This window comes from Ictidomys tridecemlineatus, chromosome 10, assembly GCF_052094955.1.
Source record: "Ictidomys tridecemlineatus isolate mIctTri1 chromosome 10, mIctTri1.hap1, whole genome shotgun sequence".
NCBI classification, from domain to species: domain Eukaryota; kingdom Metazoa; phylum Chordata; class Mammalia; order Rodentia; family Sciuridae; genus Ictidomys; species Ictidomys tridecemlineatus.
Window position 1 is genome coordinate 31,657,786 of NC_135486.1, and position 141,473 is coordinate 31,799,258.

The 141,473-nt window shown below is 48.4% G+C and overlaps 3 protein-coding genes and 3 long non-coding RNA genes across 9 annotated transcripts; 3 read left to right on the forward strand and 3 right to left on the reverse strand.

Moving 5' to 3' along the window:
• Positions 1 to 1,633: 1,633 nt before the first annotated feature.
• Positions 1,634 to 12,800, reverse strand: Fmod (fibromodulin). The gene is made up of 3 exons (XM_005330319.5): positions 12,467 to 12,800; positions 8,793 to 9,784; positions 1,634 to 3,454 (listed from the first exon to the last, which is right to left on the reverse strand). The coding sequence occupies exons 2-3, from the start codon at positions 9,775 to 9,777 to the stop codon at positions 3,303 to 3,305; spliced, it is 1,137 nt and encodes a 378-aa protein (XP_005330376.1). The 5' UTR covers positions 9,778 to 9,784; positions 12,467 to 12,800; the 3' UTR covers positions 1,634 to 3,302.
• A 2,178-nt stretch (positions 12,801 to 14,978) lies between these two features.
• LOC144367172 (uncharacterized) lies at positions 14,979 to 23,276 on the reverse strand. 3 transcript variants are annotated; one of them, XR_013426472.1, is made up of 3 exons: positions 21,662 to 23,276; positions 18,012 to 20,847; positions 14,979 to 15,656 (listed from the first exon to the last, which is right to left on the reverse strand). It is a non-coding gene; the product is annotated as an uncharacterized LOC144367172 (long non-coding RNA). The 3 variants fall into 3 exon arrangements; XR_013426473.1 differs by having other exon boundaries at positions 18,012 to 19,834; positions 20,653 to 23,276; XR_013426471.1 differs by having other exon boundaries at positions 18,012 to 23,276.
• Positions 23,277 to 25,507: 2,231 nt separating this feature from the next.
• Positions 25,508 to 88,320, forward strand: LOC144367176 (uncharacterized). The gene is made up of 4 exons (XR_013426476.1): positions 25,508 to 25,635; positions 26,822 to 30,483; positions 31,015 to 32,323; positions 87,812 to 88,320. It is a non-coding gene; the product is annotated as an uncharacterized LOC144367176 (long non-coding RNA).
• Positions 70,520 to 76,382, reverse strand: LOC144367175 (uncharacterized). The gene is made up of 3 exons (XR_013426475.1): positions 76,095 to 76,382; positions 72,588 to 75,186; positions 70,520 to 71,789 (listed from the first exon to the last, which is right to left on the reverse strand). It is a non-coding gene; the product is annotated as an uncharacterized LOC144367175 (long non-coding RNA).
• A 21,655-nt stretch (positions 88,321 to 109,975) lies between the features above and the next one.
• On the forward strand, positions 109,976 to 123,678 carry LOC144367177 (prolargin). 2 transcript variants are annotated; one of them, XM_078022613.1, is made up of 3 exons: positions 109,976 to 110,140; positions 117,308 to 118,299; positions 121,088 to 123,678. In XM_078022613.1, exons 2-3 carry the CDS (start codon positions 117,324 to 117,326, stop codon positions 121,261 to 121,263), a joined length of 1,152 nt encoding a protein of 383 aa, XP_077878739.1. In that variant the 5' UTR covers positions 109,976 to 110,140; positions 117,308 to 117,323; the 3' UTR covers positions 121,264 to 123,678. The 2 variants fall into 2 exon arrangements, with proteins under 2 accessions (XP_077878739.1, XP_077878740.1); XM_078022614.1 differs by having other exon boundaries at positions 109,976 to 110,130.
• A 2,754-nt stretch (positions 123,679 to 126,432) lies between these two features.
• On the forward strand, positions 126,433 to 136,601 carry Optc (opticin). The gene is made up of 7 exons (XM_005330317.5): positions 126,433 to 126,824; positions 128,094 to 128,337; positions 129,020 to 129,155; positions 130,702 to 130,860; positions 131,771 to 131,973; positions 135,072 to 135,167; positions 135,688 to 136,601. The coding sequence occupies exons 1-7, from the start codon at positions 126,682 to 126,684 to the stop codon at positions 135,856 to 135,858; spliced, it is 1,152 nt and encodes a 383-aa protein (XP_005330374.3). The 5' UTR covers positions 126,433 to 126,681; the 3' UTR covers positions 135,859 to 136,601.
• The last annotated feature ends 4,872 nt before the right edge of the window (positions 136,602 to 141,473 follow it).

The window sequence follows — 141,473 nt, forward strand, 5'->3', positions numbered from 1 at the left end:
AGGGCCTCATTTAGTTGCTGAGGCTGGCTTTGATTTACAATCCTCTAGCCTCCTGAGATGCTGGGATTACAGGTTATTTTTTCATTTTTTATTTTAAGACAGGATCTTGCTAAATTGCCTTAGGGCCTCACTGAGTTGCTGAGGCTGGCTTTGAACTTGTAATTCTCCTGCCTCCATCTCCCAAAATGCTGGGATTAGAGGCATGTGCCTCCCGGTGAGAAGGTCTCTTTTGATTTGCAACAGCCTATCTGCCCCTAAACCTCCTCCATGCCCTAGTAATCAGGTAATAGTAGGATCTTCACAGGTTGAAACTGTTTGACCACCCAGACCAACTGGGCAGACAGGTGGCTGGTGGTCAGAGCCTGACCTTGATGCTTCCTCACTGGTGACCCCAGCGTTTCTGTGCCTTGGTTCCTCATCTGTAAAGTGGTGGAAATAATAGTGCCTCTGGCACAGAGAGGTGAGGAGCACTAGATGAGGTGATATAGGGAAAGCCTCCACTGCATATTATTGATTAAATGGCAGCGTAAAGACAAAGAGGCGCCCAAGTCTGAAGGACAGTAGGTAGACTCTTGTTTCTCTCTTATGAAGCCCTGGATATGAAAATCATGAAAGCTGCTAAGAAGCAAAACTGAAAGGCAGAGGATTCCTCCTCATAGTGTGGGTAGCCCCTCCCGTGCCGCTTGTCTCCCCTTCCACGTGGTCCCTTTCTGTAGGGGGCTCCAAGGTCCTCAGCTTTACTTACTGTCCTCTGAGACAGGCTGCAGTCATTGTTACGGTTTCTCTCTGGTCATTCCACACACTCACATTCCTGCCTAACTCTGGCTTCAGAAAATACAGTCCAGTGGACTTCAGCTCAAGATGGAGTTGTGGCATTCAAATGTACTTGGCAAAGAATTTGGTATATATTAGTGCTTAGCGAATGTGAGTTATTGCTCTATTATAAAATAATGAATTGTTGGGCTGGGATTGTGGCTCAGCGGTAGCGCACATGCCTTGCATGTGTGAGACACTGGGTTTGATTCTCTGCACCACTTATAAATAAACAAAATAAAGATCTATCAACAACTAAGGAAAAAATATTAAAAAAAGAAAATAGTGAATTGAATTGTCCTGACAGTGAAAGCCGAGTCTGCCCTCCTTACTTATATGACTTTTTTTTTTTTAAAGAGTCTAGCACAACATCTGGCATCTAAAAGCCATTAAGAAAATATGCATTGAGAGGATGAAGGGTTTTGCTATGCTTGACTGCCCTCAGTTCTGCAGAGTAGCCACTAGAGGGCAGCAGCAGTTAAGACAACAATACCCAGGACCACCAGATCTGGAATACTGGGTTGAAGGAGAAAAATGCTAAAACGACTAAAAAAACTAACTTGCTTTTTAGCTTTTGGGTACCAAAGGAAGCGGGATGTGTAGATAGTAGGGCTGAAGTTAGACTTAAAGAAGAGCTTCCAGAATACAAAGTTTGTTAACTAGAGTTTTTTATACAGGCTATTTTTTTTTTAACCTTATCTGAATCTGCCCCAAACAGAACAGATAAAAAAGAGCTCATCCAGTCCAAGACCTATGTGACTCCACTAGGTTCCCCTAAGATAAACACTTAGTCTACCTTCAATGACTCCATCCTTGCAGATGCAATCGTAAAATAACTTTATTGGTCAGGTTGGTCACCACTCATGCTTTTCCTGTAACAAGGATCCTTTATAGGGACATGATGGTGTCCACATGCAGATGCTTTCTGGAGAGCCCTGGGGCAGGGGGCAGCCTTGTCCTCACATTAGAGATCCCTCGATGAAATGAGCTGGTTTGGCTTTTGTGGATTTCAGGGTCTGGAGCTAAGAACATGGTCCAAGCATCCCCCTTCCCTTTCCAGGGAAGCAGCTCCCAAGCATACACAGAATCAGGGATGTAACGATATCTTAATGGGGGTCCGACTCAGGCTAATGCTTCTTAACTGGTATTTGCCTCTGGCTGCCCAAATGGCTGTATCCCAATGTGCCCTTAAAAGCAGGTGGGTGAGGCCCAAGCAACGTGACCTTTCAGAGATGGGAAGAATTAATTGCTTTCCAGCCAAGCTGTGAAGCAACAGGCATCTTCTGTAATGAGGGCACAGCTCAGAGATGCGAAAGCAGAAGGGTTCGTGCCCAGCACGGGCCATGTTTGGAGGTAGCCCTGGGCTTCAGGGACCACACTGAGCATCTCCAGCAGTGCTGGTGCTTTTGACTCTGGCCTTGGGACAAATCAGTTAATACAGATCAACCACATCCTCCTGGCAGCAGGCAAGTCCAGGGTTGGTTGGAAGACTCCCATCAGTATATAAAACCTCCCTGCTCGGATCAAAGTAGAGCTCAGTTAGCTTTATGGAGCTTTGAAAACCACATGGCCTCCACCATTGAGGATAAATATCCAAGCAGGGATGCAGAGAGCGGGCCAGAATGAAAGTACTGGGCCTGCCCCTCAGTTCAGCCAATTTGCAGTGCATTTGTCCCTGGTACGGATGATGATGATAATCATTCTGGCCTTTCCTCCTTTGAAATCTGATCTGACTTTAAAGAGCTGCTCAGCTGCTAAAATATAGCTCCGAACGTTTATCTAAGCCAGAGGTTACTGTATCCCCTGGCATTAGGTCATGCTGCTATCATGATGGCAGTGACCTTGGTCTGGTGGCTTTCCAAAGAGTGAGGCTGGAAAGCATAGAAGTGACTCTCGGTATCCATTCAACCTCAGACAAGTGTGGCTCTCTCCACAGGTTGCTGGGCAGATGCCCACAAGCCTCGGAGTCTCCTGAGGCACAGAGGAGGCATCGGTGAAGGAGGGTGAGTGGATGAAGTGGAGTTTGGAGGGGGAGGCTGGGCAAGAGGTATATTTTGAGGAGCAATGAATGGGAGCCCCGAGTAACTGCGCAGCTGGCCTAAGCACATGCAGAGATCTGTCAAGTGCTGCTCCTAGAGAGTCAGACTGTTGGGCCCAAGCAACACTTTTGAAGTTCCACAACATCAGGTCATCAGAGAGACTCAAGAGGAGTGAGACTATTTTGGGTTTGGAACTTCCAGGGACTACTCCCCCGATTCCCCTTTTGTCCCTAGAGACCGAAAGCTTCTACCTAGGTCCTCAGCAGAAGCCTGCCTGCCGCCTCCCCATCCCACTACCTGCTGCCTACAGGGAAGAAGACTAAAGAGGAGCCCGTGGGCTTCTGTCACATGTTTGTCCCAGACCTTCCAGCAAAAGCCAAACCAAACCATCAAGCCAAATGCAGTGGGGGACGTGGGGGCTGTACACCCAGGGCCCAGCGCGAGGGCCACTCAGATCTCGATGAGGCTGGCGAGGCGCAGGCAGAGCGGTGCGTCCACGGGCATCGCGCTGCGCTTGATCTCGTTGCCGTCCAGGCGCAGCACCTGCAGCTTGGAGAAGTTCATGACGTCCACCACGGTGCAGAAGCTGCTGATGGAGAACTCTGGGGGAACAAGAGGGGTGGGGCAGCCCGGGTCATGGACAGGATGTGCGGTGAGGTTAGATGGCTTCTTTGAAGCTACTCAGATAAGACTTCTGACGCAAGGGGTGGAACTTGGGGAGGGGGTGGGCGTTTCCCAGGCTTGGAGTCCTATCAACCTGCACCATTAGAAGACGGAACTAGGGACAGAGCTGGGGGCAGGGAGCTATGTCTGCTTCTGCAGCTCAGCCACCTACGAGCCCCCCCACCCCCAACCCCTAGTCTGTACTTTTCAGGCCCTCTATGTCCTTGAGTGTCCTTCCTGCCAGGGCTTTTTTTTTTTTTCTCCCCTCCTATCTGTGGGCAGCAGGGGGCAGCAAAGACCAAAGAAGTAGCCAAAGACCAGCTGCAGCCACTCTGAGGTTCCTGATGGCTTTTGGAGAGGGAGGGCTGTCCTGAATTGCTCTGAGAAGGAAGACTGAGGAAATGGAAGGACTTAAATCTTAAATAGCTCCTTCCACTTTGCAGATAGAGAAAGTGGCAGGAAATTAAAGAAATGAAATCCGGGGCTCAGAGACACGTGTCTGGTGCCAGAGCTTGGAGGAGGTCACTGCCAGAGGGTGAGCGAGGTTAAGGTTCAAGAGGGCGGTGAACTCCAGCGTGCCTGCTGCTGTGGACCTCAAAGTCAAAGCACCTGCCTCTGTGCTAAGATTACAAGCCACCTCTTCTTTTCATCTTGAAAGTACCCTTTGTCAGGATTTACCCCCCAAAGCACGTAATCATTTTTTTTTTTTTTTTGTACCAGGGATTGAGCCCAGGGGCACTTAACCACTGAGCCACTTCCCCAGGCCCTTTTTATATTTAGAGGCAGGGTCTCACTGAATTGCCTAACCCCTTACTAAGTTGCTGAGGCTGGTTTTGAACTCATGATCCTCCTGCCTCAGCCTCCTGAGCCACTGGGATTACAGGCGTGCACCACTGTGCCTGGCGATAGTTCTGTTTTTAACAACCTTTCCACAACCTGGCTCCGGCTGTCCTCTGGTGGACAAGCTAGTTCTTCCTCAGGTTGTCCTGCTGGATGGATAGCCACTTCTGTCTCCAGTAACTCGAAAGGGACAAGGCAAGAACTCAGAACAGCTTCAGGGACAGCAGAAGTCCCCGGGAACGCAGCCAGCACCTCTAAGGGCCAACTTCAGTGTGGTGGGTGAGGGTCAGGAGACTGTTCTGTTCTCCGCAAAGGAGAATTGGGTGAAGTCACCCAAGGGGTCTGGGCAGGTGACATGGGCACAGACTGGGAGTCAATCTGGAGCCAGCAGAGGAGGAGCAGGAGGAAGGCTTTTTAATCCTCTTCCTCTGGGCAAACTTGGGGGCTCCTCTTGGAGCCTGTTTTGGGTGGGAAAGGAATATTTCAAGGAAGATGGTATGGTGACAGCAGGCTGAGGAGGAAAATGGGTCTTTCTTTCTTTTTTGGTATTGGGGATTGAACCCAGAGTCACATCCCCGGCCCTTTTCATTCTTTATTTTCAGACAGGGACTCACTAAGTTACTTAGGGCCTTGCTAAATTGCTGAGGCTGGCCTTGAACTTGTGACCCTCTTGCCTCAGCCTCCTGAGTTGCTGGGATTATTGGCGTGTATCACCATGCCCAGCTTGGAAGAAAGCTTTTTTGTTTGTTTGTTTTTGTGACAGGATCTCACTAAGTTACTTAGGGCCTTGCTCAATTGCTGAAGCTGGCCTTGAACTTGAAATCCTCCTGTCTCAGTTTTACAAGCTGCTGGGATTACAGAAGAAAAGTGTTTTTAAATGAGCACAATCAACTGTTCCTGGCCTTTGTTAAGAACTGACCAAGATGAGCTGGGAATTTGCACCAAATGAACTTGTACCACAAACATAAGACAGACAATCCAGGCCCAAAGAAAAATCAGATGCTGGGAACCATGGAGGAGACTAGGAAATACCCTTCCCAGAGGGGCAGGAGATCTGGAATACTTTTGGGATGTTTCATTTTTGGATGCAGGGAAGAGACTAAGGGGGAAAGCAGGCAGAGTCTGGGTTGTCCCTGGGTCTATGTTGTCTGTTTACAGGGGTGTGTGTGAGGGGGTGAACCCAGCTAAAACATCCCTTCCAGTTCTATTTGGGTCTGAGCTGGTGGTGGCTCAGTGATATTCTTTCCCAGCCTGGAGCCCTCAGACTGTCTGCTAAAATCCTGGATTCCAGCTGTGGGTACATAAATACGGGACATACTTGTGGGGAGCTAGACACCCAGTATAATAGAGTCTCGCCACACTCTGGGCACTGGGAGCCCCCCTCTGTCTTCCCCAAGCCATGACTAGGACAGGGCTTCTGTGAGCAGGCTCTGGTAGACATTTTCCAGCTCAGATTAAATACTGACATAAGTCTTTCCAAATTCCTCCTGGTGTACCCTCCCTGCTCCCCTGGTTCCCAAAGCTTCCGAAAAACATTTTGAGCTGTGTTTCCTTGCGGTTGCCAGGCTGGAAAAAGTGAGGGAGATAGTGGTGGGAGGGAGTGGGGAGGGGAGGACCCTGTTTTATTCCCTGCAGCCTTTGAGTTCTTTAAATCCTCCCTCAGAGAGCTACTTTGATCTCACTGTCATCACCCCAAGTCCCTGGCTGGCTGTGCAGGGAGATATCCTTCATATTCCCCTAGGAGGGGGGGGGGCAGCTTGGGGACCTGGCTTCCTGTTCATGGTCTTGGGTCAGAGTGAGATTCCTCCCATTCTCAGTCAAGGATGCCTGGCTGGACGTCCTTTGATATTGAAGGTAGGAATTCAAGGTCCTACTCTATGCAATCTGGCTGATCTTGAGAGACGAGTTTCCTTCTCTGAGTCTCAGTTTCCCCATGTTTGCAATGCAAAAAGCAATAACAAAAACTATACCTGTCAACTTCCAAGTAGCAAAAAGAAAAGCTAACAACAGTTACTGTGTATTGGTTTAAATTATGTGCTAGGTTCTAGATCAAGCATTTTACATATATCAATTTACTAATTTAAGAAAGATGAGCCAAGTTTGGGTGTAGTGGCACATACCTGTGATCCCAGCAACCTGGGAGTCTGAGGCAGGAAGATCACAAGTTTAAGGACAGTCTGAGCAATAAAATTTAAAGAGGGGCTGAGGTTGGGTGTGGCACATGCCTGTAAACCCAGGATCACAAATTTGAGGCCAACCTCTGCAATTTAGCAAGGCCCTATCTCAAAAAAAAAAAAAAAAAAATTAAGGATTAGGCATGAGTCACTTTGTTTATAGGAACAACAGTAAATAATAACTAGTAAAGGGGAGGAAGCTCAAATTGCACAAAAAGAGACTTGGGATAAATGCTGAAAATTTTAGGTTGTCTAAAAGGAGAAATTACTTTCTTGTTTTGGGTAATGGAGATTGAACTCAGGGCCACTTAACCACTGAGCCACATCCCCACCCCATTTTAAATTTTTTATTTTGAGACAGAATCTCACTAAGTTGCTTAGGGCCTTGCTAAATTGCTGGGGCTGGCCTCAAACTTGCAATCCTCCTGCCTCAGCCTCCTGAGTCACTGGGATTACAGGCATGCGTCACCATGCCCAGCTGAATGAGGGGACTTGCTTGTAGGGCCTTAGGGACACTCATTAAGTAATTTTATTTTCTAACAAGCGTTGGGAGAGGCGGACCATCTTATATTTCAGTGGCAGATGTGATTCTGCATGAAGGCAGAGAGGTGACAGGATGCTGTGACAAAGTCTTCCCTACCCCACCTTTCTCTAATTGTATGGTTAGGCACTAATTGGTTCTTTTCCAGGACAGCTGCTCTTTGATGTCACATTTTCAGTGTCAAACTTGGATGAAGTACAGCATACAGTGTGACACTGGTGATGTGACATCCTTCCTGGATCCAGAATGGGAGTCAGGTAAGGAGTAGCAACTGCTGGGGAGGATGTGAAGGCGGCAAAACTACGCATGCGTACCTTCTGGATATGGTAAAAAAAACCCCGCCCTTGGTCAGAGCCGGGAATGTGGGTGCGGTAAGAAGCCCCCAGTGAAAGAGAGACCATTATTTTCCCCCCAAATAAAAACCAGTTTGGAATGTGCATGATGGTGTCTAGCACTTCAAACTAAAGGACCAGACGGACAGCTCTTCACTTTCTTTGCCTGCTGGGCTGCCACCTCCCTTACGGCCCTCTGAGGGAGGCGTCTCTCCCTGAGGACTGTCCAGCTCTTCACATCTCGCTGAATGATTGATCTGTTCTGCGAGCGCAGGGGGAGAAAGGGGTGCGAGGGAGAGGCCCACTCTTTCTCTCTGAACTTTGATGGTGCTGTTCCCTCTCAGCAGGCTCTACTTCAAAGCCCTCTGCCAGTGGTCATTAATGAGTCCCCCTTTTAGGAGAGCAGAGGGCTTTGCTGAGAGGGAGGGAGGTTAAATGCTGGCTCAGTACCTTCCAGCTGAGATGAAGTCATCAGAGGCCCTGGGGTAACGTAAGCACGTTTGGAAAGGGAGGGAGATGGTCGGAGGAAGGGAGCCCAAAGGCAACTGGATAATTCAATCGGAAATGAATATTTTAGTTCTTGCAGGTAGAAAGGCAGCCTTTTTGCTGCCCTTAGGCAAGTGCAGAGAAGTGTTTATAAACCAAGCACTGCCCTCTGCCCCCCAGGCTCTGCAGTGGTCAGCCTCATGTTATCCTAGGGAGGACCTCTGCCCTGCCACCAGGGGCTCCTTGGACTCCGGGAAGAACTGGCCAGAACAAGTGCCATATTCAGCTCTGTCCACCAGCTGTTAGATTTAAAAAACAAACACCAAAACAGAAGTCCTCGTCTATGGTGGCAACAGGGAGTCAAGGGGAAACACAGCCAGCCCTCTTCTGGTGGGGGAGACAGGCAGGCAACCCGGGTTCTTAGCAGCCAATTGCTCTCCCGAGGTGGACACTGGAGGTCTCCTTCTCTGTGAATGGTTCCCCTCCCAACCTCTCCCAACTCATCTCTCACTGCTCCTGAATCTATGACCCTTTCCTTTCAGGAGGGCATTCCTGGTTGTCCCCTACAGATACCTGTTAAATGACTGGTACTGGTTCCTTCCCAGAATAGCTTTGTCCTGCTTTTCTCCAACATTTGCCCACAGACCTCTCCACCCCTAGATGAAATGTGCCTCTCCTGGGAGGCCATCTTCTGCCTACCTGCTCCCCACTGCAAGATCTTGGTGCTGTTGTTGAGGATGAGTGTACTATTTTGCATGCATTTTTGCAGGGCTATGACTTGGTTTTCGGGTTGCTTCATTGCTACTGGTTGGTTCCCCTGGGCCTATTTTATTTGCATACCACAATCACTTAGAATAGGTCTTTACAGTGAAGTGGCCGCACAGCCCCTCCCCCCAAATCTCACCGTTGATCCTGTTGCCTTGGAGGTAGAGGTTCTCCAGGTTGGTGTTGACCGGGGGGATCTTCTGCAGCTGGTTGTAGGAGAGGTCGAGCTCTAGGAGGCTGCTGGAATTGAAGGTGTTGGTGGCCAGGCCATTGTTGGTGAGACTGTTGTGAGATAGCCGCACATACAGCAGCTTGGGTGATCCCCGGAAGTAGCTATCGGGGACAGTGAAGACGTTGTTGTGTTCCAGGTACAGCTGCTCGAGGGCTGAGGGCAGTCCATCGGGCACCCTCCGGAGGTGGTTGTAACTCAGGTCCAGCAAGATCAGGGACCGGAGACCCCGCATAGAACTGCCCACCTCCTGGATCTCGTTGTGTTGGAGGTACAAGGCCGTGAGGTTCTCCAGCCCCTCCAGAGCGTTGTTGGGGACCCGTGAGATCTGGTTGTGGTCAAGATGGAGCTCCCTCAGAGATCGAGGCAGCGGACCTGGCATCCGGGTCAGGTTGTTGTGATCCAGGTACAGCCTCTCCAGGTGCTTCAGCTTGGAGAACACCCTCTTGCCCACCTTATCACTGGTGATCTGGTTGCCATGGAGAGCAATCCAGAGCAGGCCAGTGGCATTGTCAAAGACGCCTTCCTGGATGGAGGAGATCTGATTGTTCTGGAAGTAGACGTACTTCATGCGGGAGGGCACGAAGGGCAGGTACTTGAGGTTGCGGTTGTCACAGTACATGGCTGTGGGGAAGTTGGGGGGACAGTCGCATTCCTGGGGGCAGTCACGGGGGTCTGGTGGGGATGGAGAGCCATAGGCATAGGCTGGACCTTCCTCCACCCCGTAGGGGTAGGGGTAGGGGTCGGAGGGTTCGTAGGGGTAGGGTTCATAGGGGTCGTAGTAGGTGGACTGCTGGCTGCGCAGGTACTGGAACCACCAGTGGGAGTCTTCATCATACTGAGCCCCGGAGAGCCAGCAGAGCCCTGCCAGCAGCAGGAGGGAGACCCACTGCATTTTGTCTCTGCGGGAAGGAAGAGAGAGAGCAAGCAGATGTCAGTGAGACCGAAGGGAGGCAGTGGGGCATGGCAGGCAAGCCACAGGCTCTGAGCTGTGCAGATGTGACCGCAGTGTCAAATGCCCTAGAGCAGGAGCCCTGCTCCTCCTAGGCCCGCTCTGTGGGCTTGGTCCAGTTGAATCTGGTTGTCTAGGGTGAGCCAGGTGTATTGCTCCTGGTCATAGAGTCACAGAAATAGTCTTTGAGGTTAGAAGGAATGTGAATGGGGGCTGTATTTTTTTGGAGGGGCAGGTCTGCAGGGGCTTCTAGCACCATGAAGTTTCTGCTAGGGAATCTGGAAAGGCCCCAACATTCCATGTGTATGGTGTGTGTGTGTGTGTGTGTGTGTGTGTGTGTGTAGGCATGTGCATGCATGTGCAAATGCAGGGGGTCTGTACTTGTAGGCTGCTCTTCAGGCCTGAATCCAGCTTAGACTCTTTGGGGAAATAACATTTCCTAAGAGGCTAAGGAAAATGCCCCCTGGCTCTCTAAGAAACCTCCAGAAGGGGCTGGCGACATCAAAGGGGAAGATCTGAACTATTTCTGGAAGATCTTTCAGTGTCTGGGACAGGCCAGGGGTTTCTGGTCCTGAACATCTGGGGAGGAGTGTCGTCCCACTTCAGCCACCATAAGGCCTGGGCCACCTTCCAAAGTGCCATCGTCAGCCACAGTCTGCTGGGTGAGAAAACTCTCTGGTTAGCAGTTTGTGGCCACACATGTATCCTGGACTTCATTTAACAGTTACAAATCCTCTCCAGACTGGGGACACTAGCACCGGGTGTGGCACTTAGGAACGAATGCATGGGGTCGGAGTGAGTTGGCTTCTCTGTCCTCTGCGGTGTGGTACCTAGTGAAGTGTGAGCGCGCTTCATGGTCCACTGTGGGGATTATGCAGGAGTGGAGTGAGGTCAACAGAAATGATTGAGGAACACTGGAAATTGGAGTATGGATCAGAGACGTGGGGTATGCCAAGGGAAAGTGACATAGGACAGGGTCTCCTATCCCAAGCTACTTGTTCCAGGTGATGACACCTAGTATACAGGCTCCATATCTCCCTCTCCCCTGGTCTCTGCTGGGCAGCCTGTCGTCTTTGGGCTTGTGGGTGAGAACTGGGCAGATGGAGGGGGAAGGTAGGGTCTGGGGTCATCTAAGAGGGAAATTGAAGGTATGGACAATGAGGGACTAAGGGATAGCACATCAGGCCTGGGTGTGCCCAGCCCCAATTACCTACAACTAGTGTCCTGTACAGCCCCTGTGGGCCATAGCACCTTCCAGAGTGTCACACTTGGACAGAGAAAGCTTAGAACCTTTCTTGACTTGGAAGAGACACATGTATCCCTCAAACCCACCTTGAGCCTTGCTGGGCTTAGCAAGTGTGGACAGGAGAGAGGAGTAGAGCCACCTACTGGCCATCATTCCTCCCAGACCTCTCTGTTCCTGAGGCCTGCTTCATCCCTTCAACTCCTGGGCCTCAGAGGAATGGGCACTCTGGCTCATCCCAAAGAAGCCGCAGGCCTCAAACAAAGAGCCACAGTGTTTCTGGGAAGTAGACCCAACTGCCCACTGCCTGGGCAGGCTGGCTGGTCCCTGGACCTGGCCCGGAGAGAAGACGGATGGAGCGGCCCACTGCCAAGAGCACATTTTTCCATGCACAGTTTTGGGCTGCCCCAAGACCAAGGTGGCTGTCTGAGGGCTGGCACAGTGAGCCTCTGTCTCATTTCTCCTCCTTCCAGACTGGGCATCTTGGCAGATGAGAGCCACCTTCCTCTTCAAGACCCAGCTTTCCAGGGGCTGTGCATCCTGCCACTTTGGCCTTTCCTTAGAACCCCAGCTGTTGGAAGAGTTTGGAGGACCTTCTGCCTGTCCTCACCCCACCCCATCTCCCAGCGCTGCTGCTTCAGGTTTATCCTCTCACGTTCTTTCTCACAATGCAGGAGACCCTCCTGTGCTCCGAGTTCGTTGGGTACAGTTTCTAGCACTGACATTCTCTGAGTTGGGGGCAGCTGACTCAGGGGCTTCTGATGTTCTTCCATGTTTCCACCCTGGGGGAGCCTTCTCCCTCCTATCAGAGTTGAGGAAGTCAAACAGAAGCCATGTCCAACCTGGGGAGGTGGGGTCCACCTCACTCCATAGCTCCCTGGACATGGCCTGTTCTTAGTACTTCTCTTTATTCTCTCCCTTTCACCCTAGCAACACACACACACACACACACACACACACACACACACACACACACATTCTCTCTCTCTCTCCACAAAATTTGTCCCCCTCCAACAGCATTTAGGTTCCACAACCCCTCTCTAAGCGATGTTTCAGGAACACCCAGGGTCTACCCTCCCAAAGTGCCAAGTCCCAGAGTGGTAGGGTTTATGGAGCAGGGAAGTAGCTTCTGTGGACATCTGGTCCCTCACTTTTTCATGTCAGTGAGTTGGAGATCCTCCACACCCAGAAAGGGGGCTATAGGAAAAAAGCAAAATGCAGGAGCCCGTCCCTCCCGTTCCTTTGCCCCTCTGCAGCATCCCTGGGGTCCTGGCCCAGGTGGAGTGGAGTGACTTCTCCCTGCCTACTTATCCCCACTCCTGTCTTTTTCTTTTCTTTCTTTCATGGAATAACAACGGGAAAAACCCAAAGTAAAATGATTAAACTTACCTTGAGTTGAACCTTTCAGAGTGATCAAGTCTCTGTGTGTGGCTTCCTTGGGTTGGAGAAGGTGTGAGAGAGAAAGAGAGAGAGAGAGAGACAGGGTGGCTACTGAGAGTGTGCGCGTCTGAGCCAGGCCAGGGCCCGCCCCCACATTCCTAATCAAATATCATGGAGAGAGGGGCCGAGGAGCCCGGATTCTGGCTTTTTCAGCTCTGCTGCAGGGGCGGAGCTCACACTCGACCGCGGCAAAATCTTTCTGTCCGCCTGACGCTATAAAAACCACCTCCTTTCCACTCACTTATCTTCCCTGAAGCATTGGCAGCCCTGGGTCTCCTTCTGCTGGATGAGTTAGTGGCGCCCTCAAAGTTATTTGCACAGTCTCTTATGAAGCGCCTGGATTTCTCATTAAGCCCACAAAGGCAGATGCAGGAGGGGAAGGCCTGGCTTTGCAAAGAGGCATCTTAACTCTTTCAGCAGCCCGGGTCCCCCAGCCAGACAGTACTCGCCCTTCTTGGCTCAAGCGCGCCCCCTGTAGGCCGGTGTTGGACTGGTGGACAAGAGAGTATGTGTGAGGACGGGGCCTGGGGTCCACCCCTACCCCGGCAGTGGGACTTTGCTGAGCTGCACCCCTACCCCACTCCACCGTTGGAATAAATGGAAAAGCAGGGAGTCCAACATTTGTCCATCACTAACTGTCTACCATGGTCACACACTTTTTCTCAATACTCACAATCGTTTTATGGGTAGTGACACTTCCAGGGGTGGTAGTGAGAAGAATCATGCCAGGTAAGGCAGATGAGGCACCCCACCTGGCACCTAGCTGGGGCTCACTCTATGGTGGCGATTATGACTGCCACACCCATTTTAAAATGTAGAGCCAGTGGAATATTGGGTGAGACAAGTGAGGAGCATCTACACACCATGAAGGGACTTATGGGCCATGAAGGGTATACTTATAGACCACAAAGAGGATCTAGTTTTATTATGAATGTTTAAAACAACCTGTTTTAAGCAGGGGAAGCAATGGGATCTGGTTTGCATTTTTTTAAAAATGGGATTTAACCTAGGGGAGCTTAATAACTGAGGCATATCCTCAGCCCTTTTTAAATTTTGAGACAGGACCTCACTAAGTTGCTAAGGTTGTCCTTGAACTTGAGATCCTCCTGCCTCAGCCTCCTAAGCCAGAGGGATTATAGGCATGTGCCACTGCATGGGGGCAATTCCTTATTTTTAATATGAGTAACTGGATGGGTGATATAGTACCATTGTCTGACATGGAAAAGATGGGGAGAAGCAGAGTTGGGCAGAAAACCAAAGTTCTAGTTTAAATGTGCTAAGGTAGAGATGCCTATTAGGCATTTCAATGGAGATGCATACGGGGAGCTGGATATATGAATCTGAACTTGGCATTGAGGCAGTGACATTTGAGAACCATTAGAATTTGGATCACATAGAATCTTGGTACCTTAGAGGACCTAATGACCTAAGTGCTCCCCTCAATCCTCAACTAAACACCCTTTACTTAAATAACTACCAATTGAGATACCCTCAAGTGATTTGACTTTGAAGACTCCAGAAGGGTCAAGGTAGATGGTACTTTGGGTTGCTGTACTAGGTTTGAGTTGTTGATATGAATTAGACTTTCAGAAAGGTCCTGGCCAGGGACCCACTCTGAAAGGATGAAACATAATAAATAAGGCTTTGGGCTGGGGATGTGGCTCAAGCGGTAGCACGCTCGCCTGGCATGCGTGCGGCCTGGGTTCGATCCTCAGCACCACATACCAACAAAGATGTTGTGTCCGCCGAAAACTAAAACAATAAATAAAAGAGTTTTCTGAAAGGATGAAACATAATAAATAAGGCTTTGGGCTGGGGATGTGGCTCAAGCGGTAGCACGCTCGCCTGGCATGCGTGCGGCCTGGGTTCGATCCTCAGCACCACATACCAACAAAGATGTTGTGTCCACCGAAAACTAAAACAATAAATAAAAAATTCTCTCTCTCTCTCTTAAAAAAAAAAAACACAAATAAATAAGGCTTTACTGACCACCTTCTGGAATCTGGGTGATTTACTTCATGTTTTCCCATGTAGTGAACTCGGTAGTTATTTTGCATTGGAAATAGGGGCTCAGTGATATGAGGGTGAGGGGTAGAACAAGGATTTGAACCTTGGTCTGCATGACTCCAAAGTCCACACACTTTCCTATAACTCTAGACTACAAAGTGGGCAGGGTAGGGGGGGTGATGACCATCCTGCTATCAGGGGTGGAACTTCACTAAGATAACCCTCAACTAATGATTGTGGCTTGAGCTGCTCCAAGTGTGGGGAGTGTAAAGCTGAGAGGGGACTGGAATACAGGGATCCATACCAGGCCTTCCACACATTTCATTTCAATTTAATAAAGAAGAGCAACTACTCTGTGTCGGGCAAGGTCCTAAGCATTAGGGACACCAGGCTTCAATATAATGCCTGCTCATCATGAAGCAGGTGTATAAGCAGCAAGCTTCGAACTCAAGAGTAAAATGAAGAGCTTCATTATGAAAGTGGTTATGAACGATGCGGACAAATTTCTCATCATTTTGACAATTGTGTCTGGTGGACACTTCTTAGATGGGCCCAGATAGCCTGGTCAAACCCATCCATTGAGTAAGGATGTTTATTTTCATTATTATTCTTTTTTAAAAAATCCCAGCATGCTGAGTAATACTGCATAGACTAACAATAAAAGCCATAGAGTTTGGGGACCAAATATTGACTGGGATCCTGTCCAACCAAGCTCCACCAAAACAGGCGATGTCTCCATATGGAGACTTTTGTCGATCATTTCTTAAGTAGTGAGATTTGTACCAGGTCTTTTCTTGTTCATCCTGCTTCGAGGTAGCCTGGGAGAAGGAAGGCTGGAGGGGACGATAAGGACCAGGCCAGGAGGCACTTCCAGGCAACCATCACCGTTCAAAGTTCCTTTTTCTGACTTCCAGAGGAGGTTCTAAAGTCCATTTTGAGTCTTGCTGCTCTGTTTCCGTGGCTCTAGAATCTAGGTCCTCAGAGTTTGGCTTTAATGTGGGAGCCAAACTTGGGATACAGATGTCCCCCAGATTGTCAAGGAAGTCCACATGTGTAGAAGGTCCATTTGGGACATGGGTGCTTTCTGGGAGGTGTCAAGCCAGCGCTGTTCGGTCACTAAGGTGCAAGCAAACTAAAGAGAGAGGCCATGTTATTCATTTCTGCACCCACTCTGCCCAGCTGGGGATTGCCTGGCACCTTGTTGGCAGTCAGCAAAGGGTCATGACATGACTTGTATTTTTGGCTCCCAATAGAGTCTGTCTGTGTTCAGTAATCGATGCTGGGTGGAGAGTAACCACCACCAACTAGGCCAGGAAACCCTTAGGCCTTCAGGCCAATTAGACTTTCCAGGGGTTCAGGCCACCGCTATTTCCTCTTTACCCAGAAAAGTGCAGGTTAAGCCACAACCACCAGGCAAAAGAGATTGCCTCTGACGTTGGACCCACCCAGTCTGGGAGCAATGGAGCGCCTCTGACTCAAGTTCCCACCAGCAAAGACACAGTGACGCTCCTGTGGCCACCAATTCCTTCCTTTACCACCCCCCCCAAACCTTTGTTTATGACACAGGCTTTGATCTTGGATAGCCCAGGGATGGAGTAAGAATTCTTGAGTTGGGTATAAAGAGGTCAGTTGAGAGATCGTGGTAATACAATCCAGCCCTTGCTGCTGGCCCATCCTGAGAACTCTTGACGCCAGAGAGGGATTTTTAACTAGTCTGATATTTCAATGGAAAGTCTTGGTGACACTGGCACCCAACAATGGTCTCCCAAAGTTTCCAAGAGAAATGTTTTTCCCTATCCCCTTGGCATCGAGGGGTCATTAGAAGGCCTAATGGTGGACAGTCTCCTTTTTCCAGAAGGATGACAGCCACGAAGATGTTGGATTCAAGACTTGTTTTCATTCAGTGGTAAAAGTAGGGCGACCTCAAGTTCTGGGTTCTCGGAGATGGATGGAGGGCTTCAGAACCTCCTTTTAATAACCCAGTGTCACAATAAGACAGAGAACCCCCTTTGTCTCTTACTAGACAGCTTATCTTATTTTACTGTGAGTTTATTGCAAATTTGATGTTGTTGACATGAGGATGGCAAGATGAATTCTGGAAAGCGTGAATGGATCTGAGATGGGCACAGGTTTGTGCAGGGAGAGAGAGCTGAATAAGGAAGGAGGGAGAGGGCAGAGCGGAAAACCTGGAGCCTGGAGCCTTTGGTCCTTCAGTGACCCAATACGTGGTAATCACCTTTGTTCTAGAAATGAGCCAGGAACTAATGTGTCCCTCAGAATGTGCTGGGGCTGTTGAAGAGAACCAATGGAAGACAGAGCAGTTCCCAAGAAGCTTCCAGAGAAATCACATGAGACCAGACCAGCTGTGAGTTCTAAACTACCAACTCTCATTTCTGAGATTCTCACCACAACCCTTAAAGGTGTTGTCAATACCTTATTGGAAATGGAAGTTCAGAAAGGCTCATTAATTTTGGCAAGACTGCATGGTAATTAAGTGACAGAGCCAGGATTACCAGCTTAAGTCGGCTTCCTTCTAGAGTCTCAGTTGCTGACCAGTGTGCTCTATATGGAATCTCCAGTGTAAATGAGAGAACAAGTGTTTGGACCTAGGTGTATGTTCAAAGCTCAGCTCTACCACTTACTGCCTCTGTGAAGTTGGGCTAATTACTTATAAACATCAGTGAGACTCAGTGTCCTCATTCATAAAATGCGGGACAATAACCTTAACCTCATGAGCTGTTGGGAAAACTTAATGAGTAAAAAAATAGGCTCCTAGAATGGAGCCTGCCAAGTGGTGGCCTTTAATAAATTATTATAGGAAATTGCTAGCTTCCTGGGGAAGGGTGGCAATATCATTGTGCTTCCAAGCATTTTTAAAAGAGTTGTATGAGGCCTCTTTTTTTTTTGAGAGAGAGAGAATTTTTTTTTTAATATTTATTTTTTAGTTTTTGGCGGACACAGCATCTTTGTATGTGGTGCTGAGGATCGAACCCGGGCCGCATGCATGCCAGGTGAGCGCACCACCGCTTGAACCACATCCCCAGCCCTGTATTAGGCCTTTTCTAATCATTAGTTAAATAAAGATAAAGAATGAAAGATAAAACCGGGTGTGGTGGGACTTGCCTGTCATCTGAGCTACTCAGGAGGCTGAGGTAGGAGGACAGCCTCAGCAACTTAGTGAGGTCCTCAGAAACGTAGTGAAACCCTATCAAAATAAAAAGGGTTGGCAGTGTAGCTCACTGGTAAAGCACCCTTGAGTTCAATTCCCAGCACCCCCAAAAAATATCAAGTTTGGGGCTGGGGATGTAGATCTGTGGAGTGTCCTGGCCTAGCATGCATGAGGACCTGGGTTCAATCCCCAGCCATGAAAAGAAAGAAAGAAAGAAAAAAGAGAATCAAGTTTGGAGTGGGGAGAAGGGAGGTTATAAAAACCAACTAAGCAGTAGATTTGAATCTTCTTGGACTGAAGAAAGAGGTTAGCTCCTACCTGGGGATGGACGGGTATAATTCCTCAAAGCAAGAACCAGTAGCATTTCCCATGGGTCCATCCAAAGGTCGAAGGACTGGGATCTAGCTCCATTAGTTATGAAGACCAGCAATAATGACCCCTAGTAATGTGTGAGAGTTCTTGAACTCTAGTTTCTTCTAATTATCTGCTTCCTTCTGTATGGAACCTGTAGTAAATCAACAGTTAAACAATTACAAATAAATAAGAAAACCGCTTTAAAAAGGAGAGTGGGAAGAAGGGGTATAGGGAAGACAGTGCATGGCCATTGTCTTGAGAGGGAACAGAGTTTTAAGTCAGACAGAATAGGTTTCAATCCCACAAATACCAGGCATGTTCCTTAATTTCTTTGGTCTTCAGGTTCTTTATCTGTAGAATGAGGATGGCCCCTGGGTAGTTTTAGAACAATTATAAGTATCTAGCACCACATCTGGCATGTGATAGATGCTTATAAAATGCTCTCTTAGGTGTCTGTTTGGAAATTGGTTGGTGGGATAGAGAGGAGGACCCCAAATCTACAGAAAGATGATTTTAGTTAAGAATGTGGGCACTGGCTCCTGGAGAAGAAATCAGGCTACGTATCTGACATTAGCAAGAAAAATCAGAGCTGAGGATCTAGCAGGCAGGCCCAAAGGGTCTAGGTTTCTGATGGCACAGCCCTCCATATAAGAGGTAGCTCCCAGCCCTGGGTGCATATCAGAGCCAATGGGGCTGTTCTGGAAAACAGCCATATCTGGCCCCACTCCTGGTCAAAGATACAGAATCTCTGCAGAGGTCTCCTTTTTGCTGATCGACTGAGTGACTTCAGAGTTCAGTATAGGATGGGTGTGGTGACATTTAGGACAGTCCTGCTTAATTAACAACTAGCTCTTAAAAAAAAAAAAAGCTCTGTTCATACTTCTTTATGAAATTTCTAGAAAAGGAGAGAAGGAGTTTGTACTTCAGGTAGTGAAGGCGTGTGATTCAAAGCAGCCATTCAAGTGGAAATCTCATATTTGATGTTAAAAAATAATGCAAAATTTGAAGTTTATTTTTACAAAATATGTTTTGTAGCCCTTCTCCAAACTCCTTGAATAAAAATGGTGTTCCAGACATACGGTGTTTCTCTGGGGATTTTGTGAATCTCCCATAAACCCCAAACTTGAGCATCACAGAATTAGGCCATGCATCTTGGCCGGGCAGCTCCCCAGTTGTTGGGGGAGAGCAGAGAGGGCTGCCCCTTCCCATCTCATGGATGCTCCTGGGCTGTGGAGTCACCAAGCACAGGAGTTGACAGACCCACTTCCCTGTGTCTGTGGCTGTCGTGTCTTGGGGGGCACTATTGCTTCTTCCATAACTTTCCAGCTGGGGCCAATGCCAGATGGCTTCCAGCCAGGCTGCCTGGTAAGATTTGGGAAGAAATAAATTCCTTTCCCAGTCCTCAGGAGGCTGTATTTCTAAGGGAATTTGCAAGAATAGAAATTGTTTTGATCTTCAATCAAGATACAGAAAGATTCCCTCCCTCTCCCACCTCCCACTTCTTAGATCTCCAGCCACTTTAAGCAACACGTCCTTGCGGGAGAATTTGCTTTCTCCCCCATCTCCCAGCCTGCAGCCAGCCTCACAAGAAGTTCTCAGACTTCACCCTCCTGAGACATTTCTGCCCGGCCTGCCACATGGACTTTGGACCTGCCCCTCTTTCTCCAACTTCCCACTTCATCAACTTCAACAGAACAGTGTCTTCCAGGAGTGACTGTATCTTGGGGCAAGGGGACAACCAGGATGCAGGGTCTAGGATCAGAAGGAGGAAACGTCTTTCTGGAGAACTACAGGGAGAAAGCAGAAGAAATTAATATTTTTAAGATTCTAGGCTAGTTGCTCTACACATATAATTTCATTTTGGTCTTCATAGACCCCTGAAACACAGCTACAATTAAATCCATATAACAAGTAAACTGAAGCTCAGAGGTGAGCTGAGATTTAAACATAAGCCCGGTGTCTGGCAAAGAGTATGAATCCCTGAATAAATGAGCGAATTTATTTAGGAATGAACAGGGGGGTAAATTGGGGCCAAGGTCAAGGTTCTTTTGATCACACCCCCTGCCTGAAGGACATCAGAAGTCATTGTTGTGAGTGATCCCCTTTGGGGGAAGGACACAGAGATTTTCTTAGGCTTTTCAAAGGCACTGCCAGCCCTCTCCCATCCGATCCTCTTGCTGCTGAAGTTCCACCCTTACAGATGGTGGGAAAGGGCAGCAGTTGAGTTCCTGAGCATTTGTCTGGAGACCTGCATTGTAACTAAGACCTGTCCTCCTGGGAACACTAGATGGAAGAGAGCTCTCCTGGGAAGATGTGCTCCTGGGGTCCCAGAGCCCACCTCCATCCCAGAGCCTGTCCTAGCAAGATTCACTCAATCTGCTGCAGAACCTGCCTCACCCTGTCCTCGGTACCCTGTCCTGGGCTTCCTGCAGGTCCAGCTTTCCATGGAAACAGCACCGAAGGGCACAGAGGAGAAGGGGCTTTCCTTTTCCTCCTTCTTTCTTCCTCTTTCTGTTCCTTGCCTAATTCTGAGAATTTGGCCCTGGTTTGTACTGACATTACAGACTCCTCAGACTCTACGTTACACCCAGGTCATGGTACCTACTCAGTAAAGGTCTGATAAATCACCAGACATACTGTCCTGCCCCAACAGGAGGGAAGAGAGCTCAGACGTGCCCAGGAGGGGAGGGGGCAGTGGGCTGGGACTAGGAGGAGGCCTTGTAAGTCAGAGAGGCCTTGGTCTTTGTTGGAGGAGCCACATCACCCTTCAGTGAGATTTGTCTTGAACAAATGCCACTATCTGAGAAAAAAAAAATGAAGAATTAAAGGTTAGCAGCTGGGAGATGGCCTTGCCTGGTTGCTGTTGTTCTTAGAGACCTGGGTCTGCGACCCAGCGCTGGGAGCCTGTGGAGGCTTGGGGTTGTGTGGGGGAATATATCAGTGGCAGCATTTAAGTAAGAGGAAGAAGCAACAGGGTCACACACATAGTCCATTCTCATTAGTGCCCTGGCCTCTGCTCCGTGAGCCTCCTTCCAATTTAACACAGCGGGAGGCCTGGGAGGCCGGCTGCAGGCAGAGGAGGCAGGGATTTATTCTTCCCTCTTTCCTTCCTTCTGCAGAATCCCTTCTCCCTCCGCCCTTCTTCCTTTCACTCGGTCAGTGCAGCTTTGACTACAGAAACCGCCTCTGACCAGCCTTGGTCAAGCACCCGTACCTGCCCCTTATAGTGGTGAGCTATGTGCAGTCCCTGGACGCATAAGGGAGGGCCACGGCCACGAGTAATGACCATCGTGTGCCACCTCCCTATCCTTGATCACAGTACTTCACTCCAGCTCTTGTCTGTGTCCTGATGGAGGGCCCACTCCATGGCCACCATTGAGCTAGGATAGTTCTTGGCTGCCAATCAGCTTCTCACGAAGCCCCGGTAGCTCCCAGGCCTGGGAAATGCAAGGAAGCACTAAGGTGCCATTACCATAGGCCTGTGGCATCTGGGAGTTGAGTGGCAAGGCAGAGGGCACCTTGAGTGTTTGGGCAGGGCCCCGGGGGGTTGTGCAGTGACCGCAGAACCAACCCAGAGCAAGGGAACCCCGCAGCGTAGACTCACCTCCACTCACCTGTGGCTCAACAGGGTCTGAGACCTCTGGGGCAGCAAGACAGCTCATCCAGAGTTTGGTGACCAGGAACCTGCTAGATGCCTGTGTCCTCGGGGTGGGTGGAGGAAGGAGAGCTGGTGTTTCCTGCCCCGTGATGGTCTAGGAAAGCAGCTTTTTCCTGGTGAGTTCAGGAGCAGCCACACACTGCCCCATCTGCTCGGCCACTCTGAGATCCTTTTTTTTTTTTTTTTTTTTTTGGTACTGGGGATTGAAGCTGGGAGTGTTTAACCACTGAGCCACATCCCCAGCCCTTTTTATTTTTATGTAGAGACAGGGTCTCACTAAGCTGCTTAGGGCCTTGGTAAGTTGCTGAGGCTGGATTTGAACTCACGATCCTCCTGCCTCAGCCTCCCAAGCCGCTGGGATTACAGGCATGAGCCACCACGCCCAGCAATGCTGGGGGTCTTTATTTAATAGAACCCCCGTGCCAGCAGCAGAGGAGCCTGGGAACCCATCCACAGTGCCGAGAACAGCAGTGATCCAGCTGCCCTTCTCCCCACTTACTGCACATCCTTTCCCTTCTGGGATCTGGCTCCCCTTCAGCCCCTACCTCTCCAGGGACTCTCCTAAAGGAAAGCCGATGCTTTAAGTGTGGGAGGAGGTGGCATGGGAGTGTGGTGTGCTATTAAGGAGCTGAGAGCAAATCCTGCCTGCGCATAGCATTGTGGTCGCTGCCCAGGCAGCTTCCCACTGGCGTGCAGCTTCTCCTGTCTCCAGAGCCTGTCTCACCTTTACCTGAGCCCTGACCAGGCACTGCTGTGAGCGCAGAGGTTCAATGCTAACGGGAACTCATTGCATTTGCTGACCCCTGCCGCTTGAGATGGGCCCATGAGGAGCTCTCAGGCACAAGCGCTCACAGTGGAGGGGCGTTCCTCGTGGGAACTGTGTGCTCTGAGCTCCGCAGCCTGTGGGCACATCAGTGTATGCATGGATAACATATGCCGGCACAGTTTGGCAACAACACTGGCCCAGCAGGCTGATTCCAACCATATGTAGCAGAGCATGGCTGCAATGTGCTGTTCGAGGAAAGTTGAAGCAAGCTTCCCTGACCCCTTCTCGCTTTAGAGGAGGAAAGCTAGCGGGCGGCCATGCGCACCGATGACTGCGTTCCAAAAACAGATATATGTTTATCGAGGTGAAATTCACATCATATACAATGAGCCATTTTGAAATGTACAATTCAGTGCCATCTCAAAATCGTGCACCCATAATTCCTCTCTAGTTTCAAGTTTTTGTCACCCCAGCAGAACACCCTGTACCCATTAAGCAATCACTCCCCCAATCTGGCCCCTCCCCCCATCCCCTGGCAACCACTAATCTGTTCTGTCTCTGTGGATTTGCCTATTCTGAGTATTTTATGTAAAACAAATCATACAATATGTCATTCTACATTGGGCTTTTTCTTTTTCCTTTTTTTTTTTTTTTCCAGGACCGAGGACTAAGCTCAGGGCCTTGTGCATACTATATAAGCACACTGCCACTGACCTAAATCCCCAACCCCTGCATCTAGCTTCTTTCACCTAGCATAATGTCTTTAAGGTTCATCCAAATTGTAGAAAGCATCACTACTTCTTCCTTTTAAAGGCTTTAAAGGCGGAATAATATTCCATTGTATGTATCCATCACATCTGTTGATAGGTCCATCCACTGATAGATAATTGGGTTGTTTCCATTTGGGGACTATTACAAACAGTGTTGCTGTGGACATCTGTGAATGAGTATTTGTTTTCGTCTCTGTTTTCAATGCTTTGTGGGTATATACCTACGAAGGCAATTGTCAACTTGTTGGTGATTCTATGTTAACTCTTTGAAGAAGTATATAATTGATCTTCACAGGATTTGTGTGAGGTAGACAGGGCAGCTACTAAATACCCAGTTTGTAGCACCTCATTTGTGCTTAGTAAACAAAAAAGTTGTCATTATTATCAAACACAGGAGCAGAGGCCCACGTGGAAGTGACTTGCTCAGGCACATTCTCAGTGGCTGAATCAGGACTCTGGAGGGCTTCCCATTCCTAATCTGTAAAGCCGGTTTTCTTGGAACTTAGGCCACACACAGGACCCCCCCCACCCCGCCCCCATACCCACTCACCCTCCAGAAAACAATCCCAGGAGTATGAATTTCCCCAGGAGCTGGAAGACCTGAAACACCTAGTCCAAGGAAAAGCGAGAGGACAATCAAATGGAGAGCTGGCTGAGCTGTCACTTTCCCTGGGCTCCTTTGGTCCCTCCAGAGCCCTTGGTTTTCCTGCCTGAGGTCCATCTGCACAAGTGGGTAGCCCAGGGCGTGTGATCTGGAGGCTGGCCATTGGCACAAGGAGCTGTCGGCTTGTCTCTTCATCTGGGAGCCTGCGTGAGTGTCTCAGGTCTGCATTAGTGTGAACCCATCACCACCCCAGAGGGACTTGACGCTTCGCCCTTGCTTCAGAGGGCAGGATCTACAGCCCAGGACACTAAGTGACTTCCCAGAAGTCAGGCAAAGACTGATAGCTCAGATTCCTGGCTGGAGCTTTCTGACTAGTTCCCATTCTCTTACTCGCCCCTGTTCCTGTCCCGTCCTCCCACACCAAGAGTAGGAGCCCAGACTCCTGGAGAAGGCAAAGGTCATGAACTCACACAGAGGGATCGGCAAGAAGCTCTGGGCTTTGACCTGCCCCTGGGCAAGAGGAATTCCTAATCTTGGAGCCAATCTTGCTGATCCCTGCCAGATAGCAGAGACAGCTCTGGGAGGAAGAAGTGGTAGACAGCTGTCCTGGGGACTTGGTAATTATTGTTTTGTCTCTCTAACCCATCCATCATCCCGTATTTGCATCTGTCCTCTGCCTTCCCCACTTCCCTTGCTTCCTGTGAAAAGTCATGGCTTCACTGCTTTTAAAAAGTGACAGCTACTCCCAGATTTTATGGTTCTGGAAATGTCAAAACCAGTTGGCAGTTTTCTAAAGAAAGGGATAGGGAAGAGGCCTAGAGAATGTAGCTTCAGGGGCTCCCTAGTACTTATGCAGCCTTCTGGTTCTTTGCTGCTGCCTCCATTGATTCTTAAAGACATGGAGGCCAGAATGGGGTGTGTGGCCCAGTGGAAGGTACCCACCTGTGGGGAGATTGTGATTTCCTTGGGGAGAAGGAAAGGAAGAAGAGTGATTGGCAGGGGGCACCTGGCAGGCAGGCGAGGAGGTTCTCTGCCTGAACTAGATGGTGGTTGTGTGGGTTATGTTGATTTCCTTGAGCTTGGCATTTGTGTTTTGTGTAGTTTAAGTGCATATGTGTCATTAAACTTCCCCCCAAAAAAATTATTTTTAAAGAACCCTGGCTAAAGAGTCAGAGTGTTTACGGTCAGTCTTGCTTCTTCTGCTTATTTATCACGAGTTCAGAGGATAATCTCTTTAATCTCTCTAGCTGTTTCTATAAAAATGGTGGGTTAACAAGACTTCAAACCCTCAGGTTGGTAGTGAGGATCAAATGAAAACTGGGATATTGTCAGTGCCTGGTAAATTATAAAGCATGATTCACATGGAAACTGTTATTTCATGGAGATAACAGGAGACTAAAATGCACCAATGGGAACCAAGCCAGCCATGGAAGGCCACCAGTGGGCTCCGGCTTGGGGGAGGATGGAGGAGTTAGTTGCCTAACGTAACTGGAATGAATGACCACACTGAGTGGTTTAAAACAACAGAAATCCATTTTTCTCTCAATTCTAGAGCCTAGACGTCTGAAATCAAGACAACGGCAGGGCCTGGCTCCCCAGGATGAATCTTCTTTTGCCTGGTCCCTTTCCTGGGGCCACCACCGAAACTACAAACGGTTCTGGTCACAGCTCCAGGTTCAGGGGAAAGGAAAAAAGTGGTGGTGTTTGTTCATCAAACAGCTCTGAATAGAGCCTTTCAGAAGGGCCTTTGCCTGGCTGGCTGTCCCGTAGCCGGCAGGAACTGCTGCCAGGTACATCTCCAGCCTCAGAGAAGCTGTCTATTCTAGCCTTTTCCTCTCTACAGGCCAGTCACTTAGAGAAGACTAAAGATGTCCCTACCACTTGAGCTTGGCTGGAATGGCCCAAAGGGTCCACAGTTGGAATCAGAGTTTTACACAGCTGGTTGCATCAGTAGCCCTTGAACTTGACTCTACTCAGATACCCAGGGTGGTTCTCAGACTTGGGTGGGCATTGGAATCACCTGGAAGGCTGATAAAATGGGGACTACTGAGCCCCATCTCCGGAGCCTCTGACTCAGTGAGTAGGGGGTACAGAGGGAGAGCTTGCATTTCTAGCAAGTTCTCAGATACTGCTGTTGCTCTGGGGACCACACTTTAATAAAACCACTGGTCCAGGGAGTTTTAATAGACTCAGGCCCCCACCTAGGGAATTCTTAGAATAGGGTGGGGCCCAGGAATCTGTATTTTAAAAAGCATGTTGGTGATTTTGAAGCTTAAGATTTAGGAAACTACCCTTAGCTCTACATTGTTAGGTCAGTGTGGCCCAAAGACAGACCTCCGGGCGGGGGGGTCCTCAGGAGGAGGGCTTAGAGCCCACTTTAGGTCAGGGCAGAATCATATTGAGCTATATCTCTGTATTTGGCAGCAAGTAGTACGAAAGAGGCATGGAATGGGACTTCGTTGCTGAGTGACAGCTGGGTGTGCCCCTTAGGTGAATGGAGGTTGTGCACCTTGGTCTTTTGAAGTGAGTTGGAAACTGGATGCAGCTGGTGGTCCTGGTCAGTCCTGGTCAGACTTCACTCTGCCTCATGGGGGGGAGTATTTTGCATGAGGAGCCCGATAAGCTCCTATACTTTCTTTACTCCTTAAAATTCCCCTCTTATTAAAATGAGTAGAATAATGCAAATGTCTCGCTGAGATGAGGAGGAAACAAGAATTAAAATCATAATCAGCGTCGTTAAGCCTCATGCCATATTTGGGGCACTTCTTGGTGAAATGTTATAGGGTGGGGGAGACAGGAAAGAGCAGGGATCTGTCCCTGGGATGGGGACCGTCCTTGCTAGAGGACCCACCTGCTGGACTGGGAAGGATCTGGCCCAGCAAGCTGGATGCCGTGGCAGTGGAGGTGCAGCAGGTGACGGCTCAGGAACACTTGCAGTTGGATGTCTGAAAGCTGAGTGGTCTGTTTGTCCTGCAGGTGGGGCGCAGCTGAGAAGTGAGACACACAGGCCGAGGTGATCAGGAATTGTGGCTGCACAGTGCATTGAGGGACTTTTGGTCCTGGCAGGACTTTGGATCATGAGGCAGAAATGGAAAAAGGAAGGCGGGCGCATGGCTTTGGGCTCCCACGCGGGGTCTAAAGGATTGGTAGTGGCTGTTTAGTGTTCCATGTCAAGGGAGATTTTAAAATCTGGCTGCAGCAGAAAAAATAGGAAAGAGTCATGTGGTCAGTTGAAGACATCTACCACGAGGACCTTGTGGGGATTTGTTGTCTCTGGGCAGCAGCAAAAGGGTCAGGATGGTAGACAGCTCCCAGAGGCAGGGATTCAACGGATGGAGGCTTCCCTGTGACTGGCGAAGAGGTCTGGGTCCTCTGGGTGCAAGGAACTGGCCTCATGAGCAAGGCAGGAAGCTGGTTATCAGAGCTGGAGCCTGAAGCCAGGGTGCGAGAACAGCCAGGGGACATGGGGCACAGACCTAAGCACTGGGCTTGAACGCCTTAAGTCCTTCCTGCTCAGGACCAGGACTATGACATGGGACTGCACTGTGGCCCCTGCTGGAATGGCGGTCTGCCTCTGGGGCAGCCTGGATTGGCTTATTCAGGGAAGAAGAATGATTGACTTCCTGGGGCTCCTGAGTCCGGTTGGAAATTGGCAATGCTGACCTTCCCGTCCTAACCTCGTCCATCTAGGCTGTGAGGCCGGGCCTGGACAAGTCATTAGGGAAGTGTCCGAATTCAGAAGAAAAAGAAAATAGCAAGATCTGGGAGATCCATTAACTTTTCCATCCCGTGTCCGGACACCTGGTTTTCCACTGGGGAAACTCGTGAGGCACCTCTGCCTTCTTGACCTCAGTGGCCCTGGCTGGGCTCCTGACTTTGGGGCTTCCTTCAGAAGACAACCCTGTGTCAACACAGGCACCTCTGTGCTCCGGCTGCCTGTCCTCTGGGCAATCCCAGGTTTCTGCGACAAGCCTGTGCACATTCCTATCTGAGGACAGAAGAGGTCGTGTTGGGCTCACAATTAAGTCCCTGGAACTGCAGAGGGAAGCCAATTAGAATGCAAGATCCAGACAAATCTCTTTTGGCAGACTGAGGCTGAGGTTCTGGCCTCTGGGCTTCTGGGATCCAAACAGAGTATGGCAAGGGAGAGAAGCAAAGGGCAGGCCACCCCTCCATGCCACCTGCTCAAGTAGCAAGGCTGTGGGAACCAGCCTTGGACTGGCTGGTGCCTTAGACCTGCAAATCAATCCCTTGAAGCATTTTCTGTTCCTAGGATAGGTTCTGTAAAAAGCCCTCTATTTCTTCCCCAGGGTCCCTGGCTGCTGTCAATTTCCCTCTCTTACTTCACTAAGTAGTAAGTACTTCTCCTGAGAGAAGGAACTCAGTTAAAGCCCATAAAGCTCTTAAATAGCACCTGGTGCAGACACAGTGGCTTGTAACTGTCAGTTAGCATCGCTACTTCTATTTCTCTTCTGCACGTTATAGCATTCTGGTATCTGAGTCCCTCTGGAGCATGTGTCATCTCAGATTCCATGCAGCTTGGCCCCTCTGCCTAGAGTCCCCAAATTTCTGTGTGCATCCAGATCACTTGTGGCATCGTGGACACGGCCAGGGGGAATCTGCCTCTGGAGATTCCAATTCAGTCGTTTCGTGCTTGTAAGTTTAACAATCTCCACAGGTGTTTCTGAGGAACCTATAACCGTGACATTGCCTAGGCCATTTGTTTCCCCTTTCAGGCTTGGGGACTTGAAGTTCTTCCTATGGTTCCTGTCCCTCAGCATAATAAGAGTTGATGGGTTAATTCATAACCTGAGAACTTTGTCTCCTTAGAGAAGCATATCTGGGGAAGGAATTTGAATGTATTTGCGTCTCATTAATCCTCTGGAAGGAATGTGAATACTTTGACGGGATGTAGAAGGGGTCCATGCGGGTGATGAGGATCTTCAGAGGGGTGTGAGTAGGCCAAGTTCACAAGTGTGACTTTGACACCATCATGTCAGCTTCTAGTACTAGTCAGAGTGGGCCTGGGAGTGGCTGGGTGGAGAGAAGGGGCCCCTGAGCCAGATAAGCCCTGCACTCACTCCTTCTTGGGACTGAAGACTTCTTGCTGCCCTCCTTGCCCTCAGCCTCTACCGCAGGCCATTGCTCTTCCTGTTCACCCTAGCAGGCCACTTCCTGCTTCCTGTCTGCCTCCTGCCACACGCTCCATGTTGTCTGGGTCACAGGGCTACCTTTGAAGGCCTCTGGTGATCTGCTTCTTCTCCCTGATTAACCTCATACTACACAGTTCTGCTCTGCAAGTCCACTGAGATGGACGAGGAACTAGGAACATAGGGGCTGCTTCAGAGGGGTTCAGCTAGGAAAGGAAGGGGGGGTGACATCCTGGGGGTGGTTGGGTGGAAGTGACATAAAGATGATGCGCCTCTAGGCTGATGGCACCAGCCACTGAGATCACACGGTCAGCAGGGAAATAGAGCTGCGCAGCTGGAAGGTCAAAACACGGGGCCATCGCCACCACACCCTCTCTGCACTGGACAATCCCGACTCCCAAGACCCACTTCTTGCTGGAGTGGCCAAGGGAGCTACTACCCTGTGCTTGAAATTGGTATGGAGGGGACACCCAGTGATCATCTTCCAGAAAGATGCTCAAAACAACAAAGCATCCTCACAATAGAATCAGCTTTAACCGACTCATGGAGATGCTGCAGGCATATCAGGAAAGTGAGAGCAGTATAGTGGGGGAGAGAGACTGCTTCCTCCCCTTCCTTCCTCTTCCTCCTACAGCTACCCTACATTTCCCAGCCTCCCTTAGGAATCCTGTGGCCATGCTACTGGGTTCTAGCCAGTGGGATGCGAGAAGCTAAGTGGCACCTCCAGGCCTGGCCCATAAAAGTCTCTCCCACACTGTCCTTGCTCCTCCCACCTTGGGAGCCAGGGGAGGAAGATGGAGAAGTGATAGAGCAGAAAGAACCCACGTGCTGGCAGCTACTGCCAAGAGGGCTGCTTGCCAGTCAGATCCATTGGAGACTTTGTGTGAGCAAAGAATCCGTTTCTATCCTATTTGAACCTATCTATATCTATACTTTTAAGTTTGTGACAGCTGTTGGGATTGTCTTAGCTAATATCAGGAGTGAAGTGGGACTTGCTGGGGCTTAAGCCTTAGGGACCTTGAGTAGAGGGAGGGAGGGACCATATGACAGAGCAAGGGATTAAGCCTTTAGGTCCAGGGGTCCAGGGAGAAGAAGAGGGGCCGGAGCTGGTAGAGTGGAGGAAGGGTTGATGTCTGGGCTGGGCAAGGGGCAAGGAAAGAGGCAGGGAGAGGGCGTGAGACATGGGGAGAGGCGAGACACTGATAGAAAGGGACAAAGCCAACCTTTTACTGGCTTCTCAGGCTCCCGGATGCCAAGAATCCTGACCTCCTCTTCCTTTTTGTAACCTTTCTACTTGGACTCCTCTTTTTTTTTTTGTTGTTGTTCCTGTGTTTCCTGCATTTTCTGCCAAGGGGAAGACCTTGGCACCCTTGTGGAGGAGAGCCAGAGAAGACCTTGGGAGAACACCGGGTCCCAGAGGAGGAACACAAAGGAATCCCGGCGTTGGCCGAACAGAGGCGGCTGCCTTTCAAATCTGTATTAACAAAGGTTAAGCAAATCCATCAACCTTCAGTGCTGGGTCTCAGGGGAGGGGTAGGGGAGCCGGGTAAGAGATCTAAGGCCCAGAGTCTGAGATGAGAGTTTGGTGTATTTCAAGGGAAAAGAAGCCTTTAGTTAAAAGCTATTTCAGTGCCAGTCCAAAGGGAAATGGAGTCAAGTGAACTGTGAAATAATTTCTGACCTTGGAAAAAAAATGGAAGGCAAACCCAGCCAGGTCCCAGGCCTAGGGGACTCTGAGTTTATCGGTGCTGTGCTCACAGATTCTGAAGCTCTATGAACATGGTATCAGGCACAGTGTTGACCCGGCCCAGGCCTCCGTCTCCCAGAAAGGGTCCAGGTCTTTCCCTGCTCATCCCCACCTCCCTTCTTGGTTATAGACGTGCCGCCAGGATACAGTGAGTGATGTTTCAGTCTCTGGGTCTTTTCATATGGGACAGCTTCCAAGGGTCTAGGCTCTGGATTGCCCTCAAATATAAGCCAATATAAATGACAGGGGTTTTTTATTTGTTTGTTTTGCAGAAATGTTCTGACTTTGGAAGTAATAGTTGAGGCAGGAAGAAAACAAAAGACTTTTCTGGAAAGGAATTATTGTAATACGGTTGGGTGTGTGGGAGACCCCCCCCTCTGAAGTTAAGTTTCCTTCTCACGAGAACATCACGGAACCCCTCACCCCTCCCTGTCCTTTCCGAAGGGCGCCAGCAGAAAAGCGCCAAATTCAAAAGTTTTCTGGACCAATCCCCACTGCACACAGTGTCCGCTGGCCATTCCTGAGTCACCCTGCCCATCAGCACCTGCCACGTCGTCTAAGCAACCCTCCTTAAGCCAAAGCTTGAAAGGGGCACTCCCTGCCCTCTTCCTCTCTGCCCTCTTCTTCTTCTTTCTCTCCTCTCTCTTTCTCTTTCTCTCTGCCCTCCTCCTTTCCTCTCTCTGCTCTCTGCCTCTCCTTTTCTTCCCCTTTGGGCAGCCCCCCAATAAAATCTCTTGGTTGAATCTCCATCTCGGGTGAGTCACTGGCCTTTCAATATAATATCAGATCTAGAGCTATTGGGAGATGGCAGTAGCAGTGTAGCCGAGAGGGAGAGCTTTGGAGGCCCGAGTAGTGAATATATCTTCCCTTCACCTTCATGTCTTTTGGTTCTTTCTTAAATATGCATGGCCATTCCTGGAATTCTCTCGTTTTGTGCTCACATTTGTCACTCCATTGATTAATTTCTTTAAACATTTGATACAACAGGAATTGAAATGATGTACCACTTATTTCAATACTCAAAGCCCTTGCAGGTTGGTGCGGGCTAAATTCGCTATGGCAGTTAAATTTGGGTGTGTATGGTGAGCTTTGATTTTGAGCTCATATTTGGTTGATTTTAATCTTTGACAAATCTGGGGAAATTAAAATGAAGATGTTCTTCTCAGTGATAATTTTACTCTTACTTCTGCTATAAGTTAGGGGTGCTCCTGACCAGAGACTACTTTGTCCCTGATTGGGTCTGTGGTTTATCCTCAAAGTCTTGGGTTCAGTTCTGCTGCTGAGCTGATGGCGCAGGCTTAGTCTCCTGATGTCAGCATTTGTCCTCTGAGTAACCCTCACCTTTCACTCATGCTTATCATCCATAGCACTGGTTTTAGTTCAAATGGTTTTGGGAGTCTTTTTGGTTCTTGTAGAGTTATATATTACGAGCCTGACATTAAAATGTGTATTATGTTCTGTGCAGGATCTAGCAGTTTCCTAGAGGACACCTTCAGAATCTCTAGTTCCTCAGGCTGCTGTTACCTGAAATCAAGATCTGTTTGTAGCTGCCTGAGACACGGTCAAGCCACAGGATCTTTGGTAATATCTTTAATATTTTAAACCTCACTTTGATTATCTGTGAAATGGCACAGAAGACTATCCACCCTGGAGAGATATGAAGATTAACTAAGATCATTTATTCCTGCAATTCTCATTCATTTTCCCACGGCCACATCTGTGATGGATGACATGCATAGGTGAAAAACTAAATTTGCATATTATAATTTTTTCAGGGAAGTAAAGCACTACAGTCATCTGTATTTGTTACAACTACTACTATAAGTGAGAGGTGGTTGCTTATTACGGGCACAGACAAAATTGGCCTCATGTGATGCAAAATGTGTTCTACCATTACTAATTTTTCCTCTACCCCGAATGCCATTTGGGGACACAAAGCAGAACAAGATTGATATTGAATTCTAACCCAATATTTTAAAAGCATGAATAAATAGAAGATTTTGGTATCCTAAATAGGCCTGTAGATTGAAAGGAGCTTACCCACCTCTTTGGGTTGAACTTGAGTCAGGAGGCCGCTGAGATTCAGCTGCATCTCCCATCTCTGTCTTCACCAGGGTGTTGTCACTTCTCTGTGTGTCTTCTTTTCCTTGCACCTTCTGTTCACTCTGGGTTTCTGTTCCCAAATAACCTTATCTTGCCCTTGGCCACCATGGCCTTTCCCCTCTCTGTCTATTATGTTTCCACTTCAGCGTTCACTGCTAACCACTTCTTTCTCCCCGTAGTTCCCCTTGGGGTCCTGAGAGCAAGCACCTGAGCATCTCAGGGGTCTGCTGAGTCGGGTGCCCCTGGGCCACCTCTGGCCCACTCTGACTGGGGAGACAGAATCAGGTGGGCAGGGCAGGCTTTGCCTAAGATACACTTGTGACTCTACGGGAAGCAGCAAAGCAGAGGCTACACCAAGGTCAAGCCATCGTGATTGAAGACAGCTTCTGATTGTGACAACCAAGGAGCTTGGCAGTTTTTATGCACTACAATTTCCAACCTTAAACCTATGAGGACAGGTGACCTCAAGGTTCCCTTCTAGCTTTGGCTGTTCATGGAATGAATGCACACACCTGACAGCACAGCTGGTAGTTAGGAACCTTGATAGTCACCCCTTTCAGCCCTTGTCCTGTATATGTCTCTGAAGTGACACAGAGAGCCCTGGAGCTCAGCTGGCAGGACAAGGATAGCCTAATGGCTAACAGCAGGGACTCTGGAATTGTATCATCTGGGCATGACATTTACTAGCTGTGTGACCTTGAGCAAGTGTTACCACCTCTCTGTGTCTCATTTTCCTCATCTGTGAAATATGGATAATAATTGCTCTTACACATTTGTGGTAGAAATTCAATGAGCAGATACACAGAAAGCCTTTGATCCATGCTATTATAATAAATAACCCCCAAACATTAGTTGTTATATTCTTAAAACTTCCAGAGGTTAGCTTGCTGAGAGCAAGCACCTGAGCATCTCATAGATGCACCTCTATGATCCTAATTCTTTTCTTTCTTTCTTTCTTTGTGTGTGTGTGTGTGTTTGCGTGCGTGCATATGTGTGTGTGTGTGTGTGTGTGTGTGTGTGTGTCTATGTGTTGGGGTATTGGGGATGGAACTCAGGGCCTCAAGTATACAAGGCAAGGCCCCTACCTCTGAGTTACATCTCCAGCCTATTTATTTTATTTTGAGATTTATTTTAATTTTATTTTATTTGAGTGTCACTACGTTGCCCAGGCTGGCCTTGAACTTGAGATCCTCCTGCCTCAGCTTCCTGAGTAGTTAGGGCCATAGGCATGCATGCGCCACCTCATCCCACTCTCCATGAGCCTAATTCTAATTAAATTGAGAGAGCCTTGAGTCTGTTCTTAGAATCCCCCGAGAAAAGCTTCACATGCACTTCAGGAAGCCTTTACCGACTCTCATGGCCTTTACAAAAGCAAACGGTTTTCCCTCGGTTCTGACCTCATTCTGCTACACGAGATCTCATGTCTGCTTATTGTCTTTCTGTCCTCAAAAAGAAGAAGGGCATGGCCCCTCTTTTGTGTGCAAAATGGATTCACAGCTAGAGCCGTGTTTCTCCCTTTGATAGTGGGAAGCAGGCTGAGGTGCTCTCGAGGAGGCAGAGGGCAGCAGCCGAGGAGAATCAAGGGAGGCCGATGCGCCCCTCCTGCCCCTCCGGGTGCCGGCCTCTCCGCTCCCCCCACCAGTCAACCTTCCCTCCAAAGTGCTTTTACCTTAAACCCAGTGATGAAACCCTCCCCTTGAAAGTCAACAATTCTGTCGTACAAGAAAACTGCAAGTATTTGGTAATTTTCCCATTACACACAAGGTCTGGGAGAACACAATAAATTTTTTTTGAAAAGTACATGTAGGAGTGTGTAATTTGCTTTTTTTTCCCCCTCAGATCATTTCTTCAAAGTCTTTCACTTCCTGTATTTTTAGAAGATGATGATGTTCTCCAGGTAGTTCAATCAAGCTTGCAAAAGGCAGGAGACTCACCCCTGCACACACACACACAATCACGTCTGCATATGGCAAGGCAGACAGAGGAACACACAATCACACCTGTATCATTCTATACACATTCCAACATGTCTCCAAAATGGCACTCACACAGGCTGCCTACACACACACATATGCGCGCACGCGCGTGCGCGCACACACACACACACACGCGCGTGTGCGCAAGTATTCAGGTTCACAAAAACCCACACCCTTACATATACATCTGACCAAACAGAAACTGATAAATAGAGCCATTTCTGCAGAGTCTCGGGCATATACTAACATAGAGTGAACTTGCACAGTGCATCTTTATGATAAATTAAATTTGGGGGTAGGAAAGGGAATCACATATTTTCAGGGAGGTTCAGAAATCTAGCTGAATTCCTAAACCTGCTTGTTCCCCGTCTTTGTCCTTGGCCCTCAAATGAGATGCCTTGACTTTGAGTGGAGTAGGGCTAGGGGGGTTATTCTAGCTCAGAACAGTAGACCCTCGGGAGTCCCATGAGGCGAGGTGATGTGACCATGAACAGAGGGGTAAAGAGCTCCCCTGCTGGAAACAAGTGTCCAGAGAGCAGCAAGTTGCTTCTGTACCAGAGCCAAGGAGCAGCCAGGTGCTGGTTACGTCCCTGGGGCAGCGGGGAGGGCGACGCCAACAGACAGGGTCCTGTTGTAGGAGAGAGAAGGGAGGGCAGGAAGGAGGAAAACCTGAATCCATAAGCTCTCTCTTTATACAAACCAGACTCCTAAGTCTTCTGTCTTTCAGCTGGAACTCACATCACAGCTGCTCTGTTTACTTACCTACCGGCTGCGTGTCTCAGAACCAGTTTTGTTCCTCTTGAAAAGGAAGCCAGGCAGAGTTGGGAAAATATTTTCTTAGCCAGCTCCTTAGCACCGCTGTCTGAGGGAGACCATCTGGCCAAGATGCCCTTCAAGTAAGTAAATGCAGCACCACCCTCTCCCTCTCCCTGCCGGAGGAGGCTGCAGGGAGAAGATGCAGGCTCCTGAGGTGGACCGAGGCCGTGGCCTGTTAACCCACTTCCATGAGCCCCTGGAGTCCCACAGTGCCCTCTGTGGGAACAGGGCGGGGTGCTGATTTCCAAGCTGAAGTCACTGACCCCAGAGTTAGGAAGAGATGGGCAGTCGCTCTCCATTCTATACGATTTCAACCAGGGGCCATAAGCTGAAGAGCACAGATACTAATAAACTGTGGTGCACATAACTAACAAGCCATGAGTTTTGAGTATTCATGAACCTTTGTTTTTATTGTGAGGTAATGGTAAGTTTATATAATTTAATGTCAAATGATGTATGCCTTTCACAGCCAGTTCACAAAGTTCTGGAAAAATTTTAACAGTCAGCTCTTGTGAGCCAGCATGGGCTGGTTCCAGAGCTCCATGGCCACAGTCCCTCTTTTACTTAGAGTCAAAGAATGAATGTGTCCATATGAAACCACTCCCATCCGAAGCCAAAGCCACATCACATCACTACAGCAGGTTTAGAGAGGGCTCCATTTCTTAAGGAGAGTCTCTGTCTTCAGAAGGCAGAGTGGACACCTGCTCAGGCAGGAACAGAGGTTGAAAAATACCGTGCGTTTTTGTGGTTCTACCAACCACGTATCCCTGACGGGAATAGCTGGACACACAGGTGAGCAGGTCCCATCTGGCCAGGCAGCTCCGAACTGTGTAAACTTCAGTTTATAGTCAAAATAACTTGAGAATGTCTAGATCTTCCCCATTGACACCACTGTGCTTAAGAAGAGCCCTTGGCATTTTTGGAGTCTCAGGCTCTCGGCTCTTTGACGTATTAGCTGGAAGGTTCTAGAAGTTCTGTGGCTGTAAGTTTTTCCCTGATTTTCTGAACTCTACCTGATGGAATTGGGATACTTCTTGCTTCCCCCAAAACCCTCTCATGGGAAACATTCTTATATGAGAGAGAGAGAGAAAGAGAGAGAGAGAGAAGATTTTATCCAACTGTGGTCAAGATAGGCTACACACCCACTTCTGGCCTCTGAGCTTTTGAAAAATCACTGAACTTTACTGAAAGTACACAGGTCAAGAAGTGAGGATTTATAGGACAAAAGAGCAGTTGGAATGAAAGCCGATGCGGGGAGATCCAATTAAGGGCTCATCAGGGCCGAGAATTGGAGTAAAGTTCCCAGCTCCAGCAGCTTGCTGAAGGGTGCCCAGAACATCCCAGGGAGAGCAGGGTCAGAACCACAGATAGTCAGAAAGGAAGAGTTTAGAGGATGGGGAAGAAGAAGTGCATGGTGTGGATAGATCATTGGTCTCTTCCATTTTAGAGTTGTCTGTGTTGGTCGTCTACAAGTCACAGTCATTCCCATAATTCATCATCCTCATTGGGACCTTGACTGTGCTGTCCTTGACATCTTAGTGTCCCTCACCTACTCCTGCCGTCACTTCCTTCCTTCTATCCCAGTGTGGATTCTAAGACCCTTCAGCATAGTCACCCTCTTGTGCACTGTCCTTGTCTTCCTCTAACGCATTCACCCAGGAAACCCCTCACCTTAGGTAGGGTGCTTATTCCACAGCATTCCCAAGAAAGCAGGTAGGCTAGAGGAGAACCACAGTGGTGTGGACCAAGCCTGCCCCAACTGCAGGCTCTGTACAGCCTGCAGATCCAGTTACCACCCCTGGTCAATTCACACCTCGTTTCCCAGCCACAGTGCATGATCAGTCCCTGCTCCTGCTCCCCTCCATTGGATAGAGCCTGTTTCCTCCTGTGTACGCAGCACCCTTGGTCCTGCATTATCCCCTCTCCTGGGACATAAGTTGTTTCCTTTCTATCAGGTTTAAACTCCAAGTGCCTTAGGCTATTACAAATTCTCCTCTCTCAGTCCTTGTCTATTTGATCCTGTGGCTGTAGTGGGGCAGGGTTGATGGTGGGAACTTGTTCTCCACTCTCCCATCTATGCATCTCATACCTCCCCACCCCTTACCAGGCTGCCTCCTATCCTCCAGCGCTGTTGCTTGACCAGGGAGGAGATGCAAGGGACAGGAAAGGTCTCACTCGACAGATAGTAGTATTAGTATTTGCTGACCTTGGCAGGTGTTGAAAACTGACTTCTCCTCCCTCGTCTCACAGGGGGTCTCTTGAGAATTTCCCTGCTGCCTCCCTCTGAGGTCAGCGTCTTGGTGCAGACTTTGCTTTTCCTCCAACTGCACATCACCATGCTTCCTGTAGCCCCTGAGCATACTTTGGTCCTTACCACATTGACTCTTGTTCGGGCACCATGATCCCTATAAGTGTTTACCATTGGCACAATCTCTTTATAGAGAGCCCAAGGCCACCATCTGAATTCTAGGTTCCCACCAGCATTTTGGTCCTGTTATCATGGGAGTTGAGCTATGTCCTAACACAATCTCTCTCCTCTGCTAGCCCAAGGCAGCTAGCCCAGCCACAGCCTCTTGCCTTCTATATCTTTGAAGTCCTGAGGGCTGTGCCAGGTGGCTCTTTACCAGTCCCTTGGTTTGCTGGAAAAGCAAGCTTCTCTCTCTCTTCTCCCACATTCTTCTCTCTCTCTCTCTCTCTCTCTCTCTCTCTCTCTCTCTCTCTCTCTCTCTCTCTCTCTCTCTCTCTCTCTCCCTATTCCCTTCAGTCTCAACCTTTAATAGGCTCAAGGTGGTTGATGTGCTTAGAGTTGTATCATGTGTTTTTAGATATCTCTTTTGCACATTCTGCATGGAAGTCTCAGAATCTCAGAATCGAAATCTGGAGTCACTTTGCACCTCCTGCTTTGTGCTAAGCCTTTGGACTTTTCAGGGAGAAAGATTTGCCTCTTAGCATCTTGTTACATGTATCCATTTATATCTATAACTGAGTCTATATGATGTAGTGTGACATAAAGCTTTTGGGTTGAGAAAGAAGAGTAAGTCATCAGAATAACTGTCAGGCCACTTGGACATGGAAGAATTAGGGCAGAGGGTCATGAACACCACCCCCTATCTTTTGAGCTTCCTCTTTTCCTTCTTTAGTATAAGGATCCTCCTCTTTATCCTTATCACCTCTATGTTGTAAAGTCCAGATACTCTGCATGTGGATACCATACCCACGTTCCAGGCAGAAAGAAGGAAGAAGAGTCAGGGTTGGAGTCTTGCTGAGGTCTCATTGGCCAGAACTTTAAGAGAGCCTGGGAAAATGAACAGAAAACTCTCAAATTTTATCAAAACCTTAAATTTTATTTAAGATAATCTCAGATTTAGAGAGAAGTTGCAAAATCAGTACCAAAGCTCCCTCCCCCCTGCCCCCCCCCCCGTTTGAACTACTAAGAGTAAATTGCTCACTAATGCTCCAGTGTCTCTGAAGAATTTTATGTGTATTTTCTACAAACGGGAACATTTTACAACATAACACATCATTTCAATACCACCGCAGGAATCAGGAAACTAGTGATGGCATGCATCACCCTTAAAAACCCAGACCCCATTAATGTTTTTTTTATTAGAGCTTTATGATTATACATAACTGTGGTTGGGTTTATCCCGACAATATCATCCATGCATGGATTCAATTTCAGTTCCCAGTCTTCCCCCTTTCCCTCCTGTCCTTCCCCATTCTCCTTCCTCTACTCTGCTGGACTTCCTTTCACTTGTCTATTTATTTATGTGGTGATTGGTTATTTTTACTTATACATAGAGGAGAAATTCCCGGTGGTATATCTCTCTATGCACATAACATGATTTTTTAAGGGTTCATTCTGCATTGCCTCCCCTTGCCCATGCCTCCTCTCAGCCTCTGGATCTCCTTTTATGCTACTGATCTTCCCTGTATCTTTATGATATCCTATCCCTCCCTCCTTTCCTCTCATTTTACTCCAACCTCCACATATGAGATAAAACATCAGACCTTTGAGTTTCTGAGTCTGGCTTACTTCACTTAGCAGGATGTGCTCCATTTCCACCCAGTTACCAGCAGACCCCATTAATATTTTGCAATCTGTACCCAAATCTCCTTTCCAGAAACTATATCCAGTTCGGAATCACATGTTGCATTTGGCTGTCCTGTCTCTTTAGTCTCTTCTGCTAGAACAGTTTCTCAGTCTTCTCTTGACTTTTGTGACCTTGACACTTTTAAAGATCAGAGTCCAGTTATTTGACAGAGGTCCCTCAGTGTGGATTGGTCTGTTTTCCCCTGGTTAGATTCAGTTTGTGTCTCTTGGGCAGGAAGGTCACAGGAGGGCTCTGTGCTCTCACTGCAGCCTGTCAGGAGGCGCTCCGTCACAGTTTGTCCCATTACTGAAGATGTTTGCTTTGATCACTTGGGTTGCTGTCTTCTAGGCTTTTCCACTGTGATGTCTTCCTTTTCCCCTTGTAACTTAAAGGTATTTTGCAGGACAAATAGTTCAAAACTATTAAAATATCCCACTCTTCATTACACACAAATATTTCCCATTTATTTATACATTTATGTTTGTTGAGACACAGGGATCAGCAATCAGATTGTAAGCATTTGAGGTTTTGAGGTCTAAGGGTCAAAATCTAGGCTACCTATGTACTTTTATAACAAGAGAGAGGGGAAAAAAAAAGTCCACCAAATTTTCATTGGGGAAATTAAAAATATAGTAATTTATTGAGGACAACGTATTTTGTAATGCAGGTCTACAGATGAGAACAAAATTGTGTGGAGGAGGGAGAATACATGACTTGAATTTGTTCCCTATTTTAAAATTGATGCAAATATTTCCTTATCCCCAACACTGGAAAAAAACACAAAAAACCAAAAACCAAAACCGAAATCAAAACAAACCCCAAATCCCCCTATTCTTAGCTGTGCTCATTGAAATCAGGGAACAGGCTGTTTTGCTGACCCTTGGTTCAGACTCATGGATTCCCCTTTGACTCAGTAAGTTAAAATCTGTTATTAACATTATATATTTTGAATGTGGCTTGTCCCCTAAATGTTCTCTAATTTGAATGCAAATTGCCCTCTGTGTCCTTGTGGCACCTTCCTATCTCTCTTTGAGCATTTCCTTGCCTGTGGCAGGGCGTCTTCTAGGCTCATTCTGCAGGTCTCTGCTCCATCCCTGAAAGCAGTCATTTTTTCAGAGAGCCCTGGTGTCTACTAGTGGCAAATGGTATTTAGAAACTTCAATCTGGCTGCCAAGTGTGCTCATTGCTAAAGGGGTGTCCTTTTCCACGGACAGACCTAGGACCTTTGTGTGTGTTTGCCAGGACCTTCTGTCCTCACCCAATACCATGGGGGCTGTTTCCACTTTTCTCCTTTTCCACTCTTGCACTCCCTCTCTCCAGCGCAGAGAAACATGGTTCCCATTACAATCAAAATACTTTCTTCTTGGATCCAGTCCCCTAGCAAGTAACCACTTCTCATCCCTCCTGCCAGCCCTGATCCTGTTTGTTTATGTGAGTCGAGACCAGGGATCAGTGACCTCATTCTGACCAGGCTCTGATGTCCCCATTGGGCTGCACTGTCTGAGGCTATCTTGTCATGGTGTGCAGGTTTGTGGGTCCCAGCTGCTCTATGAAGTGCAAACCCTGCTCACACTGCTTGGACTCTGACACTCAGGTGAGTGCCCCCCTCACTGTCCTAGGGACCAACACCTTTGGGGGCTATCCCCCTGCATGAGGACCTTGCTCACCATGCTAGGCTCTGACTCTCCACGCCAGCATTTCCTCTTCTACCCTGCTCATTGCCTGACACCCTCGAAAAGCTGCCCTCCAGCCACGTGGGTGGTCCCTCCTGCTGCTGGGGCTCCACTCTGCACTCTGGGTTATCCCGGGTACCTGCTCTGCTTGGTTTTACCTCATGGTTTTAGGATGGGGAAGGGGTAAATGCTACTTTCAAAAGTTTTTATATTTCTGCACAGTTAGTGCTATCGCTTGGATGTAGTTTGTTCCTCAAAGGTTCTTGCGTTGGAAGCTCGATTCTCTGTGTGGCAATGGGGAGTCGTGGGACCTTTAAGAGATGGGGCCCCGTGAGTGGTGTTTAAGTACTTGGGGACGCTGCCCTTAGAAGAGATTTATGTTGTTTTCATGGGACCCTTGTTTAGTTCTCCAGGGAAAACTGTTATGAAAGAGCAAACCTGTCCCCTGCCCCCTCTGGCTTCCTGTCTCACCCTGTGAGTTAGTTCTCCCTCTCACATGTGCTCCTGCTATGATGCCACCTGCCTTGATGTGACACAGCCAAGTGGGCCCTCACCAGAGGTCAAATCCATGGGGCTGATCTTGAACTTTCAGCATCCAAAATTATGAGTCAAATAAACCTCTTTCTTAATAAAGTACCTAGCCTTAGGTAGTTCATCATAGTTAACACAAAAAAATGGACTAATAGTAATTCAGATCTTATTTTTTTTTATTGCGAATGCTTATATTGTTGACATTACTGTCAACATGATGCTGGTTCGTGGAATCCAAACAGCCTCTATAGAAAGCTGTATGGTTAGCATCTCTAGTTCATAGATGAGAAAATTGGGGTGTAGAGAGTCTTAGAAACTTGTTCATGGTCACATAGTTTGTAACAAATGGAACCAGGACTTAAATTCAGGCAGGCGAATTTTAGATTTTTTTACTTTAACTGCCATGTCATAACATATATTGCAAATGGAACTTAGCAGAGGCAGTTAAACCCCACGATGAGCTGTTTCCTGATTTTATTCACTTCCCAGTAGTTCCCAGAGACAACATTATAGTCATATGGAGCACATTATTCCTATGAATGTATTTATAGTTCGATTATACATTTAGCATTTATTTGCATGTTTTAAAATTTATATAAATATTAATGTTTTATCTTGCAAATTTCTCTTTTCCTCTCTATCTCATGTTTTTGAGAGTTACTCATATTGCAATGGATAACTTTAGTTCTTTCCTTTTAATTGTTATGTAGTATCCTAGTATATGAACATACAATTTATTCATTTTTTTTCTTGATGTATGTTCAGAATTTTATTAAAAGCATTGCGGAAATAAATTCTGTGTTTCAATGCAATTGTCTGAGTTTCTTTAGAATATGTATCTAGCTGAAGAATAAGCTCTGTATATCATCAACTTTACTAAACATTCCCAAATTATTTTTCCACAATGGTTTTACCAGGTACATTCCAAGTAGGGGTGAATGAATTCACATTTTCTAAAACACTTCCTTGCCAGTGTCAAACTTCAAAAATTGTTCCTGAATGATGGAAATAAATACTCATGAATTTTCTAATATACGTGTCACTGATTATTGGTAAAGTTGAGAATCTTCACAAATATACAAAACTCAGGCCTTTCTCTTCTGTGAATGATCTGTTTTTATCACTTGCCTATTTGTCTATTGGGCTTATAATTGTCTCACGAAGTCTGAGGAGTTTTAAAATATAATATGGACATGAATTATTTGTTCCATTGTATAGAGTTTCTCCTTTGTCTTTTTATTTAATAGACGATGTATTGGTTGTATAGATTATAATCTTAAGGCAATTAGATTGGCTATTCTTTTCTTTTATAGCTTACATTTCATATATTGTTTAAAATTTCTTCTCTACATGGAAGGCATAAATATGCATCTATATTTTCTTCTAAAAGTTTTAAAGTGTTTTGCTTGGAAACATTTAGGTGTCTACTCCACCTGAAATTTATTTTTGTGTTATGAGGTAAATATCTAATTTTTTTTCCCATATGGATACCCAGTTGTCCGCATCATTAGTTAGAAGCCCATCCCTTCCCTGTTGGCTTAGAATACAACCTTTTTGTTAATCAAGTTTCCACACATGTGGGTCTCTTTGCGTTCTTTAATCTGTTCCACTGACTGTTTTTCCTCTTCCCATATCAATACCACTGTCTTAGTTACGATAGTTGCATAACAAGTTTTCATACATTAGGGCATGGCTGCCTTCCTCTGTCATGGCTGGATTGAGTGTTTTGCTCTTCTGTATTATTCTATAACCAGCTTTCCAAGTTTCTGTGTGTCCGCTTTTTTACGATTTTATTGAGGTATACTTGATGTGCAATAAATGCACAGCTTTAACATGCACAATTTATAATATATCAACAAATATTGATATCCATTGAATATACACATAGGTGAATATACACATAGCAGACAAACTATAAGATAGCACCCCGTTGTCCCCACCTCTTGCTATGCATGTCCTCATGTGGGCAGGTGCTGTGGCTTGTTTCTTGCCAATAGAATACTGTACAGCACAGCTGATGGGATATCACTTCAGTGACTGTGTTATATGAGATCGTAGTTTCTTTCCTACCATAGACTCTCTCCTTCACTGGCTTTGGTGAAGCAAGCTGCTACAGCGTGAGCTGTCCTATGTGGAGAGTCTACATAACAAAGAACTGAGGTTGGCCTCCAGTCAATAGCCAGAAAGACTGAGGCTCCTAGTCCAACAACTTTACATAACCCTTTTGACAACCAGGTGGCAGTGGAAGTGACCCTTCCCCGGTCAAGCGTTCAAATGAGTCTGCAGCCCTGGCCAACACCTTGACTATGACCTGTGAGAGGTCCTCAAGCAGCTAAGCTTGCATGCCTCACCCCTAAAAACTGTGAGACAGAAAATATATGTTGTTTTACGGTGCTAAATTTGTAGCAATGGCTTACGTAAAAACAACAGCAACCAACTGATAGCACACCCATTACTTTCAAAGTTTTTTAATGCCTCCTCACCTTTCTTTCCTGACTCTGTCTACTGAGAGCCTCTTGTCTCTTTTCTGTCACTATAATTTCAATTTCATCCTTGAGATGGTCAATCTTTAAAATTTTACTTATTCTAGAGGGTGTGTAGCAGTATCTCTTTGTGGTTTTAATTTGAGTTTACCTAATGACTAATGGCATTGAGCATCTTCCCATGGGCTTATTTGCCATCAATATATCTTCTTTGGGAAAAACGTTTCCTCAAATCTTTGCCTATCTTTTACCTGAGTTGTTCATCTTCTTCTTGAGTTGTAAGAGTTCTCTATACTTTCTAGATAGAAGTCCTTTCTTTAATACATGTTTTGCAAATATTTTTTTTCCGGTCTGTGGCTTATCTTTTTATTTTTGTAATGGTGCCATTTGGAGAACAAACATTAAAATTTTCATCATTGGCAGAATAACTTCCTCTACCACCACATCACCAAATAAATAAATTAATTAATTTAATTAAATATTTCCAACAGATCAATTTTGGGGACTTATGAATGTATTGCTTTATATGGCTAAGAGGAATTAGCAGTGTAGCTGGAATTTAGATTGTTAATCTGCTGATTTTAAGAGAGGGAGATTATCCTGAACTACCTGGGTGGGCCCAAAGTCATCACAAGTGTCTTGAAAAGCCAAGAGAGGCAGAAAAGGAAGTCAGATTGATGTACTTACTGTGAGGACTCAACTGGCCATTGCTGGCTTTGAAGATGGAGGAAGAGGTCATACCAGGGAATATAGGAAGCTGACAGAAACTGGAAAAAGCACGGAGTGAAATTACTTCTCCCCTACATCCTCCAGAAAGAAGGGCCCTGCTGGCATCTTGATTCTTAGCTCAGGGAGACCCTGTCACATTTCTGACTTACAGAACAGTAAGATAATCACTTTTCATTTTCTTAAGCTACTAAATTTGTAGTAATTTGTAACAAAAGCAATAAATAATTGATAACATTTCAATGAAGTCCAATATAATGTTTTTTTTTTCAGTGTGTAAGTTTTCCACATATTTTGTCAAATTTACTTCTATTTCTTGTCTTGGATGGTATTATGTAGATTATTTTCAAAATTTCAATTTCTGAGCTAGGCACAATGGTCTATGCTTGTAGTCCCAGTCTGAAGTAGGAGGATCACTTAAGTCCACAATTTGAGACCAGCCTGGGCAACATAGTGAGGCTTTATCTCAAAAAATAAATAAAATGAATACAAGAAAATTTTGGATTGTTTATTACTGGTATGTAGAAATATACTTGATCTTACTTTGCATCATATGGTCTTGCTAAACTCATTTCAAAATTCCTAGTAGCCTTTTAAAAATAGATTATCTAGAATTTTCTACATAGAAGATTATATCATTTTAAACTATAGCTTTACTTCCCCTTTTTCTAGTCTTTATGCTTTTTATTTCTTTTTCTTGCCTTATTGCATTGGCCAGAACCAAATTATTAAATCTATTGCCATAAAGTTGTTCATAGTATTTCCTTATTAACATTTTAATATATGTAGGATCTATGGTGCTATCCACTGTCTCTCTCCCTTGATATTTGTAATTGTATCTTCTCTTATTTTTCCCTGATCAATCTTACTGGAGATTTATCAATTTTATTCATATTCTCTAGAATTAGATTTTGGCTCAATTTATTTTTCTCTATTTACTTTATGTTTTTAATTTAATTGGTTTCTGTTTTTATTTCTTTCCTTTTACTTCTTTGGGTTTAATTTTTTTCCATAATTCCCTAAGGTGGAAATTGAAGTCATTGAATACCTTTCCACTATTAGTATTAAAGTATAAATTTCTCTCTAAACACTGCTTTAGTGTTTAAATCATGTATTTTTATGTCATATTTTAATTCAGATGAAAATATTTTCTAACTCCCCCTGTAAATATTTTTGACTCATGGTTTTTAAAAAGTCTGCTGTTTTTAAACAAACATTTTAAAACAAACATTGTTTGTAGCAGTGCAATTCACAGTAGCTGAGTTATAGAACCAGCCTAGATGCCTGTCAACAAATGAATGGATAAGGAAAATGTGGTGTATATCACACAATGGAATTTTACTCAACCACAAAGAAGAATGAAATTATAGCAATTGCCATCTATATATAGATCCTACATATATTAAAATTGAAATTATGGAATTGAGAATATTATGCTAAATGAAATAAGGCAGACTCAGAAAATCAAGGGTTTAATCTTTTATCTCATATGTGGAAGCTAGGGCAAAATAAGAGAATAAAAGGGTAGTCAAATATCATAAATAAATAGAGAAGATCAGCAGAGTAGGAGATTGAGAGGGAGGGAGAAGGGATGGAAATGTGGAGGAAATGTGGAATGAATTTGTCAAAATTACACTATTCATGCATAAATATACCTTTATGTATATCCATAAAGCTCCAGTCAAAACTAAATAAATAAATGAGTAGAGGAAGACCAGTAGAGTAGAGAAAGAAGAATAGGGAGATAGATGAGGTGAGAGAAAGCAATTTCATGCATGCATGACTTTGTCAAAATGAACCCAATTATTATATATAATTATAATGCACTAATAAAAGAAAAAAAGTATGATGTTTAGTTTCCAAATACTTGGAGGGATTCTTCCAGATATATTTTTATTATTACTTCCTAATTTAATTTTCTTATGGCCAGGGAATAAGCTTTATATGATTTGATACATGTAAAATTTATTTTAACTTGCTTTCTGGTTTAGATTATCTGTCTTGGTAAATGTTCCACGAGCATTAGAAAAAACATACATTCAATGTTGCAAGGCAAAGTATTCCCAAAATGTCTGTTAGATCTAATTCATTAATAGCATTGTTTAAGTCTACCATATCCTTGCTATTTTCTGTCTTTTTGTTCCACCAATGACTGAAATATGAATGTTGAATCTCCACCTATACATGTGGAAATGTCTCTGTATTCCTTTGTGTGTGTGTGTGTGCGTGTGTGTTTTATTTATATATGACAGCAGAATGCATTACAATTCTTATTACACATATAGAACACAATTTTTCATATCTCTGGTTGTATACACATTCTCTGTATTTCTATCAGTTTTTTCCTCATGCATTTTGAAGCTCAAATATCAAGTGCACAAGTACTTTTTGATTTCTCTGTTGTCTTCAGGAACTGACTTCTTTCTTATTATGAAATGGCTCTGTACCTGGTGATATGTCTTGTTCTCTAATCTGCTTTGTCTGATATTATTATAATCATCACTATAGCTTTCTTTGGTTCAGTACAATCATCTCTTGGTATCTGTTGATTCCAGGATTCCTGTGGGTATCAAAATGTGCTAATGAAAATTTATATAAAACATCATAGTATTTGCATGATTTACATGTATTCTCCACATACTTCACAACATCTCTAGGTTACTTGATACCCAGTAAAATGTTCAGTACAAGATGCAATTTTCCTGAGTATTTCCATTCTGTTGTTGGTTGAATCTAGAGATGTGAAACTCATGGAAACTGAATGTTGACTAGATTAGCATGGTATATAATTTCCATCCTTTTACATGTAATCTGTTCTTGATTTCATATTTAACTTGTGTATGTATCTTGGAGACAAAATTATTGGATCTTTGCCTTTTTTAATCCCTATAATCCAGTCTGATGATTTCTGCCTTCTGATTAAGAGGTTAAAACTAATTACATTTCATGTGAATACTGATATTGTTGAGATAAAACTATCAGTCTTTTATTTGTTTTCTATCTTTTTGTTCTCTCTCTCTCTTTGTCTTAGCTGGGTGTGATGGCACACACCTGTAATCCCATTGACTTGAAAGACTGAGATAGGAGGATCACAAGTTTGAGGCCAGCTCCAGCCACTTAGTGAGACCCTGTGTCAGAATAAGAAGTAAAAAGGGCTGGGATGTGGCTCAGTGGCAGAGTGTCCCTGGGTTCCATCCCAAGTATCAGAAAAAGAGAGAGAGAGAGAAAAAACGTTTGTCATTATTCTCTTACTAATTTTTCCTGGAACTCTGATTATGTATGTCATAAGTACCTTTATGCTGCCCCTCAGCTTTTTTTTTTTTTTTTTTTTTTTTTTTTTTGTGGTGCTGGGATTGAACCTTGTGCATGCTTGGCAAGCACGCTACCAACTGAGCTATATCTCCAGCCCTGTCCTTGACCTTCTTGATTCTGTTTTTCAGACTTATTGCTGTTACGTTTTCCATGGTACGCCTTCCCGTTTATTACCTTTTAACAGCCTACTGTGCTGTTGCTCTTATCCACTGTACTGTTCATGTGTGGAAGTCACTTAGGTCATTTTTATGTCTCCCACGGCTCTCCGAATCATGCACATGCCTTTCCCCACCTATTTGAACACATGGATCATATTTATCATCATTGTTTAAATGTGCTTATTCACTTAATTCTATCATCTGTGTGTCATTTCTGGGTTTGTTTCAATCAGTTTGTTTTTCTTCTATTTCTAGTCCACATTTCCTGTCTCTTTGCACGCCTGGTAGGTTTTGATTGGTTGCAGATGTGGCTCAAAAGGGCACTGCTAGTCAGCCACTCCCGCTGACTTTCTGACTTCAGGTCTCACCCCCACCCCTCCCCCTCTGCTTCCACCGTGCCCACCCTTTTAGTGGTCCACGTCCACTTTTGGTGCCCTCTCTCAGGAGCATGGTTTGCTGAGCTCTCTCTACAAGTTGCTCCCTTACTTCCTTCAAGTCTCTGCTTTAAGAGATTCTATCACCTTTCTTTGCTTTATTCATCTTTAAACAATTACGCTATGGTTTAAATCAGAATGTCCCCCCATGTTTTAAAGGCTGGACTTCAGCTTGGCACTATTCAAAGGTTGGTCGAACATTTAAGAAGCCAGGCCTGATGGAATGTTCAGGTCACAGGTGTGGGGGGGCAGGCCTTGAAGGAATCTGTGGGGCTGTGGTCACTCCTTTCCCCTCCGCCCGCAACCATGAAGGGAAGGGGCCTCCCGTGCATGTGCTCCAACCATGATGTGCTCAACTGCCACAGGCCTCAACAGGGCCCGTGGGTCACAGACTGACACCTCCCAAACTCTGAGCCAAAATGAACCTTTCTCTTTACCAACTGCTATCTCTCAGGTGCTTGTTACAGTAACAGAAAGCTGATGAACCGTTGAGAGCCAGTTACCAGGCATTTTCTTAGTTGGTTTGTCTATTTCATCCTCACCTTTTGCCCCCACGAGACTATACGGTGACAGTATCACTGAGAGTGCTATCAGCTGTGTCATAAAATTATTTTTAAACGGTAACAACAGTAGCAGAGGAGAGTGACCAACAGGATTTGGTGCTTCAGAGGGGTCCAAAATGGTAAGTGCTAAAAAATATGTATCAGACGGGGCAAGACTAACAACCGTGAGAACAGTTCTGCAGGTTGCTGGATGCAGGTGGCAGATTGGAGTGGGTGGAGAACATTCTCTCCCTCACAATCTTCTGGCCCATTCCCCCCAAAACGTCTCATCTTCCCAGCTCATGTTTATTTATATGTAAATAATTTTTATTGTGTGTATTTTGGGTCTACAACATGATGCTATGGGATACATATAGTTAGCAGAGTGGTTTCTATAGTAACCACGGAGGCAGATTAACATAGCCATCATCTCACACAGGTTTTCATTTTGTCACCGTTGTTTTGTCTTCATGGAAAAAAAAAGGTAAAATCCATTCATTTAGCACAAATCCAAAATTCATTAGTTTTTCTACCTACCGTCTATGTGTAACCTCAGACCTGTGTCTCCCCATTTCCTTTCCACCCTGCCCCTGGTATCCACGGTTTTATTTTTGATCTCTGTATATTTGATGTTGTTGTTGGTTGTTTTTTTTTTTTTTCCTAAATACTTCACATATAAGTGAGATCATGTATTTTTTTTCCCTTCTGTGCCTGGCTAATTTCATTTAGCATAACATCCTCCAGATTCACCCACGTTGTGGCAAAAGGATCTCCTTGTTTTTTAAGATTGTGTAATGCTCCACTGTGTATTTATACCCCAGTTTCTTGAACCACTTATCTCTCCACTCTAGGGTCATCTTTGTGTCTTGGCTATTGGGACAAATGCTTCAATTATAAATAAATGTAGGAGCCATGTGTCTCTACAGAGCAGTGGGTTCATTTCCTTGGACTAGATGTTCAGAAGAGAGATTAATGGTTATATGGTAGTTCAATTTTTAATTTCTTTGGAAACTTCCATACTGATTTGCATAATTGCTGCATTGACCTATGTTCTCACCAATAGTTTACAGAGTTCCTTTTTCTCCACACTCTCACCAACTTTGTTATCTTTTGACTTTTAGTAAACAGCCAACCTAATAGACAGCCAGTGGTTCTGAGTTGTATTTCCCTGGTCACTGATGAGGTTGAGCATCTTCTCTTGTACTTGTTGGTCCATCTTAATGTCTTCTCAAAAGAAATATCTATTCTGTTCCTTCATGCATTTTAAAATCGGGTTGTTTTTCTAACATGGAGTTGTGCAAGTACTTTAAAATTTTTGAATATGAACTCATTAGCAAATATGTGGTTTGCAAATATTTTCCAAATCTAATGTTTCATTTTGCTAATTGCTTCCTTTACTCTTCGGAAGCTTTCTAGTTTAACATAGTCTCATTTATTTATTTTTGCTTTTATAACCTGATTTTTTGGTGTAATATTTAAAAACAATATTGACAAAGCCAATGTCCTATAGCTTTCCCCTATGTTTCCCCACCCACCCCTTGGGGTCTTCTAATTTCAGGTCTTACATTTAGGTCTTTTACCCATTTTTAGTTAATTTTTGTGTGTAAGATAAGGGTCTTTTGCATGTGACAGTTCAGTTTTCCCATCACCATTTATTGAGACTATCCTCCTCCTTGTCTTTTCCTCTTGGTGCACTTATCAAAAATTAGTTGACTGTATATTTTGGATTTCTTTTGGGGCTCTGTATTCTGTTCCATTGGTCTTCATGTCTGTTTTCGTACCAGTGCCATACCATTTTGATGACTATAACTTTGTAAAATATTTCAAAATGTGGCAGAATGACTCCTTTAGTTCTGTTCCTTTTGCTCAATTAGTAATTTGGGTCTTTTGTGATCCTATACAAATTTTAGAATTGTTTTGTCGATTTCTGTGAAGAACATCATTGTGATTTTGATAGGGACTGCATAGGATCTGTACATTGCTTTGGGCAGTACAGACATCTTCACAATATTAATTCCAATCTATTTATCACAGGATATTTTTTAAGACATTTTCCTGTGTGTTTAATTTATTTCATCAATATTTCACAGATCTCCATGTGGAGACCGTTCACCTTCTTTGTTCAATTTATTCCTAAGAATTTGTATGCTATCATAAAAGAAATTATTTTCTGGATTTCTTTCTCAACTAAGTTATTATTTGGATATAAAAATGCTACTGATTTTTGCTGTTGACTTTGTATCCTGCAGCTTCACCGAGTTCATGAGCTTCAACAGTATTTTGAGGAATGTTTGGGGTTTTCTTCATGCAGGCTGCCATTTGCGATAGAGGTCATTTCACGTCCTCTTTCCTGACTTGGATGTCTTTTGTTTCTTTTTCTTGCCTGATTGAACTTGCTAAGTAGTCTGGGTCCTGTGTTGCATGGCAGCGGTGAGAGCGGGCATCTTTGTTCTACCTTGGATCTTAGTGGAAAAGCGTTCATTTTTTTTTCCCCAGTTGATCACAATGTTAAATGTATGTTTTTCATAAGTGGCTTTTATTATGTTCAGAAACTTTCCTTCTATCATAAACTGAGAATTTTTATATAGACAGAATGTTGGACTTTGCCAGATAATTTTTTTTTCCACGTCAGTTGAGAGGATCATGTTAGCACAAACCTTAGAGTCACACAGTCACATTTAGGTAACTAAGCGTTCTCGGTGCGGCATTTTGAGTCACTGCCCTCTGGCAGGACACAGTCTGATAGAGGAGGGCTCAAGGACCCACAGTCAGATGGGGGTTTGTGTGTTTGTATGAGTGTGTGTGTGTGTGTGTGTGTATGTGTATGTGTGTGTGTTTATAGAAATGATCATTACCAGACAACAAAAGTATCTGGGTATAGTGAAATCCATCTATAATCCCAGCTACTTAGGAGGCTGAGCAGGAGGGTCGCAAGTTCAAGGCCAGCCTAGGTAACTTAGTGAGATCCTGTCTCAAAATAATAATTTTTCAAAAAGACCTGGGATGGAGTTCAGTAGTAAAGTCCCCTTTGGTTCAATTCTTAGAACTAGAGGGGGAAAGAAAGACAACAAACTAAAAATGTGGGCTAGGGATGTAGCTCAGTTTAGTAAAGTGCTTGCCTCTCACACACAAGGTCCTGGGTTCAATCCCCAGCACCACACACACACACACACAAAAGGTAAAACAGGAATCACCTCACTTGAAATGAATGTAGGTTAAAGAGACAGCATAGAGGAGGCCACCGGGGCAGGAGGAGGGACGCTCTCTGTGACTCTGGAGCACCAAGACCCACTGGGAGGCGATGCCCGTAATTCAGAGCCCATCCATGCTGCAGGGCCTGCTGCTCTCACCTCTGTGGAAACCACTCTCTTCTCTGACAGCTGAGCCCTCCTCCTTGGAGGCCCAGGGCAGGGACGTGCAGCCGGCATGATGGATGAGGAGGCCAGAGCGGCTCTGTGCTCGCAGAGTACCAAGGCCAGAGGACAGAGCCCTGGGGAGCGGCACATGTGCTCTGAGTGGCCTAACAAGGACAGCTCAGGAAGGGAGCAGAGAAGGGCCAGTCAGAGAAGGTGGAGTGGACGGCAGCGGGCAGCACCTGGAAGGCCAGAGAGAAGAGGCCTCATGCAAGAGGGGGTGTCAGTCGGAATGGCTGCGGGCTTTGGAGATGCCCCTGCTGCGAGGCCTGGAAGCCCGGCCTTGGGGTGTGATCGTTAAGAGCTCACAGCAGACGTTGGACCCAGCAGTATCCAAGATGGGGAGGATGTAGAAGCCAGGTTTCATATGGGCTGAGCCGCAAATGGGAAGTGAGGAAGAGGTTTAGGGACAGGAATGCCAGACCAAGCAAGTTGAAGAGAGAGAGAGAGAGAGAGAGAGAGAGAGAGAGAGAGAGAGAGAGAGAGAGAGAGAGAGAGAGAACAGGCAGGATGCTGTTAGATTAGAATTCATCTGAAATTTGAATTGTAATAAATATTTCTTTCAGTGTTAGCATGTCCCAAATATTGCATGAAACATACATAACAATAAATAACAAAAAATTAACAAATATCTGTTATTGATTGGCAATTGGAGTTTAACTGGGAGCCTGTATTTTCACGTGGCAGTCCTTACAGGGTGGCACATGAACTTTCCTCTCCAACAACTTGGCTGAGAAGAAAAGGTGAGGGCTAGACCCCAGCTGGAAGGGGACGTGGTCCTGGTGTCCAGTGGGGAATCGTGTTTGGGATGGGATTGGTGGAGCTTGTAAAGCAGACAAAGATGTTCTCCGCAGACAAAGACGGGGTGGAGGATTCATGGGTTCTTTAAAGCCTGGGCGGCCACTCAGGATCAGAGAGCTCTCTTTGCATCCACCCATTCCAACCAGAAACTTTCCCCCAACCCTCCATCCTATAAAAAGCACAGAATGTACAAATTTCCAATTTTAACTCGACTGTGTCTTGCTGCAACTTTGAAACTGTGGGATCGTGGGCTGAAGGGGGGCCAGGAGACTGTTTTTCTCTGTGCTCTCTTTCTTGGTGTCTCATGGACCACCAGAGCCGAAGACATTTTGCTAAATAGAGCCATTTACTTTGCCAACTTCAACATTTCTTAAAGTCCTGCCACCAGATAGAACCATTTCTTGGTAGCTAGATTCCATTAGCGGTTCAAGCCACATGCCTGGGTCTTGTAAGAGCCAGTGAATCGGATTCAGTGCTGGAATTGGGCTCCTCCTTCCTCTTTTCCCATTTTTAGCTCTACTGCTAAAGGCGAAGCTATCAGAGCCATTTGTGAAGATGAAAGTCTTGTCATAGTGTTGGTCACGTGACATTCAACAGCTGTTTTTCTTCCTCGTTTCACTAGTTTCCAGGTCGCGTCTGCTTTGCGAAACCAGCAGCTGGGACTGTTGTTTATTTTTGCTCCTTTTCCTCTAATTCCTTAGGTTTTTGCCAGATTGGTAGCTTTCGTTAGTCTTTTGTTTTGGTGTTTGTGTGACAAGAAGACAGAAACTACCTCCCTTTCCAAAAATACTGACTCCAAGTCTGTTGTGTCTTAGTTCATTATTTGGGGGGCAGAGTCTGGCCCACCAAGTCCAATCTGGTGCTCAAGTCTAGGCGTGTAGAGCCGCAGCAGGAGCAGCACTGTGGCTGCTGTTTTGATGTCCCCCTAACTATTTTGATGTCTTACTAACATAGAGGCAGTTAGTAAGAAAAAAAGAAACCAAAAGGACTTAGAATCAGCACACTACAGTGACACAGCCACCTTAATGTTTATAACAGCTCAACTCACAATAGTCAAGCTGTGGAACCAACTTAGGTGCCCTTCAACAGATGAATGGGTAAAGAAAATGTGGTATACAGTCACCATGGAATGTTACTCAGCCACAAAGAAGAATGAAATTATGGTATTTGCTGGTCAATGGATGGAATTGGAGACTATCGTGCTAAGTGAAATAAGCCAATCCCCAAAACCAAAGACCAAACCTTCTGTCTGATGATGTGGATGCTAACACATAATAAGTGGGGAAAGGGGAGGAATAGAAAGTCATTGGAATAGATAAAGGGGAATGAAGCAAGGGAGGGGGAATGGGGAAGACAGTAGAATGAATGGGGCATCACTTTCCTGAGTTACACGACCAGTGTAACTCCACATCACGTACAACCTCAAGAATGGGAAGTGATACTTCCTGTATGTGTGACATGCCAAAATACACACCACTGTCATGTATAATAAAAAGAACAAATAAAAAAGTAAAAAAAAAAAAGAAGAAGAAGAAGAAGAAACCTGACACGCCACATAGGGCCCCACAAATTCTCTTTCCATGAAGTTTCCTGACCCATACTAGCTTCATGATTCCTCCCTCATGATCGCCTCCTGACCACATGTTCAGGCAGGAAGAAAGAAAAAGAAAATGACATAAAGTTAGGGTGGGTCTATAGCCGGAGGCCCAGCTTCCCTGGGACCTGCCAGCAGCTTCTGCAGGTGCCCTCCTTGGTCAGAGCTGTGCCATTGGGCTCCTCCTCCTAGCTGCAAAGGAGTCTGGGAAATATACCTTGATGTTATTTGTTATAAAAACAAATCATGATGCTACTAGTAAGGAAGGAGAGAATTGATATTGGATCAGACTGTCTTCCAGGAAGATGAAATCAGGACAAAATTGAGTCTTTTTGCTTCCTCCCTTCCAAAATCGATTGCAGTAGGACCACGTTTAAAGGAACCACCGGGTCAGCTCCGGACACCATAAAAGTCCATGTGGGTCTATACTAACGCCTTGCACCCACATGTAGTGGATCCTACATTACCCATACTCAGACACCTTTTTGGGGAGGTACTGGGGATTTAACCCAGGGGTACTTTACCACTGAGCCACATCCCCAGCCCTTTTTATTTTGAGACAGGGTTTCACCAAGTTTTTTAGGGCCTTATTAAGTTGCTGGGCCTGTCCTCCAACTTGCAATCCTCCTGTCTCAGTCTCCCAAGCTGCTGGGATTACAGGTATCACCCCCGTGCCTGGTTATCCACAACTTACTCACAAACCTCTTTTATACTTTCTTCTGCCTCCTCTCAATAGCTGCTCCAATCTCCTCTTCTTCCCCGAAACAAAGGAGAGCAAACCAAACACGATGGGACCCAGGGCAGCCTGTGCCACTCCTCTCTGCACACTCTTCCCACTCATGGATTTCTTCCATGTTTCCAAAAGTTCCCCCCATTTTTCCCCCTCTGCCCTTTTCTTGTGAAAATCTGGATTCCAGGGCCTTACAAATTGAGGCCTCCACCCTTTTCTCCACTCAGCACCACAGAGGCTAACAATGAAGAACCTGGGAGATATGTCAAGGTCTGCAGCTATACTTTGATATTTTCCCAGGCACTCAGGTTAACATCAAGCCAGCGCCAATTCCAGCACTCCCTGTACAATGCCCACGACTCCACGATGCCACGACTCCAGATGGGCAGGGGGCAGCAGGTAGCCTCTAGCTCCAGCTGTGGAGACCCATCCACCAGCCTCCTGCTCGCTTGCTCTCAGCTTTAGTCCAAACTGTGTCTCCCCACTTTACTACTCATGCTACTAACTGCCAATCATTCCTACCTGTGTCTTCAAAGACCCACTGGTAGACTTTTTTTTTTGGGGGGGGGAATCTCTTAATTATCCTCACCTGGCTCCAAGCCAGACACAGTGCTAGTCTGTTCAGCTGATTTTTATTTGTTCTTGTATCCAAGGCACAAATTGTATGCTTTAATCTGTTCTGTCTCTACCATTAAGTCTGGGACCAACCTGAGGACAAGGTAACCCTTTGGGACAAGGTCCCCCACCCCACGACCTGATGTTATTGGTCCATCACCCATTAATGGGGCTCTGGAGGAGGTGCTTGCTGAGGACTCCAGGCAGATCCAGCCCCTGGCCTCAGTCAGGATCCATCTGTCCTGGTCCTTATCCTGCCCCAGGACAGTGCTCCTCCTCACACCTGGCCTGACTGACAGCTGTCTGGACAGAGATGAGGGAGGGGACGGGGATGAATCCCCCAGAGATGAGCCTGTCGGGTCTCCCTGGGCTCCGAGCTCACAGCCCCGGGCGGCTCCTCTGCAGTGTGCAGGCCTCCTCCCAGCGCCCCGCATCCGGTGTTGCTGTTGGCTCTGCCGCCTGCCACGCGGCCGGGCGCAGGGCAGTCAGCTGAATTTCCAAACTGAAGGTTTTTCCACTTCTTTTTCTCCTTTCCTCTTTTGCCCAAATAACACATTCATTTTGTGGAAAGGGGGCAGAGCCGTTCTCCTCCGCAGGGTTAAAGACTGTATGGGGGTACATGGGGCGACGGCCAGGCACCGGCCAGCCTTCACCTGTTGGGAGGGAAGGCAATTGAGCAGGGTCTCCACTCTCCAGGAGGATGGAGGGGACAAGGTTACATCTGGGGAGCACCCAGTCTTTTCTGCACCCACTTCCCCCACCCTCCCTTCCCTTCCTTTCCTCTCTCTGTCTCCTGGTTCTCTCTCCCCTTTCTCTTCACTGTTTGTTCATTCTCATTTATTTATCACCTACTAAGTGTCAAGCACCGTGCGTTGTGCTAAAAATACAGACGATTAACTCACGGCTCAGGGCTCTCCTAGCCTAGCAGGTGTGGGAGGAGGGTGGACAGCGACAGGCTGGGGAGAGGGGCTATGGTCAGCAAAGAATTGCTGGCAGATCTCCAACTGTCCAGCTGTCCAGTCCCTGCTGCAGGGACTCTGGGGACGAAGGAGACATCACTTGGAGACACTCTAGTATCTAGAGCAGCTTGGTTTGTTGATCCCCCTCCTAGAGAGATGCATCGGAATGGAAAAGGACAGGGGCTGTGTGAGCAGGTTGTCCCATATTTAAGTCCCAGGTGAACCCCTTTCTAAGTAATCATCAACAAGTCACTTAGCCTTTTTAAATTTTTTAAAATGTACTTATTTATTAAATAGACCATCTTTCAAAGAAGCTTTAGCTGCTCGGAAAGCACAGAGGGTTCCCCATATGTCCCTGGCTCCCCACCAGGCACACCCCCTGACCAGAGTGGTCCCTGTGTCACCACTGATGAGCTACATTGATACTTCATCATCACCGTCACCCGAAGTCCAGAGTTAACATGGGGGTCCAAGCTTGGTGCTGTGCATTTTGTCATTTTGGACACATGCACAGTGGCCTTTCCCTGCCATTACAGTGTCACAGAGCCGTTGTGCTGCCTTAGAAATCATCTCTGCTTGGCCTCACTTAACCTTTTTATTCTCAATTTCTGCTTTGTTAGTTACCATGAGGATGAAGCAAGGTCATGCCACTCCCCATGCTGTTAGGCCTGGGGCATTTATAACCCTTCCCAGTGACCGGCCAGGAGCCCTGGGTGCAGGCCTCTGATTGGAGTATGTGCTTTGGGAGGAAGGACTAAACTGGGTGGGGGTGGAACACTCTTGAGTGTTGGGGACTCACAGCTGCATCTGGTCTGACTGACAGGTCACTTGGGGAACAGCAGAGGTGGAGGGTGCAGAGGCCCTGGGGATCCCTCCAGGGATTCTGGGTTGTTCCTGCTCCTGAACTAACTCGCCCCAGCTTTATCCAGGCAGCCCTCTGGCTGCTCTTGGCAGGGGCTCGGAGATCCTGCGTGAGTCACAGCCACGTGGCTGATGTGGGGAGGGAAGGGACCGCTCATGCCTGGACTGGGCCACGCTGGCTTGGAGAAATTGTTCCTGAAAGTTCCTGGCAGGGAGTGGGCTACTGTGGGCTGTTAACCTGCCACGCAAATAGGCCAGTCAACAATCTGCAATGAGAATCCCAGATGCCCGTTCATTTCAGGGCACTCATTCCTGCATCCAGGTGCGGCCGGCCCCAGGAGCCCTGCACAGGAGCAGGGTCAGGGCTGCTGGTCTCTCCGCCTTCAGTATGGAACAGGGGACTTGCCCAGGTGTCCTTAGCGTCCTCCCACACCCAGCCAGGTAGTATCTGTGCAGGGAGAAGGAAAGGACAAGTACCAATGGCACAAATGGATCACTCTCATTCAGGATGGGGAAATCCTGGAGGGTCTGCTTGGGCTGACCAGAGAGCCGGGCCACAGGGCTAGAGAGAAGGTGGGCCCTGGGGTAGGCTGTGTGGGCACCCCAGTCTCCACCTCAGTTGGGTTTGTTACCAGGCAGAGCGCAGCTGGGTTTGGGGGGCTGCCAGGTGCTTGCTGTATATATGCTTAGAATTCACTGGCTGTGGTGGGAGGGTTGGGGAGCCGAGTCTGAACGAAGCACATCTGGTGACCTGATTTTTTTGTTTTTCTCCTCTTGGGTAAAGACCTCGGCTGTTCTTGGGGCTGGAGGAAGAAGACAGGGAAATAGTGAGGGGCAGGAGAAGAGGAGGATGAGGGCAGGAGGGCATGTTACTTGGCTGGGCTCAGAGGGAGAGCGCTGCCTGATCCTGGGAAGACTTGTCCTCTTCATAGGGTGGGAAGGGTGACCATTCAGGGAGGAAGAAAAGTCTAACCCTATGAATATTTAGAAGCTTGTACAACAAGGATAAAAAACCATGCATCGTATCAATACATAATTCCTCAAGATGCACGCGAACACACACATCTCAGGTAGAGCTGCAAACCCCACCATCCACTAGGCCAGGGGTCCACCATTCTTGCACATGCACTGCCACTGAGGCAGAGTTATTCATAGACTAGAGAGGGTGACACTGACTCTTAAGATCAAGGCAAGGGTGACTTGGACTGACATCACCCCTTGGATTTTTGCAAAGCCTAACGTTCATCTTGTTTGCTGCAAACTTTCAGAGGACACACCGGCATTCAATGAGTCATCCGGTCCAGGGTCGTCTGGCCATTCTCGGTGACTATGCCGGTTGCACACCACCTTCATCCCGAGCAGAACGTGGCAGAAAGACTCATGGGCTTCTGTGATGTGGCAAACCTAGGAATATGTGAAGAAACCAAGAGATTTGCCCCCTGGGAATGCAAACGGCATTGACCAACCAGATATTTCTGGTCTTGGTTTTAAAAACCCGTTGGTCATGTTCACAGTTCAGGACCCCCACTCTCTCCATACTATTCAGCAAATCCCCCTCCCCTTCTTCTCTGTTGTCTGTCTCTTAGGGGCAAAATCCAAATTCTTCTCATTTTTTATGTGGAGGAATTTAGCTCTCTCCAACCTCTGTTGCCAAACTTGGCTCCTGAATTCCCTCAGCAGAGCCAAAAACCCACTGAAGTTCTGGAAATAGCCCTGTGGCTTGCTGATTAAGCTCCTAGGATGGGGCCATCTGCCTTCCCCATGTTCATCAATTAGGGGAGTTTATATTTTTTACTTATATGTAAATATGCAAAAACACACTTGAACACAGAAACAGAACTCTCTCTTTTTTTTATTGGTTGTTCACAACATTACACAGCTCTTGACATATCATATTTCATACATTAGATTCAAGTGGGTTATGAACTCCAAATTTTTACCCCAAATGCAGATTGCAGAATCACATCGGTTACACATCCACATTTTTACATAATGCCCTATTAGTAATTGTTGTATTCTGCTACCTTTCCTATCCTCTACTATCCCCCCTCCCCTCCCCTCCCATCTTCTCTCTCTACCCCATCTACTGTAATTCATTACTCTCCTTGTTTATTTTCCCATTCCCCTCACAACCTCTTATATGTAATTTTGTATAGCAATGAGGGTCTCCCTTCATTTCCATGCAATTTCCCTTTTCTCTCCCTTTCCCTCCCATCTCATGTCTCTGTTTAATGTTAATCTTTTCTTCTTGCTCTTCCTCCCTGCTCTGTTCTTAGTTGCTCTCATTATATCAAAGAAGACATTTGGTATTTGTTTTTTAGGGATTGGCTAGCTTCACTAAGCATAATCTGCTCTAGTGCCATCCATTTCCCTGCAAATTCCATGATTTTATCATTTTTAGTGCTGCGTAATACTCCATGGTGTATAAATGCCACATTTTTTTTTATTCATTCATCTATTGAAGGGCATCTGGGTTGGTTCCACAGTCTAGCTATTGTGAATTGTGCTGCTATGAACATCGATGTGGCAGTATCCCTGTAGTGAGCTCTTTTAAGGTCTTCAGGGAATAGTCCGAGAAGGGCAATAGCTGGGTCAAATGGTGGTTCCGTTCCCAGCTTTCCCAGGAATCTCCATACTGCTTTCCAAATTGGCCGCAACAATTTGCAGTCCCACCAGCAATGTACAAGAGTACCCTTTTCCCCACATCCTCGCCAGCACTTGTTGTTGTTTGACTTCATAATGGCTGCCAATCTTACTGGAGTGAGATGGTATCTTAGGGTGGTTTTGATTTGCATTTCTCTGACTGCTAGAGATGGTGAGCATTTTTTCATGTACTTGTTGATTGATTGTATGTCCTCCTCTGAGAAGTGTCTGTTCAAGTCCTTGGCCCATTTGTTGATTGGGTTATTTGTTTTCTTATTGTCTAATTTTTTGAGTTCTTTGTATACTCTGGATATTAGGGCTCTATCTGAAGTGTGAGGAGTAAAAATTTGTTCCCAGGATGTAGGCTCCCTATTTACCTCTCTTATTGTTTCTCTTGCTGAGAAAAAACTTTTTAGTTTAAGTAGGTCCCATTTGTTGATTCTTGTTATTAACTCTTGGGCTATGGGCATCCTATTAAGGAATTTTTTTTTTTTTGGTAGTGCTGGGGATTGAACCCAGGGCCTTATGCATGCCAGACAAGCACTTTACCAACTGAGCTATATCCCCAGCCCCTATTAAGGAATTTGAAGCCCAACCCCACAATATGTAGATCGGAGCCAACTTTTTCTTCTATCAGACGCAGAGTCTCTGATTTGATATCAAGCTCCTTGATCCATTTTGAGTTAACTTTTGTGCATGGAGAGAGGAGGGGATTCAGTTTCATTTTGTTGCATATGGATTTCCAGTTTTCCCAACACCATTTGTTGAAGATGCTATCCTTCCTCCATTGCATGCTTTTAGCTCCTTTATCAAATATAAGATAGTTGTAACTTTGTGGGTTAGTCTCTGTGTCCTCTATTCTGTACCATTGATCCACCGCCTGTTTTGGTACCAGTACCATGCTGTTTTTGTCACTATTGCTCTGTAATATAGTTTGAAATCTGGTATCGCTATACCGCCTGATTCACACTTCCTGCTTAGAATTGCTTTTGCTATTCTGGGTCTTTTATTTTTCCATATGAATTTCATGATTGCTTTATCTATTTCTACAAGAAATGCCGTTGGGATTTTGATTGGCATTGCATTAAACCTATAGAGGACTTTTGGTAATATCGCCATTTTGATGATGTTAGTTCTGCCTATCCATGAACAGGGTATATTTTTCCATCTTCTAAGATCTTCTTCTACTTCTCTCTTTAGGGTTCTGTAGTTTTCATTGTATAAATCTTTCACGTCTTTTGAGAAACAGAACTCTCTATCTATCCACTCCCCAAACAGAGAGCTTGTCCATGCCACTCAGGCCAATCAGCTAAATCTAACATTGCTGTGGCCTCACCTCTAATCCCCATTTTTGGGGTTCCTAGGGCAACTTGCACCATAGATTGATTTATGTAAAAAGTCAGCATCCTGGAGAGCCTGCTGTATGCCAAGCGCTCGTCTTGAGGGACACCAGGATGGATAGAGCAAGGTCACCAAACTCAAAGAGCTCACATCATAGATGGAGTGGCCAATCAGTAAATGTAGTAACTGTGTCATCATGATACAATGAGATGGAGTCTGTGGAAGAGGTAGCACAATGTGCTACTGAAACGGAGGACAATTGAGCTAGTTCTGGAGATGTGTGACGAGGGTGTGCAAGAAAAGTGGGGTCAAGCAGGGTGCGGTGGTGCATGCTTGGAATCCCAGAGACTCTGGAGGCTAAGGCAAGAGGATCATGAGGTCAAGGCCAGCCTCAGCAACTTAGTGAGGCCCTAGGAACTCAGTGAGACCCTGTCTCAAAATAAAAAGAATAAAAAGAAATGAGAATGTGGCTCAGTGGCTAAGCACCCTTGGGTTCAATCCCCAGTACCGAAAAAAAAAAAAAATGAAAGAAAGAAAAGAGGTGTCATTGGGAACCAAACCTAACCACTATTCACTCATCTAGCCCTGATATTTCATACTCTGCTAAGCCGGGAACAAGTCAGGATTTACTTGGTAGAGCAAACTGTAGGCTAAATATGAGGGTTTTCTGGAAGGGGAAGCTCAGAGCTCAGGTTGATTTGCCTGAGGAAAAAGGCACTTAACCCGAGACCTGAAACAAGAAGAGGTAGCCAAGTGAAAGTGTGGGCACATTTCAGGCGAAGGAAAGAGCATGCTTGAATCTCAAAACAAGCAAGAAATGGATGCTCATGAGAAAAAAGCATGGGATCCCAGCATCGCTGCGGTTAGGAGACCCAGAGGGGAACGGCAGGAAGTGAGGCTGGGGAAGCCGTCAGGGTGCAGTCATGTCCCCAAAGAGACTTGAACCTCATACAGTGGGGGCAGAGTTAGGAAAGACTTCAGGAAGTTAAAAGATTGGACCTGGGTTCAACCCTATGAGCTTGATTCTGATCAGCGAGGCTGAGTTTGGAGGCCCCTCTGCATCCTGAGCCCTGGTAAGGGAGACACGGTTTAGGAAGACCACAAGCAGAAGCCAACAGAGTGGTGACCTGCGGGGTACCGTGGCCAAGCGTCCCACTGAGGACATGAACTCCTCCTCCCTTAAAGACCCATCACCACGACCAGCGCAAGCATGGAGTTCAGTAAGGACGACACTGCAGCGCCAACAGGGAGGGATCAGACAATTGTGACCAGCCGACCAATGGGGCATCATGGGATGGGCAACGCTGACCTAAAGGGAGGACCTGCTGGTAGCCTGGGAGCCCTTTTTATCTGGGCATTAGGCTGAGTGACCCTTGTGGTCCTTACACCTAAAAGGGACAAAGGACACCTGCTGATCTGAGCCGATCGAAGCTGGGAAACCAGTCTACAAGTGCGACTTCTAAACTAGAGGATGGGAAGCCATCAAAAGGCATTTAGGCAAGAGAATGTCAACATCTGAATTATGTTTATAAAACACGGCTTTGAATACTGTGAGAGGAATGAATTATAGGATGGAAAGAGAACAAAGCCAGAGAGACTAATTAAGAGATTATATTAGTCAGAAATGCTTTTAGCATCCAGGAAGAGAAAATTCAAAATAGCTTAAAACTTGTAATGACATTTATTGTTTACCCACAGTAAATCAGAAAACAAGGCCTCCTCAGAGACAGTTGGGAGGCTCAGTGATATCATTAGAAACCCAGGCTTGTTCCATCTTCCTGCTCTGACATCCTCCACATGTCGGCTGTTTATTCTCTTGTTTATTCCCTCATGGTTACAAGATGGCTGCTTCAGCTCCAGACATAATAATCTTATTCAGGGCAGCAGATAGGAAAGGGGACAAGGTTTATTTTTTTTTTTAAAGGAAATCAAAAATTTCCCAGAAGCCCATCAAAGACCTCTCTTTCCAGTTTCATTGTGTCCAAACTGGGTCATAGTGACCCCCTAACTGAAAACAAGGCTGAAACATTGAATGTCTGGCAAAGCAGAACAGGATCGTTCATTGTTATCCAGCCCATGGGTTAGACGTGTGGTTGCACGGAGCAAAATGAGGGTTTGATAGGCAGGTAAAGAGGGCAACGCCTGTTGGGTAGGAAATAAACAGGGGCGGTCACAGAGGTGAGAGATGACGGCCCAGACTGAGAGGGTGGCAATGGAGACAGAGATGTGTAAGAGGTGGAGGTTACAGAACTTGATGACGGGGTGTGGGGGGGGAGAGGGATGGGAAGGAGGCGAGGGATGGGAAGGAGGGAGGTGAGGGTTCCTAGCTTCTAACTGGAGCAGCCAAAGGATTATGATGCATTTAATGAGACAGAGAATGTGGACCAGGCACAGGGGCATGGGGAAGATGAAGGGCTCACTTTCCGATATTTGGAGGTGAAGTTTCTGTTTCCAACTATCAACGTCAAGAACAGAGTGTCAAGTGCCTGGCTCTGGAGTGCAGGACGAAGGTCTGAGCTATAGATAGGAACTTGAGAGTTCTCCGCCACAAGAGTGGCCGCGTTTATTGGAGGATGCTCTGGGCTGAACAGGTTGAAGAGAGGGAATGAGCATGTTTTGCTCACGTGGCAGGAGCCCTGGGCCATGGCACTCCGTTATGACACAGAACATCAGGTGCTCGGATATGGGAGGCGGGGCTCTCTCTTTCCCCAGCTCCCATTTTTATTTCTCTTTTAGAAGATAAGCCAATCCTGGATGCATTGCTTTTCTGTATCCTCATGATTAACCTTCGAAGCTCATACATTATTGGCCACAATTTAAAGATTAAAAAAAAAAAACCCAAAGACTGAAAGATGAAAAGATTAAGTGACCTACCTGTCCAGAGAGGAGCAACTCGGGGCTAGCAGTCAGCAAGGGACAATGACTCTCTGACCTCCGAGCCTCAGAACCTGCAGCCGCAGGCAGAAAAGGTCCCCCGTGAAGCTGTCCGCTGTTTCTTCCCACTTACCTGGGGCCCAGCACTGGCTGACGATTGCCTTTCTCTTGTGGCCGCTCACTGAAGGTCAGCAAGAGCCGACGGACACTGTCTCACATCCCAACAAGTTCCCATCCACCTCTGAAGTCACTGTCCCCAGAGTGGTTTGATTTTCTTTTTAACACGGGAATGGCTGGGGTTGTGCAGAAAACAATGATGCCATCCAAGAGAGCAGGAAAATCTGATGAGGCAGGAAATAAAGGTACGAAGGTGACAGGACAGAGGGACCACCCATTGTCACCGGAAGGCAGGTGGGGAGGATGGCCAGGGATGCAGAGGGGATCATACGTGGCTATGCTGGCTCGCTCCATCCCACTCAGTCCCCTTCTACACAGAGACAAAGGAGGGAAGCACTTCAATTCCTCACGTCCCTGGCAGCTAGGGGTGTCCACAGGATGACTTCTAGTCAGTGGGAGGAGGGGGTCGCCCAGAGGGGAAAATAAAATAAAAATAAAAGGGCAAAGCCTCTCTAATGAAAAAAAAAGACCCCGCCTTTTGAAAGGTTTTATCTACCAAGTCACATATATCTAATTTCTTTTCCCACGAGGCTACCATGTCGATCAAATTATAGCCAAAGGCAAAGAAAAATGACCTTTTACTCTAACGTATTCCATCTTGCCATAAAATGGAAGATTCCATTAGTTCTTTGGAAAACTTGAAAATGTCTCTCAGGGTTTCTTTGACTCAGAGACACCCTTCAGGACCACCGGCCTGGGAGAACCCTGGGGTCCGACTCCATCTTCCATGGACCAGTGCCTTGAGCCCAGGGCAGGTGTTTCTCCATCCTGCTCCTGGGTTGGGTGCTGACTCTGGTTCCCTGAGCTGCTCACCTTTACAAGAACTAACCGGGCGCTTCATCACTGAGCTCATCCCCAGCCCCAGAGGGCACACTCTGGACAGTCTGAAGACGCCATGTTCGTCCTGCCTGCCCACCAGCCAGCCCCGCTGAAAGGCAGGCTTCCTCCACCTGCCCCACCCCCTCCTCCTCCCAGGAAGGGGACCCTGCTGTGCGACTGTCTGAAGACCTGGAGACCCAGTCTCCCAGTGTGAGGGAAAGCTTTCCCTTGAGATATGTGTCTACTGCTGAGACAGAGTCAGAGCGCTCCGTCCAGTTGGTGAATGATGGACCACAGTGTCCACTCTGCTCTTGGAGCACTGGGTGGTGAATTTTGCTTGAAAAGTCAGGGGATATGGAAGAGGAGGCGTTTCCCGGGCCGGGCCTGGAGGGCTGAGGGAAGAACCAGGGCAGCCTTTTGAGTCCAGCCCCCAAAGGAAGGTGGGGTGGGAAGGGATGTAGGGAGCCTTCATCCTGGTTAGCAAGTCATTTGCATGACTTTATTTAAGGCATCCCTTCCTTTGTCCCTTCCTCCAACAATTACTTATTGGGTTTTGAGGGTTTTTTTTGTTTGTTTGTTTGTTTTTTTTGTCTTTTTGGTGCCAACATTCAGTTAGGTAGTGGAAAGAAATGTGTAGATGGGGGTTATACCTCAGTGGTAGAGTGTTAATCTAGCAGGTGTGAGACCCTGTGTTCCATCCCCAGCCTAAGAGTGTCCCCAACGAGCCTTGCCCCAGGTCCCTTGCAGCCTGGTATTTGTTCCATTCTTACTAATGAAAAGAAACCCAGAGTCTTCTAATGCTCTGGAAGCTGTGGAATTTTCCAGCTTGAGTCAGGAGACTGGACCAGATGAACTCAGCTGCTTCCTGAGCCTGTGGTGGGGAGAAGGACCCTGAGGACTTGAGCCCCTCGCCCAGCAATCTCAGGGAGGGCAGAAGGGGAAGTCCCCAGGAGGCCAAGCTACCTCTGCTCTCTTAAGCCTGCTCCTTGGAAGAAGAGGGCATGGGACAGTTCTGTGCATTGCTGCCCCCGAGGAGACTAGGCCTAGATGCAGGGTAAAGGGCAAACTCAGGGGCTTTGGACAGTTAATGCAGAGCCCATGGTGGAGTCATCACAGATGATCCTCAGTGGGGCTACAACCCCGGTGCTGACCAGTCCTGTCCAACAATTTTCCCGAGCATCTCCTGAGGTCCAGTGCTCCTGTGGGGAGTCCTGGGAGGAGGATTGTTCCTTTAAAGGACTCACATTAAGGTTGCTGAAACAAATACACCGTAAGCACATAAAGCCAAACAGCATAACTGCCCTGCAGAGGCCCAGAGGGTCTTGAGCTCAGAGATGGGGAAGGGCCCACCCACCAGGTGACTGGAAACGAAGGGGCAGGGCTGGAGAGGAGCCGGGACTTCACTGGGCTGCATGTCACAGCAACCTGCCTCCCGAGGCCTAAACAAACTGGGGCCCTTCTCCTCTTGTAAGAGTGGGGGTAGGAATGCGGAGTCTCAAGGATGTCAAGGGCTCTGGCTCCCTCTGTCCTCCAGGTCAGTGTCCCTCACCTGCGGACTTCATCTTCTGGGTTGCAAGCTGGCTTTCCACACCCAGGCACCACAACAGAGGCTTCCCAGGGCGCAGGAGGGGAAAAGCAAAAGGTACCTGCCAGCCACGGGCCAGCTCTGTCTCCTTTTTTTTGCTTTAAAAAAAAAAATCACGTTCATATCTCATTGGCAGAATTGTGTCACATCATCACTCCCAGAAACAAGGGAGCCTGGCAAAAAATCAATATTTTAAGGGGTGGGGGGGGGCACATGATCTGCCTTCTCCAGACAAACTCAACGTGCTGTAAATGAGGATGAAGGGGATGGTGCAGGTCAGAGCCCCGCAGAAGGAGAGAATGTTCTCGGATGAAGGAGGGAAGGACTTTCAGGCAGAGGAAGTGGCAAGATTGGAGGCGCAGGGTGGGAGCAGCTAGGGGACCCTAAATGGTCCGATTTAGTGGGAGCTCAGGGTGGGAATTGTGGGAAGGACAGATGGGGCAGGTGGCAGGTGGAGTTGCCCTCCTGTCAGACCCACCCTCTGCAGGGCAATGGGCCAGGTGACAGAGAATCAGCAATCACAGAAAATAAACAACCTCAGAAAAGGTCAAGTTCAGGGAAAGACACGGGAGGACAAACTTCCTGACAGCCTGGCAACGGCAGTCCTGGGGCCCGGGTCTGCTGGGCTGGACCCGTGGGCACTGTCAAGCCAAAGCAGACCCCCCCCCGAGGAGAACCTACTGTCTGTCCATCACTGCTTCCTGAATAAACCGTTGGATTAGCCGCGTCCATTGGCACTTGCCTGGGGTGACGGGAAATGCTAATTATTGTCATTCGCCCTCCTCCATCTGTCCAGCTAGTCTCAGCCCTTCTGGGCCACAGTGACCAGCAGAGGAATCCGGCAAGCAGAGGGCCTGTGCAGGAGACTGGCATGGAGGGTGCTGATTCCAGCTCTAGGGTCTGGGGGAGCTTTGGTTTGAGTCCTCCTGGAGGTTCCCGAGCGGCATCTGTAGGTGGAGAGGGAGGGGAGGCAGCCCAGAGGCTCTGCTGTACCTGTGTACTGGGTTCTGGCTCTCTCGAATGAGAGGCACTTCAGAGGTCTTTGATCTGTGCCCAGCCAACGGATCTCAGCTGGCACCTCTGAGAGTCTACTGTGCATGTAAATCACCTGGTGAACTTGTTGTGTATACAGGTTTCCAAGGCTCAGCCCCAAAGAATCTGATTCCCTAGGTCCACCAGGAACCCAGGAGTCCACCACTCAACACTGGACTGAGTCTGAAGCTATAGGTAGGTTCCCAACCATACTTTAAAATTTCAATTTATTTATTTTGCAGGACTGGGAATTGAACCCAGTGGTGTTCTACGACCCCCAATTTTGGCTCCCTGCCAATTTTTTTTTTTTAATTAAATTTTGAGACAGGTTCTTACTAAATTGCCCAGGCTGGCCTTGAACTTGTGATCCTCTTGCCCAGGCCTCTGGAGTAGCTAGGATGACAGGCGCATGCCAGCGCCATGCCTGTTTTTTTTTTCTTTTTATTAACTTTTGGCAGATTATAAATAATAATAAGTAGAACTCTAGGTTCAGTCCCAGTCCTGCCATTTGGACCTTGGACAACTCATTTCACCTCTCTGCATCTCAGTATCTTCACCAAAAGCAGGGAGACTTTTCAGGTGAAGGAAAGCGGGCGATGAAGGTTCTCGTGCAGTTTCACCTTAGCATCGTTTCGGGCCGTGCTCCCAGCGGGCTTCCCGGGGAGGTGTGTGTCCTGAGGAGACCCTTCCACCACGGCACCTGCCTGCTTTGCCTTTATAGAACTCAGAACATTGAGAATCACTGAGTCTGTGCTGCTACTTGTCATCCTGGCCCCAAGGGCTGTCTGCAAAGGTGTCTGCCCAGAGCCTGGACTCTTCAGCAGGGACAAGTGTCAGTTTCTACCTCCCCGTGTTGACCTGCTGACGGACCCTTGGGACCCCCTTTCCATGCCAACTTTCCTCAGTGAGGCCCATTTCCTCCTGCCAGCCTCTGAGGTGGCAGAGAGCAATGGGCCAATGTCCCACTCAGCCCCTCTGTCACAGGGCTTCCTGTGCTCTCTGCCACCTCCCCTTCCTAGATCTTCAGACTTCCTTGTCCTGTGCTGCACTCTGTATTTGCTGCCATGATGCTATGATGCTCTGACCCACCCAGGCCCAAGAGCACTGGGGCCAACCGACTGCAGACTGAAATCACTGGAACTGGAGCCAGAATAAGTTTTGCTTTATATTGATGATCTCAGGTGTTTTGTTATAGAATGGAAAGCTCACTGGTAGGTGGGTTGGAGCATTACCTAAGGGCAGGGAGCAAGTCTCTGGCTCCACTTGGATCACTGATATGAATCAGTTGTTTTTTTTTTTTTTTTTCTGGAAGAGTGCAATCCCTCAGGTTCGTGGAGTACTAGACTCCAATACAGAAATCAGGATCCCCCTGTAGAGGAATACGAGAATGGAAGGACCAAGCAATTGACGCTTAAACCTAACTTCCAAACTGTTCCAGAAAACAACAGCATCCCTGCAGGAGTTGAACACTCCCAGAGACAGACAGAAAACTTGCAGTTCTTTATTTTATTATTTTATTTATATGGAGCCGAGGATTGAACCCAGTGGCCCACACATGCCAGGCAAGCGCTCTACCACAACCCCAGCCCGAAAACTCACAATTCTTAATCTCTCTGGCACCCTGATCCATCATTATTGGGAAATCCTTTTGACTGTAAGGAAACAAAGCCATCCTTGTGGTCTAATAGGTGCAGGACACTGTGGAGCACCTTTTCTTTACCAGGTAGTTTGCTGGACACTGCTCAGAAAGATCCCACGGGATGTCACTCTGACCCTGCAAATCCAGTTCTGCTATCCCCGTTACACAGATCAGCGCCCTGACAACAAGAGCTTGTGTCACTAGTCTCAGGGCTAGTGAGCAGCCTTGCTGACGTGGGGGATTAGAACTGCAAATCTGTGCTCTTTCCATGAGGGTTACTTGACCCTGGTTGGGGGGTGGTTGGAGGTGGGAGGGGGAGTTTTCCTCGTGCATTGTAGGATGTGTGGAAGCGGCATCCTTGTTGAGATTACTCCCTAGATACCAGTCACGCTCCACCTCCTGTGTGACAACTAAAATTATCTCGCGACGTGGCCCAGTGTCCTCTTGGGGGAGGGGACACTGGTTCTGGCCAATTTGTTTGCATTACGTCACATACTATCTTTCTCTTCTGAGTTAAACTATCGTCCTTCCACCCACTGACCTTGGGTCTCCCACTGACGTCAGGGGAACATCCACCGTGTCTTTATATCCGTCAGTCCTCGGATAATGACAGAGATGTTCCTTGTCTCCAGGTCTCTTCTCCAAATCAGACTCCAAAGTTCCTTCATCTTTTTCCCACCCCCTGGTTTCCAAGCCTTTTTACCATGCGGATGCTCTCTGCGGAGGAACATCGGTTGTGGGAGAATGGGGCCAGACAAAATTAAGAATTTTTTTCCTGTGTCTCCTCCTTTCTCCTCCATCAGCAGCAGCTCAGTTCTGACTTTGCTTCCTTTGTGACGCCCTTGACATCCCTACCACAGGATTTCTGTTTCCCTCCATTGGTCACCACCAGAGGGGATCCGATGCCCACTCTGCCACCTTAAATCCTCATCATTTGAGCTATGGTGTGGATGTGGCTTGTCCCCTGGGAGCTCATGTGCTGGAACTTTGGTCCCCAGTGTGCCAATGTTGAGAGGTGGTGGGAATTTTAAGAGGTGGGACCTGATAGGAAGAGGGTCATTGGGGTGCTGTCCTCAGAGCGGATTAATGTCATTCTCCTGAGACGCCAGTTAGTTCCTAAAAAAAAAAAAAAAAAAAAAAAGGGTTGTTCTGAAAGAGCCAGAAATGACCCCTCCTTGCTCACTGACTTCCTTTCTCACTCTGTGATCTCATCCTTGCACACAGGCTTCTACCATGATACTATCTGCCATGATGTGATGCAGCCAGGGGTCCCTCAACAGAGCTGGCACCATGCTGTTCAGATGTTCAGTCTCATGAGCTGTAGAAACCTCTTTTCTTTATAAAATACCCAACTTCAGATATTTTATCATTGTAATGGAAAACAGACTGATATAATTTGCTTATTCTGTTTCCTCACCCAGGCTTTTATCTTTTCCAGGTGTAGTTTACTACCACATCTCTTTTAGCACATCTAGCACAAGGTCCAACACATAGTAGGCCCTCATGAAAACTCTGACAAATGAGTGAGTATTTAATAGCACAAAATTAGTGTTGGGCTGATGAAGGCAAAAGTGCTTAGAAAACATAGAAAACATTACACAAATATAAAGGGATTATATATTTTTTTCTTCTTTATCTTCCATCTCAGCCCTCTCTCCTCCTGGTTTTCTCCAAGCCAGATCAGCAGATTGGCAGAAAAAAAGTGGACCAAGATTTATTTAAGGAACAAGGAGCCAAGGAAACAAGGATTCTTCTAGAATTTTCTCCCATTCTCTAGGCAATTGCTCCACTGAGGGTTAGTTTGTGGGTTGCCAGTGTAGTATCTAACAGAAGCTGCCTTCCTCTCTCTCCCTGCTCTTTGAATTATTTGCAAAAACTGCTTATTAGGGAAATTTAATTCTCCCAAGAACTTACCTCTGGAAAAATCCCTCACAGCACACGTGGTGAACAAGGAGTGCATTAACAGGAGGTGGCAGGCACTGGACCAGCGGGCCCATCAGTTCTGGAAACTGGTACCAAAGGCGTGTTGTTATGCTGGCCGACGGGCAGCCACACGGGCCTGGCATGGAGTGTGTCCCTCCACTTTCTTGCAGCTCAGGAGCGCTGTGGAATCAATGGGCTCTTGCTTCCCAGGGCTTCTAGGTTTGGCTCTCTTTCTGGCCTTTTCTAAGTGCCAGGGTCACCTTCAAGTCCAGCTCCCTCCATGAGCGGAGCCCAGTGTGTGCGTGGAGAACAGGAGAAGAGCTCCCAGGATCCATGGCCCCTGCCTCAGAGAGCTCTAGTCCAGATGGGGAGGGGGGTACCCAGCTGCCCTTAGGGAGTTAGGGAAGAGGCATGCATCAAAGCTACCAGCCATGGCTGGGAGGAGATCAGCTTCAAGTCGGGAATGGGGACCTAGGAAAGGTCAGGGGAAGGGATGAGTGGGGCAGAGCACAAATCCCCAGCCAGCAGGGCAGGAGGGCACAGCTCCACCTCAGTCCACACCTGTCCTGCCTCCACCTCCCCAGGCTGGGGCCACTCCCCAGGAATCGGCAAAGCACCACCCAAGGCTATTTCTGTGGCCATAAATGTGAACTCAGCGCTCCTCACGCTATTCGTCTTCACCCAAAAGAGAAGGAAACGGACAGGCTGGTGCCACTGACCGCATCTAACAAAATGAGACTCATTGGAGATAAACGTCAGGCCCTGAACCTGGATTCTCAAATCCAACTTCAAGAGCACAGAGTGCTGGGGGCGAGTGGTAGACGTGGCAATTGTAGGAAGGCTTTGGGGCTTTGAGGGCACAGGTGTGATTAGGGCCAAACCTGAACATTCGTCCTTTGGCTGTGTAAATGACAATGTTCACAGTGTGCTCAGCACAAAAGTGACCTGCGGGTGGGCACTACCTATTCTCCCCACTTTACAGAAGAAGAAACCTGAGGTGAGTGGGGCTCACGTAACTCATTCAAGGTTTCATGGCTAGTAAGTGACAGAGCCAGCTTCAATGTGGGCCAGACCCCAAATGCTCTGGAAAGGAAGAATGGAATTGGGGACAGGCAGACAACAATCATCCTCTGCCCTGTGCTAGAGAGAACCCATTTTCAGAATTCTTCTATTTTGTTCGAAGACCAGCACTCCAGGTCTTCGTTAGAGGCACAACAGGGCACATTTACAAGGTGTTTAGGAAGGTTGAACAAAGGAAGCATGCTCCTGCTCTTGCATGTTTCGTTCCCCAGGGGGTCCCAGCCCAGAGTGTGGGAGCCACCAGTCACTACTGGCCACCAGCTCCTGGTCTCACTAGGCTTAACATCCCTAAAAACCCAGCTCCAGCTCCGGCACTCTAAGCCCTGCCTTCCACCTCCACAATGTCTCAACCTGACCACCCCCTCTCCGTCCCAATGGCCACTTCTCTAAGGCACCAGCACCTCTCCTGTGATCCTGAGGTCCTTCCTAATGCTTTCCCAGTCACTCATCCACAGCAAGCCACTCTCCCCACATGAGCCAAATGGGGTCATGTCATGCCACCATCTTAATCCTTTCTATCCCTTACACTCTACCTGGAATATGACCCCAGACCCTGAATCTGGTGCTGCCTAACCCTCCAGCCTCTCTCCCTTGGCCCCTTATTTACTGGGCTTTAGCCATGTTGGTGTCCTTCTGGTTTCGGCTTTGTGTCTTGCTCCTGCTGGCCGAGAGGCCCTCACACATTTCTGGAACACTCTTCCCTGACCCCCCAGTTCTAATAGCTGCTCTTTCTCATCTTTCAGATCTGAGCTTCAGTGTCATTTCCTCCTAGAGACCTCCTACCTCCCAGTTCCTGAATAGGTCTGCCCTCTTGTTCTCCTGCGCAGCTTCCAGGATTCTCATTTCTTTATAGCTCTCAGCACAATCAGAAACCATGTCGTTATTTGTGCATTTGCGGTAAATTCTGTGAGCACGGGGACCATTTTGCTTTCCTCGCATAGTAAACCCAAGGCCAAATACAGAGACACATGGTAAGAATTCAATAAATATTTATCGAGCAGATGAAGGGCTTGAAGGAGAAACAGTTCAGGAGCCTACGAGAGCTTCCAAACCTGAACGGGCTGTCATCTGTGTGATCTCATATTTCACAGCTGGGACCAATTTATTTAGCAAACTCTTAACAGGGCGCTTAGGAGGCACCCAGCGCTGCTCTGAGCCCGTTCTGCATTTGAATTCCGTCCTTAGGATGGTCCTTGGAGGCAGGCCCTGGAATGGCATTGCTTCAGATGTTTGACAAGGAAACAGTCCCGGAGAGGCTGCGGAGCTTGCCTAAGGGATCCCGCCGTCAGTGGGAGCCAAGTGAGAGATGGAAGCAGAGTCCATGCTCTGAAGAATCTCCACAGAGGCCACAGTGTGGAAAGTGCCCTGTCTGGAGCTATGGGAGACAGCCCTCCCCAGGGTGGCGGTCCCAGAAGCAAAGGGCTGAGTCATTGCCCACGTGATGGTAGGCATCCAGGCATAGATACGGCCACCCTCTGCGGCTTCCATGGACTGTCCGTCTCCTGCAGTCCTGTCCAGAGGGATTAAATGGATTAATAAAAATTCTGGTGTCTGAACAGTTTGAACATGCTCCCTGGGTGCAGCTCCTTGTTGCTGTCCCCAGGCTGGCCACGACTGGAATATCAATGAGGCCTCTAGTCAGACTGAAGGTCGAGCGACAGCCAGGCAGCAAGGTGGTGCTCACTAAACCAGTCCTTACCTCCTTCCTGCCTGCCCCTGCCTCCATTCCTGACCCCTCCTCGCCTTTCCCAGGAAAGGGAGCCACGAGAAAGGACAGGCTGCTTAAGACAACAACATAACCCCTCCTGAGTTGGTCCCTGCTGGTAGTTGGGGATTAAAGTGAATTCTTGGCCCCCCTGCCTAGCTCAACTTGGGGGGGGGACTGTTTTCCAGGCGGGTTGCCATGGCCTGCTCTGGAATTCCTGCAAATGGTCCGCACAGCCCAGGGAGAGGGGTCTGGGGCAAGGACACCTAGAAGCATCCATCCTGTGGAATGGGAGGAGGCCTTTTTGTCCTCTGGGCATTTTTCAGAGGAGCAGGAGAACTGCCTCCCCTCTCCCTCCCCCCACCCCATCCCACTCCTCCCTGGAGCAGGCAGCCAGTCAGGCCAGCAGGGGCCAGCCACAGTCTCACTCCAGTTGTTTGGCTTCCTGTCTGCCCAGCACTGTGCAGGGGCTCTGGCATGGTGGACAGAGATAAGCTTAGGTCCCCTAGGCTTGTGGCAGGGCTGAGGCGCCTGGGGCCTGGTAAGATGATTGTGGGAGGTGGACTGTCCATGGGAGACATAAGGCAACTTCCCACCTTCACACAAACTCAGGGGGGATGGAGAGTGGGTAGGGATGTTTACTTAAGCCCCAGGAAGGATAAAAGGAGGAGAGATTAGCATGTGGGGGGCGGGGGGGTGGGGTGGGGACCTACCTATCTTAGGGTGGGCCCTGAACACCCAGGGAAGTCCTTTGGAAGCAGACAGTGACTTTCTCCCAGCCAAGGCAAGGACAGAGAAGCAAGAAAAACTCCTAGAGTGGGGAGAAAGAGAGGCAGCTGACATTTATTGAAGGTCACTGCAGGAAGCAGAGTGCCAGACACCCTGCAGACGTCAGCTGGCCTGTGAGTCTCACGTGGCTACATCCTCTTCCCCAGTGAACAGCGAGAGAGGTGTTCCAGGCTCTCTTAATTGAATGAGTGGCAAGTAGAGAATGCTGGACCTCAGAGGCCAGGTGAAACATCTGGATCTGACCAGCCAGAGATGTCTTATGACCTTGACCTTGAAAAAGTAATTTCCATACCACAGTCCGTTTCCCATCTGATGAAGCGCAGCCTGGGCTCCATGTTCCCTAAAGCCATTTCCATCACTAAACATATGATGTTTAGTTGGGAACCTGCCTCCCATTTATGGCAGCAGGTTCAGTTCCTACTTCTGGTATGATGACACCTGGGCATAATCTCTAGGCTGGAGTACTGCTAAAAGCCCCTTCCGTGTTGAGGCCAGAGACTGGACATGATGATGACATTGTCTCTGAGTCTGCTTTAATTATCCAAATAAAGAAATAATAATTTATTAAGCCTACAGTTTATCCAATGTGGTGTTTAATTGGCAATACAAAGGGTAATTAGACTTGATCCTAGCTTCAGTGAGTTGACAGGCTTAAGGGAAATCTGTACCCATGAAGGATGCTTCTAAGTGTGATCAAAAATCACTAACACTGGGGCTGGGGATGTGGTTCAAGCAGTAGCGTGCTCGCCTGGCATGCGTGTGGCCTGGGTTTGATCCTCAGCACCACATGCAAATAAAGATGTTATGTCTGCCGAAAACTAAAAAATAAATATTAAAAATTCTCTCTCTCTTTTAAAAAAAAATCACTAACGCTGCTGGGGCTCAGAGGTAGCACACTTGCCTGGCATGTGTGAGGCACTGGGTTTGATTCTCAGCACCGCGTATAAATAAATAAAATAAAGATCCATCAACAATTAAAAAAAACATTTTTTAAAAAAATCACTAATGCTTTATAGACCAGCTGGGTGATCCATGCCTGCTTCAGCCCAGCCTCCTCCACTTAGAAATGAAAAGAAAGACGATGGGAGCTGAGGCTGAGATTGTCTGGGACTGTGTCATCTCTATTTTGACGGCTGTGTTTGGTCCCCTTGGATGCTGGCTGCCTTTGATGTGTCTCTGACATCATAATGAGTTGTCTTTGACTGTGGCGAACTGTCGGGGAGGGAATCTGGTGTGGTTGAAAAGTGAGGAGTCGAGTTGGGGAAACAGACCAGGAATAACAATTCGCAGTGGCTAAGTGTGAGCAGGGGGCAGGCAGAGAGAGGAGTGGTCACGCTTAGGAAGGTCAGGAGCCCAACATTGGAGGGAAGACCCTCAGAGGAAGAGACCACTAGCAGAGTGCCAGGAGGCAGAGGTGAAGGGCCTCTGTGTCGAAATGTCAACAGGCCTGGAGGAGAGAGAGCCAGGGGCTCAGTCCACAGATGGCAAATCAACACGGTGCTGGCTGGAGGGTGCAGTGGCCCAGGGTGGAGTGGTAAGCAGCAGTCCCGAAGCAGTGGGCAAAGTGTCTTGTAAGTGATGTTAGGGGCCTCAGCTTGATCCTAAGAGAGACAGAAGAGCTACACCTTCCACTTTTGTCCAGAATAGCCCCTGTGTGGACAGTCCCTTCGCCTGCTTTGCTTTGCGAGGCTCCTGGCTGTGTAGTAAACCCTCCTCCTCTCACCTGGTCAGATACTGCCCATCCTTTAATGCCCTGATCGGATTCCCTCTTCTCCAATAAGTCTTCCTGGACCACTTATTCCACTCATTCATTCACAAAGGTGTGCTGCATTCCTCCAGGGGACTGTGCTGGGCACGGGTGGTGACCAAGCAGATGAGGCCTTGGCCCTTGCACAGCATGGGGTTCAGGGGTGCAAAGGCCTCAGTGAGATTCCTCCTCCGAGCTCCTGGATCTGCCTGCAGGAGGCCCTCAAGGATGACTCCACCAGCACAGTCTCCTCCCTCCTGGGTCGATGGCACCATGGGCGGAGGCCAGGGCTCCTCCATGCTTACATTCTGGGATTTGGCACAGGGCTGGGCACTTGGGATGCTCAGTCCATAGTTTAGAGATAGATGGCTTCCCAGCAGCACAATCGAAGGGGGACGTTCTCCCAGCTCCCTCCCATTCCACACAGCCCCTCTGCAGGGAAGGGAGACAGAAGCCCCAGCAGAAACTTTGGCCCCAGGATGCAGAGAGAGAGAGACAGAGAAGCTTGAGGCAGGGATGAAAGGAAACGCCTGGGCTGGCTGCCAGCCCTGGATGCCGTGGGCTGGAGTTCGTGGTCCTCGGGTTCTGGAATGTGACGGGCTTGCCAGGGCAGCTCCTCCCTCAGCTGCCTGCTCCTCACCCTGGACAGAGCCACGCTGGCAGCTCCTGCTGGACCTTCCTCACAGTGCACGGGTGCCCCATGGTGGACAGAAAGCAGGTCCCACTCTCACTCCTCCTGAGGGCTGTGTCCCATTAAAGGAAAGGGCTCGTCAGTGTCTGTCCCCACAGTGCATTTCTCCTTCCCGGCATGGGATGAGCCTTGGGCCCGGTCAAGGCCAAAGCACTAAAGCCCTTTCTCCAACGTAAAATCTCCTTTCTCCAGAGATGCTTGCCTGGGCTCCTGAGTGCTTTCCTGACGCATGGCACACTTATGGTCAGGGCAGGCTGACCCTGTGCCATCCTCCCCCAAATCAGGCATAGACCCTCCCCCTTCTGTGGGTGGACCCCAACACATTCTAAAGAGAGAGGGTGCTCTTCTGAGACCAGTCTAAACGTCCGGGGGTGGGGGGGCAGGACACCCTTTGTAATCTTCCACCTTTGAGAGTAAAAATGGTGGCAGACACCAAGGCTTCTAGCCACTTATTCCACTCATTCATTAACAAATGTGTGTGGCGTTCCTCCAGCTCCCTGCAGCTCCCTGATTTGGGAGATGGTCCAAGCACAGATGTGAAGAGCAGCATCGGAGGGGATGAAGGCCGGGGAGCCATTGAGGCTGGGGCCCAGGGACAAGGCAGGAGGCTGAAGGAGGAGTGGGGTTCTCTGGGGGCTGAGATGGCATGTTGTGGAGCTTAGGAACACCCCTTTATTCTCTCTTTTCTTCAAATAGCATGTGGTATGCAACAGCTGGAAGGAGATGAAGGTTGACCCTCCAGAAGCCCAGGGTGGAAGGTCCTGTTCCTGTGGCTCTTCCCTGAGGTCTTTGCTGCTTGTCGTCTTGTAGGGCATGAACCTCGTGGAGGAGCAGTGCCAAGGTCCGAGGTCCAGGAGGCTAAACTGGAGTTGAGAGAAAAATGCTGCAGAGAGCAGAGGCAGCTACAGGAAGCAGGAGCCGAGCCTGGGAAGTCGGGCGGCGGCGGGGCCAGAGGCGGAGGCGGGCAGCTGGAGAGGGAAGCTTCTGGGAAGCCAGATGCCCCGGAGGCAGGAGCGCGTGGACACTCCCTGAGGTCCATGTGCTGAGGCTGGGCAGGACTTGATGACACTCGTTTCCTTTAGCCCTCCTGCAGCAAGGGGCCTCACCTCCTTCACAGCAGATTGAGCTTATATAAGGAGTTTGAGGGACGTGCTGGAGCTCTCACAGCCAGCGGTGTCGAGAGGATTTTAATCCATGTCTATCAGGTTTCAGGTGGCGCTCCGACCCTCCATCAGCAGTTCACCCGAGAGAGGAGGTGGCGCCAAGGGGGGGATGACAGGACTCAAGCTCCAGAATTCCAGAAACGTAAGACTGAAATACACCAGCTCTGCCTCCAGAAGAAATTAGGTCTCAGCCAGAAAAATGTCATGTCTTAATTAGGCAGCCAATTAATTTTTGAGCAGAAGTCAAGAAACAGCCATCCCCCCTCCGCCCTCTCTGGCCCCCCTTCTTCCTTGTGTCCCTGCCACCCCATCTTCCTTCCTCCCTCTGACATGATTCATGGAGCAATTACAACCTGTCAGGAATAATGTTCATTATGAAGAACAAGCATGAATAAGAGCCGTTCCCTGCCCTTGGGAAACTCAAGCACGTGGGGGGTTCCAGGAAACTGAGGCAGCTCTTTACAGACTCCTCATGCTCAGCGCAGTTTTGTCCTTGCTTCTGAACTCCTGAGTTCACTGTCAGGTCCAGCAAATCCCATGCTTCTCCTCCAGCCCAGCTCCCCCGGTTAGGGATAGGTCAAGCTCCCTCCAAGCCTCTCTTCCTGGAGCCACGCCAGGGGATGCACAGAGCGGGCAGTGAGCTTCGAACAAGCCTGAGTCTTTGGGCTTTGCATCTGGACACAGCTGGGCCTGGGGTGGCCCAAATTCTCCAGGTCATAAGTCACACTGACTTCCAATCTTGGAACATAGGAACAGTTTCTTGGCTTCCAGCCTCTTCCTCTGTAGCCTCTGACCCAATCAACTCCTCTGCCTGAAGCCAGTCACCACACCCCATTCCTCCCTGCTACATGGCAGGGCAGAGCAAGGCTTAGTGGCACCCATGCTGCCCACTCTCAAGGCCGTTGCCTGTTTTCTTCTCCCACTTTTATCTCTGTGTACCACTTCTGATCATGCACTCCTCCTTTCTTGCCTCTCCAATTCTTCTTCTAGCTCCAACCATACACCCCTTCTCTTCTTCTTCTTTTTTCTTTCCTCTTGATTCTTCAACTTAAAACCCCCAAATGTAACATCTGGCAAGATAAGACCCTCCCTGGAGAGAGGAGAGGGAAAGACGTTGATTGGGAGAAACCAGTATCCTCTTGCTTATGTGGAGGAGATGGAAAAGACCGGAAACATTTTTATAGTAATAATTTTTTCCCCATCACAATAGCTGTCACTTCAGGGAGCCCCATAGGATAATTTCTGGATTAAACTAACTATATTCCTAGGTTATTTTTGTCAAAAATATTTTGTTCCAAATATTTTGTTCCAATTCCAAGCTACATTGGGTTACTATCAGTCAACTGTTCCAACTTTGAGTTGAGAAGTGTGTCTAGCATATCTCTGGCCCACCCTTCCTCTTAACAACCCTAGTATATTCTGACTGTATTCTTACAATATTGTTGATGATTCCATCAGTGTCTGCTCAGTTACCTAGAGTGACTGAGTGAAGGCTTCTTAATACCCCAAATTCTATCTATTTCTATTTTGTCCTAAGCCTCATGAGTAGGTTTGTATCAGTTAGCAATACTGCATAACAAATCACCTCAAATATAGTGATTTAAAATAGCAATTATCATTTATTATCCTTTATTGTTTCCATAAATCAGGAATCTAGAGGTGCCTTAGCTGGGTAGTTCTGGGGCATGCTTTCTTGTGAGGTTACTATCAAAATGTCACTAAGACTGCAGTGTGAGGCAGGAGAATCCACTTCCCAGTTTGCCTATCACAGGCTGGCAAGAGATGCTGGCTGTGGGAGAGGCCTTCGTTCCTCTTTAAGTGGGCCTCTCCATGTGGCTTGGGCTTCCTCACAACATGGTGGCTTGGTTTCAAGCTTCAGACAGACAAGGTCAGGTAAAGTTGAACCTTTTTTATGACCTAAACTTTAGAAGTAACACAGTAACAACACTTCTGCTGTGCTCCGTTTTTCAGAACAATCCCAAGCTCTTGCCAATGAAAAGGGGTGGAAATATAAATTGGCCTCTCAGAGGGAGGAGTATCAATTACTTGCAAGAGAAGCAGGTGGGATGGAATAAATATGTAGGTATGACTACAAGGTCTCTGACTCTTGAGCACATAACACACAGTCATTGGTAACTTAGTATTTACTGACACCTAGAATTAAGAGTCATGTCATAAGGGGCCTGAGATAAAGAGGAAAATGATATAGTGCCCTAATTTTTCACCACTCCCTATATTCACACTTTTTAAATTGGAATCCTATGACTTCTTAGCTTGACTCTGGTCCCAACTACATGATTTTCATCGACTAATGGAGCATTAGCAGTTGCAGACGTTTTCAAAAGCCCCATGTTTCTCCTGGGCTTTTGCGCCTCTGGTTTTGCCATAAAATGCATCTGGGGTAGCCCACCGAGGGATTATGAGGCATGTGGGGAGAAGGTGACTTGCCTGTAACCCCAGCCAAAGCCTGCTGATCTGCAGGGTTGTGATCTGAATAAACTCCTATGATTTTAAGACCCTGCAGTTTAGAGATATCAGTTATGCTGTGCTTTTGAGGCAACTGATAACTGATAGAGCCTCTCCTCATATTGTCATGGGAAGCACCTCGTGAGCAAGGAGCCAGGCACCTGTGCTCTAGTTCTGACTCAATATCTGCACTAGACAGAATAATGCTCCCCAGAAATGTCCATGTCCTGGTCCCCAGAACCTGTGAATATGTTGCCTTACATGGCAAAAGGGACTTTATAGATGTGGTGAAGTTCAAGATCCTGAGATGGAGAGGTGATCCAGGTGGACCTGATGCAATCACAAAAGTCTGTATGAAAGGGAGGCGGGAGAGTTGGTATGACGATGGACACAGTGGTTGGAGCGATATCCTGAAGACGGAGGAAGAGGCCACAAGCCAGGGGATGCAGACAGTCTCCAGATGCTGGAAAAGGCAAGGAAACAAGTTCTCCCCTAGAGCCTCAGAAGGAACGCAGTTCAGTGGTGACTTTGATTTCTCAAAGTCAGATTCCTGTTTTCAGATTCCTGACCTCTAGAACTATAAGAGGATGAATTATGTTGTTTTAAGCTATTAAACTTGCAGGTATTTGTTACAGCAGCCTTAAGAAATGAATATAGTATACAGTAACTCTAAGTGCTCCAAACAACCACATCATCAGGTGTCTAACTTATTCCTAATGGAAAATGGGGGATGGCTATGGTTTGGTTATAGTTTGAGTGTCCCCCAGGGCTTCATGGGTTAAAATATATTGCTCTTATGAGAAATTAAGAGAGTGAAAACTTACTCCAACTAGGGTTAAGAGGTGGGGGCTTTAGGAAGTCATCAGGGTTAAATGAGATCATTAGAGTAAAACCAGTAACTGGACCTTGGTGGTTTTATTAGCAGAGGGAAAGAGACAGTCCCCCCACCCCACGGACCCCACTCTTGCCATGTGATGCTTCGTGCCACCTCAGGATTCTGCCCACAAGAAGGCTAGCCCCTGAAGAGACCTCTCAACCCTGGAGCTGAATTAGGGTTGAAAAGAGCCCAGTCGATCTCTTTTCCTTATCGACTTCCTGGGGTATTTCATTAGAGTAGCAACGGCACAAATGCACTAATATAGGATACGTGATTGATTGAAGGTCACATCTCTGCTACTCCTCCTTTGAAGCTCTGGGTTGGTCTTAGAGACTTTCTTGACCAGTGGAGCGAGGCACAGATGATGTTCTGGAAATTTCAAGGAAGTTTGCAGCTTCCTCCCAGCTCTCTGGAAGCACAAAGAAACTTGTGGCTAAAGCCGCCTTTACCAGTCATACACTGAAATGCCCTCAGACAAAGCCACATGGAGCAGAAGAACCATCCAGCCTTGTCCCAATTCTGACTCACAAAATCCAGAGATACCTTAACAAGTGTTTTAAGCCACTAGGTTTGAGGCAGCTATAGTCCAGCACGATCACCTGCACAGTGCATTAACACCTCCCTCATCTCCCTTACAGGCTAGTAGGAGTCTCAAGGGAATAGCTTGGGAGAAGGACCCTGAAAGCGACCAGTTAGATTATCATTATGCAGGAGCTGAAATGGAGTGAGAGAGGAAAGGCAAAGCCCCCAGACAGGTGCTGTTGAGGACAAGACACTATAAAGATGACAAAACTGAGACTCAGAGATGGTATGCTGTGGACTGAATTGTCTCCTCACCCCACATTTATATGTTAGATCCCTAACTCCCCATGTCACTATATTTGGAAACAGGACTTTTAAAGGTTGGGTTCCTAATCCAGTGGGATTGTTGGGAACTTCTCCACATGCATTAACTGAGGAAAGACCATGTGCGCTCCCAGCAGGGAGGTGGGCATCTGCAGGCCAGGAAGAGGACCCTCACCAGATTTCCAGTCTCCAGAACTGTGAGAAAATGAACGTCTATGGTGTCTTGCTATGGTGGCCCAAACAGACTAACACAGGCGATTACCAAAGTCCCTCTGCCACTAAGCAGGCTTTCCTGATGCCTGTTCTGAGGCTCTTCCTGCCGTACCCACTGTCTCTGAGAGAACAGGTATCCCCTCCACCACCTGCTCTCTGGGCATCTTGTGGGCAAGTTTCTTTGACTAAACCGGTGAGTGCCACATGTAGGGAGGGACGATTTGGAGAAGTCAGCCCTGTTTAAAGCCAGGCCTGTTTCCTACTCAATCTTCCACCAAAATTTCTACGGCTCTCCTACCCTGAGTCACTAATCTCTTCTCACTGCTTTCACACCCCATGGGGTATTTCCAGGAGCAATAGTTTGGGCAGGTGGTCACCGATGGACTGGACCGAGAACCCAGCCTTCCACCCGGGGAAATAGCTTGGCTCTCTTCTTCTTTCTATCACTCCTTCCATTGGCTTCCGGAGACAGGGGAGCCCTGGCGGCTTCCCCAGGACTTGTCGTCTAGAACTCTCTGTCACCCCACCGTTTCCCTGGAAGCTGAGGGAGGCCGTGTGGAGTGGGGTGGGTTGGACAGGGTGGGGAGGATGGTTCAGCAGAAAGTCTGGGAATCAGAGAGTCTAGGGTTGGAACTGGACTGGGATAAGGAGAGCTAAGAAGCCCCAACCTTCCGACTCGCTTGCTGCAACTTCTCTTTTCTACTGGCTCCGTGCAGCCAGCCATGACCTCTGTGTCTGAATTTGCCAAACACAGGAATGGCATCACTATTTCCAACGATGGAATTTCCACCCTTTCTCCAAAGATACTACCTACACATTTTTTTTTTTTTTTTGGTGGGGTGAGGGACTGTTGGGGATTAAATTCAGACATGCTTAGCCACTGAGCTACATCCCCAATCCTTTTTATTTTTTGAAACATGTCTCACTAAGTTGCTTAGGGCCTTACTAAGTTGCTGAGGCTGGACTTGAACCTGTGATCCTCCTGCCTCAACCTCCCAAGTGGCTGGGATTACAGGCATGTGCCACTACGTCTGGCTCCCAGAAAATTCTTGAAGGCAAGGCTTAGTGAACAAAACTGGCTTGGAGGTCCTGAGGCACCCTCTGTAGGATGGGGAGACTAAACACGGATGCCTGTGTGTGCCTGTCTGTGGGCACATTTGAATGGGGCAGTCACTGAAGAAGGCCGAGCTGAGAGGGCATTGACTGAGCCACTCTCCAGAAGTCCCACTGACCCCTCCACCTGAGGGTTAGGTTTCCTGGGGACATGAACCAGCGGGTGATGGTCCAGTGATCTGGAAGTGTCCTCCTTCTGCAGCCAGAGCCCCTTTCTCCCTCCTGAGGTGTGGGGACAGTGAGCAGACAGCCCTGGTCCCTCTTCCTCAGCAAGAACATTCCCAAGTCGTCTTGCAGCCTGTCCCCGTGGAGGCCTCTGTTGGCAGAAGGTTCCATGGCTCCATCTCACAAATTGTCGAGGGGGCCGGGAGGGGTACTCGGGACTCACCAGGTGTCCTTCAGAGGAGTCAGGGTGAGGCAGCTCTTCCAGACATCCAGGTGGCGCTCCATTAAGTGCGTGAAGGTCAAGGGCGGCTGTGTCTGGAGTCTGTGCTGGGCTCCCCTTAGCAGCAGGCACCAAAACACCCGCATTCATGACCTATTACACCAACAGAGGTGGCATCGGCTGTGAAATTGCAAAACATTTTCCATCCCCAGCCCCTGTTCTGCTGACTTCTGTCTTCATTGCTCACTCTTCCAGTTTTTCCATATTTGCCTAAATTGAATGAATGACTGGATTCAAGGGAATTTTTTCTTCTTCTTTTCTTTTCTTTCTTTTCTTCCTTCCTTCCTTCCTTCCTTCCTTTTCTTCTTCTTCTCCTTCTCCTTCTCCTTCTTCTTCTTCTTCGTGAAATGTTTGGAAAATGACTGTAAGCATTACAGTGGACCTTTCTCCTGCCTTGTTTGTTTGTTGTTGTTTTCTTTTTTTTAAAGAGTGGGGTTGGAATAACATTTTCTTCTTTTGGAAGACTTGGGTTCATAATACAGTAACTATCTGACTGATATTTTCTAAAAAAGTGCCAGTTCTTTAAAAAGCCAATTTGGTAATCTATATACCTATATATGATTTTAAATGTATGGCTCTTGAACCACAAGCTCATGTGTACAAGAAATGTGACTTTTTCTAATTTTCTTTAAGAAATTAAATTTTTATTTGGACTTTTCAGTCAGCTGGGCTGGCAGAATCTCATTCATTTTAGGGATCAACCCCTTTCTCCCAAGATTGTTTCAAATTTGTGGGGTAGACTCAGACTCTGATGTCCAGTGTTACCTGTTGGTAAAAACATCCTCTGAGACCTGTCTCCCACCTGGCCTTAGTGAGTGAGCCTCTCAGAGGGGGAGATGCTGCCCTTGTTCCCATCCTGTGGTCCCTTTAGATTGGTGGCTCTTTCTGTTACTTCTCTGTCACTTAATGATGATACTGAGGCACCATCACATGCTGGGACAAACAAGAGATGATTTCCTGGGAAAACGTGTATTTCCGCCTGATGGTTTAGTACCTGCCTTAATATCCCCGCAACACTTGCCTCCGGGACCCTGTTGCCTCCTATTTGCTGTCTAGTGCAGAGGGTATAGTCTTCCTAGGGTTCCTTGACTCTCTTGGGGGCTCAGCCCAGTTATTGTGTCAAGAAATGGGTCAAGGCTCACCTCTCCAAAACTCATAAGTGTCTGAGTTCTCTATCCATTCACCCAAGTTTTAGGAGATACCAATCATGCAGGGGGTATTGTTGTATTTTCCTTCCCCAATTTTTTTTTTATATAATCTGAAGGATGCAGTCAAGGGGATGAAAACTGGGTGGAGATTTTTGCTCTGCTGATACAGCTCTGCCCGGAGGCTTTGAGGAGGAAGGTCCAAGAGTAGAAGGAAATATTGGGAAGGAACATAAGTTACTACTTCAGAAAATTTTCCTACCCCACCCAAAGACTCACAGCCTTTTAATATGGTGACCATATGTCTGGTATTTTCTATAATAGCCCCAGTTCAAATAACTCTATTCTTAAAAAAAAAAAAAAGAGGCCCTCTGTCCAATCCCTAGTTAAGTACATTTTATTTGCATCCTTTGCTCGAGTTTTTCGTATAGATATATTAAAAGTGCAAGTGGGGAGATGGTGACAGGACCCTGAGCTTTACTGTGTGTGTGTGTGTGTGTGTGTGACCTGTCACAGCAATGTGGGTGTGCTTCTGGGTCCCATTGTGCTGGCTGGAATAAGGCATTTCTCAGAAACCACATCCAGAGAGGAAGGGGATTGCCCTGAGCCCTTCCAGCTCATGAGCCCACTTCTAGTTTGTGGGCTCCTGGCTCCCCAACTTGCCAGGGCAGCCAACTCCTTGGCTAGAAAGCTGTGAATTCCTACCTGTTTCAAGGACTCTTCAAAATGATCACCCAAGTGCCTGAACTTGGGGGAGTGACAACCACATAGCTCCTCCTTCCCTCATTTGTCCTTGGGCAGCAGCTCCGATGGTCCCCGCTCACAGTTCACCATCATGCTTTGTCTTGCGGGGCCAGGTGCTGAGAAAGCAGCACACCTGAGTCTCCTGGGTAGATCACTCTGCAGCCTGACCCTCTGCCTCTCTTACCTCACAGGCCACCTCGAGCTGGTCCCAGCTACTCCCATGGCTTCAGCTATCACCAGCCTGCAGATCACCCAGGTCTGCGTCGCCAGCCTACACGTCTCACCTGAACTTCACACCTGTACACCCACCTGCCCGTGGGAGAGTTGCACTCAGATGTTGAATGTGAAAACCTCATCAGTTTATCCCAAAGTGAGCTCATTCATTCCCGGTAAGCTCCATCCTCCCCTGTCTCCCCACCTCTCTGTGTCATAGTCAATGCTGGCTTTTAGTCTGTGCATGTCATTGGGTGAGTTTGGGGTGAAAGGGAGTGTTTGGGACTGCTGAGCCCAGCCCAGTTTCTGTGCTTGATTTCCAGTCATCTTTCCTCTAGTACCCCCACCTCCCAAACCTATGCACTAACTCACTCTTGAAAGTTCTGGAAAATGCCATCACTATTAAAAAAAAAATTTTTTTTTTTTTTTTTTTGGTGGAGCTGGGGATCAAATCCAAGTCCTCACCCATGTTAGAAAATGCTCTACTACTGACCTACACCCCCAACCCCAATTTTATCAGTGTAATGTCTGCTGATACATCTCAAAGATGTGGCCCACCCTCTCTTTCAGGGGGCACCTCTTCTGGGAAGCCTCCCCTGACCCACCCAGGCAGAGTCAGTCAACCTCTCCCCAAGGCTCCCACATCCATATGACACCCAGCATTCTATTGGGAGCCTCTTGTACATGGAAGGTGCCTCAGAATCTCCAGTGCAGTGTTTAATGGACTGCAGATGTCCCAGCCCAGCCTTCAAGCCAGCGGATCCAAATTGTGAGGGAGGAGGCCCCAGGGGATTCAGAGGTACACACTGCAAGGGCAGCCACAGTTGCAGGGACTTTCTTTGTATTCATATTTCTTGGGAGCATTAAATTATGAACTCCTTGACAGTGGGACTCTTGTCTGAGTCAACTCTCTAATCCCCATGGCACCTTGGACAGTGCCAAGGAAGAAGAGGACAAGTGGACCCTGGTACGACTCTGTGGCCTCTGTGCTGCTCTGGTCGAAGGGTTGCCTGGGTGTTAGCTCATTCAGTGTTCTCGGAATCTCCCCCTGCGGTGCACTACTAATCCCATTTATAGAGGAGGAAATGCTTGATGAATGAAGGAATGAATGAATGAATCATAATTCCTGGAGCCTGATTATTTTAAGGAAATCTGAATGTGATTCACTTCATCACATGACTTTATCTTTTGGATAAATTCAGACTTTTCAGCTAGTGAGTATAACGTAGGTTTCAGCTGGGTCCTGAAATATGCCTTCTTAGAATAAAACCCTATTTCCCAGCCTCCCTTGCAGCTAGGCGTACCCTTTGGCCTGCGTGGCCAATGGGCTATGAACTGTGATGGTCCTTGTTACTCCCACCCCATAGCCCTTCACTTCCTGCCAGCGGGGGAGTCAGCATGGGGTAAGCCTGTCCCATGAGGCCATGCAGAGAAGGGAAGAGGGATGACATAATACAGAGGTCCCAGCACTGCAGGACTCTATGAAGCAGACTGTCAAGGTTTTTTTTTTTTTTTTTCCTCTCTCTCTTTCTCTCTTTCTTAAAAAACATTTTTTAGTTGTAGATGGACACAGTATCTTTGCTTTATTTATTTATTTTATGTGGTGCTGAGGATGGAACCCAGTGCCACACGCATGCGAGGAAAATGCCCAACCACTGAGCTACAACCCCAGCCCTGTCAAGCTTTTTATATGAGACAAAATCTTGACTTTTCTTAAATATTGTTATTCTGGGTTTCTGTCATGCGTGTGAACTGATGTCCTAACCCAGGCAGTGGGTTTGGGTAAATGGGTATCGTATGCCCAGGACCTTACTGGCCCTTTGGGACGTAACAGGGAGACCTATGTACACAGGACACAGTCCCTACCTTCACTTGCACGGTGAGCATGAAGAAGTAACTGGAGGACAAAGAAAATAAATATAAGGTGGGTGCTGACATGCTCAGCTCACATCCTGAGCCCCCTGAGTTCAGGTGGGAAATGTCTATTCCCCTCTGACGTGGTTAGGGAAGCAGAAAGAGAGAAGCCAGGAACAGATGTGATTAGGTTCTAGAAAAGAGACCTACTTGAGTGGTGGCAGAACCAGAAAGAAGTTTCTAGAAACTCACCCAAGAAGCCCAGGAGAGTCCAGCCTGAGTCAGCTGCTTCCCCAAAGTAAGGAGGGGGTTTGACAGAACCAAACCAGAGGAGCTACCCCAGGAGGGAGGATGGCATTCTTGTTGTCCACTTCCTCACAGCCACCAGCCCAAGACCCGGCCTGAGCTGCTATCTGCTGACTCGGGAGGAGAGCTGTTGGGAGAGCTTTGCAAACCCTAAGGCTATTACTCAAGCCACAGGTTATTGTTCCAGAGCACAGGGGGAGGGCCTGGGCCCATTCAGCTACTCCTAAGCTAACAAGGCCTAAAGGACCATGAATCCTGCCCCTGACTGCGGAATTGATGGTGGAACCTTCCTTCCAGAATTTGTTGGAGGGTCAGGTGGCATTCAGGAACCAGTGTACAAAGCAGGAAGGCCCATGTCCCACCACAGCCACACAGCACCTGGGTGACACCAGTCTTGCTCTCGACCTCTGGGGCCACCTCCTCCTAGAGACTGTGCACTTCTCTCCGAGCTTCCTGTGACCCAGACGCCCCCCACACAGCTCATTCTCTGGATTGGCCCTCTGCATGGTCCCCACTCTCCCTGTCTGCTAGTCCTAGCTTCCCCATGGATGCAGACACCTCTCTGGGACTCAAGAGGTTTAGGACAGCCTGACTGTGCCCTTTACTGAGGAGATTTCAAAAATCCCCCTTTCCCCAGCCAGACGTGGGAATCAAGTACCCTGATTTTTTTTTAAGATTCCTTTTTTTTTTTTTTTTTTTTTAGATTTTAGTGTTGTCCTGACACTGTTTTCTAGAGAAGTGACATTGCAAAAGCTTACAGGAGTCTTGAACTCCAGACCTAGACTACTTGGGTTCAAATCCTTGCTCTTCTACTTACTACCTATAACTTTATAGGCAGTTCCTGAATCTCTCTGTGCCTCAGTGCTCCTATCTATAAAATGGAAATAATAATGGCTCATTTTACAGGTAGGACTGGTGTGAGGAGGGGTCAAGGTGATGCACGTGGAGTGTTTAGGTTCTGTCTGCCATAGAGCAGGAGCTATGGAACCGTTAATGTGATTCTCACGTGGTCTCATGCAAGTCTCCTAACACTGGAAAATAGGGAAAAGCGTCTCCTCTTCACAGAAGAGAAAATCAGGCTCGGAAAAGTTAAGTGACTCTCCTTGGGCAACAGGGTCTGCAAGCAACCACACGGTTCCCCAAAGCGGGGATTCAGAGCCCACGACGTGGCATGTGGAAGCCCTGCGCTCTGGCATCCTCCATCGCCCGGTCCTCGGGCATTCCTGTGGCTTCCCCACACATTTCTGAAGCCTCCCAAGAACAGTCCGCATTCCCACCCCAAACCCGCCCTGGGTAGGGGAATGGCCTCCAGCTCACCACCCTCCTGTCTGCCTGGTGTCAGGCAGGAACCACCCTGGGCTCCAGTGGCAGTGTGGGTGGGCACCGTCGGGGTGGGGGAGGGCCACTGCCCCATGTCCTCTCCAGGGCCTGCCTGCCTGCCATCCAGGTTGTCTCTTATCATTAACCAGCAGGGCTTGGCTGGCACAGCTGCCCATGGCCAGAGGAGCGAGCCTGTCCCAGACCCAGGACTCAGCTGCTCAGACGGCTGGTAGACAGCGGAGCCAGGAAGCAGGCTGGGTCGGGGTCCTCCGACAGGCTGAAGGTAGAGGGCGTGGAGCTCGCTGTCTGCATGGGAGCCTGATGGGATCTGGGAGGCAGACGGTGTGGCATGGGATGTCTGAGTGGGATCCCCAGGCAGGATGGCCCAGGCGGGGCCACCGGCAGCTCTGATGAGGTGTCTATGTGAGTGGGTGTGTTGTGAATGCCGATCCCTTCAGGGTGTTCTGGGCTTTGAAACCACAGTCCCTTTGCAGATGTTTTCTGGGGGTCTGATGAGCACCCTCCAACCACAGAGGTACCATCTTTTCCTCTGTCGCAGATGAGGAGCTGAAACTCCCAGGTCCTGACGCCAGATCAGAGGTCTTGTTACTAATCTCACTACTACACACAGAGGGAAGCCAAGGAGACCGGGCTGGTCCTGGACACGTGCCTGAGGGAAGCGGGTCAGGAACAGGGTGGGGAGCGCTGCTCTGACCCTGTCGAGGCTTGCCAGGCAGGAGGCAGCCCCAGAATTGCGAGATCTTTGGATTTTTCCAGAGAAGCTGAAAATCTGGATTTTGAAAATATGAAATCTCCCATTTTTCAAAGTTGACAACCAATTTAATTTCTATTAAAATGTCTAGTGAACTAAAGAAAACACATTCTTGGGCTGGACTCAGCTCCAGGCTGCCAGATTTGGGCCCACACATTGCCTTCACGGTGCCAGTGAGTCCCGGATGAGTCCCTGCTGTCCTCCACCAAAACAGGACATTCAAATGCCCTGGGGTGGATCAAATTAAAGTCAGCATTAAAGAAATGATTTGTTCAGTGCTTCTCTAGCAGACTTAGTTTGGGGGCTGAGATACAACTTGATAAGAACACACAAAAGCCTCACTCTCATGCACCATATAATTGGTGAGACATAATAAAGACAAGTACATAAATATGAAAGACAAGTATATAAATATGAAAAATTCATAGAGTGTTACTACAAAGAAAAATAAAGCCAAACGGGAGTTTAAAAGTTTTGGGCCAGCTGGGCATGGTAGCACACTCCTGTAATCCTAGCAATTTAGGAGCCTGAGACAGGAAGATAACAAGTTTGAGGCCAGCCTGAGCAATGAAGCAAGACTTTAATCTTAGAATAAAAATTTAAAAGGGCTGAGGATGTGGCTCAGTGGTAGAGCACCATTGGGTTCAATCCCCAGCACCTCAAAAAAATAAAAAGGTTTTGGGCAGATATTTTAATTTCATATAGAGTAGCCGGAGAAGGCTTCCCTGAGAAGGAGGGAATGTGACTCAAAAAGTGAAGGGAAGGAATTGTGGAGATAGCTGTTGGAAGAATGTCCAGAAAGAGGGAATGGCAAGTACAAAGGCCCTGAGGTCCAAAAGAGAGGACTGGAGGGATTGAGAAACAGGAAGGAAGCAGAATGGAGGGGCACACAGCAGACTAGAGGTGAGAGGCAAGTAAAGAGGGAAGAGAGAAGTCAAAGCTTTGGGTTTTACTCTGAGATGGAAAGCCACAGCGTAATAGGATCCTTCTTGTGGCTGTTAAGAATAGATGGAGAGGCCAGGCGTGGTAGCACACCCCTGTAATCCCAGCGGCTCAGGAGGCTGAGGCAGGAGGATCTCAAGTTGAAAGCCAGCCTCAGCAATGGGGAGGAGCTAAGTAACTCAGTGAGATCCTGTTTCTAAATAAAATACAAAATAGGGCTGGGGATGTGGCTCAGTGGTTGAGTGCCCCGGAGGAGTTCAATCCCCAGTTCTCCCTCCAATCAAAAAAAAAAAAAAAAAAAAAAAAGATGGGGAGGGGGTTGGGATTGTGTGGCTCAGTGGTTGAGCGCTCACTTAGCACAAGTGAGGCCCCAGGTTCCATCCTCAGCATCACATAAAAATAATAGAGTAATAAAGGTATTGTGTCCATCTACAACTAAAAACAATTTTATAAGGATAGATGGAGAAACAAAGGCAGAACCAAGAGACCCTTTGGGAGACTGTTAGAACAATCTGGGTGAGGGAATGGCGCTAGCTGGGACTGGAGTGGTGGCCGTGAAGGGAGAGAGAGGCCGTCAGATTCTGGACACTGTAGGTGACCCAGAGCTGTGCTGGCCCAGGTTTAACCACCAGCTCTCGGGTTGGGCTGATTTCTGTGGTGTCAGAACAGGGAACGTTGCAGAGTTCAGGTTACCAACAGCATGTCCGCTGCCTACCAAGATTCCCAGAAATTTAACAATTGGCTCTTGTAAATCAATACAGGCCAGCTTCAGCCCCCCACTGGGTAGAACTAACAGGATCTGCTAATGCAAAAAGACAGAAAGAGAACAAGGAGGTACTCCAAGTTTGGGGCAGTTCATGAAATGAAATTGTCATTTATTTGGATAGGGAGAAATAAAATGGATTAGGCTTAGGATGGAATATCAGAGGTGTCAGTTTGGACATGTTTGAAAAATCCACTGTATCTCTTATTCTTATACTTCAAAAAACACAATTATTCCTGTTTTTCACAATGTTCACTTACATCTATCCACATATTGGCCAGTCAGTTGCTCTTCATTCTTTCTTGACTCTCAGACCTTTCATCTAGGATCATTTTTCTTTTGATTGATTCTATTTCTATCCCCTGAAAGTACCTGTATTTTACCTTCACTCTTTAAATGTGTTCTCACTGAGGAAAGAATTTTAGGTGAGCAGCTATTTTCTTCCAACATATTAAAAAATTTTAAGATAGCTTGTCATTAATATCTTTCTTTTTCTTTTTTGGTACTAGGGATTGAACTTAGGGACACTTGACTACTGAGCCACATCCCCAGCCCTGTTTCATATTTTATTTAGAGACAGGGTCTCACTGAGTTGCTCAGCACCTCAAAGTTGCTGAGGCTGGCTTTGAACTTGCTATCCTCCTGCCTAGGCCTCCCAAGCAGCTGGGATTACAGGCAGGCACCACCACGCCCAGCTTTTTTGTTGTGTTTTGAGTTACTAATGTTTCACAATAACAGGGCTATCTTTATCCTTTTTGAAATGAATTCATCTTGTGATTTATGGTCTTTCATCAGTTCTAGAACCTCATCAGCTGTCTTCTGTTTAGATGGTCTCTCTCTCTCTCTCTCTCTCTCTCTCTCTCTCTCTCTCATGTTTTCTTGGAACTCCAATTAAACATATGTTGATTTTTCTTACTCTGTCCTCTATGGTCAATGTTTCTTTTCCAGTTTCCATCTTTTTGCTCCCCTGGGCTAAGTTTTGGAGGATTTCCTCTGTCTTTTAGTTTACTGAATCTCTCCAGATCTATCTTTTGAGTTTTCATTTTTATTAATTGAATTGATTATTTCTAGAAGTTTGATCGGGTGGTTTTCCAAATCTAAATCAATTGTTATAGTCTATTAACTTCAAATATTTTCAAACATGTTTGTTTGTTTGTTTGCTGCTCATCATACTTGAAAAATTTTTTTTTTCCTGGGAACAATTTGAGACCTGAGAGATGAGGGTGTCCTCCTCCAGAGAAGCATTTTTGCTTATTTTGCCTTTTTTTTTTTTTTTTTTTTTTTGCTTTTTGCCAAGAACTTGTGGGGAGTACTGATCTGAAACCATCTTAAATCAAGTTCAGGGTACTGAGGTTCCTTAGACCACACGGTGATAAGAACTCTGCCAAATTGTTACCAGCCTGGTTTAATTTCAGTTCACCTTAACTCCAAGGGTATGAAAGTCCTATGTGGTCCTTGATTATGGAGAGGAATATGTTCCTCTCTTCTTCAAGCCCTGAGCTTCAATTTTTTATCTCCTTGCCTGTGCAGGCAAGGAGATAAAACAAAAGTTGAAAAATTTATTGAGAATCACAAAGTACCATGAGGGCCAAATTTTAATTTCTGTCTCAGGGTCTCCCATTTCACCCATAAATTTTACCTAGTTGTTTCTCTCTTTCTATTTTTTTCTAGGAAAAAAAATTTTTTAAAAAATATTCTATCCGTCTTTTTTATTTGTTTTCAATAGTAGACTTTGTCCAAACAGCCTAGACCATCATTACTGGACATTGAGAATTCCAATGAATGGTTTTGGGGCATCAGGAGTGACATGACAAGACATTTTTGTGTGTGAAGATGAAAATATTTTACATCTAATTGGTGTATGAGAAAACACTCAGCATCATTAATTGTCAGGGAAATAAAAAATTAAAACTACAATGCGATATCACCTCATACCTGTTAAAATGAATATTACCAAAAAGATTAAAAGTATTGGCAAAGATGTGGAAGAAAAGGAAATCTTTGAATACTGTTGGCAGGTACAAAATGAGTACAGATTGAGTATCTCTTATCTTAAATGTTTGGGACTGGAGATTTTTTGGATTGGATTTTTAAAAAATTTTAAAATATTTTCATATACATAAGGAAATATTTTGAGGATAGGACCCAAGTCTAAATACAAAATTCACTTGTGCTTCATATGTACTTTCTAAACATAGCCTGAAGGTAATTTTATAAAATCCTTTTAATAATTTTGTGCCTGAAATAAAGTTTTAAAAATGTAGAGTTTTCCACTTGTGGTGCCATATCAGTACTCAAAGAATTACAGACTTTGGAGCATTTCAAAATCTGAATTAAGGATGCTCAACTCGTTACAGCCGTTTTAGAAAACAGTATGAAGTTTTCCCAAAGATTAAGAATTAAGCTATCAGATGATTCAACAAAACCATTATGTTGAAGAGAGAGCTGAATTCTCATTCATTGCAACATCAGTAAACAACATATGGGATCAAGCTAGGTGTCCATCAACAGATAAATGGATTTTTAAAATGTGGTGTATACATACACAGTGGAATACCAATCAGACTTTGAAAAGAAAGAAACCCATCATTTGCATGAACATGGATGAATTTGGGGGATATTAAGTGAAAGAAGTCAGACACACACACACACACACACACACACACAAATGAATACCACATGATGTCACTTATACATGAACTCTTGAAACTTTGAGCTCCTGGAAGCAGGGTAGAATGATGGTTGTCTGGAAATGAGGGTAGGAGATTGGAGATATCAGCAGAAGTACAAAATTCCAGTTAAATGGGACAAATAGTTTCAAGAGGTCTGTTGTACACCACGGTGACTACAGTTGATACCAATGTATTAAATACTTGAAAAATGCTAAGAGTAAATTTTAAGTATTTTCACCACAAAAAATAGTTCTGTGAGGAAATTCATGTTTATGAGCTCAATTTAACATGTACACAAGGTACACATTTATCAAAACATCACATTGTACACCACAAATATATACAATTTTTTATTCATCAATTTTAAACTTTTTTCCAACACATCTGATTGTGGTTACATGGGTATCTACATTAGTCAAAGTCCATCCAAGTGGACACTGCAAATGCATGCCTGTTATCCTATGTAAATTATAACTCAAAAATAGCTGATTTTAAAAGTAAGAAAACGGTCTCTCTTGCCTCTGGTGAAGAATGGATGATAGAGAACCAGAGGCCTCGCCCAGATCTGCTGGATGGAGTCAAGATGGCGCCGCTCGCCATGGAGCCATCTGTGGAGTCCAGTGTCTGATTGCAGGTTGAGGGGGAGGCCCTGATTATAAGGGCAGGGCTCATCAGTTTGTGTAATTGTTGAGACGGATCCGTAGGTAGTACATGGACTGGAGTGGTTCGTTGGAATAAATCCAGGGCTAAATGGAAATGATGTGGAAGAACAGAGGAGCTAGAGATGAATGGGATAAACCCAAAGGAAACCCAGCCTCATCCTACAAGAAGAGAAGCCAGGATGCCTTCCCTGTTGGAAGGGAAAGGAGGGAGGGAGACACTGAAGTGAAGACAGTGGTTAGGGTCCCCGGACAGATGGGGGTGGCTTGATCTGGAGATCAGAATGGGTGCAGAGAGCAGGTCTGAGGCAACCTTGATCTCAGAGGGGCAGGAAGGGTGGCAACTCTTGCTGAACCCACAAGATGGCTTATGTCTCCAGGCCCTCTCAGTCCTCACCAGCCCTCCAGCTGTTTGTGGGATTTGGGGGGCCCCTAGCCTAAAGGGACTATCAAAAGCACAAGACGTGAAATCTGTATTGGTGCAGTGTGGCTTTTGACAAGGTTATTTCATTAGAGTCTCAGTGTCTTTATGTTTAAATTAGGAATAACAACTAAAATGAGACGATATGTGAAGGTTTACATATGGCTGGGCACATGGTAGACATTTAATGCGGGGGGAATTTATTATTATTATTCTTGGGAAAAAGACTAATGCAAGGGGGAACAAATGAAGGAATCATTTAGGATAGGATATAATTAAGGATATTTTTAGGTAGTACAGACCAGACACCAGCTTTCAGGCTTGGAAGAAGCATAGGAAAAGAATAGAAAACAAAAAAAAAACAAAGTTAATTCATCATTCCTGCCTTACAGAAATATGTATTACAACCTACTATGGATTGTCTCGCCCTTCATCAAATCTTAGATACACTAAGATTTATTTGTGTTTATTTCTATATCCACCACTATATTGAGGACTCCAGGAGGGCAGGGGCCCCGTCTCTTTCAATGGCAGCTGTATTCTCAGAGCCTAGCATAGCACAGGTCACGTAGTAAGTGTTCAATGTTTGTTGAACACTTTGTCCAATGAGTTCCAGGCCTGTGCAGGGTTCTGGGGTGATTTTACTGCAAGCCCTCATTAGGTAGCTCCCCTGAGGGCGTCCTCCAGATCTCCATGACAGCAGAAGGTATCAGGCAGGGGGCCTGAGGTCACCATGGAGGAAAGAGAGACAAGGCAGACAGAGATGGAAATGGCCAGGGCTGGCCCAGGAGAGCCCTGATGCGGCTGTTTGTCTTCACCCCAGGAAGACAGACTGGGGTGAAGGGAGAAAGTAAGAGAATTCCTTGGTCAAGAAGTTCAAGGTCCAATGTGGTGGTTCGAACCTGGAGGAAAACCTCCCAGGCCGGGGTGGGGGGTGGGGGGTTGCTGGAAAGTGAGAGTGCCCCGTCCCATTCTGCCACCAACCTCGGGCTTGAGATGAGACAGGACCTAGCTCTGGGGAGGGTCCAGGCAGGAGCAGGGAGCCCAGCTGAAGGCTTGGGGAGTCTTAATGGCACCACAGGGCTCCAGGAGGGACCTGTCACCCCCTAGGGCCCAAATGGAAAGGAGAGTGCTTCTGGGGACAAGCAGCCAGGATGATTTAATCCCACTGCAATGTGGCAGCTAATGAATGTCACATCCCTCCCTGAGCTCAGCCACCAGGGTAGCCCCACTGCAGTGTGGCTAATGAATGTCACATCCCTTCCCTGAACTCAGCCACCAGAGTAGCCCAAAGACTGGAGGAGAGAGGAAGTCAAGAAGAGTGAAACCAAGTGCCCCTCCACGCACCCAGCCCCTTGGTGCAGACAGACACCGGAGGCCATCAGAGCCCGGCTGTGGAGAGCGCTGGCTCCCCTTCTGTCCCCAGCTCTTGCCCTTCTTCTTCTGACCACCCCTCCCGTGCCTTCCCACCTCCCCTCACTTTTCCTTTCTCCAGAACAAACAGGAGGGAGGGTGGCTGCCTGCCCAGAGAGCTACTGCACTCAGGAGGAGCTCACAGATGAGTAATGCTAGTGACATAACGGCCCCCGACAACACCCCGCCTTTGACCCAGCGCCTGTCTCCCAAGATCCCAAAGCGCTCTTTAAACCTAAGTCCACTGAAGACCAGGGAGGGCTCTTCTGCCCGCCTCCTCTCCCTCACAAGTTCGAAGCCTCTGGTGTCTGCCTCACAGGAAGGACCACAAGTTCAGGGCAACTTAGAGAGACTCTGCCTCAAAATAAAATCAAAAGGGCTGCAGCTCAGTGGTGGAGAGCTTGCCGAGCATGTGCAAGACCCCAAGTTCATTCCCAATACTGAAAAGAAAAAAAAAAAAATGAATGAAAGGAAGAGGCCTGGATTCCAGTGTGAGAGAAGCAAGGTAGATGGAAGGAAAAACTTCCCAATAACGTCTTCTCATCTCAAAGTGCCAGGCTGATAATATTGGTGGATATGTGTGTGTGTGAAGGCTTGGGGTGCGGAGAGAGCGCTCCTTCCTGAGGGTCTCTATGAAAGCAGACCCCACCCCACGCCCCATGCCCCACACCACTCTGCTAGCTCCACAGCCTTTCATTGCGCCCTGGCCCGTGGAGCAGACAGTCCAGGCTGCCAGCCACCTTCCAAAACATGTTTTGCCTTTTTGCCTTCATTCTGTGGCTTGGCTCAGTGAGGCCTGAAAATTCCCCACACCTGGGGTGGGCCAAGATGGGACGCTCTGGTGCTCACATCACTCTTTCCAACCCGAAGGCCCTGAACGGCCTCGTGAGATGGGACAGCCAGGCCTGTGGCCCTGATATGAGCCAGGGGCAGCTTCCAGGGACCACATGGGGGCAGCACATGGGGATGCCATGGTGTGGAGGGTCTGGTCTTGCTGCACAGCCTCATACAGTCCCCAGTCCCACCTCAGAGTAGCCCTGAAAAGAGGGTGCCCAGAACAGTCTTCTGAGACCAGGCTGGGGTGGCCGCCGCATTAGATCACTGCAGAGAGGTGACCGGCTCCAAGGGGCAGCATGTGTGCCCGGCAAATTACTTCCCCAGCCCACAGGCCAGAGCTGTCCTGGCTAAATTCTCTGTCTTCAAACGCCAAGGCCAGTGTAAACACTACAAAGGAAACACAGTGTCTCCTGGCAAGGACACCTCATAACAATGCTCTGGATCCCTCCACGACACTATTTCATGAGCCACGGCCATTAACAGCATTTATCCTTTACCAGGTACCCCCAGAGCCAGATGTCACAGGCCTGGGCCCTTTAATTGCCCCGTAAGTGCCTGCATCTATCTTGTAGCTGGTGGGTCGGCTCTTGGAGAAGAGGCGGGAAGCCACCCCACTAGTGCCATGGGGCACTTCTAGTGGCCCTCAAGGCCCCTTCTGTCCTCCCTGGGCACTGAGTGAGGAGGAAGATGAAGGCAGGCATTGCTCCTCTCCTGCCCCCTCGGCTGGGAGAAGCCTTTTTCTCGCTGCTCTTAGGAAAAGCCCCGTCTGTAGGGAACATAGATCAGCCACATCGGAGCATCCAGGAGCCACCCATCGAAAGGCAGAGCCACATCATGTGAGGAGTGGACCTAGGAGTCCAGGCACAACCCCAAGCAAGGGACGAGTGTGGGGACAGAGGGATCTGCTGGAGTAGGTGTGCTCTGACAAGTTCCAGGTTCGAGTGGGGCCTCCACTCTCCCGAGACCCAAGCCTAAGCAGGGGACAGGCATGTCAGCGACACAGTGGCTGTGGCTTCTCCCTTTGCCTCTGCTTGGTGTCCCCTGTCACCAGCGCCAGGAAGTGACAGAGCCCTAGGCCATGGATGGGAGTTCATGCCTTTTCCAGTGTCATGTTGCTGGTGACATCCTGCAGTAGCGATTCAGAGCCTGGAGGGAGCAAACAGCCTCATCTCAAACATGTTCTTGGTTCCTGCCTTTGCCTCTGGCTGAGGCCTTTGGGCCGAGCAGGTCGGGAGACTCACAGATTCAGAAGGAAGCCAGGGTGGGCAGCCACGTGGCTGAGCCCCTGTGGCCTGTGATTTGGCCCTGAACAAGGCCAGGGCTGCACATAGGGGGTCAGGAGGAGGGGCCCACAGAGGCCAAGAGGGAGCCCAGGCACAGCTCCCCGAGCTGCAGGCCAACCAGTCATTTTTCCAGACTGGGCAAGCCAAGCCAGAGAAAGGAGAAATACAAAGGAAGGAGGCTGAGGCTTGTGGGAGTATTGAGAGGAGTGGGCGAGGGCGGGTGACACCTGCCAGACAAGATGACAGTTCTGTTATTTCAGAAAAAGCCACAGACCAGGCCTCAGGAGAGCAGGTTTTCAACCCAGCTTGACACCAGGGATAGCGTGGGCAGAGATGCAGTCACAGCTTGTTTTATTAAACACACACACACACACACACACACACACACACACACACACACACACACGCATGCACTAGCCCAGAGCCTGCAGGTTCCCATTCATTCTGCAAGTTTATTAGTAGAACATAGACAGCATGGATTCTGGAGTGAGGCTGCTGGGTTTGAATCCTAGCTTTGATGCTTTCTGTATACCTCAACACTTACTGATGTATAATACCCTGTGTTTTGGTTTCCTCATCTGCAAAATGGGGATCATGATAATAGTGCCTGCTCCCGGGTTGTCAGAGGATTAGACAAGCTACTGTACCATAAAGGTCATGTCTGGCATGTAGGGAGAGCTCGGCAAGTGTTAGCTCTTCTGACCATTAGAATCTATTTGCTGGGAGCTGGATTTGTGCCGTGGGGACCCTCTGACCATGCAGAGGAGACAGACATGGAAACAAACCATATCGGCATTGTTAAGTGCAGTAATGGAGCTGTGGCCAGAGGGGCATGGGTGAGGGCAAGCTCACTGCATGTGGGAACCAGGGACAGCTTTTCACAGGAGGTAACATTTGAATTGGGTTTTTCAGGGTGGATGGGAGTTCCCCAAATGGAGAATAAAAGGAAGAAGAACATGGAATCCGGATTGGGTCAAGACCTTAAGACATGAAAACCCAGGGAATCGTGATCCCTTGATTCTAGTTCTCAGTCCCACTGGAACTGTGGAAGGAAGAGAGAATGACAGGAACGTTGGGACATACTTGTGTCGGGGAGACATTTGAATTTCATCCCATAAACAACTGAGAGGTATTGCAGAATTTTAAGCACAGGGATTACATGATCAGGTTTGTGTTTTGAAATAATACTCTTGCTGGGTCATGGAAAATAGATTAGAAAATGAGAAGACTGCAGGAAAAAAAAAAAAAAAGGAGAATTTTGCAATGACTCAGACAAACACACCACAGCAGAAACTTCCAGAGTTTGTAGGCTTGCTGCCAGGTTGCTGCTGAGCAGAGCACAGGCTTCTCAATACCCACTGTGTGTCAGACTGGGGTGGTCCTGCCTCCCCCAGTGGAATCCAAGTGTGGCATAGGCCTGCGAGAGCTGATAGAGGGGGCAGAGAACAGGGGAGGGCCAGCAAGCAGTACAGGCCCAGGGTCGGCCATCCTCTAAGAGACCACTGGAGCACCTGGACCAAAGGGTCATTAACTACCCAGGGCTTGGAGAATACAGTGCCCTCAGGAAGAACATTCTAGAAGATATAATGCAGGCCAAGAAGGGTTTTCTAGACAGTGAGCAAAGATATGGAGAGGGGAAATGGCTTGGAGGGCTCTGGTCACTGTGAGACAGTCACGTGTTGGAGTCTAGAGTTTGAGAAATGGGCCTGGGAAGGGGTCAGAGGCGGAGTTTGGACTGCTCTCTGTAGGCCCGTAATCCTCACCCAGGGGTAGATCAGGACCACTCACAATGACCAGCCTTTAAAAACCCAGATGTGGGGTGTAGGGTATTTGCCCACCATGCACAAGGCCTGGGGTCCCATCTGTAGCAGTGATGGGGGGTGGAAACACAGGTGTGCTTGAATCTGCATGGACAGGAGTGGGGCCTCTGGCACTTTTAAGAGCCTTCAGTTGAATCCAGAATATACTAGGGCCCCAAACTCAAGTCCCTGAATCAGAAAGCCACAGAAATAGAACCTGGTCAGATTTGTCTTTAGGAAGTGGGGTGGCGGGGGCAGTCGGGGAGATGAGAGGCAGGGAGGCCTGTCAGGATGCTACAGGATTGGAGGGAAATAGTGCCCTATAGGAGAGAAAGGAGCAGCTTGGAAAGCCATGGAGGAAGTAGACCTGAGGGGACTTGGGGAGTAAATGAGGCAGGCTGACCATGACGAAGAAGAGTTAAGGGGACCCCCAGTTTCCAGTGTGAAGGTTTCTTTTCAATATTAAAAATAAAAAAGTTTTCACGTATGTGTGATATGTCAAACCACACTCCAATGTCCTGTATAACTAAAAAGAACAAATAAAAAATTTTAAAGAATCATTTAAAAATATAAATAAATAAAAATAAAAAAGTTTGCGGGCATGGTAGCACACGTCTGCAATCCCAGCAGGTGGGGAGGCTGAGGCAGGAGGATCATGACTTCAAAGCCAGCCTCAGTAAAAGTGAGGCCCTAAGCAACTCAGTGAGACCCTGTCTCTAAATAAAATACAAAATAGGGCTGGGGATGGGGCTCGGTGGTCAAGTGTCCCTGAGTTCAATCCCTGGTACCCCCCGCCTTCCCCCCACAAAAAAAGTTTGTGCCAATAGCTGGACTTGCAAGAATAGAAAATACCTAATGATAGATGTAAATTTAGGTATTCAGAATTTATGTAGGGGCTGGGGTTGTGGCTCAGTGGTAGAGCGCTCACATAGCCATGCATGAGGCCCTGGGTTTGATCCTCAGCACCACGTTAAAATAAATATAAAGTTATTGTGTCCACCTAAAACTAAAAAATAAATATTAACAAGAAATTATTTAAAGAATTTGTGTTTCAGCCATCACAGAAGCATGGATACACACAAACAAGAGCATGGGTGTGGGTGGCCCAGGTTCAGATCTTGTACTAGATGTGTGACCTTGAACCTGTGGACCTGAGCCGTCTGTGCCACTGTCTCTCACCTGCACTGTGAGTACCACAGCAGTCCCTGCTCACAGAGAGGTGTGAGGACCAGAGCTGGCTTGTGCAGAGGGCTGAGAAGGTGCTGGATATACGGGGACTTTCAGGAGGCTTTGCCAATATCATTACTGTGATTTAAAGATGCTGCTCAGGGGACCTGTGGATGTAGAGACCCCCGAGCCACTGTGGCAGGGCTGCTTTGCTCCTGCCCTACTTGACCATGTGACAGAAGAATGACCACACGTGTCCATAACTGGTCACTGTGGCAGTGGGGGCTTATTTAGAATGACACCTGGAACCTGGATATTTAATCTAGGTGCTTATGACCTTTCTGCAACTTATGATTTTTTTTTTACAACATAAAATTAAGTTACAGTGCAGTGTTGCATGCCCATAACCCCAGCAACTTAGGAGGCTGAGGTTCTAGACCAGCCTGGGCAATTTAGCAAAACTCTGTCTCCAAATAAAAATTTCAAAAGGGCTGAGGAGGTAGCGCAGAGGTAAAGTGTGCCCCGATACCACAAAAAAAAAAAAAAAAGAAAAGAAAATTAAGCTAGACTAGAGTTTGAAAATGATGTGACTGAAACATCCCAGAACCTAGAAGAAGAACCTGACTTGGGAAGGTAAAGTGCCAACATTGCTCACAATGAGCCTGGCTTCTTAAGGCCTGGGGGACCACAGGAGCAATGCTTACTGGGCGTGCTCCAGACTGTTGTTCAGACACAGGGCCTGGTGGCAGAGGCAGGGCTCTTATTGCCTGTGCACTTGGCGATAAGGTTTTGGAATGGCGTGGTCATTTTCACCAGGTGACCAGCCCAGCCTCTCTCTGTAGGACTGTTCAGCCTGCCCACAAGGTAAGGAGCCCTAGACAGGATCATGGACAATGAGCAGAAAGGGACAGTACAACTGTGCTCATGGCGTGGTGGACAAATAAGCCTCACTTCTTCCTTCCCTGACTTCGCCCTCGCCCTCCCCTCCCCCAGGTCTGTGTGAGGCAGGAAAAGGAAGCAGCCTACAAACGACTTTGACCTCATTTTCCATAAGCCTAAGCGCTGGGGGTTTCTCAGCATTGACACAGTGTCTTGGCCGGAGGTAAGGGGAACAAGGAAACTTCTTCCTCTGGCCAGAAGAAGTGGAGGATGGGAGAGAACGAGGGGCTTCTGTGGGACCTCAGGGATGGGACCAGTGGCCTGCCTCCTGGCAGGTGCCTGGCAGCCAACCTGCCCCCAGAGAGAAATGACAGCCCTGCAGGAGGCTTGTGTCCCCTACATGCAGTGAGAAAGTGCCAGCCAGAAGCCTCACAGGATCAAGGGTGTGTCCAGCAGTACTGTTAGCCCAGGGCCACATGCATGCCCTTCCCAGAGATCCCGCCACACTGCACCAGGCCCTGGCACCCGATAAACCTGCCTCAAGCTGCTGCACAGGCCCAGGGGAGGGGTGAAGGGGACGGAGAAAAACTGAGATGGAGTTTTCCACTTTCTCATGAAAGGAGCACTCAGATCCAGAAATTAGAGGAGAAAACTAAATGTACTTCTTTTACTGCTGAGTCGATGCACCATAATGAATACCTGGCAAATGCAAATGACCCAAGGTCACCTAGTTAGTGAAAGGAGGCACAGCCGGGACCTGAACTAGGTTTGGGAGACTCCAAGTTCAGCACTGTCGACCTTAAAAATCAGGAACCTAAATGTCCACCAAGAGGGAATGATCATATATATGGGGAGTGGGGGAGGAGCAAGGGCAGGGAACAGAGAGAGAGAGAGAGAGAAAGAACCTCTGACCCAATGTAGGGAGATCTTTAAAATACACAAGATAAAAATAAAGTACCTGGTTACTTATTTGTTGCTTCTATCTGCTTTAGACACATCTGCCAGGATACAAGACATTGGTTCCCTAATAACCTCCTGGAGGAAATCAGGTCATGAGGCTACAGGCCAGAGAAGATTTGTCTGTGTGTAAACTTCTACCCAAACCTTCGGAATTTTGAATCAAGAAAATCACTACCTACCTATTCAAAAAATAATAAGTTTTTTTTTTTTTTAAAGAAAGTAACAGAGAATCTCCTTGTTCAACCCTTTTCAGTTCAATGAAACAGACCCCTACTGAGTGCCAGGGTGTGCCAAGCCCTTGGTGGGTGCTGTGGTTCTGCCACAGTGAACAGGACACCATCTCGGGCCACCAGGAGCCCACTCACCCCAGACAACCCAGGCCCCCCAGGCTGGAGAGCGGGAAGGACAACCACAGGCCCCCCACAGCTGGGAGCCTCAGCTGGTGAGGATGAGGGTCTGTCCAGGGCCAGCCTCTGTGGGGCCTGATGACCACTGGGCCCAGACTCCTCAGGCCCACACTGCCTTTCCTGGCACTGAGGAGGTCAGAGCCTGAAGCAGCTCCTTTCTGTGTGTGTAGGCAAAGGGTACCACACAATCTGCCCCTTCTCTGGTCGCAAGCACTCACTGCTGAGGACCAAAGCAGCGCTAATCAGGAGGGTCAAAAAGCCGCGAGCCCCTAGATGGCTTTCAGTCCAGACTGGAAATGCAGCTCAGATCCACCACAGTGGACATCCCTCTCCTGCCTGATCTTCTGCATTTTCTGGCCCTGCATTCTGTCCCTAAATCTGCTGTCCCAGCCCTCTCCTAGGTCGATGCTGCAGCGACCTAGATACCTACACTTCCCACTGTTTGCCTAGCATCCACAGCTATGTCCCTGGGTGTCCTCTGACCTCACAAGGAAGAAAGAAATACCTCCCTGGAGCCAGGTGCTGTGGTGTGGCACCTGTCAATAATCCAGCCACTTGGGAAGCTGAGGTAGGAGGATGGCAAGTTGGAGGCCAACCTGGGCAACTTAGAGAGACCCCGTCTCAAAATAAAAGTACTGGGAGTGTAACTCAGTGGTAGAGCACTTGACGAGCAGGCGGGAGGCCCTGGGTTCTATCCCCTAGACGGCAAAAACTAAACAAAACCTTCCCAAGGTGAAGCCACACCTCTGTGTGTTGCCCAGACTCCAGGAGAGTAGGGGAGGCTTTTGGGGGAGGAACCACCTGGCTTCCAGTGATCCTCACCTTACCCTGGGAGAGGCTGGGAGGGAGACTGGGCAGGGTGACTGCCTTCCAAGTACAGTCGAGGAACATGCGGCTCAGACATGTTGTATGACCCAATTGCCAGGTAGCTAGAAAGCAGCACGGCTGACATTTTAACCCAGGAGTCCTGACTCCAAACCTCAGACTCTTCACAATACTGTTAGAGGAGAACCTGAGGTCACTTAGGACAACCTTGTGTTTTGCGAATGATGAATTGAAGTCAGAGAGGGAGAGGAGCACCTCTGAGGTCTCCCAACATGTAAGATACTGTGCCGCTCTCAAGAACCTGGCCCCTCTATTGAAGGGATGGAGGCAGGTTGGTTAAGATGACCTGATACTCCCTCCCTTCCAGTGTTCCCTGATTCGTCCCAACTCCCATTTCTCAGCAGTTGCTTCTTGCAGGGGCTGTGAACTCAGATGTCTTCAAGGATAGGAAGTTAAGTCATGGAGTGGCCCTGGACTCCAGGATAAGAGAGCGGAGAGGGTCAGTGTGTGGGACAGAGAAGCGCTTGCCCTGCCTAAAGACATTCAAACCCAATTAAAAAAAAAAAAATCAATGTTTCAGCTGGGCCTAGCGGCACACGCCTGCAATCCCGGCTGCTCAGGAAGCTGAGACGGGAGGACAGTGAGTTCCAAACTACCCTCAGCAACTTAGCGAGGCCCTGAGCACACTGCAAGACCCTGTGTCAAAGTAAAATATAAAAAAAGACTGGGGATGTGGCTTCGTGATTGAGCACCCTGAATTCAATTCCTGGTACCAAAAAAAAAAAAAAAATTAATGGTTCAATGTGTACCAATAGTCTGTGGGTGTATGTGGGGGGCGGGGGATAGAAGAAATAAGAATGAGTGTGAGTTGGCAGTTGTTGAAACTGGGTATAGGTAATGAGGTCATTAATTAATATTCTTCCATGTAGGTGTATGTATGTTTTAAATTTTCCATAATATGAATTTTAATCAATGTGTTATCAAAATTCTATTAGGTCCTTGAGTCACATCAGATCCACAGGTCACCAATCAGAACTGTACTCTAGGCCTTCCCGAGTGCCCCACTGGCTGTCCCTCGCCTTTGGGCCAATCTGTCTGCATAGCCCAGACAGGGAGATGAGAGAGTGGGAAGGAGACGCTCCTGCTTGGGAAGGGCTGGGAAGTGGGTCGTCACCTGCCCAGGAGCACAGGCTCTGGGGACTGGGTGGATGCAGTGACAACACCTGCCTCTGCCCACACTCCTCGTAGCTGTCCTTCCCCCTGGCACCCAGTTTCCTCTCTGCACCTCACCATACTCTGCTCATCTAGGTCTCTGTGAGCCGGGGTCTGACGCTCTCAGTCTGCAGAGCAGGCTGTGCCCCATCTGGGGGAAACATGAAGGGCACAAGTGGCCCAGTGCTGATGGGAATCTGGAGAGGCACCAGCCGAGCTCCCGCGGGGGCCTCACCAGCAGGATCTGGAAGGCACAGGATCTGGGGAGGAAGCGGGTAGGGAGAGAAGGTGTAGGTTGGAATTTTCCTGCTTCTCTTCTCAGGCCGACTGCCATTCACTTTCTAAACCACGATGTCTTTGACAAATGTTTACAAATGTCCTGGTTTACAAAATGCTCCACATTTATGGTGTCATTTGATCTTCCCAACCCTCAGAGGTAGAGGCATCCCCATTTATACAGGAGGAAACGGAGGCTCCTCGTGATTAGGCAACTTGCCCAAGATCATAGCTTGTGAGTAGCAGAGCCCAGGGCCAACCCAAATTTATTTATTATATTATTTTTTTTTCCCTGAGACTCACTATGTTGCCTAGGCTGGTCTCAAACTCCTGGGTTCAAGTGATCCTCTTGCCCCACTCTTCAGAGTAGCTAGGAGTGCAGGTATGTGTCATTGTGCTTGGCTTTGACTTTAACTTTTATGCTCTTTTTGAGGGATGGGTGCGCGGGGGGGGGGGTCCCCTGTCATTGGGCTCTGCAGCTTTCCAGGGGCCCATGGAGACAAAAGTAAATTTCACTGGGGTTCTAAATAGTCAATGGAGATGGCAGGAAGATTCCCGGGGTGACTACTTTGACTGCAAGTGTGCTGAGAGTTTTAGCTGAACAGTGTTGTCAAAGGCATTGGCGATACTTGAATGGATCTTCTGGGATATTGACAGTCCCTGGGGAAATTTGGATTTCCTAGTCACTTTATGGGATGACCACACAGCACCCAGATCTTACCTAAATGTGACAGAGACACTGAAAGAAGATTCCAGCATTGTCCACATGAACTAGGAACAGTGACCTTAGGTCTTCCATCAGATCTGAATTTAGTTTTAACTTTGCTGTGTGTGACTCAGGCCCGACTTTTGCCTCTCTGGTCCTTAGGCCAGCCAAACCAAAGTGATCTCCTGTGCCAGCTCACTGCACGGTAAGACTCCGCTCTGTTAACAATCTCCTGGAGAAGATGCTTTGGGGAAGGACAGTCCCTGCTCAGAAGAAGCATCCCAGCCCCCTCACTGGGCTGGGAATCTAACACCAGGGAGAGACCAGCATCAAAGCAAGGCACTTGTAAGGAGGAATTCAACAGGCCCGTGCTGGACCGCTGGACCGGCCTGGCCTACAGAGGCTGCTTCCCATGCCTGTTCCCTTGTTAATTTAGCTTGTTTTCCAAACAGGGGCCAAACAGGCCTCTCCAACAGCAGCAGCAGCAGAAGGAAACATTATTAAAAGCGAGTCCGTTAGTGGGCATGGTGTGTGGATGAAGTCTTTGGAGTTTTGGCTGCCAAATAAAGACTTTATTGTTGTCATTCCTCCTTTCCCAAGCTCCCTCCCTCTCTCCTCTCCTCCCTCCCTCCTCTCCCTCCCTGCAATCTGCCCCTCCCTCCCCCTAACCTAACCTCCCCACCCTAGTAGGATCTGGTGGAAGAAAAGTCAGCAGGCACCACCACGGGGAGATCAGAACTTCTAGCTGGCTCTCTGCTGCCACAGCTCCACCGAAGGGTGGGGAGGAAGAGGAGGACTGCCCGACCCAGAGCTGAGGACAGCAGGTGTGTGCAGGTAAGCCCAGGCTGGGAGAGGCCCAGGAGATCTGAAGTCTCCTTCTTCCAGCCAGTTGCCCCCTGCCCTGTCTCATCCAGCTTACTGATCAAGCCTCTGTCTTCCCAGTGTGTCCCGATTCCTTCCCCCACCCTCTCTCCTCCCCAAAGAGCTCAAATGCAGTCTTCCTCCTTTCCTCCCCACCCTCTTCCTCTTCTCCTCTCCATCCTCCTGTACCCCCATATTTGCTGCTGCTAAAGTGAAACTTTCTTGCTACAGATGTTTGCTGTAGCCCAGAGAGCTATGTCGCACACAGAATTTCAACAGAGCAGGTGTTGCCATAGAAACTGGACACTAAGCCCATCTCTCTGCACCTTTCATGTATCGTCACACTTTGTCAAAGACACACACACTCTCTCTGCATCTTGTCTCTCACCCTCTCACACACCTCTCCAGCTGTAAGAGCAAAGAGAAAGTGTGTCTTCCCACCGAGATGGCAGAGCCAAAAGAAAATCATGTGTCCTGAGTCTAGGCCGGGCAGGGAGGGGACGAGTGAGACAGGAGCTGGAAGACTCTCTCCGTTCTTTTGAGCTTAATTGGGTAGGAGGGAGAAAGATGTAGCCTTCCAAGCAGATCTGCTCAGCAGTCCGAATTTCTGTCTTCCTGGTCCAAACCACTTGGCTTTTGGAAAGAAAGAAAGAAAAGAAAGCAACCCTGTCTGCAAGTCTTTATTTTTTTTTTGGTACCAGGGACTGAAGCCAGGGGCACTTAACCACTGAGCCACATCCCTGGCTCGTTTAATTATTTTTTAATTTAGACACAGGGCCTTGCTAAGTTGCTGAGTAACTTACTTTTTAATTTAGTTCTCAGGGCCTTGCTAAGTTGCTGAGGCTGGTTTTGAACTCGTAATCCTCCTGCCTCAGCCTCCTGAGGCACTGGGATTACAGGCATGTGCTACCACCACATCCAGACTGCAAGTCTTAGAGGTCCTGATTCCCAAATCTAGGGCAGTTGTTTTTTTGGTTATTATTCTTTTTTTTTTCCTTTGTAGGCAAAAAAAAAAAAAAAGAAAGAAAGAAAGAAAGAAAAAAAATCTCTCCTTAAAGCCATTCCAAAATTAACACAACCCTTGAGGTTAGAAAGGGGATCTTGTGATAGAGGGAAAAGAAGACAGTTATTCCTTAAGCCATCAAGGAGGGAAAACTGGGGACCCCTCCCCATCCCCTAAACTCACTGACAAGATGGGGAGTGGAGGTCCCGTGGCAGGCAAAGTATGGGCTGGCAGGATTCCCAGGCACAGCTCATCTCCAGACACCAGGGATGGTGGGGACAGTGGCTGTGAGGAGAGCTTGCTAAAAACACAGTGTGTGGACCCTCATTCCAGACAGGCTGAATGCAAACCAGGAATCCATGCTTTAAAAAATATATCCAGGGTCCCAATGGTTGGCCAGGGCTTGATAAACTGAGTTGGGGCCTGAGGGAGACCTTCTGCCATGTATAGACCCAGGACTTCCCCAGTGTTCTCTGAGCCGAAGGCTCTGTGGTTGCCTGGAGAAGGAGCTCCAAGTGTCCCAACAGGCCCTCCCTTATCTGGAGAGTCAGAATGAGCACTGGAGGGAATAGGACTGTCCCAGGTGAGTGGCCCTCTCCATCCTGCTTGCAAGCCCAAGCATCCCTATCACAAAGGATCATTCCAGAAACATAGTTCCCTCAGTACAGCTTCAAAGAGCTCCTGTTTCTTCTTATCTGCCCAACATGATGCTGACTGAGCGCCAACCCTTCTAGACTCCCTCTCCCCTTCATGACAGCTTTCGGTTCTGATGGGCTGTCTCAGAGGTCGGGCCTACTGTGAAGTTCTTTGCTCCCTCTCCATTTCCCTGGAGGGTAGCCCTGCTTATTGAACACAAGAGAGAAGCATCTCAAAGCCAGAGGGGTAAAACAAAAAAACCAGGTATGAAAGACTGCCCCCCAGGCAGCAGAGGAAGGAGACTCCACCTTTGCTACCCTCTTACCAGCTGCAGAAAGTGTGGGGCAAGGTTAGTGAACCAGAGGGACAGAGTTAGCTTTTCCCAGGTGGCCAGGGGGCTTTTAGGGTCTCTCCAAACTCATGGATTCCGAGTCCTAAGTGGAGTCTTCAGAGTCACAAAGAAGTTGCTCTGCATGGAAGAAGCAATATCTACACTGCAAGAAAGACCCCTGCTTTTGAGCAGTGAGTGGGGCTGCCCTTGAACGAGGCTGAAGGAGAAAGGCCCTTTACCTTGAAATATTATCAATAATCCCTTGGCATTCACTGAGCACTTACTTTGCCACATTAACTCACTTAACTTTCAAAATAATCCAAAAAGTGGTTGGCTAGGGGTAAAGTGCCTACCTAGCATGTACGAGGTCCTGGATTTGATCACCAGCACTTGGGGGGGGGGGGGAAGAAAGGTATTAGTATGCCCAGGGTTAACACCTGCAGATCTGGTTGAGATCCAAATCTATAATTACTGGAGCCATCAGACAGATGATTCCTCCTCCTCCTCCTCCTCCTTCTCCTCCTCCTCCTCCTCCTCCTCCTCCTCCTCCTCCTCCTCCTCCTCCTCCTCCTCCTCCTCCTCTTCTTCTTCTTCTTCTTCTTCTTCTTCTTTGTTGATACTGGGGGTTGAACTCAGGGCACTCGACCACTGAGCCACCTCCCCAGCCTTATTTTATATTTTATTCCTAGACAAGGTCTCACTGAGTTGCTTAGCTCCTCACCTTTGCTGAGGCTGGCTTTGAACTCGCAATCCTCCTGCCTCAGCCTCCTGAGCTGCCGGCATTACAGGCGTGTGCCACCATTCCTGGCAAACAGATTCTTCTTGTCCTTCTGAAGCAGCTGGAGATGCTGGAGATGCTGGGGTGGAGCCAGGCCTGGTGATGCACACCTGGAATCCTAGCTACTCACCAGGCTGAGGCAGGATTATAAATCTGAAGCCAGGCTGGGCAACTTGGTGAGACACTGTTTCAACATCAAAGGACTGGGGCCATAGCTCAGAGGTAGAGTGCTTGCCCAGCATATACGGGTTAGTGGATCCTCAGTACTTGATCCTCAGTACTACACCAAGAAAAAGAAACCCAGGGAGGGAGCATAGAGGAGGCCATGGTGGGCAGCAGGCTGTCAGAGGAGAAGAGTCTTCTCACTTTTCTCACTCTGGTTTCTTCCACTCTGGTTTCCCAGAAGGGAAAATTTGCTCTTCTGGACTCGTTGCCGGAGGCCATAAAACTTCATTCTGTTTACACTCTGCCTTGTGGTAGACACTGGGGAGACAGATGGTCTCTCCATAATAGTATTATATTTATTTTTAGCACTCTTTGATCGGTAGCACATTTAAAAGTTGCTTATCACATTCCCTTCTGACAAATGCATGAGGAATGTAGACAGAGAGAAGGTTTTGTTATCCCCATTTTACAGATGAGGCAATTGAGGCTCAGAACAGGACCACACCAGTCCTAATGGGGATTGGAAAGAGTTCCAGGCTGACTGGGTGCACCTGTCTCATTCCTCTACGGATGAGCGAATGAGCGGGCAGAGATGCCTGATTGTCCCTGCTTCCAATTGCCCTCTGGGCTGCAGGAAGAGATGTAGAGAACAGAATGGCTTCCAAAAGTCTGGGTTTAAAAGAGAAAGAAGAGGAAGAAGAGATGGGACTGAGTGTGTAGCTCAGTGGTAGAGTGCATGCTTAGGGTGGGTGAAGCACTGGGTTCAAACCCCAGCACCAAAAATGGGGTCTAGGGAGTGTCCATAGGCCTGGCTTGGGGACAGGGTAATCTGTCTGTGCTGAGCCACGAGGACACTGACTACCTAGGCAGATAATTTGTTGTAAGAATGTCGGTTCATAGTATGGAATAAAACTGATGCTAACCCTGCCCAGCCCTGGCAGACGACCCTGATCTCTCCACACAAAGCCAACTATCCTTAACCAGCTCCTAAGGACTTGACAAACCCTCTGGGCCTCAGCCCAGCCTTGTTCAAAGCTGAAACACTGTACCAGTTCCGGATTCTAACCTTAAATACATGTGACAGATAGGAAAGAGGAATAGCTCACTTTAAAGATCAATGAACTCCCTAGAGAACCCACTCTTTTGTAGATAAATAAATAGATGAATCAATAAGTCCTGCCACTTGTAGAGATTTTGACCTCGATTTCGTGCCTTTGAATGCATGATCTCATTTAAATCCTCACCCAGATGAGCTGGCTGGTGCCCGGGGAAGAGAGTCAGAGCTAGGGTTCAAGTTCAGATTTATATAGTTGGAACTGACATTTGAATTTTAAACTCTCTTAGGAAATGTGCCTAAATGTAGAGAGTGAATTTAGGGTTGTCCAAAGCAACTGCTGTTCCCCTCCATGAAGCAGCACCTTTGTGAGAGCCGGTGCTGGAGACCGGGCTGCATGAATCACGTCGTTGTAGGTGTCTAACAAGCGGTCATTGACGAGCAGAAAGGGGGGGTGGGGTGGGGAGGTGTGCTTGCAAAAGCATAAGAAGTTTTAAACACACATGCACACTCCACCCTGAGGGAGCTTATTGGAGAGAAGGCAGGAGTAGAGAGGGGTAGGTTTGGGGCTCTGTGGAAAGTTCTGTGACTCTCCTTGAAGTCTGGGAACATCCAGGATCTTGGATCTGGTTTTAGAGACTTAGGATATCACTGAGCTTGGGCCAGAGATCTGCTGTGCTGCCAGCCAAGCTCTGCAGGGTGGAGCAGGCCCCTGAAAAAGGCCTTAGAAACTAGCACTACTTCCTTGTGTGCTCAGGCCGTGGAGTGGCTCTGATTCAGCCTGGGGCTCCAAGCTTCTGTGGAAACTTGCCCCATGCCCCACGCCCCAGGGTGCATTTCCTAGGGAGGCTCTTGTAGGTTCTGGGAGGAATCTGGCTGGCCCTTGAGGACTGGAATGCAAAAGGGTCAAAGGGACTAGTGGGAGGATAAGATGGTTATCCAAGAGTCTGGCACTGGAGATGGGGATGTGGTGGCCCTGCAGGGCAGAACTGGGACTGACCTTCCCATTCATGTCACCCTGACAATGGCCATCCAGGCTCTGTGACACTGAGAACCCACCCCCGCAGAGGCCAGCTCCCAAGTCACTCCCAGATAACAGAGCAGGAAGTTTCTGGAAGCTCTGCGAGCATTGCTTCCTTTAAGGGCACCTCACATGTGCTTTGGTGACAAAGGCAATGAAGGGGAACAAGGAACCTCAGCCGCCTCTAGACTTGGCCTTGGAGCCAGTATTCTCACAGCAGGAGAGATTTACTTCTGGCGTATTTCCAGACTTCTGGGTGATTAAAATACAAAGAAATTCACAAAGGGGGGAGGGGGGGAAACAAGGTCCATAAGTTGGGCTCTTAAAAATGTTTATGTTTAGAATATTAGTGTTTAAACTGCCCCCTTAATTTATATGTAATATGATTGTGTGCTATTTTCCAGAAAATTATAGGCTTTATAAAGTGTGAATTCATAATTCAACAAATATAAGTGATCTGGAGTCCAGCAATGAGGCTCAGGTTTAAGGTTCCACAATGAACGTCTTGTCTTTTCAGTCCTTTCAGTGGGTCGCCAGACTGTCGCACCTCCACAGCAGGTGAGGCCAGGAACCTCACTGCAAGGCCCCTGGGGATAGAGAGGCCCAGGGGAAAATGGCCTGAGATCCCCTTGGAGAAGCCAGCCTCCCTCTCCGCTTCCTTCCCACACACGCATGCACACAGGGCCCATGCGAGTGTGAGTCTGCTTCTATGTGTGGAATGGGGAGAGGACCATGCATGTAGGTGTGCAATAGTGTGCAGCTGGGCTCTAGAGTGTGTGTGCACGTGTGAGTGAAAGCTATGAAACCCAAGAAGCCTGCATCCCCAGGGCCTGGGACAGGGGGTGGACCACCACAATTGGGCAAAAGGTACAAAATAATCCAAAGGGACCTTGGCTGGAGACCAGCAGGGATAGAGTAGAGGTGATCGTCTTAGAAAGGGAAGGTACAGGGCACCCTTTCCCTGGACCCTTCCCAGCCCAGGCCAGGGGAGGAAGCCTATGGGAACGGCTACTCTCCTCTGGGCCCCGGGGTTGATTGGTATTTCCCTAGGTTCATTCAACTCCAACCAAATGGCCCTATCTGAGGTGTCATCAAGGCCATTGGAAAGGCAAATCCAAAAGATCCTTCAGCTTCCTATTCCAAAGTTTCTGAAGACAAAAGGAAGTTCCTCTTGATAGCTTACCCCAGTATTACCAACTCCAAAGGATATGGGGAGCAGAAATACCAGGTCAAAGGAAAAAGTGCTTTTCCCCTATATCTTTCTATTCCTTTCCTATTTATTTTCCCAGGAGCCTCCACATCTGGGGAGAAATTCCTGGCATGGCTTATGCTGGCAAAGACCAGCATTCTCTGAGCCAAGGGCAGTGGGCGAGGAGAGGGGAGGCCAGAGTCCGGGTGAGCATGGGTGGATGCAGGGTGTCTGAGCACTTTCCTTCTTCCCATGAGCTCTGCTCGCTCTGGAAGGCGGAAGATTGCGATTTTTGTACTCAGTTGTCTGTGAAATGACTTCCTGGCCTTAGCAAGCCACTTTTTCCCTCCAGACTCACTTTTCTGTAAACAGTGGGTTCTTGGTGGGGTCGAACCATTTTTGGTAATGAAATTTTTTTCTTTTCTTTTATCAAATGAATGTTTTGGCTAAACCTCAATGTATACAACAGATTTTTAAAATCTAAGTTGGTACGAGAGAGGGCTGATAGTACCCAGGGCCACCTCCTCGGTTCCCCAACCCAAGGGACCCTGTGGAAATGCAGGCACAGTTTGAAAAACACTGTGATGGGATCTCTAAGGACTCTTCCAGATGTAACACCCCAGGACTCAAGGCTCATACATCCCAACATGCCTCTTATAAAGGCAGGAATGATCTTCTCATGCCACAAATGGAGAGATGCAGGACCAGAGGGGTCAAGGGCTTTCTCCAACTCCTGACCCAGTTCAGTGGGCTTTCTCCCAGGATGGACCATCCTCCCCAGAGCAGGTTCATTGCTACTGTGTGGGAAATCCAGAACCCGGAGCCTTCTTTATCCTCACCTGCTCTACAGTCCCCGAGCTCTGTACCATCTCCCCAGGAGCCAGTCCTGCCTGACTCTGGCCATAGAGTCAAGACATCTACCCCTGCAGCCCCCTAATGAACCCCTGTGTCTCCCCTCTGCAGGTGAATCACCTGGATCATGAGGCCATCCCTCTGCTGGCTCCTCCCACTTCTCCTCATCTTGGCCTCAGGGGCCCAAGGCCAGTCAACAAGACGACCAAGACCCGGGAGCCGGCCCAGGCCCAGGCCCCAGCCCCGGCCCAGGCCCACTCCAAGCTTTCCCCAGCCCCATGAGCCAGCAGAGCCCACAGACCTGCCACCCCCACTGCCTCCGGGCCCTCCGTCTGTCTTCCCTGACTGTCCCCGGGAATGCTACTGCCCCCCTGATTTCCCATCGGCCCTCTACTGTGACAGCCGCAACCTGCGCAAGGTCCCTGTCATCCCACCCCGCATCCATTACCTCTATCTCCAGAATAACTTCATCTCTGAGCTCCCTGTGGAGTCCTTCAAGAACGCCACGGGCCTGAGGTGGATCAACCTGGACAACAACCGGATTCGCAAGGTAGACCAGAGGGTGCTGGAGAAACTGCCCAGCCTGGTGTTCCTCTACATGGAGAAGAACCAGCTGGAAGAGGTGCCCTCGGCCCTGCCCCGGAACCTGGAGCAGCTGAGGCTCAGCCAGAACCACATCTCCAGGATCCCCCCGGGTGTCTTCAGCAAGCTGGAGAACCTGCTGCTCCTGGATCTGCAGCACAACAGGCTGAGCGACGGCGTCTTCAAGCCCGACACCTTCCAGGGCCTCAAGAACCTCATGCAGCTCAACCTGGCCCACAACATCCTGAGAAAGATGCCACCCAAGGTCCCCTCGGCCATTCACCAGCTCTACCTGGACAGCAACAAGATCGAGACCATCCCTAATGGATACTTTAAGGGCTTCCCCAACCTCGCCTTCATCCGGCTGAACTACAACAGGCTGTCGGATAGGGGACTCCCCAAGAACTCCTTCAACATCTCCAACCTGCTCGTGCTGCACCTGTCCCACAACAAGATCAGCAATGTGCCGGCCATCAACAACAAGCTGGAGCACCTGTACCTCAACAACAACAGCATAGAGAGTGAGTGGGGTGGGGCCAGGGCTGCAGGGGCCAGGGCCAGGGAGGGTGGGGGCTCTACACCCTTTCTCAGGAGCCTCAGAGTGGGGGATACCAAAAGCATCCTCTGGGAAGGATGTGACTGAGTGGTGAGCGCTTGCCTAGCATTAGGAGGCTTTGGGTTTGCTCCTTAGCACTGGAAAAGCATCCACTTGATCTCTGGACTGCAAATCTTGGCCTTACCACTTGCTGTATGTATGTGACCTTGAAAAGTTAGTTGACCCTTCCAGGAAGTTTTCTCATCTGTAAAAAGAGAATGAAAATAATACCTTGTAGCACAAGGTTGATAGGAGGACTTAATAGTTAAATATGGATGAAGTTACAAAATGCCATGTTTGGAGGGTAATAGGTTTTCTTCCTCCATCTATTCTCATCAGTACCAGTTTCTATGGCATCTGGATCTATTAATGGGGTAGACATAGAATATACTCCTGGACATTCTCCTAAAAACAGAATAGAAATATTGAATGCTCACCCTGAAATGTCCTGGGCTTGTGTGCTGCAGAAACCAGCACTAGTGGGAGAAAGCTTCTTCTCAAAGTTGGGCCTCAGTTTTGAAGAGTCTGTGAAAGGTATCCAGAGAGGCAGCTATTTTTTCAGCATACACAACTGGTAAAAATGTGGCAGCTAGGGGGAAAAATGCCTGAATGCTGGTGCTTTCTGAATCTGTCTGGAAGGTTGCAATGTTTAGTTGCACATTGGAGAGAGAGTTGGCCTAAGCTATACTACACGGTCCTCAGCTTATTGCAGCCTAGAACAGGAAGTGGAGAGTCTCAACTTTGCTTTAATCAGAATGTCAGATCTGAGCAGAAGCTTCAGAAATGAAAGAGTATCTGGCTCCCTTCATATAAGGAATTGCCACAGTCCGGCTGCAGCAAAATAACCGGGGGGGGGGGGGGGTGATGAGCAACTTGTGTACATTGATACAGCAGGAGTGGGAGCCGTTTATTGTAGGACAGGAGGGGTATATATACATTCCACACAGCTTATCTTAATTAACATAAACTAGATACAGCAGTCAACCAATAAGAAATCTCCACACTTAATGGCTTGCTGGCACCACCTCACAAACCACTCCCCCCTGGCAAAATGCCAGGCGCCATCCTGACTTGTTTACAGACTCTAACAAGGAATGAAGGGTGAAGAGAATCAAGGAAAAAGAAAGGGAATCCTAGAACAATATGAGAAGATCTTTGGTTTCTAATCCAAAAAGAGAGAATTTAAGTTTCTATGATCTTGGAACAAATGGACACAACAGGCCTGTTCATGTATCTGGGATAATTACAAGAAGTGAAGAAGGTGTTTGTTTGTTTATCTTGCAAGAAACAAATTCAGGAAAATAGAAAAACAGTCTAATTTTACCCTGCAGATAGCAATTAAAGTGGAACACATTAACCCCAGAAAGATGAATAGGTTGAGAATATAGACAGAAAGGACACTTCAATTAATAGATGGTGACAAACAATAAAAAAAAAAAATAGATGGTGACAGTTCCAGACTGTGGAAAAACATGTTGCAGAGGGGTATCTTAGACTGCTGAGGTTGAAGTCAGAAAAATCATGTCCTCCACTGCAAGCGCTCACCCCCACCCAGCCTGACTTCCACATCACTAACAGAATAGGATGGGCACAGTGGGACCTGGGTCAGCATGATGATTATGTTTTCTTTCTTTTTTGGTACTGGGGATTCAACCCAGAGGCACTTAACCATGGAGCCACATTCCTAGCCCTTTTTTATATTTTATTTAGAGACAGGGTCTTGATGAGTTGCTTAGGGCCTTGCTCCTGAGGCTGGCTTTGAACTCAAAATCCTCCTGCACCAGCCTCCCTCCCAAGACACTGGGATTACAGGCATGTGTCACCATGCCTGGCACGATTATGTTTTCAACAATTATCATATTGCTGCCACCTGTACATTTTGCAAAATGACATCATAAACATTCCCTCGTTGATGTCCAGGGCGGGCACCACCCTCAACATTTCACACAATGAGGAACAAGTGTCAGAATAATAAGGCACAAAATAATAAAGCCCTATGGGAAAATCCACCTCGGTCAGGGTCCTTCCACTACCTCAACCATGAAAGAGGAAAAACAGGAGAGGAAGAGAAGACAACAATGACTGCTCCCTCTCTCTCCCCTCCTTTGTCTCCACAGAGGACAAGCAAGGCCAGGCTTAGGGAGAAAAAAGAATCTTATTTAGAAGATGACATGCCTCATCTGTCTCACAAGAGGCAAAGGAGAAAATGGAATCTCAGGCCATGGACACTTGAGAATCAGTGGGCTCATCACCTCCCCAGCTCTCTGTTCCTCTTCCTGTCTTCCCCACTTCTGTCGACATAACCATCTTCCATCCATCCTCACACTCCACACCCACCCCACAGGCATAATTCTCCAGAGTAATTCTCACATCCCCGAGGTTTCCAATCTTCCCTCCCTCTGTTCCTTCTCCACACTTTCTACAGCATAAACCTGATCATGGGGGTCTCTAAGGACCCCTTCCAATTTAACACCCCAGGATGCAATGGGTCCGATATCCTAACATCCAATTCTCCAGAGTGACTTCAATAACAATTATTGATCGTTTCCAACTTCAGTCATTCTGCAAATGAGTAAACAGCCTGGAGGTTAGGGCCACCCATCTATGGTCACCCATTCCCAAGGTCAGCTAGTTCCAGAGAGAATTCTAGAGTCCTTCCTTCTCTTTGCCTCCCACGCACCCTGCTGTTGACGTCTCTCCTTCTTTCTCCATAGAAATCAATGGGACGCAGATCTGTCCCCATGACCTGGTGGCCTTCCACGACTTCTCCTCAGACCTAGAGAACGTGCCACACCTGCGCTACCTGCGGCTGGATGGGAACTTCCTGAAGCCACCCATCCCACTGGACCTCATGATGTGCTTCCGCCTCCTGCAGTCCGTGGTCATCTAGACCTTGCCCTGGGCTGGACCTCCTCTGACCGCACTTGAAGGCGCCTGTGCCCATCATTTTTCTCTGTCGCCCTCTCTTGCTCCCAGCCCCGCCTCTTACCTCTCCCCTTTCTGAGGATGGGAGATGCCGTATGTTCTGCTGCAGCTCTGAAGCAAGACTTCCCAGGGCTTGATTTGGTCCCACCCAGTTCCAAGTCACCCCCTGCACACACACCCCCAAACGGCTGGCCTCCTGTGGTCTCCCTCTGCTCCAGAAACACAGATGTATGCCTAAGGACTTCACATACCCTCTTCCCTCTTCCACCCGTCACTCCTGGCTCAGGCTGGGCCATGGATTGACATCTGACCTTGGTCCTGGCCAAGTGAGACACAGAGATGATTTGGGGAAGCCCAGAGGTGAGCTTCAGAGAGTCCTGCTGGAGATTTCTCCATCTTGGGCAACGCTGTCCCAAAGAGGCTGAGAAATCCAGGTCTCCTCAACCAAGGATCCCTCCTTCCACAACTGCTGTTCCACCTCCCTGTTCAGGGACACTGCACTGCTCTCTGCCATCCACATTATCCAGGAAGGAAGTGTGAGGGAATGACCAAGATGGGCCGGAGGGTGAGGGTTCCCAAAGGGCCTGCATCTGGCTGTCTCTGCACAGGGATAGTCTGAAGTCCCTCCTCCTTCTCCAGGCAAACCCAGTCTCCTGCTGGGCCTCAGAGAGAAACAGTGGCTCAAAGAACTGGGATTCAGCTAGAGGGAGAGGGCTGGGGATCAGGGTCTGAGGCTGGGCCCATGTCAGTATAGATGGGCCCTGCAGCCCCCCCCCCACCCAACTTTAACACAAGTCCTGAGGCCCTGGGGAACACAGTGTTCACAGTGGAAGGTCAAGAGACACCGCCCCACCCCGCCATCTGTTCTGTGTTAGTGTGATCAGCCCAGTCACTTCCACCCCAAAAGCAGGCGTTCTTGAGGAACAAGGAAGAAGGGGCGGAGCATCTGGAAATCTCCCAGAAGCCTCTGCCACATTGGAATTTGGCCCCCATTTCTAAGACAGACACATCAGTGACACCTGGTGGCTGCCGAAGGTCACAGCTGGCTCCAGACTCCTCACCCTCTCCGTGGGGTGATGTTCCAAGGTTAAGAAGCTGGTATAGGATTCCAGCTTGGAAGAGCCACGGGTGACATGCATGGTGCCTCTCTCCTCTAGAGCCCAAAGGGCACAAAGGTGTAGAGGTTTGCATCTTTACTAACAGTGAATGAGCATAAATGGGAAACCTTGGAGAGCCCAGATGAGAATACAGTTTGACCTTGATCCTGACAGATCCATTTGCTCTCAGCTCCCACATCCATAAACACAGGTGGAGATAAGATGCTCCTTTGAGATCCCAGTTCTCATGTGCCAAGTCTTCATCTCTGCACTCTCCAGCACACCCTAATGCAGGACAAGTCTTACCTATTACCCCTTTCTTTGCAGTAATTTATTCCCTATATGATTGTCCCTTCCCAGAGGATTCTCTTTTCTCCTTACCTGGCCCAGGTGAGCAGCTCAGCAGGTCTCCAAGTGGCACCTGGGCTTCCTCACCTACCTCTTCCCCCCTAATTTACTCCAGGGGTTCTGACCCTCTGTCGTCCTGAGTGTGTATGCTGGTGGGGAGTATGGAGAGGTGGATGTTCTGGAAACAGGTAACACAGTGCCCACCCTCAAGTCAGGATGAGAAAAGCTCCAAAGGTTTCAATAAGTTGGATTAAGCCAAGTCCCTAACATTAAGGCATTTCTATTATACTCTCATTCACTTCTTTTTTGCACCTTCTAGGCCCATCCCACCCCCGACTCTTTTCCCTGCTCCATTCAGCTTCCTCTTCTGGCTGCAGCTGGTTTCTCCAAGGCTCCTGCTTAAAGTCAACATATTATTATGGCTGCAAGCAACCTGGTGCTATGGCCTGGATAAGCCCCCTTCGGACCTGTTCACACCTTGTGACCTCAGCCCCTTTGGTGAGGCCCTCAGGGGAGCACAGCTCCTGTGACTCCCCAGGGGGAGCCTAGTCCTGCAAACCTGAACTATTTTCCTTTAGCGGCCACACCATCATCGTCATTCCATTGCCCCATCTAGAATCCGTCTGCTCCCTGTGTTGCTCTCTGCAGCTGTCCACCACATGGGGTAGCATTCAATTGGCATCATAGGTTACCCCCACCCCGGCCAAGCACACACAATGGGCAGGTTGCCTTTCGGTTTAGAAAGCCCCTTCTCTTTACCCAAGTTCATCGCCTCAGTGCTGTTGGCATCTACATAAACAGGTGTGTACGTAGGTGTGTATGTGTACTCTGCACATATAGCTACTCTCTCTTGAAGACCATGTTAACTTTGTGGAACAAGTTTCACATTTCCACACGCTTTACAGCAGAGGAAATAAAGTAATTTGAAAAAACAACTTGCTTGAACTTGAGACTGTGAACAGGTCAAGATAATACCTTAAAGTCATCTGTATCCCTATTCCCTGACACCACCCCCCACCTCCACATCACTTACTGAGAAGATGGGAGGAGGAAAGATATTATTCTTAAGAATCTTCTGGGACAGTCATCTCAAAGCTTTTTCTCAGAGAATTTCCTCAAAACTCATAGTCCTCAAGAGAAATTATTCCTAATGTTAGACCAGAAATCAAACGGCCACATCTGAATCCAAACCCCCAGGTTCTTTTTGACCCACAGACACTAAATTGTCAAGGTCTCCCCGGGCTCAGTTTTGAGGCACAGGTGGAAAGACAAAACAGTCAACTTTCCTGGCCAAGCTTAGGGATGAATTGGGGAAATGTAATGTGCACAGGAACAATGGAAAAGCCATTTTGAGGGCAGAGAATAAAGGGCCAAATCATTTGAAATGGTCTGTGGGCCATGCAGAAGTTCCTGAAAGGCAAGCAGGGGGTTCCCCTGACTCCTCTTTGGAAGGAACTTGGCTTCAAAGTGACTTACTAGAATCCCAGTTCATACCACCTTCTGTAGGAGAAAACTGCCAAATATGCCCTCCTGCTTCCGGTCCTGCCTGCTGAACACCTGCTTCAGGTCCATTAGGCTGAGCAATACAGACCCCATGCCCTTGAGGAATTCATAACTTGGTAAAGGGGGAAATTCCACGAATTGGATTTCAGTCTGAAGCGTTAGGAGCCATGCTGTGCACAAACAGGAGGGAGGAGAGGACCCCTGTCTCTGCTTAGAGGAAACTGGAAAGGCTCCTGTCATGTAAGCGGGCTCTTAGGGATCACTCGAATTTTGTCAAATGGGAAAAGGAAAAAGCACATGTCTGGAATGGCCAACTCAAGGAGGAGAGGAGTCCACCCTGGGGAAGGGGGAGGGGGATTCTGAGGAGAAAGAAAGAACTGTGTTCCTGTCCTGGAGTTATGTGGCTAGCAGTCCTCAGCAGGGAATATACCTTGCTATCCAAAAAGCAGGAGGGTTCTTGAACTTTCCACCCCCACCACTCTCCCTGCCCAGAACATAGGCGGCAACAAGGTCATCTGGCCAGGCTTCTGTCCACACCGCCTGCCACCTCCGTTCCATCAACATGCCTGGTGCCTCTGCTAATGAGAGATTAGGATGAGGACGCCTCCCCCGACCACCCGCCCCCTTTGCCAGGCTCTCGCGGAGCTGAGCCGTCTGCAACAGCACGCGGGTGGGCCATTTCCCACGCAGGTCACTCATACATGTCCATGGCCACTCCCTGAAATCCATGGGAACCGGTGTGTAACCGCGAGCTTGCGAAAGCGAGAACAGAAGTTGGGAGAGAGTCTAGGACCAGAGCCTGCATCAGAAGGTGGCTCCCAGCGGAGGATGCGGGGGCGCGCGTCAGGCAGCCGGCGCATGCGCGGTCGCGAGGCTGGCCGTGAGGTTGGAGGGAGCTCGGAGGAGGACTCATCGCAGGGCAGAGGGCATCGCGACCTGCGAGGGTGTCATGAGAGAGTGGAGAGGGAGGGAGGGAGGAAGCAAGTGGCGGGGGAATGAATGAACAGTAGCGTTGGCTGGAATAAAGTGTGGGACCGGAGGGGGGTTGCTCCCAGATCGACCTTGGGGACACAGGTCCTCTGGCCTGGCTATGGAGAGGAAAGCCGAGGAGCACAGTCTGCCAAATGTGCCATCTGCTTCCCCGGATCCCTTCTGGCTGCAGGACTACACCTCCCTCCACCCTGGATGGTGTGGCTCCAGGGTGGGGAAGTGCCAGAGGCACAGGAACGTACATTTCTCAGGTGCCCAGCTTTCTTGGGTTGAGGAAAGGCCCCCTCCCACACCGGCTATGAGGTCTGCCCCTTTACCTGTTAGACCAGGGCAGAGATGAGTTTGCCAAGACCATCTGTTCTGAGCGCTCAGAGACACATGGTCTCAGGGCTCCCTGGGATGAGGTCGAAAAGATGAAATCCTACAAACCAAGGCAAACTCTGGTGTGAGACTCAGGGAATCTAGGTGCTGGGTGTGGCTCTGAGTGATCTTGGGCAAGTCACCGCCCTTCTCTGAGCCTTGGCTTCCTCATCTGTTCCATACAGGGATTAGACTCAGTTGGCCTTGCGGCTAGAATAAAGGATTAGCCAGTGGGAGGGAACAGGGGGCAGAGAACATCAGGGAAGAGCCTGGCAGAATCAGAGAAACATTTTAGCCACACCCACTCACCGCCTGTCTGAGGCACCAAGTAAAGAAGAATTTCTCTTGATAAGAACATCTTTGAGGGGAGGAGGTACTTCCCAGCCAGCCCCAAAGGCTCCTCGTGGGGTCTTCAGTGTTTATGATCAGGAAGTCCTTTCTGGTGTCCAAGCCCAACTCCCATCCTTGGAGTTGTTGGAGGAGACTTCTGGTTCCATGTCCTTTCTTCCTAGAAGTTTTAAAGAATTTTCTGCATCCTCCTCCTGATCATCATCTGTGAACTTTAAGTTGGCTTTCGAATCCTTCCCCACCCCCTCTTCACCATCTCTCTGCATCCCGCAGGCCCAGACCCTCCCGCTGGTGATTTTGTTCAATATGGTTCCTCTCAGGGACTGTGGGTGTTGGGGCTGGTTGGCACTCCTCGGCTCAGCCTCTTTTTATCTTTCGATTCCATCTATGAAGCCAATCTTCATCACTCTTTGGTTGGAGAGGGGAAAAAAAAAAAAAAAAAACTGGGAAGGCAAGTTCCAGCCCTCCACATACCCTCAACCCAGCCTTCTCAGAAAGTTCAGAATCTGAGGGTGAGGCCCCTTCATTTTAGGGTGGGCACGGCCTGCCCCTCAAAGACCTGGCCTTATCGGGAGGGCGGCCAGAAAGAGAGGGAGCAGACAGTTAAGAGAAAGAGAGGGGGTGGGTGGCAAAGCCGGTGGAGGAAGAGAGAGGAAGAATTTCCTTGATCCAGCAAAGGAATGGAATTGGGGACCCCCTGAGGAAAGAGGAGGGGAAACAGCAGGACATCACAAAGAATGAGAAGTCTGATTGGACCCACGCCTGCCTGCCTGCTTGTCCTCCTGCCCAGCGTCTGCCCCACAGCAGCCACCCTTTCCATCAGAGTCCCTCTGTCTGTACGCTGTAGGGCCTCCATTTGGAACCAAAGGGCATCTAAAGGGTAAGGTTCAAGGTTGGAGGCCTCAGGGCCACAGGTGAGGGGAAAGGGCTGGGGCTGGGCCAGGGAGGACGGAGGGAGTCTAGGCCTCTGGCTGCAGAAGTTGGAGGAGGCTTCTGGTTGGGTAGTGAACTCTGCCTCAGCAGTTTATTTAAAATTCACGTAGTTTGATTTGGAGTAAGGAATGGGAAGTGAGGTGAAATGTGCCCCTCTGCTACTGCTGGGGGCTTAGCCCTTTGCCCAGCTGAAATTGAGGAGGAGGGTCTACTAGAAATGTGTGCAGGGACTTTGGGGAGGGCCGTGTGATCAGTCACACACCTGCTGTGTCTGTGTATCCACTCTCCATGGATGCATCCACGGCCATTCCACACACATCTCTCTGTCCATCTGTACAACATGGGTGAGCTAAATAAATGAACATTCACACTCACGTGACCATCGCACATGGGCATGGTCACCAGTGCGCTCACACATACACAGATGTACAGATATCTAAGGAACTTTCTGGATGTGTCTACTCTCTTACAACACACAAAGAATTCTCTGATTTCTAGAAATAGGTTTGTAAAAAGTTGCCTCTCTCAATCTATTTTATGAACTAACATTCTTTACATTGCATGTCAAATTTTAAGTCCATATCTTCAAACAGATGAGGTGCTCCTGAGAAGGGCCACACCATGTTCATTCTGCCCCTGCCAGAGGCAAATCTAGTGTCAGGAACTTAACAAGGACCCCATACATGTTTGTTGAGTGAATGCATGTTTGAGTGATCTCTAACACACACACACACACACACACACACACACACACACACACACACAAACTACAAAAGACTCCTTGAGGTTGAGGGTTTCTCTAAATCTAATTTAGTATCTAACTGTTATATTTTGAGTGTGCAGTTAAGGGAGAATATCTACACAGATGCACAAATGCATGCCGGGAGCGCTGGGAGGTGCATGGATAAAGGGCTTTGGTGAGTGAGTCTGTGATGAGGAATCAGGATTATGTGGGTGTCTGCATGTGCTGTATGAGATAACACCAGTGTGGGTGTGTGGAAGAGGTGCTGGGGGTGTCCCCAGTCATAGCCCAGCCTTTAGGGAGCTTGAGCGTGGAGTGAAGGAGCTGAGTAAGCGTGCATGATGAATGGTGGGAAGGGGAGGAAGTTTGCAAGCCATTCCCACCAGGCACAGACAGCCGCTCTTCCTCATGTGCACCCCCCAGGATGGGTGCTGTAGTGATTCCACCCAGTTCTCACCCCATTTCCACCCCCAGGCCCCTCATGAGGCTCTCCACGTTGTTCCTGAGCCTGCTGGCCTTGGTGCTGCAGGAGGCAGGGCCGGCTTCTCTCCCAGAGAAGGAACAGAGGAGGAGAGAGGAGCAGAGCCACTATGGGGAAAGCGATCCTTACTCGGAGCTGCATGTGGGGAGCTACATGGTGAGCCCGGATGACTACAGTGAGGTCATTGACCTCAGCAGCTATGAGGAGCTGGCTGACTACGGGGACCAGCTGGCTGAGGTGAGGGACACGAAACTGACCATACCCTGCAAGACCAGGCCCCTGGCCCCTCTCCACCTGCCCCAGATGCAGGCTTCTCAAGCCTCCAACTCTCTGTAAGGGGTATAGGACCCTCCATAGGACATTGTCACCTACATGATATTAAGAAAGAGAACACAAACCTCCAGTCAGAATATTGATAGCAAATTAGAAGGACCCCCCTCACCCCCTTAGAAGTCATGCGTCCCTCCCAGGCTGTCAGGTATGACAGTATGCCTCATTGAGGTAAGGGTCAGCAAAGTCCTCATATTCTCTCCCAAAAGGAAATATCACCTGCATCTCTTTTCCTAGACTGTCCTCCAGTTTGAAGCTTCTGCTGTGGGTGCTGTGAGCCAGGTCAGCATGGAGGAGCACCTGCTTAGGGAATTGGGGACCCAGGTGCTAGCTCTGCCTTAGCACCGACTGGCTCCCTGATCCGAGTCCCTCCCCTCTCTGGGCCTCAGTTTCCTCATCTATCTAATGAACATGTGGATCTGATACTCTTTAAGGTCCCTTCCTGGCTCACTCTTGGTGCTCTTCCTCCGTCCTCTTTCACAGTGACTCTTTGCAGGTTTGAGATGGGTCACTGAGGTTTCTAAAGCCCAAAGTTAGGTCCTTTGTGGGCAAAATCCAGCCTATGGTATGCTGTGTGCTGTGTCTCCAGGTTAAGGTAACCAGCCTGGCTCCTCCAACCAGGATCAGTCCCACCCAGAGCAAGGTGACTCCAGGGACACCCTTGTCAAACCCCACGATGACCAAGCCTACTCTGCCAGGCCCACTGGGCTCCCCAGCCAGCCATGGTAAGTACACAGTCAAATGGTTATCATATCTGTAGGTCCAAGGCCCGGCAGCCATGACCCAGCACCAGGTGGTACCCAAGTGGAGTGTGGTCAGGAGTAGAAACAGAATGTCAAGGCTGGCACCTAACAGCAGGGAGAGGAGGGGAGATAGCCATTGCGGGGGGCGGGGGGGCTTGGCTTTCCTAGGTGAAGCAACTGCAAGCTTTCCCTGTGCCCCCGCAGAGCCACCCTACCCTAATTAACAGCATCGCTCAGGGAGCAACTTGAGTGGTAATTAGATTAGAGACAATTAAAAGCCTGTAGAGAAGAATAAATAACTTCGTGGCTGTCATTGGCATGGGGGCCAATGAAGCAGTCACTGCTTTCAGCCTCACATTCACCTCCTTAGCAGCCCCAGCCCCTCCCCGTTCCCTCCCAAAGCCTTTCTGGAGCCAGGGATGCTGGTGTGGCCAGTGGAGAGGGCTCAGTACGCTGCTGGGGACCAGAAACTGGGGCATCGGAAGGAAGCAGCTCATTCTGGGCCTGCTTGCACTCGGCATCCCTCTTCTCAGGGTATTTGCGCAGGTGCTCCTGGGGGACTGGAGCATCAGCCAAGGCCTTTGGTCAGGATACGTGACCTTGCAGAGCCATAGAAGCTATTAAACCCTTAAGAGACAGTAAAGAGCCTTAGCTGGACCTGCCATTCAAGGCCTTGGGATAAGAAGGGTCCTGGGGCCCCTGCTTTACCAGCCCCGCTGGTCACTGCTGGCAGGGAACTGCTACTTCATCTTGAGGCTGTTACTGCTACCGTAGTGCTTCCCTGAGTCGGGCTAATACTGGCCTCACAGGAATTTCTGTCCTGTGAGAACAACTGACAGAGCCTCCCGTAGGGTCCTGGGCCTGAGCCAATACAGTCTTCCCAACTTTTTAAAGGTGGTCTGAGTTGGAATGGACTGCCTTAGCCGCAGGAGTGCCGGATACAGAGGTGGGGCCATGGACGGGGCCTAGGGGAGGGCTGTTTCCCAGTAGAAAATCGGGGTGCTGCTGCCGTAAGAAGGGGAGATGGATGTGGCACGGGCATTGGCCAGTCCGTCTGGGCCTTACTGTGCTTCTCAGAGCCTCAGAGAACATGTCCAACTGCTCTTCCCAAAGGCAGCTGGCAGACCCAGCAACCAATCCCTGACTGTTCCGCTGAATTCTGGCTTTGTCTCATCTTTACTGTTCCTGTTGAGACCAGAGAGGAGATTTGTGGAAAAAAGGCCACTAGATATCCTAGAAATGCTCACATAGACCCAGGAAAACCTACAAAGGACCAGGGTCTGATGAAAGTACTGAGTAGGAACTAAGGTAAAGCTGATTGATTCTCTTAGGTTGAGGGCTGAGGGACAGGCTGAGAGCCGTCAGTACCATCTGGCTGCATCAGGCCAATTGGTTCTAGACAGCAACCCGCAGGCCATCAAGAGGACACGTGGCTCAGATACTCCCTGGGTCAGGAGCCATGGGCTTCAGAGGCTGAAGGGAGTCTGATCAGGGGGTTTCCCTTCGTTCTGTCTTCCACTTGGGCCAGGCCTGCCCACCTGCCTGGTCTGTGTGTGCCTCGGATCTTCTGTGTACTGTGATGACATTGACCTAGAGAACATTCCTCCTCTTCCCCGGATGACCACCTATCTGTACGCCCGCTTCAACCGCATCAGCCACATCAGGACCAGAGACTTCAAAGGGCTGAGTATGTAATGCCCTGAGAAAAGGGGAGGGGGAGCCACCAGGTTCCTTTCCTTTGCACCTGGCCACATGAACAGTGACCAGACACTGTTCTCCCCCACCTGTGTGAGTCTTTTTAAAAAATATTTTTTAGTTGATGGACCTTTATTTATTTCTATGTGGTGCTAATGATGGGACCCAGGGCCTCACACATGCTAGGCAAGTGCTCTACCCCTGAGCTTCAGCCCCAGCCCACCTGGGTGTTAGTCTTTCCCTTTTAGTTCTGTCTCTCCAGCTGTCAAAGGGAAAGATCCTCCAAGTCCTTCTAATTCCTTTCTTTGAAGAGTTTAAGTGGTAGAAGTGTTCTTCTCATTTTTTTTTTCCATAAACATCTGGGCAGGGAAGGTGGGATGAAGCCAACATTTTCAGTATGTCCCAGCACCTGTAGTTCTGCTGGCCTCTGGACCAGATCATCCTCCACCTACTGATGCTGTTGGTTGCTCTAGGCCTCATGTCCTGCCTAGGATAGGAGACCCGGGCTCCACTTCAGCTTCCATTGCCAATCACCCACAGCCTTTCCAGCCTTGGTGCCCATTGTGAAAAGTGCAGAGGGCTCAGTACGCTGCTGGGGACCAGGTGGGATGGGTCCAGAGATTCCCGGGCTAGTTGGTTCTTGCCTTTCAGAGGTTTCTTCCAGTGGGATCCAAGGTGGGCAACCCAGAATCCAGGGAAAGGTACTGACGAATCCGCAGGCTTTTCCAAGGGGTCCTTTAGACTGTAATTTCTGCTGGTTTGGATCTACTGCAGGGAGAGAGCTGGTTAGAATTCCCTTATCTTGAGAGGGATGGAGCAGGATACCCAGGCACATCCAACAGGGTGCAAGGAAAGATAATGTGTCCCAGTATCTTTCTTTGTTCTCTCTCAATGTCCCTCAGCAAAACTGAAAAGGATTGACCTCACCAGCAACTTCATCTCCTCCATTGACAATGACGCCCTCCGCTTGCTGCCTGCCCTGCAGGATCTGATCCTTCCAGAGAACCAGTTGGTGGCTTTGCCCCTGCTGCCCAGTGGCATCGAGTTCCTGGATGTCCGCTTGAATCGGCTCCGGAGCTCGGGGATACAGCGGGAGGCCTTTAGGGTAAGTCAGGGACTCAGACCACCACATGCCGCCTGCCCCCACCCACATCATGCGCGGTGCACCCTCCAGGGTGTTCTGAGGTCTAAAAATCCATGATTATTTTTTATCCTTTTCTGTTTGTACTTTGGGTTGGAAGAAATGGATTCTGACTCAAGGAAAGGGAGTTTCATAGCATGCCATCTCAAGAGCCTCCTCGGACACCCAGGACTATCAGGCCTCATGAGCCTGTTACTGGGAATGGGGGGCCAAAACCAGGATCAATGCTAAGAAACCAGGCTCCCTGCTCCTCTGAGGGGCGTGTGTCTCCTGTCTTGGCTTCTTTCTCTGCGTCGGCTCCATTCACCTCTCTGCACACCTGCATCCTCAGCACACTCCCAGGATCTGCTCCCCAAAACGCCAGACCCCACCCCCAAATGCCTTTGGCTTTGGCTTGCAAAGTGCTAACTCTAACCCTAAATCCTAAATATCATCCCCCCCCAAAAAAAAAACCATCAACAAGTAATCCTCTATTATCCAGTTTTCAAGAGAGTCAATCCAATGAGTCCTTGGCTGTCTGTCTGTCTAGTTTTGATGGGAAAGGCTAAATTATAGGATGTGAATATGCCCTCCTGCGATTATTATCAAGAATACAGTAACAATAAATATTGTTAAGGATGTGGGGGAAAAGGTATATTCATACATTGCTGGTGGAACTGTAAACTGGTGCAACCCCTCTGGAAAGCAGTTTGGAGATTTCTTAGAAAACTTGGAATGCAACCACCATTTGACCCAGTTATCCCATCCTTGGCATATAACCAAAGGACTTAAAATCAACATACTATAGTGATGCAGCCACATCAATGTTTGTAGCAGCTGAATTTACAATAGCCAAGCTATGAAATCAACGTAGGTGACCTTCAACAGATAAATGAATAAGCAAAATGTAGTATATACACACAATGGAAAATTACTCGGCCATAAAGAAGAATGAAATTATGGCATTTTCTGATAAATGGTTGGAACTGAAGAATATCATGCTAAGTGAAATAAGCCAGTCCCCAAAATACCAAAGGCCTAATATTCTCTGATACGTGGATACTGACCCACAATAAGGGAAGGTGAGGAGGGGAAGAATAGAAGTTCATTGAATCAGACAAAAGGGAATGAAGAGAAGGGGGTGGCATAGGAATAGGAAAGACAGTAGAATGAATCAGATATAACTGTCTTGTGCTCATATATGAAGGCATGACCAGTGTAACTCCACGCCATGCACAACCACAAGAATGGGAAGTTATACTCCATGTATGTATAACATGTCAAAATATACTCTAGTATCTAAAAACAACAAATTAAAAACATATGCCCCCCTGGGACAGGATTAGGAAGAACAGAGGGTGCGGTTCCACTGAAGAAGTGAAGCACAGTGTGGACAAGGCTGACCCCTGCATGCATACTGGCTGGACATTAGTAATGGCCTTCAAAAGCCCAGTATCTTCTTCATTTCTAAGATTGTCTCACCTAGTGACGCTGTAGCCTTTTCAGTTCATGTAATACGCTCTGTGATGTTCGTACAACGGCAGAATTACCTGATGACACGTGTCCCTGTAGTTCAGCAATCATGACTATGGTGGGCTCTTTTGGCAAACTGTTTAGAAGCATCAAATATCCAGGCACGGTGGTGCTCACTTGTAATTCCAGCAACTCGGGAGGCTGAGACGGGGGGGGGGGGGGGGGGGGCCGGGGGGAGCGCAAGTTTGAGACTAACCTAAGTAACTTAGTTAGATCCTGTCTTGAAATACAAAATTCAAAGTGCTGGGGAGGTAGCTCAGAGGTAGAGAAGCTTGGGTTCAACCCTCAGTACAAGGAGAAGGAGAAGAAGAAGAAGGAAGGAAGGAAGGGAGGGAGGGAGGGAGGGAGAGAGGGAAAGGAGAAGAAGAGGAGGAAGAAGAGGAAGAGGAAGAGAAGGAGAAGAAAGGAAGGGAGGAGGAGGAGGAGGAAGAGGAAGAGGAAGAGAAGGAGAAGAAAGAAAGGGAGGAGGAGGAGGAGGAAGAGGAGGAGGAAGGATGAGCAGAAATCAAATAAAGCAGCTGCCATTTTGAAACCGGGTGAAGGCACAGACTTTCCTGTTCTCTCCCCTCTCCCAATCACCTTCCACCCTCAGCCTTCTGGGTGCAGTGCTACTAGCCCTACTTCCGGGAAACCAGAACCCTCCCCTGGGGTGTCCTCAGGCCCCAGTCTTCCCATCTCAAAGTGAAGAGCTGGGGTCTGGTGATCACAGAGCCCCCTGGACTTGATGATCCAAGTCCCAGCCCTGAGACACAGCCTGACCGTCTCGTCTTAGGAGGACTTCTTTGCCTTCAGGGCTGTTCCTTTGTCCAGGGGAAGGCAGGGGCTTTGGAACCAGAGGGACTCATGGGTGAGTCATCTCACCTCTCTGATCTTGTTTCCTTATCTGCAAATTGAGAGTAATAACCCCTACATGCCGCAATGGCCGCAGGATTTAGTAAAACAGCACTTACACAGAGCCCGGGCAGATGACATAGATAGTAGCTGCTCTGTGAACATTAGCTATTATTCTTCCTTGCTCTCTGAGCCCCCAAAGGCTTATCTCATCCCAAATCCTTCTCTGACTTGCCTACCTGATTCTGAAGGTGCTCTCGAGCTCACACACCCTTGGTCTGGGTGTGCCTTGGATTTTCATTCTCTGACATCTCCCGAGCAAGCTCCACACATCTGCACTGGGGGAAAACATCCCATCTGATGGCAGAGAAGTTGAGGCTGAGCTGAAATGTCCCCTGGTCCTTCCTCACCTCTACCTTATCCCTGTCCATCCCCTGCTCCCCATAGCTGTCACTAACAGCCCCTGCCATGCCTCTAGCTGCTTGCACCTCAAAAACAGCAGCACCTGGATAGGTAGAGGTAGTGTAGTGTGCGTAAACTCCTTAAAGGTCGGAGCTTCCCCAACACCACCACCAAAGAGCCCACTACAGAGCACTGCACACAGCAGTAAACCCTGAGTGAATGGAAGGGGGTCACTTGACCCCGGCCACCTCAGGAACCTCCTCTCTGCCAGAGCCCTATGGGCCCACTAGCCTCTCATGCTCTCTGTGTCCCTGCAGGCACTGGAGAAGCTGCAGTTTCTCTACCTGGCAGACAACCAGCTGGACTCTATCCCCTGGCCTTTGCCTCTGAGCCTGCGCTCACTCCACCTGCAGGTGAGGAGCCTCAGCCACAGGGAGGCTGCAGCCAGGGCAGAGGGTGGCCACAGCCAGTGCAAAGGGTGGACAGCAGATAACAGGGCAGGGGGCCCCATAAGGCCTGGGCATCAGAGGTGTGTGGGAAACATGGTCTCGTCTAGATGGTGGTCCATGGCTCCAGTTTGATTTTCTCTGTCTCTTCCTTTGAAAACACTCCCTCTCCTCTACCTCTTCATCTCGTCTCATCCACCTGCTTTTCCTCCTCCCTTTTCCTACCTCCTGTTTCTCTTCTTCTCTTCCCATCACTGCCTCCTTCCTTCCTTCTCCCTCCCATCCTTCACCCCTCTTAATCTCTCCCACCTCTCTCCCTGCTTGAGACTCTCCTCTCACCCCTCGTTGTGTGGTCTGGGCTCTGGTGCCTCGGTTTCCCCAAGTGCACAGGAAGGGCAGGGCTGGTGGGAAGGGCTGGTGGCACCTTGGGTGCTGCCTGGGGCCAGAGCGCCTGGGAGGGTGCTCAGCGGCTGCGCGTTCTTTCCAGAATAACATGATAAAGACCATGCAGACAGACGCCTTCTGTGACCCTGTGGAGCACAGACACACCCGCAGGCCACTGGAAGACATTCGGCTGGACGGGAACCCCATCAACCTGAGCCTGTTCCCCAGCGCCTACTTCTGCCTGCCTCGGCTCCCCATAGGCCGCTTCACCTAGTCTGTCCCTCCCTCTCTTCCAAGTTAGGAGCCCTTGGAGGCACCCAAGGCCACATAGAAAATCACCTGTCTAAACAGGGGTCTTTAGCCCAAGCATTAGAGAGCCTCATGCTCCAGTTGCAAAAATCACCACCTTACTCCCCACCCCACCCCCCACACGCGCTTGCACGCACACACACACTCACACACACATCAGTGTCCTTCAGTAGCCAAATTTGCATTTCTCCCTCCTCTTTCTTTAACACCTTATGGCTGCTGGCTCAGAGAACTGCAGTGTCTGCACAGAGATCTTCTCCATGTTCCCCATCCCTCCCATCCACACCAAATGCCAGGAAACCCATGAAAGAGGAGGAGGAGACAGAGGAGTTCAGCGAAATGCAGCAGAGGATGGAGGGGGAAGAAGAGAGAGGGGGGAAGCAGTCTTGTGCTGGAACCACTCACTAACGAGAAGGCTTGCAAGATTGAATTTTCCAGAATTTTGCAAACCAGTTATTAAACACAGTCATTATGAAAAATTATATTATATAACCTCACAATTAAATGTATCACATCAAAATACATAAATGTAGTAAATATTCAAAACTCACTGCTTCTCAATTGTTTTACTATTAATCCTGAAGTTGTTTGTGTGAGATATCGGTGTGGTGGAGATTTCATACAGTGATGCACTACTGGGCATCTTCTCCCAATTCCTTGTTTGGTGACATCGTGTTCGCTACTTGATGTTGGCCATGGTAAAAGATTTTTAAAATGCTACAGATTGCGGGGTTTTGTTGTTGTTGTTGTTGTTTACTTATTTATTTATTTTTTAAGAGAGTTGGTTGCTCAAGCTTTCCAGAACATCAAAGAAAAGAAAAAATAAAGCCGGTGGCGCATGCCCGCAATCCCAGCAGCTCAGGAGGCTGAGGCAGGAGAATTGTGAGTTCGAAGCCAGCCTCAGCAATTTAGCAAGATCCTAAGCAACTCATCAAGACCCTGTCTCTAAATAAAAAAATAAAAAAGGGCTGGGGATGTGGCTCAGTGGTTAGGCGCCTTGGGGTCCAATTTCCTGTACCAGAGAGAGAGAGAGAGAGAGAGAGAGAGAGAGAGAAATAGCTATTTAAACTATCCATTCCTTACCCCTACACTGCCCTACTTGGGGTGAGGAGGGTTTCTGTGGAATGTTCCTTAATATTTTTTAGTACTGGGGATTGAACCCAGAGGTTCTTTAGCACTGAGTTACATTCCCCATCCCTTTTTATATTTTGTTTTGAGAGAGGGTTCTGCTAAATTGCCTAGGCTAGCCTCAAATTTGTGATCCTCTTGCCTTAGCCTCCCAAGTCTCTGGGAACCTTCCTTAATATCTTGGGACCTACCTGCTTAAATTTGGAGGGAGCCAATCAGAAGATGGAGAGCTGATCCAACTCTTTACCTGGACACCCTCTTGATAGTGCTGACCTTTTCCCAGCCTCACCTGCCAGTCTCGGAGCTTGGCACGACTGGCTGCTTCCTGGCCGCGGTTGTTGCCATCCTTCCCAACCTCCTGCATGTTCAACCACCAGAGGGCAGCCTTGTGCAGAGATAAATAAATAAACAGAGTGATTACTCACCTGCAGCCTTTTGGAGGCTGGGTGGAGCCTGCTGTGTTAGGAGGCTGGGAAGAAGGGAGTCATTGTTTCTTGAATAATAAGTGGTGATGGAGGTTCCCCCCTTTCCCTGCTTCTCACAAGGAGCCACTGGGCAGGGAGGGTGTGATGGATGGTGTTGGGCATCAGGTTTTGGCTGAGGCATAGGGCAGGCATGGTGCAGGCAGTACCTTTACTCACTGGGCAAGGGTTTTATGGAGCACCTACCTGCTGGATGCCAGACACTTTTACATGCTGGTGACAAGATGGTGTGCAGCAGAGACATGCTCTTTTTCCTCACAGAACTTAGACTCTAGCACAGAAGACAGGTATTGAACAAATAATCCCACAACCAACCACACTGTTCAACTCCGGGTCAGTGCTATAAAGGGAAGCTTGCAAGAAGGGGACCAAGTCTAAGGGTCTGGAAGACCTCCTGGCACAATTGACATTAAAGCTGAAAGCAAAGATCAAGTAGGAGTTAGCCAAGCCATGGGTTGCCAAGGCAACCACTCAAGGTCCCAGGTGGTCCTTGAGTCTGGAGGGACAGGTGTTTCTTGTGGCCCACATGGAAAAGAACCCCATTTATCTACCTCCCCCACCCTTGTCTCGCACCTCACCAAGCACTTTGGATCCTCCCAACAACCCTATAAGAAGTTCAGGGATTTATTATTCACATTCTTCAGATGAAGAAATTGAGAACTAGAAAAGGTAAATCACTTCCTGTCAGTGGGAAGTCTTGGAAGTGGTAGGAGATGCCCTTATGCCTTGGCTGAGGGGCACGCCTTCTCTCCTGGAGACTGGAAGGTATAGCACACCTCACCCCATGGGAGGACTAGGCAGGCCTTTTAGACTGTGAGCTCTCGCTGGCTCCCAAGTGTGTGCCTGTAGAATGTGTGTGTGTCTAGCTTTCTCAGTGTTTCTCTCTCTCTCTCTCTCTCTCTCTCTCTCTCTCTCTCTCTCTCTCTCTCTCTCTCGTCCCCTAGTCCTATTCTCTTCCAAGCCCCGTATCTCTTTCACATCCTGCTCTCTCGGATTATGAAAAGGCCTAAGTCAGAACCGCTGAGGGCCTCAAGATTCTAAACTGAAAGAAACCCTCCACTGAGATCTTCCAGAACGGGGGCTCCTGGGTGCGGGAAGCTGTGTGATGCCCGGATGCCCATGGTGAATCTGCACATACAGAAAGTCATCAGCTCCTGCTCTGCTGTAAGGGAAGGGACTAGCAATTCCAGGGCTGGTGGAGTTTGCCGGGCACTGCAGGGAAAACTCTGTGCACCTTGCTTCATTGATCCCGCGAGGAGGACCCTAGACAGCAGGGTGCTTGTCTCCCTGCCGCAGAAGAGGAAACTGCTTGTGAAAGGAAGCAGCCACATTCAAACAGCGAAGAAGCCGCAAGGCTGAAACTCAAACCCAGGTCCATCCGTCAGGTGTCCAAAGTCCTGCTCTTACACCATACCCTGGGGTGGGCGCTGGGTTCAAGTGCGAGTCAAGAAGTCTTCCTGGGCCCTCTGTGCTCTGGGGAGGGCTTCCCCAAAGCCGTGCCTCTGCAGCTGTCCCCTGACGAATCCCCCATTTTTGGCTAGGAAGCTCAAGGAACAGAAAGCATGCCCTTGTTGGCTGTCTCCCTGAAGAAATTCTACACAGAGCATCTGTCCCTCACCCTGGGGAAGGGAGGGGACCAGCTCGCTCCCAGCAGCTGTTACATCTTGGTCTGATGTTAAGGAGGAAGGCTCATATTCCACAGGATGGAGGGAGGGTTGGGCCACAGCAAGGCCGTGGGGAGCCCCTCCCTGTCCAGGGGGATGGGCAGAATGGCGGGGAGGGTGGGGCCGGCCACACTGGGAGAAAATCAGAATGGAGCTGAGGAGGGGACCGCAGGGTCCTGTCAACCCGGCACACTCCAGCAAGCAGTGGGTTTGCTGAGGATCTCCCTCTTCCAAGAACCAGACTTGCCCAACCTCGTTAATCCAGGTCCCCAGTTTCTCCGCAGCAGAGGGAGAGTAAGTCTGCAATGACGCCCTTGCACCTGCCAGCCCTCAACTCCACAGTCCTCGGTCACCCTGAAGCTCCCAGAGCAAGGCCCAGGGCTGGGGAGGAAATGGAGGGCGGAAGGGCTGCTGGAAGGGTTGGAGCTCAGAGCTTTCCTCGCCCTGACCTCGCCTGGACTTCCTTCCTGCTTCCTCTTCCCTTAGGTCTCCTCCCAGAGAACAGTCATCTCTTTCTCCTGTGCTGCGAATTTGCACTTTAAGAAGCTCTTTTACATATGGGATCCGATTCCATAGTCCTAACTCTGGGAGGGAAGAATTATCATCCCTACTACACGGATAGGAAATGGGAGGCTAAGAGAAAGATGACCAGCAACCCGTGACATGAAAACCAGGTGGGTGGGGTTGGTCACTTCTGGGGCATTCCTACCAGAGAAAAGGGAAACCCCATCTCCAGCGCCTGGAGCCGTGGATTCGCATCCCCTTAAGCACATTTTCTTCTTGTGTTTTGTTTTTGGGTGGATGAGGCAGTGTCTGGCGTGACCCCAGGGCCTAGCGCATGCTAGGCAAGCCCTCCACCTCTCCAGCGCCCGCCTGGAAGCACTTTGAAAAGCAAGCACTGAGAAAGGCATCCCCCAGGCTGGGAAAGCCTGATTTGGTGACCCCAGCTGGATGGGGCCTGCATCCTCAGGGATCTCAGCCTGGAAAACCCCGGGCTCAAGGACACACCACCCCATCTCTCCTCCCCTCACATGCTTGTGTCTGTGGACTTCTGACTTTGTCCAGGAGGGAGGCAGACAGACATGAGGCAACCAGTCGGGCTCTGCCAGTCTAGATCCTCCTTCCTCCAGCCTAACCCCCCCCCCCCCCGCGCCACCCCCAGCTCTACCGCCAGACACCAGCTCAGTGAAGCCTCTTTCTCTCAAGGGCCTCTCTCTCTCTCTCTCAAGGTTGTCTCTGGGCTGGCCTGAAGATTCAGACTCCAGCAGCTCAAGAGCTTCCCTCCTGGCTTGGATGAGAATCTCTGTGTGGCAGGAAGGTGCCTGTTCACTTCACCATGTCTCCTTGTCCCCACGCCCAGCCCTCCAGGGTGACAAAGCATCAGAGGCCTCTCCTTCCCGCCTCACTGCAATGAGGCCAGTCTAGTCCTTCCAGACATGTGGCCCTGGGCAGGAGTGTGCACCCCTCCTGAACATGCACCCCTTGCACGCCTCGCCCTCCTATGCCCCAGACACTGGAGCAAATGGCTTTTCTGCTGCTCCCATGCCACTGGTCCCACTCAGACTCAGGAGGGAGTGGAAGTGCTTTACGCTGTGGCCACCTGCAAAGGGACTGTGAGCAAGAGAATGAGCACTGGAATCAGAGTTCAGACTCCTGAGTTTGACCACCAGGGCCTCTGCCTGCCCATGGGACATGTGTCAAAAATCAGCACCTTTCTGGTAAAGCTTTCTGTTGTTCAAAGCCTATCCAAGCCCCAGGGGTATGGTGCCTGGCCCTACCCTGTTGTATTTCTTGTCTGAGAACAAAGACCAAAGCCTCTCCTACCTACTGTCCTCTGTAGCACAAACCCACCTGCTCAAAGAGATAACTGATGGTGATGGAGAGCAAGACAAGGGATGAGACCTAGGCAAATGGGTCTAGTCCAAGTCCAGATTCTGATCCGAACTCAACAGCACATTGGCCTTCCAGCTGGCTTAGCTGCAGACCTTCCTGCCCCTTCTCTGATCCACACAGAAGAGGGAACAGCCCAGGTTCTCCACACCCATCCTCAGCCATCCTGACACCAGAGGTAATAATACTTGAATGCAGTCGTGGAGAAGGGGACCCTTCCCTCCCGGGGGCCCTATGCCCCAGGACAGGTACCGAGAGCCCAGCACCTGCACAAGCACTGGTGCCCCTCTTGGGGTTCTAAGAAAACCTTCGAGGGGCCTTGCCCTCAGGGATAGGCAATCAGGGAAAGAAGCCTCTGGCCTTGGAGGGTGCTGGGGGCAGAGGAGCCGTGGGGAGGGGTGGGCAGAGAAGAGGTG

Coding starts and splice junctions, on each gene's coding strand:
- Fmod (XM_005330319.5), bottom strand. CDS start 9,777: ATGCAGTGGGTCTCCCTCCTGCTGCTGGCAGGGCTCTGCTGGCTCTCC. Junction 3,455..8,792: donor CCAAGGCAACAGGATCAACG/GTGAGATTTGGG, acceptor TTGTTCCCCCAG/AGTTCTCCATCAGCAGCTTC.
- Optc (XM_005330317.5), top strand. CDS start 126,682: ATGAGAAGTCTGATTGGACCCACGCCTGCCTGCCTGCTTGTCCTCCTG. Junction 130,861..131,770: donor CAGAGACTTCAAAGGGCTGA/GTATGTAATGCC, acceptor AATGTCCCTCAG/CAAAACTGAAAAGGATTGAC. Junction 135,168..135,687: donor TGCGCTCACTCCACCTGCAG/GTGAGGAGCCTC, acceptor CGTTCTTTCCAG/AATAACATGATAAAGACCAT.
- LOC144367177 (XM_078022613.1), top strand. CDS start 117,324: ATGAGGCCATCCCTCTGCTGGCTCCTCCCACTTCTCCTCATCTTGGCC. Junction 118,300..121,087: donor CAACAACAACAGCATAGAGA/GTGAGTGGGGTG, acceptor CTTTCTCCATAG/AAATCAATGGGACGCAGATC.